Source organism: Phoenix dactylifera, unplaced genomic scaffold, assembly GCF_009389715.1.
Source record: "Phoenix dactylifera cultivar Barhee BC4 unplaced genomic scaffold, palm_55x_up_171113_PBpolish2nd_filt_p 001312F, whole genome shotgun sequence".
Lineage (NCBI taxonomy): Eukaryota > Viridiplantae > Streptophyta > Magnoliopsida > Arecales > Arecaceae > Phoenix > Phoenix dactylifera.
Window position 1 is genome coordinate 1 of NW_024068643.1, and position 114640 is coordinate 114640.

The window sequence follows — 114640 nt, forward strand, 5'->3', positions numbered from 1 at the left end:
AGATATGCTCAGGATACTTAGGGACTGTTACCTATTGCTAGCAGAAATTTGATTTCTGTATTTTATTTAGCACAGAAAGATTTTTATTTATTTGAAAATTAAATTGATTCAAAATGGTATTATGATTGACAGTCTCTATCACATACATATGGATGTATCTATGAATATATCTGAGCAAACAGTGAATACCATAGGATCTAATAGATCCAAAAATGAGATAAATCTAAAGTATTTATGGCACCTCAGGCTTGGCCATATAGGAGAAGACAAAATAAACAAATTGGAGAAACATGAGCTTTTGGGTTCATTGACTTTCGAGTCATATTTGATTTGTGAATTCTGCCTTCAAGGAAAGATGGCCAAATTATCCTTTGTAGGACACAGGGAGGTCCACTGAAATACTTATCCTAGTACACACTGATGTGTGTGGCCCATTCGATATGCAGGCTAGGAGTTGTAATTTTTTACTTCATTTTACCGATGATTACTCACAGTATGGATATGTATATGAGACACAAATATGAAACTTTTGAAAGGTTCAAAAAGCTTAGATATGAAGTAGAAAAATAAGCACAAAAACTCATTAAGGTTCTTCGATCAGATCGAGGAAGTGAATACCTTAATGGAGAGTTCCGTGATTATCTCAAGCAGAATGGTATAGTTTCATAATGGACTCCTCCTGGTACACCTCAGCTCAATGGAGTGTCAGAGAGGAGGAATCGGACTCTATTGATATGGTCTAGTTCATGATGAGCTTCACTGATTTACCTTTGTTTCTTTAGATAGATGCCCTATTTTCAGCTATTTACTTGTTGAATAGAGTTCCCTCTAAATCCGTTCCTACCACACCGTATGAGATATAGCATGGTAAGAAACCAAGTCTTGGTCATCTCAAGATTTGGAGATGTCCGGCCCACGTCAAGAGACTACAGGTGGACAAACTAGAGGCTAGGACCATAAGTGCTCGTTTTATAGGATATCCTAAAGAGTCATTAGGATACAATTTTTACGTCTCAGAGGATCACAATGTGTTTGTGAGCCGTCACGCCATCTTCTTGGAAAAACCAGTTTATCCTTAATAGAGGCAGCGGGAGTAAAATTGAACTTGAAGAGAAAGTCTCTGAAAAGCAACAAGTCATGGATCCTATCGAACCCATTCATACAGAGCCAGTACACGATGTCCCTCAACCACCTCACAGATCTAGTAGGGTCTTCCATCCTCCCGATAGATACTTAGGTATACTAGAAGAGGATACCGAGAAAATGTTCCTAGTGGGAGATAGGGATCACACGCAGGATCCCAAAACCTACGACGAGGCGATATCTGATATCGATTCTGAGAAATGGTTGGAAGCTATGAAGTCAGAGTTAGACTCCATGCATTCCAACCAAGTCTGGACCTTAGTAGATCCACCAGAAGGTATTGTACCTATTGGATGCAAATTGATCTACAAAAGGAAGATAGGTTCGGATGGAGAGGTAGAGACCTATAAGGCAAGGCTTGTGGCGAAAGGGTATAGTCAGCGCGAGGGCATTAACTATCAGGAGACCTTTTCATCTGTAGCCATGCTGAAATCCATCCGAACAATGCTTGCCATTACAGCATTTCATGATTATGAAATCTGGCAGATGGATGTGAAAACTGCTTTTCTAAATGGATATCTTAAAGAAGATATCTATATGGAACAGCCTTTGGGTTTCACTTCCAGTGATAGAGATCACAAGGTCTGCAAGCTGCAAAGGTCCATTTATGGACTAAAGCAAGCATCTCGGAGTTCGAATACTCGTTTCGATGACGCAATCAAAACGTTTGATTTCATCAAAAACGAGGAGGAACCATGTGTTTACAAAAGGGTTAGTGGGAGTGCTGTCGTATTTCTCGTACGGTACGTGGACGACATCCTCCTGATAGGGAATGATATTCCTATGCTAACATCGGTCAAGGTCTGGTTGTCAAAAGAGTTCTCCATGAAAGACCTTAGGAAAGCATCCTATATTTTGGGAATAAAAGTCTATAGAGATAGATCTAAAAGGATACTTGGCCTATCACAGAAAATGTATATAGAGGAAGTGCTGAAAAGGTTCAGCATGGAAAACTCTAAAAGAGGTCTCTTATCCCTAAGGCATGGAATTAATCTCTACAAGAAGATGTGCCCCAACACATCTGAAGAGATTCAACGCATGAGCAAGATCCCCCATGCATCAGCAATAGGGAGCCTCATGTATGCGATGCTATGTACATGACTTGATATAGTACTTGCTGTGAATGTCACGAGTATATGTCAATCAGATCCAGGCAAAAAGCACTGGATAGCTGTGAAGAACAGTCTTAAGTACTTGAGAAGAACTAAGGACATGTTCTTGGTCTTTGGGAGAAGATCAGAGTTGAATGTAGAAGGATGCACACATATTGATGATAGAAAGTCTACATCAGAATATGTGCAGTGGTGGTTCAATAAATTGGAAGAGTTCCAAACAACCGATCATTATAGATTCTACCTTAGAAGCTGAATGTTAAGCCGTATCTAAGGGTCAGTGAAAACCTTCTTGTTAAAAGTTCATTGCAGAGTTAGGTGTAATGTCATTAGATGCCATAACACTTTACTGCGATAACATTGGCACTATAGCACTAGCTATGGAGCCAAGGTCTCATCAGAAGTCCAAGCACATAGAGAGGCGCTTCCACCTCATACGTGACTATGTTGAGAAGAAATATGTAGAGGAGCAGAGAGTAGTCTCCGCGGATAACGTGGCAGACCCGTTCACTAAGCAGCTAAGTCAGCAAAAGACTGAAGCCCACCTTGAGAAGATGGGGCTTAGATATATGACTGATTGGCTTTAGTGCAAGTGGGAGATTGTTAGATGTATGCCCTAGAAGCCAATCTGGCTGACACATTGTTAATTCTAGGGACATAATTTTGTACTTGACTATTTATTATTGAATAAATAAAAGGCATCTTTTCATTCATATTATTTATGTGTCTATGAATCGTCCAAAAAATTAATAAGATGATGATGCATATTCTCAAGAGTTGAGAATTTGAACCATGTATCATTGGTGATTAATCTCTAAATGCTCCTGATTAATGGATCATCACGAGGACAGTGATCGATCCGATCAGTGCATAGATCACTTTCCTTCTGGATGGACGAGACTTGAGTCCACAATGTAGGGACACTGAAGTGATAGTGCAGGTGCTTGTTAGAGAACAAGGGTACTGAGCGTGACCAAGACAAGAAGTCACTTGGATGTCTATCCACTCGTCAGTGACTTCCTTGATGTTGCAGTAGTATGACTGGTCCTTTGACCTGCGGTGCTTCGGCTACTCATAGTGAGGTTATTGTAGTTTGACTACACGTATACATAGTCTCTAGTCATATGGGTCCTTGTAGTGTAGATTGGCTGCAGTAAGTTCACTGTAGGAGTAGGATATGCACTTACATGGAATCTATCGACCTTGATAGAAGAGGAGTGATCCTATGTGATTTGTTAAACTGAGTTCTAAGACCTTGGCCAGGGCAGTAATATAAAGTGGAGAAAGAGTTTTCCACTATCGAACTCGAGTCGAATAAATCTTGACATATGACAGACGAAGAGGTTTGACGAGTTATCCATGACCTCCGTCCTGTAGGGATCCACGATAGTGTATCACACGATAACTGCACCTAGAGGTTCATCATTCTATTCTACTGGGTAGCCACTACATGCTGCTAGGTGTCACTGGTGGATGATGGGACTCACAGGGATTATCTCGATGATCGATAAACCCTAATGAGTAGAGTTGGAATCGTTTCAATCCATTGAAAGGAGTTTTCAATGATATTATGATAGAGATCATAATATATCTCACTACCAGTCAGAATAGAACCTATGGGGTCACACATACTAGAAGTATTGACCGATCCGATGGTTGAATCGTGATTAGGAATCACTAGTAATCAATTCGATTGATATTCAGTTGAAGAAGGAACAAAGGGAATTAATTAATTGGACTTAAACACAAATCCTACTTCGAGTAGGATTCCTAGAGTCCTAATTGGATTAGGACTGGGAATCCTAGTTGGAGTAGGACTAGAATTCCTACTTGGAATAGGATTCCTATAGTCCTAATTAGATTAGGAGTTTTGAATTAAGTTTGGATTCCTACTTGGAGTAGGAATCCTAGAGTCCTAATCGGATTAGGACTCCGAATTCAAATTAGAGTCCTAATTGGATTAGGACTAGAATTAAACAAATCCTAATTGGATTAGGATTCCTCAAGTTCTAATTAATTATTAATCTAATGAATCAACATGACTCCTAATTGGGTTAGGATTGAAGAGTTCAATTGAGTCATGGTTCATTCAAGTTCTAATTAGAGTAGGACTACCACAGATTGAACCCGATTGATTCATGATTTGGTTAATCCTAATTAGATTAGGACTAAACCATGAGAGGGGCACCTAATCCTCTTTTGAAGAGGATTAGGTTAACCAAGTAAGAGGGGCATCAGCCCCTCTCCACTTGGTTAGGGCGACATGAAGAGAGGGGGCCGGCGCCCCCTCTTGGAAATAACTCAAGGGCTCCTAATTGTTAGGAGCCCTTCATACTTATTAAAAGGGAGCTAGGGCCGGCGCCCTAGAAAGAGCTTTTCCTCTTCCCTTGGAGCCGTGGCCACCCTCTCCCTCCCTTGGTTCAGTTGCCAGCAAGAAGAAGAAATGAAGAAGCCATGGCGTCCTCCTCTTCCTCCTTTCCTCCTTCCAACACCGGGAAAAGAAAGTAGGCTGCAGGGGCTTTGCTTCTTCCTCTTCTTCATCCTTCTTCTTCCCCCCTCTCAAACACAATCAAGGGTTGATTGAAAGAGAGGAAATCAGCCATCCAAAGTTGTCTCTGCAAGGGAGCTAGCACCCCGGGGAGACAAGAAAGCTTTGATCGATTTCTGCTTCGTGTGGATACCTGTAGAGGCCGGGCACTTGAACGGCTTCAAGCGAACCTTCATCCTAAACCACGAACTTCAGTTTGCGGTAATCATCTACCCGCACAAGGTGAAGATCTGATCTTCTAATGTTTCTAAAAGTTTTTAATTCTTATCTATCTACGAACAGTTTTTGAACAACGTTCATGCGATGAACGGTTGATCCCACGCATGCCTCTTCCGCTATATCTGAATTTTTTAAAATTTCAGCGGCATGATCGGGGTTTTCTAACATCAAATTCATTCCATACAGCACTAGTCCTCTTACGAGAAGAGGTTTGATCTTCACTCGGTTCACTAGTTCTAGAGGAACTAGGAACATGGGGTTGGGGATTAGTTTCTTCTCCCTCAAAAACAGGAGGAATGCCAAAATGACTTTCCTCAAAAGATGACATATCTAAATTGATGAATTCAAAAAATAAAAACTAACCACAAGGAGGAATTGAGTAGAGGGTCGGAGGGCAGAGGCAGAGCCGAGATTCTGAGCTTCCTCTAGTGCTCTCAACAGGAGTGACCTTCTCTTCTCAACATGAACCTCCTCTTGTGTAGCACTTGAACACTTGCTAAATGCAAACTAAAAATTAAATTGCTAGAAGAGCACTTTAGAAGAGAGAAATAATAGTAGTAGAGAAGGAGAGAATAGTTGGTTTGGTGTGGTGAGAATGAGGGAGGAAAGGGGTATTTATAGAAGCCCAAAAAAAAAATTTCCCAAAATACCCCTCAATTTAGCCGTTTTTGGACTGTTGGGAGGGGCATTTTTGGAAAAATTCCAAAATAGCCGTTGGAAACGGCTATTTTTCCCGTGTGCGCCCGAGACGGGCCGTGCCAGGCACGGCCCGCCAATAGACGGGCCTGGGGCCGGGTCGGGCTTTGGTTCTCTGCTGAGCGGGCTGGGCCAGGCACGGCCCGTTTAGACCTCTGGCCCGGTGGGCCTAGGCCGGGCCGGCCCGGCACGGCCCGATGCCCAAGTCTAACTGGTGATTGAAAGTGTGAGCCGGTTTTTGCATGCATGTAATTTTTTTAAAAAAAAATTGCAGCGAAAAGATAGAATTAAACTATTTAATTGTAAGCATGCAAAAGATCATATCTCGAAATAAACAACTTCAAGAACTTTAAACAACATTATGTAAAACAACTTGTGCATGATTAACTACATGATCTGAAAATTCTGCCCTAGTCAAGTTCTAAACCTAACTAAGAATGAAGAAGAGATCGGATCTCTTACCTTTCAAATGTGAAGACTCTATGGATCTGTGTCTCGCAGTCGCACATGTGTCCGGCCTCTATGGATCGTCCACACGAAGCTCCGGGTTGATCTGATTCTGCGGAAGTGTTAGCTTGTGCAGAACCCTACTGTGGTTGAAATTTTTCTTTCTTTCTTGGATTGATCAACCTTTGAGCGGACCAAGACAAGAGGTGAATGGAGGATGAAGAGGAGGAGAAGAGCTTTCAGATTTTTCACAAAAAATCTCAGATCTATTTGGACGCCCTAAAGGAATAACTATTAAACCCTAGGCATGAGAATAAAAAGGAATGAAGAGAGGCGTGTGGGCTGATTTCAATCTAATTGAAATCTCATCAAGATGCCCCTATTAATTCACGCCATATTCTGATTTCCTTTTATGCTTGGGCGTATGAGAGGATGAAGCAAAATGATGAGATCAAATCCCAAAAGATTGATCATATCCTTTGATCAAATCTCAATCTACCAAATTTTCTTCATACCACCTCATTTGGTTAGTTCACAATTTAGTAAATTTTGCTCACAATAACTTTTGAATAATTCCTTCATATGGCGCCCCATCTCTGATGCTTGCCATATGTCACCATGTGCCATCAGCATTTGAATTTTAAATCCTAACTAAATTAGGATCAAATCAATCCATGGCGCCATGCAAGGAGAAAATGACATGTGTTATCCAATCCTTGATTCAAAGGATCCACTCTAATCTGATTAGAGACCTTCTTATGGCGCATGAAAGGATGCATCACATGCTTTCTTTTTCTCCTAATCACATCAGAAAACTTCCCAATTAATTTCGAATTAATTAGGGATTAATTTTGATCAAATTAGAATTAGTTATGGCGCCAAGACAAAGTGGTGACATGTGGTCTTTGTGATTCACATTATGTGATCACAACTTAAAGGAATATTCTCTAAGTTATTTCCTTGATCTAATCAGGGTATAAACCAATCATAAGCCCAAATAAACTTAGGTTGAACCTAATCTAATTAGGTCAAACCATGATTGAAGCCTAAATTGATTTAGGTTGAGCCTAATCCAATTAGGTCAAACCCTAATGAAATCCAAATTGAATCTCATTCAATTTGGCTCATTACAAGCTCAATCACTCAATCATATTAAGTCAATTAGCAATCTAATTGTCAATTAATCCTCCAATAATTCTTTAATTATTTTTCAGCAACCTTTATTTATGATAATTTGTCAATCACATTGACCAAATTATCCCTGGATGATTCTTAATCGTTCATCAACCTTTATGATCAACCTAGAAAACTTCAATACATGTGACCCCATAGATTCGAACCTAAGCCGGTAGTACGGGAATGACTTCCTGCACTAATCGATGTGACCATCTAGCAATGGTACCCGATGTCCGGATAGGCCGAATATATGCAAAGAAAATATTCTGAAATTCTGGATCATGATTACTGTATAATTCATCCCTTTGGCTCCTAATGCTAGGATGACCTCAGAGTTTTGTCAACTCTCTAATCAGTATATCCACTATGTGATCAACTTTAGAAATCCTGTGACTCATCACAAGGATTATCCTGGCCAAAATTTTGCTAAATTGAACACAAAGCATTATCTCCTGTTTTTAGGAGGGGTCAATTCCATCTTGACTCACGCACCGATTTTGCAAGTACTTGACTGCACCCAGTAACCTTCCATCCCAGAATTAAAAATTCTGCTAGTCCAGTACCAAAGTACAGTGAGTTGCTTGCTAATCTATGTGAGCGTGGACTGGGCGATGGACCGGGTCAAGCCGGTGACAAGTGTGAGACCACATATACAATAAGCCTTGGTGGTATGGGCCCGAGCCCGAGGAAGAGGTCTAGAAGCCCGTGGAGGGTGACTTGCTCAAGGGCCCAGACCAAGAAGGGAACGACTCTGCTTGCCGGAGGGTTCCAGCCTCAGCAAACGGTGAAGGGGCGGCCGAAGGCAGGCGCCCATTAAAGAAGCAAGAGCTCCCCTCCCCCTCTCACGGCGGCATGCAGTCGTCCTCCTCGGGCGGAGCGGGAGACACGGGGTGGTGGCACCGTCACACGACGTGGGGCAGAGGTACCCGTAGGGAGGAAGCTGGTTAGAACCATCTCGGCGGCAGCAAGACTCAGATTTGGGAGGGGTGGCTCCAGTCAGATTGCCCGGCATGGTAGGGAGGCTGGATTGGCTCGACGAGCCTGGGGTGGAGCCGTTCGATACCAGTAGTGAGCAAGTGGTTCTGCCCGGCACGCTAAAGACATAGTCACAGGTACTACCGTGCCATATGGCATGGGTGAATAGTGCTTCTTCCCTTATTGCTGAGCCGGATCCAAGGAAGCTTGCAGATGGGGAGTCATGCAACATTGTAAGAGCTGGTGGTTTAAAGCCGAATAGTGGGCAGATGGGGGGATCCTATGGCAGTAGTGGCTTCTGCGTGCCACTTGGCACAGTCTGACTGTGGGGGGGATCATCATCGCATCCTAGTCCAAATGATGGCAGCAGCAAAGTGGGGTGAGTCAAGCAGCTTTGGTGAGTGGAGGAGCCTTGGATGAGGCGGTGTTTCATGATTGCAACCCAGGGCTAGTGGGTTGTGATGCCTCTATGGTTGATCAATGAAGATCCATTTATGGAATTGCCGAGGCGCAGGGAAGCCTTCCTTTGCACTGGCTTTCCGAAGGATTGTGCAACAATATAATCCTGACATTTGTGTATTGTTTGAGACCTGACTATCAGAGAGGAGCCTATAGAAGGCTAGGAGAGTGGTACCTAGGTCGTGGGGATTCTATGCAATGGAGTTTCAAGGGCTTTCAGGAGAAATTATTGTGACTTGGGTGCAGAGGTTATGTAGAATGGACATCTTCCATGTGTGTAATCAAGAGGTGATCATGGTGATCTCGGAGGGCAGTAGAGATCCTTGGGTCCTTGCTGCAGTGTATACTAGTACTGACTTCAGAGAAAGACGGATATTGTGGGAGGAAGCATCTCAGTTGATTAGTCGGGGCTACCCTATGATGTTGGCTGGTGATTTTAATTTTATTGTTGGCCCTCAAAAAAAGATGGAGGGGAAGCCCTTTTCTTATGAGAGGAAGATTAAGGAGTTCCAGAATTTTTTGACATCGAATGGACTGATAGATCTGGGTTTCTTGGGCCCTAGGTTCACATGGTGCAATAATCAGCAGGGTCGGGCTAGAGTTTGGGAGAGACTTGACAGAGTTTGTGCGACAGCAGAGTGGGTCCATTGCTTTCCAGATCATCATGTGAGACACCTGCCCAGGATAGCGTCCGACCACTATCCTTTATTAGTGAGTACAGATGCATATCTCCCAGTTCGTTCTCCCTTTAGATTTGAGAAGCTATGGCTTTGTTATCCACGTTCATGGGAGGTGGTGAGGGAGGCATGGAGTGCGTCAGTCAGGAGTGATGCTATGTACTGGGTGTCTCGCAGATTGGAGTTGATGAGAAAGCGGCTGAGAAGGTGGAACCGTGAGGAGATGGAAAATATTTTCAGGAGGATTGAGGAGTTAGAGGAGGCCATTGCCAGGTTACAGGCTCAGGAGGCTCAGAAGGGGGGGGTCTTTCATATCTGGAGGTGGGGGAGCTCAGATCACTACTGGTATTGCATGATGCACTCCTTAGACAGCAAGAGATATTCTGAAGACAAAAATCGGGGGTGCAGTGGATAGTGGAGGGGGAAAGAAATACTAGATTTTTTCACCAGGCGACAGTGATCAGAGGCACCAGAACAGGATCAGAGTTATCAGGGGAGAGGATGGGCAGTTGTTGGAGGATCCGGCTATGATCTAGAGGATTATGGCGGGCTTCTTCAGGGCTAGGTGGACAGAGCAGACTACAGGTGGCAGTTCGGCGGATACACCATCGCCGTTGGTAGGGGTGGCCGAGGAGGAGACTGCAAAATTGATTAGGGCGGTCTCGGAGAGGGAGATCAGGGAGGCGGTGTGGTCCCTTGAGGGGGACAAGGCCCCGGGGTCGGATGGCTTTCCACCTTTATTCTTTTAGAGATATTGGATGATTGTTAGGCGAGACATGACGGCAGCCATACAGTAGTTCTTCAGTATGGCAGTGATGGTGGCAGATTGGCAGAAGACTTTCATCACCTTGATACCGAAGTGGCAGGACGCTACGGAGCCGAATCATTTTCGCCCGATCAGCCTTTGTACGACTCTATACAAGGCTACGACGAAGATCCTTACCATCAGGTTGAGGGTGTTATCCTTAGACTTATTAGTCCAGAGCAGGAGGCTTTTTTGGAGGGGCAGAGTATATCTGATAATGTACTTATTGCCCAGGAGTTTATGTTTGATCTCGGTAGGGCTCCGATGAGGAGGAGTCTGATGGAGATCAAGCTTGACATAGAGAGGGCCTACGACAGGATGAGATGGAACTTTTTGCAGGAGTCTATACGGGGGTTTGGTTTTCATGAGACATGGATCAGATGGGTTATGGGCTGCATCCGTGCTCCTTCCTTTGTTATTTTGGTGAATGGCACACCATCCCAATTCTTTGTGTCGTCAGGAGGGCTGCGCCAGGGATGCCCCCTCTCTCCGTTACTGTTCATTATCTGTGCGGACGCATTGTCTACATCCTTGAGGCAAGCAGTGGCCGCTCAGGAGTTGGAGGCCTACAGACCGGTGGCGGAGGCCCCCCCGATTTCTCACTTATTTTTTGCTGATGATTGTTTGCTTCTAGCCAGGTTGCCTCGGCAGGCGGCCCGGGTTATAGGTCAGATTCTTCGGGATTATTGTGCATTGTCGGGACAACAGGTCAATCTGATCAAGTCAGCTATTAGCTTCAGCCCGAGGACCAGTTTGGCGGTGAGGCACTCTATACTGGAGATTCTGGGGGTGGGAGAGCAGGAGGGCACTATGACATACTTAGGGATCCCTATCTCCGGCCGGCAGCTTCGGAGTAGGGACTGTATTGCTCTTGAGCTTAACATCAGACGTAGATTAGAGGGGTGGCAGGTGCATACACTTTCTATGATGGATCACTCTTGTTCGATCAGTTCTTACTTCGGTTCCTATCTACCTACTCTCTAATGCCATCATTCCAGTGACGGTCTTGAGGTTCCTTGAGTAGCTTTTCAAGAATTTCATATGGGGAAGGAGCAGTGGTAGAGGTGGCATCCATCTGGTGGCTTGGAAGGTTGTGTGTCAGCTGATCGGATCTGGAGGGCTGGGGGTGCAGTCCCTAATGGTGAGATGGGAGGCCCTAGTAGCCAGACATGCAGTTAGATTTGTGTTATAGCGGGAGAGTATGTGGTCCTCACTGATAAGGGCCAAGTATGGAGCCTTGGTACCTGGTGTGCGAGCTGGGCGTCACCACTCTCTGTGCGCCAGAGCTGCGGTGGTGCTTCCGGAGATCAGATGGGCCATTGGTGACGGCCGATCTATCGATGTGCTGGGAGACAGTTGGATGACCGAGTAGCCAATGTGCCATATGCCGACTATGGTGGATTCGGCAAGATTAGCAGGCTGCAGAGTGAGCGATTTACTAGACTCAGAGAGGGGTGGTTAGAGGGAGGAGCTGATTCGGAAGACTTTTGGGAAGCAGTTGGCAGAGTTGGTTTTGACTTTGCCGATACCTACCGGGGGGGAGTCTGACAAGCTAGTATGGATACCGACGGGATGGTCACGGGTGCGAGCGAGAGATCTTCATGCCTTGTTCAGTATAGAGCCAGTTCAGCAGATTGAGGGTGGTTAGATATAGAGGTTGCGGATTGATCCCCATGTGGCGCTCTTCATCTGGAAGGTAGCTTGGGGCTGTCTTCCAACTAGGAGTTTGTTAGTTCGGCGTGGCATCCGGATCTCTCAGTGTTGTGAGGCTTGTGCAGATGTTGAGGAGACCATCGAGCATCTTCTTTTGTAGTGCCCTAAAGCCCGAGAGATATGGAGGAGGTCACCAGTTCCACTACCCGACATGGTGGTTTCGGTGCATGACTTGACTCGCATGCTGAGAGATTCCATGCAGAGCCCTTGGTCTGCAGAGGCAGGAATTCTGATGGCATACTTGTTCTACTACATTTGGTTGGACAGGAATGCCGGTCTGTTTGAGGGGAGGAGGATGTTTTTGAGGATGGTGGTGGATAGAGCGGTGATACATGCAAGGGAGATTTTGGTGGCTGCCGATGTGTTTCCTTCTAGGATGGCTAGGGATACCTGGGATACTCTTCACGCTGTTTTAGCGCCCCGGTTTGCCCTTGTTTCTTAGGTACCCCCATCCCTTAGCTATCTCAAAGTAAACTTCGACGACAGTAGGTCAGTAGATGGTGTGACTGGAGGGGTTGGTTTTATGATCAGGGACCATCTTGGTAGGATGATAGCAGCAGGAGGACGGCGCACGCCAGGGCTTACAGTAGTCGGAGCTGAGCTACAGGCAGCCTGGGAGGGTATATCTTATGCGAGGTTGGTACTTGGTGCCGAGCGGGTATACCTCGAGGGAGACTCCTCCATGGTGATCGATTGGATCGTGGGGCAGATAGGTTTGGTGATGGTCATCCCCTTATCCGGGAGACTTGTAGGATGGCTCAGATATTGGGCGGCTTTCAGGCAGTACACGTGTTTAGGGAAGCGAACAGGGCAGCAGACTGGGTTGCCTCCTATGTCGCCCGGCACTCCGTAGATTTTCTTTGAACGTCTGCTTCAGATGTTCCCTTTTCTTTGTATTTCTTACTTTTCCGTGATTTGGCAGGATGTACTCACATTAGAGTTATATGATATGAGTAGCCGCTTTTACCAAAAAAAAAAGAGAAAAGAACTCTCCCTCCTTGACCTCTCCATTGATCATGGTCAACAAATAGTTTTAAAATATGCAAACATGATATGGTCCCATATTTGAATATCAAATAAAGTTTGTCTACAACTCCCTAGAGTATGTCATTTGCATTAACAAGCTTAACCAGCAACTCAATAAGAACATTAGAATAAAGTTAGTTAACCACCAAAAAAAAAAAAGAACATTAGAATAAAGTTAGTTAATTTTCATGGGTGATATGGAATGCTAAGAAATTGTTGCCATTTTCATGATGTTTTTTGTTAAGTCTAATATAGATTGTTAATTCCTTCATATTAATTTAAGCTTTTAGGATCTAAAAGTTCGTTATCATGATATCAGAATTTCAAGTTTGCTGGAGGTTATGAGATCGAGTTCTTCAAGAACAGCCTTCCCAAAATTTGAACCCAGAAGCTCATCCTAATAGATGAGGGTTGGGACCACTGGCAAATTGACTATCACCAAATAGTAAAGTGCAAGTTTTCTTGTAGATGGATATCACTTATGTGAATTCAAGGACATGAATTATAGTGTTACAAGGCTGCTATTATTTTTGTAAGAAGTTATACAACCTCTTCCATATTTTTTAGAACTTCTAGCAATTTTTATTTGATTTATTTCTTTCTATTTGATGTGCCACAATTATGTAGATTTTGAAATAAAAGTTTTGAATGCTGCAATCTCCCCACCAAATCCTAAATAATATCCCATCTCCCTCTATTTCCCACTTAGGTTTTCCTTCTACCCATGCCCCTAATCCTAATATTATCAGTATCTTCTTGTCCTCCTACTCTTTCTTTCCATGCTAGATTATATCATCAAAATGTTCCTCACACTTCTTGTTAAAAATAATGAGAAAAGGTCATGGGCATATGCAACTCAATTAGACAAGAAGATCAGAAATTATCCATGTTTGGGAAGCCTACATAGAAAACAAGCCAATTAATTTGATCTCAACAGAGTGCTATAGAGACCTGGAACGCCATGAAACTTCATAACATTTTAACATTCACTAGGAAGTTGTTGCGTAGAAGGAAAAAAGCTTCACCATACTACTCAATAACTGCTCTAATTCTTGCATTGATCTAAGAAGATTACCAAACTCGTTATGAAACACTCAGACTACTACGAGGAGAATTGGATAGAGTTCAGAAGTGAGATATATCATATTGAAAAGCTAAATAACATGTTAAAATTTTGAAGGATGTAATTTGCTTTTATGGCATTCAAAAGAAGTACCCTTTCTTTTTGAAATTAGGTATTTTTCTTGGAGCTCTACCTATAGTGCCACTGCATTAAAATGTGATGCACAGAGCAAGCAGATTCTATTATTTGAGCTTTAAAATAGACTCGTTAAAGCAAATACTTTCTTCTCAGGAAAAAAATTTGATTAGGCATATCTTTGGGTCCAAAAAAAAAAAAGTCAAAATTAATATAAAAATCAAGATTCACCTTCTATAGAATTTTAATTTTTTTACAATTATCTTTTTACTAGTCAAGAACTAATCGTATTTTCCAATAACTATTTTATTTTATGGCAACTCCATGTAAGACGAAACGTCCATCCTGTACGTTAAAAGGCGATCCGGCGAAGAGCTACATGTGACGTGTCTTCACGCCATGTGTCCCACTTCTTCGAGTCCCCATGTGCAGTGCCCCCTATTTTGTGGCCATTTGGTCGGATGCATCTGAGGGTGCCTCGGAGAGTAAAAAAAATATCAGTGTCCCAAAAAGAGGAGGTCCCTAAAATCAGAATGTACCTGAATTTGAGCGACATGATCAAGAAAGAATCGTTATTTGATTCTTTCAGACTGGCCACAGGAAGCTCGTAGAAAGGAGAAAAAAAAATTGCTGTACTCGAAGAATGGGAGGAGATAGGCAGAGCATGCATTCCTCTACCTGCAATCTACTCGTATCATTTATGGATATGTGGAATTTTTCATTTCGACGACAGGGACAGATGGGTTCGATCCTCTTCGGTAGGTCCCTACCCTCTTTCATATCCAATCTTAATCCCTAGATGTTCAGAAGAGATATAGAAGTCAAAACCAAGGCGCTAGGTCACTTTGCTGCATAATTCAAATTGGAGGGGAATGATGTTTTCTTTTTTTTTTTTTTTTGAAAGTTGGACAATCATGCCTCTTTTCTATAGGGAAGCAAAGGCCTTGGTTAGGAAGAGTCTACTTTGAAAAAAAATGCCGTTTTTACAGATCTGCTGGGATATTCAAAAGGGAAAAAAATTAAGAATTTTTTTCTCCCAAGATCTGTTAGCAGATTTTTTTTAAAAAAATGGTGAAAAAAGTGGATCCGGCTGTGGATCTAGCCAAGAGAGGAACATGCTCACCTTGGAGACGAAGTGAAGACCCCGATCAATCCAATCTAGCTGGGCATGGAGCTGCGCCAACTAGCTCGGGATCTCACCTTCTCTACGACTGCACCTTGCTTGCAAAATATTTTTCCCACTTCTTTTGGTAGCATTATTAGGGGAGTTGCTACCGGTTGTGGCAGCCTTACATATCCTGGCAGGCGGAAGAAAAAAAGAAGAGAGAAGTGGGAGAATATATATAGATTTTTTTATCAAAAAAAGTATACATATATTTTCTTGTTGTTTTTGCTAGAAAATATTATTAATATTTAGATTTTTTTAATTTCTTTTTTACCTAGTCTAATTTTATACGTAGTAATAGGCATCGAGTCAGTACAGAATAGTTTGTGTCCATAATCTTCTCTTTTTTTTTCCTTACAATTGCCTGCATTTATTCTTTTATATGCCGAACTTTAAAGCTAAAGTTCTTCATAAAATAAAAACATCCTTCTCCATTGCCATGACACCTTACTAATTTTCTTTTATAATTTCTTTCCCTTCTACGTTCCCTCTTTCCCGTTATTAATGTTTCTTCATCCCAAAAAAAATGAAAGCCGAATAAAAAAGGTGTTTATTTGCCTTTGCATTTTCCCTATTTTTTCAGGATACTTTGCTACAAGACCTCCACCACTTTGTAGTGTGGCTACAGAAAAAAAAAAAAAAAAGAAAAGATGGTCTCTTCTTTTAAATTAATTACTTTTTATTTGTTTTAGTTATATATATCTTAGCCTATTTAAAGAGTCCTTGGGGCCTTTTGTGAGGCATCCTTTAGTCATGAATTATTATTGAGTTATTGAATTGTTCTCTTTGTGAGAGTCGGCCGCAAGGCTTGAGAGGCATTGTACCTATTTTCAGTTCAGAAATTGAGCCTTAGACTTGAGCTATAAATCAATCTCTCAATCAATTTATTTTTTTGCATTGTATTTTTTTTTTGTTTGAGTGGAATTGAAGTCTTTAGTATGCTTCCTATTGTTCATCTTTGAACTCTTGATTCATCTAGATTAGGCGGGTGAATGAAGTTCCACCCCCAAGTCTAGGATTGCACAGCTGAAGGCATCAAATCCTTGAGGCATTACCTACAAATCAGTCCACACATCCAAGGGTGCGTGCCATAGAGCGCAAGAAAGGGCTTGGGACCGTGAGACCCCTAATACTATGGTTGGTGGTATAAAGCTTATTATACCTACAAAGCTGATATAAAAGTTTATGGCAATAATTTCTGATATGATCAATATAGAAAAAACGATCGCTCCTGTACCATGGTAACGACATGTTTGCCCTATCTTTTCCTTTATTTTTTTTAAAAAAAATACATTTATAATCCACCATTAGAATAATATTTTTCTACTAACCTGCATATAAGTACAAGTTGAACCCAGTTGTTGAGAATAAAACTGGTATTATGAATTTTGCAATATTTGGCAAATTGGCTTAACAATTGATTAATATACCAGCAGTTAATTTTGCTATCGACAGAGCATCCGATAGATTCACTTTTTCTACTGTCATTAAAAGGATGGTTAACCGAGTCAACCTCGGTTATATATTCTATATTACATTTAGATTGCAAATCCCTGATACCATATTTAGCTTTAAAATGACAAATTTTTCAGGAAGAGGAATTACAAATACCTAATTAGCACCTAACATCCAGCGCCGCCGGAGCTTCTACCTCTTAGGTTATCAAGGAAGCTATTGTTTCAACTCCAAAAAAAATTATATTCGTACCGAACTCTTCCACAAAATTTTTCAGAACCACATATGGACATATCTTATTAGCATGCCTTCCCCTCAATTTCTGAACACTTCTTTGGTTTTTCTTTGTAGGCCAGCAAGAAGTGATGAATAACCATCACAAAATGTACAATGCTTATATATCCCTTGAGATCGAGCTGGAGAAACCAAAGTAGCATCATGAACCACCGTATTAAGCCCTATCTTCTAACAGTACGGTTTTGCGCATATGTATGTATTCCTTATATATTCTCTCTATTCTTGTTAAGATGTATTAAAAAACCGGAGCATAACGCGGATTTGTTGCCGGTCATTCTTCATCATAGAAACAAGCTCCTCCCGTAGAGGAGCCCGTAAATTCAATGCCATTGCAATTTTATAATTAGGCAGCTCCAATGCCTCCTCATAAGATTTGAACCCCTCAGCTTCTCCAGAAACCAGTATCTACCAACTATGGAATACCGACATCAACATCCATAGGAATATATTTATCAGGTAACACCTCAAATTATCCAATAAAATGTAACCTTAAATTTGCTTGAGTGCTCCAAAAACCACCCAACATCGTGGAACAGTTTCTGCTTAAAATCTCAACTATTTCAGATAAGTAATCACAAGAAATATTATACAAGCAATTAATACTCGCCAAAAGCAACTATACAAACATCCCATGTCTCAACCTATCAAAATATGGAAAAGGATGCTCAGGCAGGAAAGACATTTAAAACTGGCTACTAAATATTGACAAAAAAAAAGAGGAGAATTTTATTTTCTATGATGAAATAAAAAAGCTCAGAAAATATTAAAACAAGATAATAAAAGGCTAATCCGAGGCGGGCAACTTTTCTCCAACAAGAGGTGATGTCTGAGAGAAGATAAGAGGGTAAGAACATTTTGTGCAGCTGCTCAGTCTAACCAAATGCAAGAATATTTGTATTTTTCTCTTCTGTTTGACTAATTTACTTTTTTCTTCATTTTTTATGAAATTCAACAGAGGCTGCACGATCCTCCACTGCTAGGTTGTCTGCCAAAACCCTAGAGCCGTAATCCTAAATTTTCAGGGAAAACAATAATCCAGTGCTCAACCAAGTTGATGGGTTGATCCACCCCACCCATTTGCCCACCAAGTACTACGGCCGCCTTTACATTCAAACCCAAATGCTGTAAAACTATACAAACCACTGAGTGAGCCGAAATAAGAACCATGCAGATTGGTGAATCAATTGACCTGTGTCATTTTAATCATTGACATTTACAATAAAAATGAACATAAAATGTAAATTCTAAAGGCCTGTATGGCATTGCTTTTGTTCTCTTGTTTTCGTTTTCAAAAAATCAAAGAACATGAACAGACCAACATGTATGACAAAACATTTTGAGTTTCATTTTTACATTGTTTGTAGAATCTTTAGAGCCTTTGGTTGCAGAGATTTGTTGCTTTCAAAAACGAGGGGAACTAATTGTGCAAATTATATCTTCCACTTCAAACTCCATATGGTATTTCACCAATTTGCAAAGAAACAACAATACAAAAATAAATGATACAAAACCAGCCCTAAGAAACTAAAGCTGCTAAAGGCTAAAACCTGATGACATCCCAGACATAAGAGTGCAAGTCCACCATCACTCCACCAGCTCATCCCTTGGTGCAGAAGCTGAACGATCATCATCAGCTCAAGAAGATACAAGTCATCATAAAGACCTCAACTATGGCAGCAGAGACAACAGGGACACCATCAACCGACCTAGTGGTCCTCCTCTGGGACCAAGGAAGCAGGGTGTTCAAAGGTTTCAAGGGAGGGGAATATATCAAGAGGATTCTAGATTCAACCAGGGACATCATATAAACCCAAAACTTGCTTCTCTTCTATTCAAGAGAAACTACCAATAAGCAATTTAACGTGGATGGCGGGCAGGTTTGCACATCCAAGCATGCTTTTCAATCTCTCAACCTCTCAATGCTATATATTTTTTTCAGATATGACGAATCTCTTGCAAGCATCAAGCAAAAATCTGAAAGTAATCCAAGCAGTTTCAAAACTTCAATATATATTTTTTCTCTCACAATATTATACCAATGCTTTACATGCTGATGCAGATAGCATTAACCATTTTCTTCCCTTTAAAACATGAATCCAACACATGCATACATACAAGTATAAACAGAGATAGCCTAGTTTGAACTTTGAATACCTCATCAAACTACATTCAGCATCCTTCTTCCACGTTAGTTGCTTCCACAATCATTCATCACCAATAATCATTCATTTATACCACTTTCTAACTCAAAAGTTCAGTTGCATTCACAGTGACATTCTTGTCAATCATGACTTCACAGCCTTAAATGAATGCAAGAACTGATAAACTTATCTTCTACTTTGTGAAATGTACTCGTTATTCCTTTTCTTCCTTAAGCACCATCTTATAAGAGACAGCAACACCGGATAGCAACTGATAAAAAAGTGACAATGGGAGTCAATCTATAAACCCTCTTCAAAATAACATAGTAGAAAGATTCATCATATCGAAAGAAAGATTCATCATATTGCTTTTAATATTAACCATTCATACACTAAGATCAAAGCATTACATGCAAGTCCACATGCCCGATGCTGGTTCTGATACTGAAGGCCACTTTTAATATTAACACAAATTGAAGCTTTTGTAGTGCTTTTTCATGAGAACAATCGAGATTCTGAAAAGCATGGGCAATATCCCTAATTATATCTAGCTATCAACATATTAAAAGTGCCGTGCTTGCAAGAGTCTCCACACATATTCACCATGCATAATTGTACCATTAAAATGGGCCTTTCCTAGCAGCATCCAAAATCATTCCAACTCCTAAGCTTTCTCCAATAGATGCATTCTTAATCCTATAGTTATTTTTTCAAATTCAATTCAGCACCTCTATCTCAACTATACTAATGCCCATATTTTTTTTTCATAAAGCACTACCTATTTTTTCTCTGGGTCTCTATTGAGCAGACAGTAAGAAAAGCCCTTAGGACACTCCACTTCAACCCTACTCTTATTGTACAGTACGTGCCTTTTTTCAAACCCCATCTCCCTCAGAATTTTTTTGTATAAAGATTAAAGACAACAATGATCAGACTAGGAAAGTTTCCAGCTGAGAACAGCAAATAGAATCCTACTAAAAGACCTCATTTTGAACATGAATGGTGCTCTAATTGTAGGTTTGTGCCATTTAACGAACAATTATTCTCAGCCCGAGCCCTTTTTCGATATTTAATTAGGCATACCACAGCTCAAAAAAACAAAGAACAAAAGAGAGTTCAGAAATTGAAATCAATTGCATACACACTGAAATTTAACAATGAATATGCATGATATCAATAAAGTAATAACTATCAGTTCTATGTACAGGGAAAGGAATTTAACAAGAACATCCAGAAATATAAGCTATTAATAGGTGACACCGTAACACATCCAAAGGAGAAACATCAATTCAAACCAAGGCACCAACTAGCAAGTAAACATCCATTATGTAGAAATCTCTTTACCTTAAATCCATAACCATAACCATCAACCCTTGTCATTGTCAACACAACATAAGCCTTATTCATAAAAGAACATCCTCAAATATTCACCACATAAGCATATTATAAAATAGGCCTTCCACAGCCTCATCATATATTATTTACAATTCTTAGATTTCCTGCATTAGATTTGTTAGAAACCCTTCCTCCAAAATTCAATAGGTCATATCTGGTGCCCTTTTACTTTGATTCATAACATATCATCTCCCTTATTGTGCTGCTATTGGTCTTCTAAGTCTCTAATGTCTGTAGCTATCACACTGCACCTTAGAAGCACCCTCCATCCACCCTGCAATAATTCTACCCACCCACCCACACAAATACATCTACCTCAAAATTTAAGCCAAAATGATTGAACTGGAACATTTCTTAGTTGCGCGCAATCAAAATAATGAAGTGCTGATATATTTCAGGTTTACTTTGTGCACAAATATTATTCGCGACTTTATAGCCATATTATGAGTTTCTATTGGTAATCAAGATTCACAATTCTAACACAAACATCACTTGACAAAAAGGAACAATAACCCTGGTTCTTAAGCATTCTCCTCATGTTCAAGTTCATAGATATCATAGCTCAAAACATCAAAGACCACAAAGTTTAAACATCAAAATGATTTGCATGTAAAACAAAGATTGACAATGAATATACATGAAAGAAAAATCTAACTACTACTAACCCAATGGATGTCAAGTACACATTGACCATCCAATTTCCAAAAATTGAGCAACAAGACATATTCCAAGGTTCAACATACCCATGGGTTCTGCCTCGTACCAGGTATATCGTTCCATACTTGCACCGAAACAAGACTCAAAACAGGAAATGTATCGACTCTCAACACACCAAACTGACCCCATACTAGGCGTACTGACATTGTACCATAATGGTAGCAATCCTTGATGTATTTAGCTTTCCATAAAGGGAAGTAAACATTTTAGGATTGTAAGCACTTATTTCATGTGCATCATACTAAGTATGCATATAATTAAAAGGAATGGAACACCCAATGCAGAGTAGGTTGATGCCTTTGCTATTGCCACAAATAATGGATAGTCATGATGATATACGAACACTATTAAATGCATTTATGCCATAAAGAAGATGAAGAGACATTCTCTAGCATACAAAATAGAAAATGAGTAGACAGATAAATAATATATACTCATACAATAGCATGAAGAATTAGACCCATCTGATGATTCTTTGCATAAATAGAAGCCCCAACTATAGATGATTTGGAGGCTAATGAAAGAAATAAAGAATAGCAGCGATGACCCTACAACAATATAATCCAATACTGCCAAACCAAATAAGCGGCACCATTTTAGGTGAAGACTACTGCATCAGTTAAAAAACATAACAAAGATTTGCCAACATGTTTTATAGAAAATTTACACAGAAAAGAACTGAATTAAAGATTATTTAAGAACCCACCATGGATTATTGATCATTCTCGTCCAGAGCACTACAAACTTAACTAAAACATAAAATGCTTGCAGATAGAAATCTCAATATTCCACTTGATAAACGTAAAACGATCTCTTCAGATGTATCAACTCAAACACATTCCAGCATCGAAAATCTAAATGATGACAGCTCTTACGAATAAAATGAAAATTTCTCCATCTTAAAATTGAAAGGAAAGAAGTAGCCAAAGCTCTCTAATCGAATAAGCTGAATCCCATGTCGTCATCACTCTCCTCCTTCGGCTCCTCCTGCATCAAGAACAGGAGCCGATAAAAATTAACATCCTCGGTAACCTCAAAATCACACTATTCATCCCATCATGCATAATAACGACAAATTTAAATTTGGAAAAGAAATCCACCTTCTTCTCCTCAGCTTCCGGCGCGGCAGCAGGCGCAGCTGCACCACCAGCCGGCGCTGAGACCGCAACAGGAGAACCGCCTCCCCCTACATTAAACGACCCAATAAGCATCATTTAAACCACCCAATAAGCATAAAAAGATTGCGCGGAGAAGGGAAGCAACGGGGTTCGAACCGGAACCAACGCTCAAGATGAGGTCGTCCACGCTCCTCTTCTCGAGCAGCTTGGCGAAGAGCGGAGCCCAGTAGGAGTCTATCTTCAGATTGGCGGCCTTCACCAAGGTGGAAATCTTCTCCGCCTGTCATCAACCAAATCAAAAACCCTAGCTTTAGATTACATGCAGCATCAAAACACTAGAAAAGAAGGAAGAAGAAGGAGAAGAGAAGGAGAAGAAGAGGAGAACCGTGATGGCGATCCCATCATCGTGGAGGATGAGGGCGGCGTAGGAGCAGGCGAGCTCTCCGGTGGACATCGCGAGATCAATCGAGCGAGCTGCTAAGATCCGAAGAACAAAGAAGACGTGAGAAATTTGGAGGAAATTCGTTTCGGAAAAATTGGGGCGAGGAAGAGCAGGTGGGATCTTACCCGAGAGGAGATCTGGATAGAGAGGCGAGGACGGGATGCCTCCTTGTTCTGCCTTGTGCGATCCTTCTAGGGTTTCGGTGGCGATGGTACGAAGGCCTTTTATATGAGACGGGCCGTGCCGTTAGGGTTTTGGGATCCCAGAACTTGAAGTGCGGAGGCACGGCGTCCGGGCTGGGTTGTTGTTTTTGGGCTCGGCATTGCCAGAAGATTGTTATGTCTCCGGCCCATCTTAAGTTTTTTTTTTCAGAAACCGATTTTATGTTCTGCTAAGATATATTATATTTCAAAACAATAAAAATTCTATTCCGAAAGTGGAGTTGAGAGCGGCGTGGGCTAGCCTGAGATATGCACGGTGTGTGCTGCAGGCCAGAGTAGTTCCGCTGGCGGGCAACTCGGTTACAGTGATTGGCTGGATCCAGAGGGAATCGGGTGGTGCGGATAGGTGTCACCCACTACTCCGGAACATTTGGATCATGGTGAGAGATGATGTTGAGTTCAAAGCTAGGCATATTTATGGAGAGGCTAACGGGGCTGCGGACTGGGTAACCTCGTATGTGGCTGATCATTTTGGAGGTATTCTATGAGTCAGAGAAAAAGAATTGCCTAGTGCACTCCGTGATGTGTTATCTTTAGACTTTTTTTGGATGTATTCATATTAGAGGCGTATGAGCCAACACTGTAGCAAAAAATAAAAAAATAAGAAAATCAATTATAGCTATAATATATTGGGGAAGGGACTCCCATTGGAATTCCATTCAAAGGAGTTTAAGATTGAGATGGTCAGCATCTAGGGAATTTAAAATCATCCCTCTTTTAGCAGGGCATCTGCTGATCTGTTTTGAAAGAAAAGGAGATATAGGTAAGGGCCAACGGATCATGAGTTGGGGCTGGTCGGGTCTTAGCTTTAGAGCATTAGCACTCAACTATGGTGCTGGTGAGAACTCCATCCGCTCTGCTACTTCGTGGGTTAGATTTTCTTGACCTTCCAGTGGAGCTTTAAGAGTGGAACATGCTTCTTCAGGTAGCGGCAGCAGCCGGAGTACCCAAGTTCATTGATAATTGTACCAAAGAGATGATCAAAGGGGGCTATGCAAAAGTCTATGATTCGGGCCATGGTTTATGATGGATGGGTGATTCAGGCAAGGCAAATATTCAGAAAAACGAATGGGGCTGCAGATTGGGTAGCTTCTTTTGTTGCTAACCACTCAGGGGACCACCTATGGGTAGGCGAGGCAAAGTTGCCTAATGCTCTTCATGATGTATTACTTTTTGACTTTCTTGATTATATCCGTACACGTATGTATGATACTTTCGTTTTAGCACCCAAAAAAAAAAAAGTAATGAAGTTGTCAAAGCAATAGATAAATTAAGGACATGAGATAACCCCTAACCACTTTGCCTCTTTGTCCTAATGAATGCCTTCTCTTGGAATTGTAGAATAGCGGCGTAGCCGTCGTTCCTAAATTATCTTAAGCATCTGATCAGAAAGTATGAGATTGATATTTTCAGGTGAATCACTTGAATAAGTAAAGAAAATATCAGGAATCAATAGAACATATTTGCTATGGTTGTGAAGGGGCTCTCAAGTTAAATTTTTGTGGCATGGAAGAAAAACTTACAATCTGTTGAAATTTGCAGCACTAACAAACAAGCTATTTTTGATTAGTCATAATTAAAGATCATCAGCCGCGCACATGTGGAAAATAATGCAGAATAATTCGGGATATGGTGCAAAATAGGGTTTTACCAGGTCATCTGGTTATGATCATTGGAGATTCAATGTAATCAGTTCAAACCGGAAGAGAAAGGAGGGCGGAAATTTAAAGAAAATGGAGATAACAGGGAGCTCAAAAATTTCATCAGGGAGAATAGATTGATGGATTTGATATATAGTGGCTGCCAACATACTTGTTGGGAAAGATCAGATAGAGAAATGGCTATGGATAGTTGGATTGACATGTTCCCATAATCTAAACTCTTTCATCTTCCAAGAATCGGCTCGGATCATTGTCTAATTCTATTAAAATTGAGGCTACAAGAAACAAAAGACCTACACCATTCAGATTTGAGAATTTTTGGCTATGTTGTGATGGAGTTCAAGAGATCGTCAGGAGGGCATAGCATTTCAATGGCAATGTATCAAAAGGAGTTAAGGTTACCAAGACGCTCACAAATACTAAGAAGGCTTTATTAAAGTGGAAGAAGGAATATATTGGTAATTTATTTCAGAAAACATTAAGGTTGGGAGCACAAATGTTACAAGAGAAGCATATTGAATGTGGTGGGCTAAATTCTCGAATACAAACTACACTACCCATGAGAATGACAAGGTGTTGAAGCTCCAAGAAATTTTATGGCGTCAAAAGTCTAGAGTTAAATAGCTCAAAGAGGAAGATGCAAACAAATCATTTTTCCACAAAGCAACTATGCTTAGAAGAAGAAAGAGTAAAATTAATTACGAGGATGGTTCAACACTGCAGATGAAATCAAATCCACTATTCAAAGTTACTTCAAAAAGCAATTGAATTTGCTGGTTGTCAAGGCTCACATTCAGCTTCCTCCAACACATAGCAAGGTAATGAGGCAGCAAAAACTATATCTTATCCAAGATGTAACAGAGATGGAAATACAAGAAGCTATATTTCAATTATCATCTGACAAAGTCCCAAATCTTGATAGTTTCCAACCGCTATTCTTCAAAGCCTTCTGGTCGATTATCGAAGGAGACATGGTAGCTATAATAAAGAAATCCTTTGTATCCTTCCAGAAGCTAGGGGTTTGGAAAGCAACATATATCACACTTATCCCAAAAGAGGATTACCCTATGGAGGTTAAAGATTATAGAGTAATCAGTTTATGCAATACTTTACATAAAATTATTACCAAAATATTAGTCAACCGAATGGAGGTGTTTAAGCGTACTCTAATTTCAGTTGAGCAAGGAGTCTTTATTTCAAATAGAAGTAGTACAGATAATATTATAGTAGCTCAATAAATTTTTCATTCTATGAAAAAGGCATTGATGGAAGAAATATTAGGCACCTCGACTTTGGACCAGACCGACCTCCTTGACCTTGGTATAAACCAACGTAAACAACTTCAGCTCTGGCCAAAGAGCCAATCAGCCGAGGAGCCACCAACCGAGGAGCCAATTAGCATGTGCCGACAAGGACTGACAGTTCTGGCCACCTGCAGTTGTGGAACTCTACATTCGGCGCACGGTCAGTGCCGTATGCCGCCCACGCAGAACGATGCCTACGTCATAGTCGTACTACTATCCATTACCTGTCCATTGATGCATGTCACATCAGATCAAGTAACGACAAAACAGGCTGCCCTATTGCCCTATATAAAAGGGCAGCCCGAAAGACCTCAAGTATGAGATAAAAAAAGCATTATTTATAGAAAACTCAACTCTACTGAAATCCCTTTGTTTCATATTGTTGCCTCTCTATCCTAACTTAGCCATCAGAGGGTCCGCCGCCGGAAACTCTCTGGCAAGTATACTTTTTGTAGGCCGTTTCTAGAGGAGACCAATTATCCCCACCTAGGCCAGCCGGTTCAGCTCAGTTCTTGCCGACCTCAGAGTCATCCGAGCTGCGCTCCGATCTTAGTTCGGATTCAGCAGCAATATGCATCAAAAAGAAAATCTCTAATGGTGATCAAGGCTGATATAGAGAAGGCATATAATAGGATGTCTTGGAATTATCTTTATGAAGTTCTCAAGCACTTTGAGTTCCATTAGAAATTCATTAGATGGACTATGAGCCGTGTACAAAATCCCACATTCTCGGTATTAATCAACGGCAACCCAACTCCATGGTTTTCTTTTTGAATGGGCTTAAAGCAAGGTCATCCTCTCTCCTTATTCCTCTTTATATTACTTGATATGTTATCTAGGTCTTTTTTTTTTTTTATTTTTTTGGTACAACGGCGGCTCACACCCTACGGGTGTGGATACGGCCAGCAAAATCTGAAAATAACAAAGCAGAAAGAGACTCCGGTATTGTGTCGTGCTCCCTCCAAACAAAGCCTCCAGAATGGTGAGCCGCATAGGAAGCGACCCAATTAGCTGTACAATTCGCTTTTCTGTAGATGTGTGTAGCCTGATGGATGTCACACGCCTGCAAGAGTCAGCGAATGTCCAGAAGCAGCGGCCTACCCTCACCTGCACGACCCCGACCCCTGATCCAGTCAATCACAGTGGCCGAGTCGCCCTCAAGAATAATCTGGTCTGCACCAAGTGTCCGTCTCGCATAAGATATGCCCTCCCAGGCAGCTCGGAGCTCAATACTCACCACCGATGAATCGAAAATCCGCTATCCCCGCGACGCCACTAGCCTGGAATCATGATCTCGAATGACAAAGCCTACAACACCTCCGCCTCTCCCATCAGCGGCCATACTACCATCGAAATTTACCTTCAGGAAGCCAGGAGGTGGGGGTACCCAGGATACGAAAATATATCTGGGCACTACAAGAGCAAAAGGGGTACCCCAGATGTCCCTGGCCAACCCGATAGGTGAACTCACAGCAGTGCTAAGAAACTCCTCTGCATGCAAAAATGCCCTAGCCACCACCGCCCGCGGGGGCGAGCTGCGACCCTCAAAGACTCATGCATGCCTATCCAACCAGGAATGGTAAGCCAGATAGGCAACACGAGTCCCTCTCTCCTCCACCCCAAGCCCTGACCCCGAGGCCTCCAGGAAGCGTAGGAACTCAACAATGAACGGCCACCTCTGCCCCGGGTCATAGGAGAGCCCTGCACACCTCCAGATCTGACTGGCCCGCGGGCACTCGACTAGCATATGATAGATAGACTCCTCCACCTCCGGACATACTCCACAGTCTGCAGCTATCCGTACTCCCCGCCGCATCAGAACACTCCTAGTGGGTAGACAACCCCATGCTACCTTCCATAGGAATAGTGCGACGCATGGATGAACACGTAGTCTCTAGATCCAGGTATCATCAAACTGTCGAGCCACCGCTCCTCCTCTCCACCGCGCTATGTTATCTAGGTCTTTGCAGGCAGCAGTTGATAGCTGCGCTTTGACAATATATAAACCAAAATCACAAGGACCTAGCCAGTATATCACACTTAAATGTTTGCCGATGATTCTCTTGGCAGCAAAAAACACGAACAAGAAGAATGCAATAAGCTTGAGGAAGATTCCAACTGAATACTGCAACCAATCAGGCCAAAAAATCAATATCCATAAATCCCAAGTTCAGTTTATAAGCCAGCATACTACGACACCCAACAAGCAACATGTCTTTTAAGTATAATTAGCATCCCAGTTAAAACTGGCAAGTGGACGCACCTTGGAGTTCCTCTAACTGGTGGAAAGCTCATTTAACGTGACTTCTGCCCGCTCTTTGAAAGGATCAATAGCAAGCTAGGGGGATGGAAATGGAAGCACTTATCCTCAGCAGGAAGAGTTAATCTACTTCAGTCCATTCTAGCATCCAGTTACATTTACGTTATGGCCAATATTGCTGTTTTACGGATGGTCATAGATGAATTGGAGAAGATTTTTAAGGCTTTCTTATGGGGCCATGATAAAGACTCAAGGAAACTTCATTCTTTTATCATGGGAGAAAGTATATATGACAAGAAGCCAAGGAAGTCTTAGACTTCAACAGATTAAGATCAGAAGAGATGCATTCATGGCAAAGGCGCAGCTGGAAGTTTGTAACTAAACAGAGAAGAATGGTGTCAGCCAAATATAATTTCACAAGTTGGGACACTTAGCAATATGGAAAAGGGTCTTCACCAAGTTGGAGAGCTATATGTTCGGCATCAAAGCGGGCAAAACAAACCTTCTATTGGCAGGTTGGAGACGGCAAAAATTAATTTAGTACGTTTCAAGACCCTTGGATTAGTAATATTCCTATCAATCGAAGCCCCATCCCTTAGACTGCTGGAAAGTTTCAGATCCGATTAGCACAGATGGGGCATGGAATCATCAGCTTTTAACGCAAGTATTCACGTTGGAGACAGTTGAACAAGTGATGTCCATTCTAATCCCCAAGCAACAATTATGAAGATAGATTGATTTGGACGGATTCCGGCTCTACTAATCTAAAAGTTGGAGAAGTATATAGAATGATCAAGGAGGATTCTGCAGCACCTTTTGATCAAGCTAATGATTTCAAATGGGTTTGGAAAATAGAAGCAGCTCCATGAGTGAAGCTTTATTGGTGGAAAGTAACTTGGGGCCGATTGCCATGCAAAGATCTTTTAGAAGCATGGGGACGACTCCATAACCAAAGCAATGATTATGATCTATGCCAAGGTATAAAGGAGGATATTCATCATTGTATAATTACCTGCTCAATTGCTGAAGAAGTCTGGAATGATATTGGAAGGGACAACCCAACAGTGGCAGCCTTCAACTCCATGCAAAACCAAATGACTTTTGGATAAGAGAGTGCCAGATACATTTCTTATGTCTTATGTCGGATGGATGCTTAGGATTGCAGGAAATGAGCATCTCTTTCAGGGGAAACAGTCCAAACCAAGACATATTTCTCATCATCATGCCCAACGTCTTGCAAAAGAATATCATGAAGCTACATCGAATACAACCAGGTTTCACATGCCATGGTTCTGGGGTACCGGCAGCACATTCAGTGACCTCAATCCGACAATTATCTAAACTGGTTACATGGTGTGTGAACCGGCCTAGACTGGGCCGTATTGGACTAAAGTCGATATGCCCAACCGACTTCAACCTACAATTCAAAACAATAGGGGATTGAAATAGAGGATGCAATCACGATCCTCTGCTTCTTCTCCCCCTTTTTTGTTGACCAAATATGTTATAGTAATTATGGTTGTTGTGGACTCTGCAGGGCCGTTCGAACGGCCGCCGGCTAATGGGTCGCACTCAACTACCGCTAGGGTCGCGGCCGGGTGCAACGACATTGACCCCTACCTCTTGTCTCATCTTCCCTCTCTTCCTTCTCGTTTCTTCTTCTTTTTATTTCTTATTTCCTTCCTATTTTAGTTTCGTTTATTTATTTACTAATTTCTTTATATACATATATATTCTATTCTTCTTTTCTAGTTGTTAATTTCTCTTTTCTACCTCATGGACTTGATGCTGAGATGATTTTTGTCATAGACAACTAAATCCAAACCTTTGATTGAACTTGAACTGAGACTCTCTCTTCTTCATCTTTCTTTCCCTAAGCCAAGCCCAGGGATCCTGGTATAAGATACTGTCTTCCTTTGCTCAGATCCAAGTTGATCCTCAAAGTGGACACCCAGCACCGCCTCGATATCTAGGCAACTTACCAAACCAATACTCCCTGTCTTATTAGGTGACTCTAGAATTTGGTTACCCTTGACCTTTATTGAAACACTTAAACCATAGCTCATCTTTATCAGTTAAGTTTACCTTATTCGGACCAACTCGGGCAGTTGGGCACTGCCACTGGACCAATCTGATTTGGAGACATGAGGTTGTATTCCTAATATTATTTTAATTTTTGACTTTGCTTGACTTTAGAAATAATAATACAATAAATAGTATTTTAAAAATATTAAAATAGATGAACCTGATCCGCCTATCTGAAATAGAATTTTGAAGCGAGAAGAGGTAAGTAACATAATGCTTTAGAGTGTGTTTTTCGAATTTTGATAAAATGATAATTAGTTTATTAAATATGACTGTGAAATCTGTTTTATATTTGGTCAAATGGGTCGAGCATATTATCGTCACAATAGTAAATCTTTTTAAATATGTTATATATTATATTATAAAATTTAAAAAATATGACCAAATAAATTATGAAATTTGTTTCATATGTACGTATTCTCAACATGGCTATAATCTGGCCCAGTCAATAAAAATTATTTTTTGGCCCTATCGACTTATAACTTGAAAAACTAGTTTTGACACCAAGCTACCGGTGATTAGAATAGTGGTATCTGGTACTTTGTGCATTCTATAGCTGACCCATGCCACTGAGTTATGTGACCATAACCTAATATTAGGTCACTAGTATTAGTTTATAAAAATAATAATAAATTTCAAAAGAGATATATGTATTATTTAAAAATTAATTTATTCCCAATCAATAACATTCTCTTTAATTAATTATTATTTAGCATGCTTAGACCCCACTTTGTGGTATTATATTATTTGCTGGGCTAGTGTAGCTCATTATTCTTCTTTCTCTATTTTTCAAATCCTAAATTATGATTGCTCGAGACTTGGGGAAGTATGCTGGATCTTCCGTAGATATTCACAATTATTGGAGTTCTAGTGCTGACTAGTTTAGTTAGAATATTTTATTTGATTTGAATTAGTTAGCATGTTTTGATTTATATCACTTTAGAATAATTGATTTTGAGAATGTTTTGTTTTAGATCATGATTAAATAAATTTTCAAGAATCAAATAATTATTATTGCTTTGAGATTATGATATGCTTTGTAGCCTTTACATGCTTGTATGGTTCTCTATACAGGTATGCGGCATCTGTTATGTTCTAAGTTTGGAGCATGACGGATTTAGTAGTATCAGAGCCTAAGTTTTAAGATCCTTAGGATTCATTGAAAAGGTTGATAGTTGGGTAGGAACTAGACAATGGGACAATATTATTTGCTTCTTGTTAATAACCTTGTGCTATTTTGCTTGGATGCTATTTGTGATGTTTGTTTTAGTTTTACTAAATCAGAATGTTGCCCATACTAACAAAGCGGCCGAGAAATCTTGGAGTCCGAGGCACTAGAATGCGGCTTTTGGAATTCACCAAGAAGATGGGGCTGGTCAATCAATACTGAGTCAGCCAATTATAAGTCATCTAATGTGATACAAGGGGATGTAGTTGGAAACCAAACTCAGATGCTTGAACTAATTGAGGAAGTTGTTGGATTAGTACGTCAACAGAAGCGGCAACCTCAGCACTCAGTCCAGCATGATGTTGGTCCAACTGAGCAAAAAAGGGGTATAGCTGAATTTAGAAAGATAGCTCCCTCCGGCTTTTAAAGGTACTACTAATCCTCATGAGGCCGAGGCTTGGATTGATGAGATAGAGAAAGCTTTTAGGACAATGGAGTGCACTGTGAAAAAAAAGTCAGATTTGCCACCTATATGCTTCAGGACAAAGCTCATCATTGGTGGAAGTCTGTGGAGTGCACATTAGCTCACGATCATGAGCTAGTTACCTAGAAAAGATATTGTACTATCTTATATTCTAAGTATTTTCCTTCTAGTCGATTAAGAGAGTTAAAGAGCGAATTCCTTAATTTGTTTTAAAGAGCTATGATTGTGGATGCGTATGAGATCGAGTTTGACAGACTGTCCCAATTTGCTCCTACCCTCGTCAAGGATGTTGAGTCCAAGATAAGGAGGTTTGAAAAAGAGTTGAAGCCACACTTACATCGGGGTTTGGTCGCAATGCACTCAGCAAACAATGATGATTTGGTAGATAAGGGCCAATAATGTGGTGATTATTTGGAAAGAAACTCAAGATACTAAAGGTGTGAAGCAAAAGAAGAGGAGTAGAGATTTTGATACTTACAGTGGATAGAACACTGACAGGTTTGCGAAATCTTGTGACAAGTCTTGGCATTCAGGGAGGCAAGAATATTATGGAAAGTCTACTAAATGTGAAGCATGTGGTGGTGTCCATATAACCGAGGATTGTAAACTGTTATTCGAGCTTGTTTCAAATGTGGCCAGTAAGGCTATATAATAGTAAAGTGCCTTCAGAATCTTCAAGAGTCTCAATCAATTCAGAATCCCCAAGCTACTAGGGCCTAGCAAGTGCAAGCTTCTTTTGCTCTGGCTAAGTCAGTTTAGTCATCTTCTCCCAAGGATCAAAAGGGGGAGACCGTGCACTCAGGGCTGTGTTTATGCACTGATTCAATAAGATACTCATACATCCAACACCGTGGTATTAGGTATATTATCGATTTCATTTGTTTATACCCGTGTGCTATTTGATCATGGTGTTACACATTCTTTTGATCATTTATATTTATACAAAAATATAAGTTTTCCTATGTGTCATTAGAGTTTGATCTGTATATTAGCACCTCTGCCGACGGTGGTGTGATCGCTAATCAAATCTGCAAGTCTTGTTCAATTCAGATAGTAGATAGAGAACTGAATGCTGATTTGATAGTTCTAGAAATTCTTGATTTTGACATAATTTTGGGTATGGACTGGTTAGCAACACATTTTGCTACTATTAATTGCTATGAGAAATAGGTTAATTTCTAGATTCTTGGGGATACTACATTTAGTTTTATGGGTAGTGGTGATTATACTTCCCTCGAGTTGTTTTGGCTGTGCAAATTAAGCGGTTACTCAAAAAAGGGTGTATGATATATAGAGCCACAGTAGTTGATATCAGACAAGCAAACCAGAAACTACAAGATATTCTAATGGCAAATGAATATCCTGATGTCTTTTCAGAAGATTTCTCTGGTTTGCCGCCAGATAGAAAAGATGAATTTGCAATCGATTTGATTTCTAGTATGGCACCAATCTAAAAACTTCTTATAGAATGGCTCCAATTGAAATGAAGGAACTAAAGGAGCAGTTGCAAGATCTTCTTGATATAGGCTTCATCAGACCTAGTGTTATCCCTTAGGGAGCTTCAGTATTGTTTGTAAAGAAGAAGGATGATAGTATGAGGCTATGTATTGATTATCAGGAGTTAAATAAAGTGACAGTAGAGAACAAGTAACCTCTACCAAGGATTGATGACATGTTTGATTAGTCAAGGGGTACCAAATTATTCTCGAAGATTGATCTCCGTTCTAGGTACCATCAATTGAAGATAAGGGTGGAAGATGTGCCAAAGACTGCCTTTTGTATGCCGTACAAACACGATGGATTTTTGATCACGCCCTTTGCATTGACAAATGCTCCAACAGCTTTTATGGACCTAATGAATAGGTTATTTAAACCCCTTTTAGACAAATTTATAGTTGTCTTTATTGATGATATTCTAATTTACTCTGGAAGCTAGGTCGAGCATGAGCAGCATTTGATGATTGTTCTAGAAACTCTGAGATAGAAACAGTTGTATGGTAAAATGAAAAAAAAGTAAATTCTAGTCGAGCAGTATGATGTTCCTAGGGCATGTGATATCTAAAAAGGAGATTTATTTAGATCCAAGGAAGGTAGAAGCAATGGTTAACTAGAACAAGCCGAATAGTGTTTCTGAGATTCATAGTTTTTTGGACGCAGCTAGATATTATAGACAATTTGTTGAGGGTTTCTCTTACATTGTCACACCTTTGACTCGACTAACTCATAAAGGAGTTAAGTTTGAGTGGTCAGATAAGTGTGAACAGACCTTTCAGGAGCTTAAACAATATTTGGTATCGACTCCTATCCTTACCCTTCCTTATAATGGTGGAGGTTTAATCATTTATAGTGATGCTTCAAAAAAAAGATTGTGTTGTGTGTTGATACAAAATGACAAGGTAATTGCTTATGCCTCTCGACAGCTAAAGCCTTATGAGGAAAATTACCCCACACATGATCTTGAGCTTGCAACTATTGTATTTTGTTGCCCAAGGTGACAACCCAAGAGGGGGGGTGAATTGGGTTTTCTAAAAATTATGTTCCCTAATTTTTACTTTGAATAGACTGCAGCAGAATAATAGGATGTCATTTACTTAAGCTCTAGGCAATTACAAGTAAAGCAGTGGAAGATTAAGCTAGAGCAATTATACTATGGCTTTAGGGTGCAATTGATCTAAAATTACCTTATAGTTGTATGATCAATCTTAATCTATGTGTATGGTAAGAATGGAGTGGAAGCTAAGCAAATCACTTATAACTCTATAGAAAACAAAGCTAGAGATATTACACAATCAAGCATGAATGGAAGGCATGAAATACAAGAGATAAGGCATCACAAACACAAAGATGTATAGTGATTCGGTGCACCCCAGCACCTACATCCACTCCCCAAGACCTCTTGGGAAATTTCACTATAATCCTACCGATTACAGCCGGTTGTTTTACAAGCTCACAACCCAACTTGTTGTTTTACGAGCGCACAACGAACTCGGTCGGTTTTTTCCAGGCTCACCAACTAGAACCACTCCGATTGTTTTCCCGGGCTCACAATCAAACCCTTCTCGTTGGTTTTACCCTCGGCTCACCAACAAACCTAACACAGTTGGTTTTCCCTTTGGCTCACCAACAATCCTTACACAGTTGGTTTTCCCTTTGGCTCACCAACAAACCTTACACAGTTGGTTTTCCCTTTGGCTCACCAACAAACCTTAACCCCTTGATTCAATTCCCTTGATTGAATCAAGTTACAAGATATTAAAACAAAGTATAAAACAAAACAAAGCTTCTTAAACAAGCAAATATGACAATATAAACAAATAGAGTAAAGAGAAGCCCTCAAACGAGTTTTGAAGATGAAGGAGCTCGGCTTCTTCTTTACTTGACCCTCTTCTGATTTGGCACGAAGTAGAGGATCACCGAGGCAGCACACGGATGGAGAGGAAGCTTTGGGATTCACTTGGATGCTCTTCTTCTCTCTATTTTACTTTGAATGGCCCTTTTGTGCTTATGGGAGATTTCCGTTGTAATCTCTTTGGAATCTCTTTCCTAAATGATCTCTCCCACTTCCATGACTTCTCCCCTAGCTCTCTTCTTGTTTTTATAGCTTTAGATGGCGTGGAAACAAGAATATAGCCGTTAGAGACAAGAAAAAGAGCCGTTGGACACAGTCTGCATTTCCTGACAATGTTACCGTTGGGATCGGAGTCGACTCGCGCGATCAGGAGTCGGCTCGCCTGTTGCAAGAGTCAGCTCGTGTTTTACCGGAGACGACTCGGCCACTGTTCCAAATTTGAATTAATGTGCTTGCCTCGACTGGGAGTCGACTCGTCTTAACCTGGAGTCGACTCGCCAACTTCTGGAGCTGACTTGGCAATTTCGGAGTCGGCTCATCCACTGAAGTCCGTGGATCCAATTTTGAATTTTGTCCTCTCGAGTCGACTCGACTGTCCTGGGAGTCGACTCGAATCTCAGAGCCCGAACTCCCGATCCTCTGTCTTTTGGCTCGTCCAGTCTTAGAGTCGACTCGAACTTCCTTGGAGTCGACTCGGCTCTCAGTTTGCGAAACTTGGTCTTCTGCCTTTTTGATGTGAAGCTGTCTTGGAGTCGACTCGAGCTGTCTGGGAGTCGACTCGAATCTCAGAGGCAGTAACTTGGTTTTCTGTCTGTTGATGGTCGCGGAGTCTCGGAGTCGACTCGTGCAATGCGGGAGTCGACTCGAATCTCAGAGTCCCAAAAACGCTCTCTGACTTTTTCCTTGTGTTCCGCTGAGAGTCGACTCTTGCTTTCTTTGGAGTCGACCTACCAACCATTGGAGTCGACTCGCGTTCCACTGGAGTCGACTCGAATCTCAGACCCGAAAACTGCTCTCTGACTTTTCTGCCTGTGACTCCTAGGAGTCGACTCGAAATCCTCAGGAGTCGACTCGAAGACTATTCTTTTGAATTTTTCCTTTGATTTTACTCTTCCAAATTGAATCCTTTGAACTTTAAGCTTGGGCCAATAAATTGTAGCTTTCTTCCAACTTGAGAGCTTTGGAGGCCATCTTGTGTTCTTCCAACTTGCTATGTTCCTTGCAAAATAAATATCTTTCTCCTTGCAACATAAACATTAGTATCTATACTTCAAGATTTTGTGATCATCAAAATCAATCTATGAATCAATCTTTGGGTCATCAATCTCCCCCTTTTTGATGATGACAAAACTTGGAGTATATGCAATATAAAAGATATTGATTTCTAGAAGTAATACATAGCTAAGTTGCATGAAGTAGAAAACATATATATTTAAAAAAAAACATACTTCATGATAATGCTTTAGATTTAATCAGCTTAACACAATCAACATATTTCAATTTAAGCTGATTTGTATTCAATTCAAAGCATAAAGGCATTATGAGCATATACTTAGATATTTCTCCCCCTTTTTGACAACATCAAAAAGATAGTGAAACATTAAGCACAAAGATCAGAATGCTCATATATTTCTTTTCCTTATTGTACTCTGATTTGCAAGTCAAATTATTGCAAGGATATGAATCATATAACTCAAGGCAATAATATTAGAATCAGATTAATGAGCATAGATCAGAGCCAATTAAGATAATTTCAGAGCAGAACACATCGAATGTGATACCACAGATAGTTTTCTAAGCAAGTGTAGGTGAAATCTTTCTTAAGTTAATTCAAGAAGTACCACACGAATGGAAATCTAACCTCTCTTCAATAATAAGTATGAAAGCTTGTTCATTTAGGACCTTTTGCCCAATCTATTAAGTATTTTATCAACCATGAGAGCAAATTAATTAATTCTCTTAATGACTTCAAAGTTCTTTTATGATAATAGGAGCATTGGGGCACAAATATCAAAATATACATTCATGCAATTTTTGATACATCTTAGAGCTCTTTTAAAGACTTTCTTTTATTTCTTTAGAAAATAAGCACAATTTGATACATAAAATAATGAATTTGCACAAAATTGAAGTTCCAAAAAGCAAGCCAATTAGAGCTCATTAGTGAAGTTTAAAACAAAATTTTCTAAGAGATACTCAAGAAAATTTAACACATTATTCTCCTCCTTTTTCATTAAATTAGAGGCTCTTAAGATTTGCAATTTGGTTCAAGAGTGATGCATGAGATATACTAACCAAATAACACGCCTCAAGGTGTATCATAAAGATTTTCAGATTTAAATTTCAGATGATACATATTGGAGAGTATTAGAATCACTTTTCATTTAGTATTCTTTCTCTCTCCTTTAGTTATAGATTTATGCGATTAAGTTCCATAAGACCTCTCCTTCTGAAATTTTCTTTCTCCCCCTCAATTGATCATTCCATTTAAGAGTTTAGAATCCTAAGATAATGTTCAATAAAATTGTCAATCTCAAAAATATGTTTTCTATAAGTTTCAGCTTATTTTCATAAGACTCAAGGTTTGAGATAGGACAACCTTTATAGAACTCATCTTAAGGTATAAACTTATAATTAAAGCATGTATTGCAATATAAGGATGTTCATCAAAATCAATCCATAAAAATCAAGGTATGCATCAAATTAAAGTAACTTTAGGATAAGATATCTAAAGCTCCCCCTCAAAAGATGCATTCCTCTTCAATCATTCTTTTCTTTTGTTGAATTTCAGATTTTAATGACAAGCGTGAATAAAACTGAAATTCTATGATATCGAGAATGTAGAGTGATCAAGAATTATTCAAAATTTATAGCAATCACCCTTTTTAATCTTTTAAGCACAAGTTATGCTTTCTCCTAATCTTAGAGAAAATGTATAGAAATATTAATCAGAAAATGATTCATTTGTAGCTCAGTTTCTTCCAAAAACATTTACATTTTCTTTCTTTTAAGAATCATTTGAGTGAGCTGAAATATTTCTAGCTTTAAGATCATTCACTCTATATATATATTCTAATGGAAGTCTTTAAGAATGTAGGAGAGAAAAACATATAGATGATCATTGAGGTATATATATTTATAGAACTCAATTTCTTAATCATAGTTTTTCACCAATGTATATATGAAACACAATAAATCTTTTTAATATCAAGATAAGATCATATATTTAGAAATTTTTGTTTGCAATCAAAATCATCGAAAGACACATCATTTGGACCAATATTAGTACACTTTAAAGATAAGAAATGATATATTTCGGATGCGTATCGGAGCAATCAACCAAGGCATCAAAATTTTAATTCTATTTTTCTTATATTAAGATTTTATTTAGAAATCATATTGAGTTTAAACTTGTATACAAAATCAGATTCTGAATTACATAGGATTTTCAATTGAGGCTTTCAAAATCATAATTTGAGATATGTATCTTCCACATTATAGCTCATCTTAAATCATTACGATTGAAAATACATATTTCAAACATATAAGAGCATATTCAGAATCTTTATATTAAATGTTGAGTTTTGGTACGAATTTGAACATTATATACCAAATTTAGGCAAGTTGAAGGATAGAACAGAATCAATTTATTTTTCCTAAATAGAGATATCCTTCTCTTCTCCTTTATTCAACTTTCAGGTTTTAATGATGATTGTTAACAACCAATCTGAAAATTTCTTTTCAATAATACCAAACAAAAATTTTATGTAATATTCCAAACATTCAATCAAGTTGTCCAAGCATGGAGCATTACAAAATATTGAGAACCCATAAATCAAGACATCATACCATATGCAAAATATATCATGTGTTGAGTCATGCATTAAAATACTAAGAACAAGCATGTCAAGAATCAAAATCTATTCCTTTTCAAATAAACTCCCCCTATTTATATATAATCTTGCACTGATTTCATCCTTAAAGTATGTTTTCAAGTGTTTATAAAATTGACTTGATTCTTCTTATATACTTTTATTAACTTTGTCTTTCATTTTTACTTTCTTATGCTCTATACTCTATTTGCTCCCTATCCGGTGGAGTTGGAAAGGGGCACGAGGTACTACCACTAGCCTCCCTCTTGTGCCGTCCCTAATATGCCCTACACCGAATAGTTGGGTCAAATAGTGCCGGGTACTACCACTAGCCTCCCCATTGGCACCATCCCTATGATGAGCAATATAGAAAGGTTAAAATGTTCACTCCAAACTCTCCCTGTTTGAGTGTAATTAATTATAGATTTTATCCCTTCCAAATGTGCCGAATATATTATGCTTGTTTTGCTTTTCCTTAAGATTGAAGTACTTGCCTTTGCTCAGATTTTTCATCTCTTGAACAATGTCCATTTTCTTTTCTTTATCTCTCTCTCTTTTTGTCATTCTCAAGTAATTTACATGAAAGAGTAGAATAAAGAGATAATCTTATGTATCATATAGATGTATATTATGCAAACAACATTTTCATTGTGCTCAAGGATTCATAACTTCTCACAAGTTATTTTACATCAAAATTTTAAGCATATACTTGTGTATTTCATGGTTATGACATAGGCAAAGATATATTTTAGTTTGGGCAAACCATGAAATAATTTCTAAAAGTATAAGTCAGTCAATACACATATAGACATGATATCAAAAATTAATAATTAAAGAATTTAATCATGCCATAATAAGGTTTAAGTTACTGACTTTGCTCAACTAATTTGTGAGAAAGGTATCTAAATTACCTATTCATTATATGTTCTTCAAGCCAAACTAGATTTCTTATGTGTGAACTTTTGGCTGAAGAAGATCCTTTCTTTTGTTTGCATGTGAATCTTTAGTGTATCTTACATGAAGATATCCTTCAAGTTGAAATTTCTCATTTTTCTTTCTTGAAGGAAGATCATTAGTTTCTTTAAGATACAAAGCATTCATCCAACATATATATTTTTAACTAGATGACTCAATATAAGATATGACAATAGTTGCATGTTGAGTCACTTTACTCAAGAGATTGCCTAAATATAAGCAAGCACATATCACTTGAACTAAAGAGATAGATTCATTAACCAAGATAGTTCAAGGACAAGCATGTGAGGCAATAGACAGATTTATCAAGGTCAACTCAATTTAGTTTAGATTCTATTTGCTTAAGATAATTATCAATAAGATGTGTTAACCAAGTTTTAATCAACTTATCTTAAACGTTTGTTTCTATCAAAATTCAGATTATGACGTATTTGTTATCAATAAAATATGATTAATTAAAGTTAGATTGAAGTCTTGCACAAGGTCACATAATGAGCATACAATCTGGTCTACTAGCTGTATGATAAAATAATTATTCTATCATGCTTTAATACACCTTTAAACAATAGATCTACTTTGCTCATCCTTTACAATTTCTACAAGATGGGGTCATAGATATACCTTCTTCACGCCAATCTTCCATAAGAGTTTTCTTGTGGACTAACGTTGGTCAATGAAGATCCCCTTTTCTGTTTGTCTTAATTTGGAGTTTGAGAGAAGATGTTAATTCATTCATCATATTTCAAACTCACCTTGCAATATAACTATTCATATAAATTTTTATTGGTAGAACAAAAATGATGCCATCAATGTGTGCTATGAGCAAGCAAGATATCATAGATTCTTCTTTTTGATGCATAGATTTATCACTATTACTTTCTATCAACAAGGTTACCTAAGCTTTTATATATCAAGCTTTTGATGCTTGTTTTAAATCACATATTGCTTTATCATATATGTAATGTGTAATTTTTAAATATGGTGGTTATTTGACATAGATCTACTTTTTAATGAAATAACCACATAGGAGTGAATTCTACACATTCATTTGACAGAATATAAAGCTCATGAGTCAAGCAAATGATAGTGGTGATCTTTACTTTTAATCATGCAAGAATCAAGATCTATTTCATCTTTTCTTGATTCAGTCTTTTAGTAGTTATCAATTTTTCTTCATTAAGTGCATTTCTGAAAAAACTCAATTTTGTTATAATTATTAACAAGTTTTCATATTGTTATATGTAAAAGATTAACCATATACATATATAATTTGATCTTAGTATCTTGATAATAAATCATTAGTCTCATAAAGAATAAAATGACTTGATATTTCTGCAACTAAAATCTTTTCATTGAATATTCTATATGCATTGCTTGATGAATGATATCCAAGAATAGACATATCTCTATCAGATTTGGCATTATTTTCATAATAACATGTACGACTGAAAAATATGAAAGATATGCAATGGTTCATTTTTCATTTTTCAGAAGATCAAAATTTTCATCAAAAATAGAAATCATATGTATGACAAGCAGTGATGATAGTCTTTTAAAAATTATTTAAGTAGATGACTATCATACATAATTGTCTTTTTCATTTTTTCAAGAATTCTATTAATCCTATTTTGCTTATGGTGTCCTTGGTGCTGAAATCATTGGATTTAATATTATTTTCTGTATAACCTTTATCAGGATTTTGGTTTTCAACACTGTGCCATGATACTCTTTATCTTCACAGTTTGAAAATCTTTATCATTTGAACCACTTTTACAAGATTTAGTAAATACAGAAAAATACTTCAGTTTTATTTTTCAAGAATAAATCCAATGTAAGCTTTTGAAAAACTTGGAGATGGAAACAACATCTTTAGATTTAGAAATGACTTTTGTTTGTTTCCTTAGTTAGCATGCATAGCAAAACTTTGACCTTTAAGTAGATAATCTAAGTAAGCCTATGGCAAGGTCTTTTGAGATTAAGTACATACTGGCATGAGTTGATTTTATATGCCAAAGATGGTTTCTTTAATCTTGGTATTCATAGTGCATATATTCCAAAGCATACCAAGTACACATTATCATATTTATGATTAATAAACAATAATGCCATGGATACAAATTCTTAATCAAGCATATAGAGAATTCATAGAGTTATTCTTAATAAATTAATTAATCATTTAGCAACTTATCCAATAGTGAGTGGAGCATACTATAAAAATGAAGTGATTTGAATATATTTTCTTTTCATACCAAAAAAAATCACTTATATCACAAAAATGATTAATACTTTCAAGTTATGTTTTAATCAACTAATAAAGTAATTTCAATACGAGAAGATGTAAGAATTACTTATTTCATTCTTTCTTTCATTTAAATCATTCTTTTAAATTACATTTTAAATTCAATTCTTTAACACATGTCTAGAGCACCCATTGTTTAGATAACATCTTTCATTAGAACCTTGGATAGCTAGACATGCATGCTGAAAGAATAATCATATTTTCAATTTAGGAACCCAAGCTCTTTTGGGTCCTTGTAGGTTAGCTATAATTATTCCTTTTGAAACCCATATTCTCTTAATAGCTATTTTGTCCATGAATTTACAGATTTTAGGATTACAAGGGATGTATTTCTGTATCCTCTTGTTGAATTTAACAAACTTAGATCGAACATGAGTAGTAGGAAAACTTTTAATTTTCTGTTTCTCCCTTTTTGGTTCATCAAATTTATAATGTATAGATTTAGGAACAACAGAAGAGATTTTACTTAGCTTTTGTTTATAAGAATCTGTTTTAGAGTAATTAAAAACTGTTTTAACAAACATATTCTTAAAAGGTTTTTGGGTGTACCAAGGTTGATATCCTAATGTAACTTTATCAAATTCAGCTCTTTGATTATTTATCATTAGGTTCAATTTTTCAGAGCTGAGGGTAAATCTTTCAACAACAGGTTTTAATCTGTCAACTTCTTTAGTTAATCTTCTGTTATCTTCTGAAAGTAACTCATTGTTTTTCTTAAGTTTATCATGACTTTCAGTGAGAAGTTGATCTCTTTGATTTAGTTCTTGATTTTTTTTAATTAAGATTTCAGTTTTACTGGTTAGTTTCAGTTTTTCATCTATTAGAATTTGATTTTCAATCTTCAAGTTTTTGTTCTTACAAATAAGTTTCTTATATTCTAAATACAAATCAGAAAAGGCATCATGGAGTTCATCAAATGTAAAATTGCTTTCAGTTTCAGCATGTACCTCTTGTGCCACCAAGCATGGATTTTTAATGTGATACTGCTCTCCTTCTACACATGATGTTTCAGATTTGTTAGTGCATTCATATTTGTCTTCAAGCATATTCCATATTTCTTTAGCAGTCATGCAAGAAGATATGCAATTAAACTCATTCCTATCTAGTGCACAATATAGTAGGTTCATGCCTTTTGAATTTTGTTGTGCCATTTTCTCATTATGACTAGTGTTTGTGTGTGTTCCATTGACTTTAATGCTCCATAAATTATAATCAACTGATTGTATAAAAATGCGCATGCGTATTTTCCAATGTGTATAGTTTATGCCATTAAATAGTGGAGGTGTATCAATTGATTGTCCTTCTCCTAGAAAACTATCTATTTGAGTTGTCATGATCTTTGGCTCTAGTCGGTTAAGACTACAAATAATATTTGAGCACCTGCTCTGATACCACTTGTTGCCCAAGGTGACAACCCAAGAGGGGGGGTGAATTGGGTTTTCTAAAAATTATGTTCCCTAATTTTTACTTTGAATAGACTACAGCAGAATAATAGGATGTCATTTACTTAAGCTCTAGGCAATTACAAGTAAACAGTGGAAGATTAAGCTAGAGCAATTATACTATGGCTTTAGGGTGCAATTGATCTAAAATTACCTTATAGTTGTATGATCAATCTTAATCTATGTGTATGGTAAGAATGGAGTGGAAGCTAAGCAAATCACTTATAACTCTATAGAAAACAAAGCTAGAGATATTACACAATCAAGCATGAATGGAAGGCATGAAATACAAGAGATAAGGCATCACAAACACAAAGATGTATAGTGGTTCGGTGCACCCCAGCACCTACATCCACTCCCCAAGACCTCTTGGGAATTTCACTATAATCCTACCGATTACAGCCGGTTGTTTTACAAGCTCACAACCCAACTTGTTGTTTTACGAGCGCACAACGAATTCGGTCGGTTTTTCCCAGGCTCACTGACTAGAACCACTCCGATTGTTTTTCCCGGGCTCACAATCAAACCCTTCTCGTTGGTTTTACCCTCGGCTCACCAACAAACCTAACACAGTTGGTTTTCCCTTTGGCTCACCAACAAACCTTACACAGTTGGTTTTCCCTTTGGCTCACCAACAAACCTTACACAGTTGGTTTTCCCTTTGGCTCACCAACAAACCTTAACCCCTTGATTCAATCCCTTGATTGAATCAAGTTACAAGATATTAAAACAAAGTATAAAACAAAACAAAGCTTCTTAAACAAGCAAATATGACAATATAAACAAATAGAGTAAAGAGAAGCCCTCAAACGAGTTTTGAAGATGAAGGAGCTCGGCTTCTTCTTTACTTGACCCTCTTCTGATTTGGCACGAAGTAGAGGATCACCGAGGCAGCACACGGATGGAGAGGAAGCTTTGGGATTCACTTGGATGCTCTTCTTCTCTCTATTTTACTTTGAATGGCCCTTTTGTGCTTATGGAAGATTTCCCTTGTAATCTCTTTGGAATCTCTTTCCTAAATGATCTCTCCCACTTCCATGACTTCTCCCCTAGCTCTCTTCTTGTTTTTATAGCTTTAGATGGCGTGGAAACAAGAATATAGCCGTTAGAGACAAGAAAAAGAGCCGTTGGACACAGTCTGTATTTTCCTGACAATGTTACCGTTGGGATCGGAGTCGACTCGCGCGATCAGGAGTCGGCTCGCCTGTTGCAGGAGTCGGTTCGTGTTTTACCGGAGACGACTCGGCCACTGTTCCAAATTTGAATTAATGTGCTTGCCTCGACTGGGAGTCGACTCGTCTTAACCTGGAGTCGACTCGCCAACTTCTGGAGCTGACTTGGCAATTTCGGAGTCGGCTCATCCACTGAAGTCCGTGGATCCAATTTTGAATTTTGTCCTCTCGAGTCGACTCGACTGTCCTGGGAGTCGACTCGAATCTCAGAGCCCGAACTCCCGATCCTCTGTCTTTTGGCTCGTCCAGTCTTGGAGTCGACTCGAACTTCCTTGGAGTCGACTCGGCTCTCAGTTTGCGAAACTTGGTCTTCTGCCTTTTTGATGTGAAGCTGTCTTGGAGTCGACTCGAGCTGTCTGGGAGTCGACTCGAATCTCAGAGGCAGTAACTTGGTTTTCTGTCTGTTGATGGTCGCGGAGTCTCGGAGTCGACTCGTGCAATGCGGGAGTCGACTCGAATCTCAGAGTCCCAAAAACGCTCTCTGACTTTTTCCTTGTGTTCCGCTGAGAGTCGACTCTTGCTTTCTTTGGAGTCGACCTACCAACCATTGGAGTCGACTCGCGTTCCACTGGAGTCGACTCGAATCTCAGACCCGAAAACTGCTCTCTGACTTTTCTGCCTGTGACTCCTAGGAGTCGACTCGAAATCCTCAGGAGTCGACTCGAAGACTATTCTTTTGAATTTTTCCTTTGATTTTACTCTTCCAAATTGAATCCTTTGAACTTTAAGCTTGGGCCAATAAATTGTAGCTTTCTTCCAACTTGAGAGCTTTGGAGGCCTTCTTGTGTTCTTCCAACTTGCTATGTTCCTTGCAAAATAAATATCTTTCTCCTTGCAACATAAACATTAGTATCTATACTTCAAGGTTTTGTGATCATCAAAATCAATCTATGAATCAATCTTTGGGTCATCATATTTGTTTTTAAAATTTAGAGGCATTATTTGTATGGTAGGTCATGTAAGGTGTACACTGATCATAAAAGTTTAAAATACCTCTTTACATAGAAGGAACTCAATATGTGATAGAAAAGATGGTTAGAATTGCTTAAGGATTATAATTTGTCTATACATTACTATCTAAAAAAAGCTAACGTGGTGGCTGATGTATTGAGTAGAAAATCTTCAGGTAGTATAGTTGTTTTACTCACCTCTTAAAAGGGCATATTGAAAGATTGGAGAAGAGTAGAAATCAAGATATGTTTGCATGACCCTAATATATATTGGGCTGACTTGTATGTCCAATCTACGTTAGTAGAAAGAATCAAGATTGCACAAGTAGATGACCCTCAGTTACAAAAGTGATTTTGAGTCAGGTTCTTAGTCAGAGTTTAGAAAGCATGAGGATGGATCATTGAAATTCAATAACAAAAAATTTATATTTCAAATGATTCTAAGTTCAAAAGAGAAATTCTGGAGGAAGCTCATAATTTCAGGTACATAGTGCATCCTGAGAGTACTAAGATGTACAAGGATTTGAAGAGTATTCTGAATGAATAACATAAAGAGAGAGAGAGATTGAACAGTTCGTAGCACAATGTTTGACTTGTTAGCAAGTTAAAGTAAAACATCAGAGACTGGCAGGATTGTTGCATCCTCTTTTAATTTCTGAATAGAAGTGGGAACACATCACAATGGACTTTGTCTCTAGGTTGCCTCGTACTCCTAAAAGTTATGATGTCATATGGGTAATTATAGATAGATTGACAAAATCAGTTTACTTTTTGGCATTTAAAATGGAAATGACATTGAAAAAGTTTATAGAGCTTTTTTGTTGAGCAGATAGTAGGTTGCATGGAGTTCCTATAACCATTGGATCCGATAAGGACTCCTTGTTTGTGGCTTATTGTTGGGGTAGTTTACATAAAGCTTTGGGGACTACTCTTAGTTTTAGCACAACTTTTTATCCACAAACCGATGGCTAGTCAGAAAAGACCATTCAAATTTTGAAAGATATGTTGAGAGCTTGTGCGATTGATATGAGAGATTTTTGTTTTGGAACTGTCGTCCTTGGTTGAGTTTGCATATAATAATAGTTACTAGGTAAGTATTAAAATGGCTCCTTATGAGGCTCTTTATGGAAGAAAGTACTTATCTTTTATCTGTTGGAATGATGTAGGTGAAAGAAAATTTATGGATCCGAGATTGTTCTGCAAATAATAGAAAAACTTCAATTAATCAGAGAATGTTTGCAAATAGCTTATAGTAGACAAAAAAGTTATGCTGACAATAAAAGGCGAGAGTTAGAATTTCAGACTAGAGATCATATAGTTTTAAAAATATCTCCTACTAAAAGGATAATGTCATTTGGAATTCGTGGAAAACTCAGTCCGTGTTATGTTGGACCTTTTGAAATTTTGGAAAGAGTTGAAGCTATAGCATATAGATTGGCACTTCCACCTTCACTATTTGAAGTTCATGATGTATTTCATGTTTCCATGTTACAGAAGTATGTTACAGATGCAGACCATGTGGTTTGCAACTTAGAGAAGACTTGTCATATAATGAGCAGTTGGTATGTGTTGTTGATAGAAAGGAATAAGAATTAAGAAGGCGCATGATTCCCTATGTCAAAATTCAGTGGAGTAATCACATTGAACGTGAGGCTACTTAGGAATTGGAGGATGAGATGAAAGAGAAATATTTGAACCTTTTTGAAAGCTTGAAGTATGTTTATCTTTTCTAGCCCATGGACCTAATGCAGAAATGATTTTTGCCATAGACAACCGAACCTAGCCCTTTGATTGAACTTGAACTAAGACTCTCTCTCTTCTTCCCCTTTCTCTCTCTAAGCTAGGCCTGGGGATCATGGTATAAGATCCTATCTTTCTTTACTCAGATCCAAGTTGACCCCTGGGTGGACGCCTTACACCGCCTCGATACCCTGCAGCTTATGGACCAGTACCCCCAATCTTTTTAAGTACCTCTAAAATTTGGTTACCTTTGACGTGCCACTTAAACCATAGCTTATCTTGATCAGTTAAGTTTACCTTGCCCGAACCGACTTGGGCAGTCGGGCACTACTACCTGATCGATCTAATTTGGGGGCATGAGGCCATATTCCTAATATTCTTTTAACTTTTGACTTTGCTTGGCTTTTAAAATAATAATAAAATTAATGGTTTTTAATGGTATTAAAATATGTAAACCTGATCCATCTACCTAAAGTAGGATTTTGAAGCAAGAAGAAGTACATAACTTAATGCTTCAAAGTGTATTTTCCTACTTTTGGTAAAATAATAATTAGTTTATTAAATATGATTGTGATATTTGTTTTATACTTAGTCAAATGGGTCGGGCATGTTATTGTCACAATAGTAAATCTTTTTAAGTATGTTATGCTATGCTATGAATTTGAAAAATATGATTAGATAAATTATGAAATTTATTTCATATGTATGCATTCTCAACACGGTTATTATCTCATTATTCATTGGCCCTGTCGACTTGTAATCTGAGAATCTGGTTTCGACACCCAGCCACCGGTGATTAGAATAGTGGTGCATTCTGTATCTAACCCATGTCACTAGGTTATGTGGCCATAGCCTGATGCTGGATTTCTAGTATCAGTTTATAAAAATAATAATAAATTTTAAAAGAGATATATGTATTATTCAAAAATTAATTTATTTCTAGTCAGTATCATACTCTTTAATTAATTATTGATTTAGCATGTTTAGACCCCACTTTGTGGTATTATATTGCTTACTAGCTTAGTATAGCTCATTATTCTTATTTCTCTATTTTTCAAATTCTGAATTATAATTGCTCGAGACTTGAGGGAATGCGCTGGATCTTCCATAATATCCACAATTATTAGAGTTCTAGTTTTGACTAATTTAATTAGAATATTTTATTTGATTTGAATTAGTTAACATATTTTGATTTATGTTACTTTGAAATAATTGGTTATGCGAATGATTTATTTTATGATATGGCCTGTAGTTTTACATGTTTATATGATCCGTTATATTTATATCTGTTACCATCTGGGTCGAGAGCATGACACATGGGGTACTTCTTTTTTGTGGAGCCTGTGAAGGTGAATTTCAACACTTCATGAAAGAATGGAGAAGCCGGGTTAGGATCTGTTATTCGAGATCATAACGACCCCAATATTTATTAGAGAAAGAACATTTAAAGCTCTTTCGGTACCAAAAGCTGGACTTAAATTAAGAAGAATCTGGATGGAAGGCGATTCAAGTACCATAATCAATTGGACAAGGGAGTCCTTTGCTATCACATCTTTGAATATATGTTTTTTTTTTTCCCGATATCTCTGTTCTGTTTTGTTTCCAATCTATTTTTTCCGTCTCTGTAATATATTTCTATTATGACGGAGACTTCCCCCTTACGTACAGTACCCTAAAAAGAAAAACTTGATCTTACATTCATTGCCCATATTATATCTAAATATTTGACTTAAATAAAGATAATTCAGATGACCTAGAATGAGTGCAAAATTGAAAACAAGACCGTCTTGGAATCACCCATTACTGTCATGGAATCTAGCACTGATTCAGCCACAAAAGTCAGATCTGAACTCAAGGGTCAGTTCTTTTTCATATAAAGCGATATATATGTGTTTTTGTTTTTTTTCATATAAAGCGATATTTAAGTCTGGAAAGAAACTAAGTTAGAAAGGAACAGGACAATCTCAGGACGCAAGCAAGGAAGCAGCCGCTCCTCCCCGCTTCCGCCACCATGCGGCAGTATCACGTGGGGGTGGGGCGTGTCAAATGTTTGCCGTTGAGTTTAGCGCAAAAGCGAAAAAAGTTTATACGTACCCTCCCATTCCTGTCCTCGTCCACTAGCGACTGACACCACCAGACCATCAGATTCCTCCTGTCTCTCTCCCTCACCGCCCGGTCACCAGAACCCGAGATCCCCATCTCCTCCTCTACCGGCCTCAGACAAAAATCCAACTATGAATCTCCCCTCTCCACCACCTCACTCTTTTCACACTCACGCTTTTTTGGTAGACAATGTCGGTGCATTCCCTGCTAGTTTTGCTCCTCCTGGGATTTCTCCGGCGGGCGCCGCCGTGCTCGGCCACCTCCGTGTCTCTCGTGGGCATCAACTACGGCCGGGTGGGTAACAACTTACCCTCGCCGGAGACGGTGCCCCGCCTCGTCTCTACCATCGGCGTCGGCCGCGTCCGCCTCTACGACGCCGACCCCGCCGCCATCCGCGCCTTCGCCAACACCGGCATCGAGCTCGTCGTCGGCCTCCCCGACCGCTGCCTCCCCAAACTAGCCGGCGACGCTGGCCAGGCCCTCGCCTGGGTGCGGTCCAATGTCCAGGCCTACCTCCCGGCGGCGAAGATCGCCTTCCTTACCGTCGGCAACGAGGTGCTCACCAGCAACAACACCGCCCTCCCCCGCTTCCTCCTCCCGGCCATGGAAAACCTCCACTCCGCCCTCACCTCCCTCGGCCTCGACCGCCAGATCGCCGTCACCACCGCCCACTCCCTCGCCGTCCTCGGCGACTCCTACCCGCCCTCCACCGCCACCTTCCGCCGCGACCTCCTCCCCCTCGTCTGTCCCCTCCTCGATTTCCACGCCCGCACCGGTTCCCCCTTCTTCATCAACGCCTACCCCTACTTCGCCTACGAGAAGGACCCCTCCGGCGTCGCCCTCGACTACGCCCTCCTCCAGCCCGGCGCCGCCCCCGTCGTCGACCCGCGCTCCGGCCTCAAGTACGGCAGCCTCCTCCACGCCCAGATCGACGCCGTCTACCACGCGATCGCCGCCGCCGGGGCGACCAAGGGGGTCGAAGTCAGGGTCTCGGAGACCGGGTGGCCGTCGGCCGGCGACGCCGACGAGGCGGGGGCGACGGCGGAGAACGCGGCCACCTACAACCGGAATTTGATGAAGCTGGTGGCGGAGGGGAAGGGTACGCCGCTGGTGCCCAAGGTGCCGCTGCGGGTCTACATGTTTGCGCTCTTCAACGAGAACTTAAAGCCCGGCCCTACGTCGGAGAGGAACTACGGGCTCTTCAAGGCCGACGGGACGCCGGCGTACCAGCTTGGCTTCACGCTCGACAACTCCACCGCCACCGGCGCAGGAGCTGGTGGTGCTACGGGCTGGAGCGGGGATTCCTCCGGCCAGTCCTCCTCCGGTTATTACAGCATTTCGGCGGCGGCCGCCACGGTAAGGTTTTCCAGCCAGAACATTTTGACGACCTGTTTTTCTTTTTAAAAAATAATTTTTATTTACTAATTTATTGAAATAATGTATATTTTTTCAGGAGGAGTGGGTGCGGCAGCGAAGAGTGGTGAATGCGGCCGCCGGCATGGTATTTTTTTGTTTTGTTATTTGTGGCAATTTAATGGTGGGTCAGTGGGTGGGGATTTCCAAGTGAAATTCTGCTGTAAGTGGAGGGTTTGCAGGGGACCATCGTGGGAACTCAAATTTTTAGTTTCTTTAGTTGCATTTCGTTTAATTTTATCTCTTTGGAAACCGTACCCATGGTCGGAAGTTTTGAATTTTTTTTTAAAAAAAAATTATGTTTATTACACTTATATTTATTAATTTATAAAATCTATACTTATATTTAGTTAAATTAACGATATTACTGAATCTATTTTTTTCTATAAAAAATCAAAATTATTTTAAGGGGCAAGGTTTATTTTTATGCAATACTTTAATTTATAACTTAATAAAATATTAGTCAAATCATTAATTTTAATAAGTTTTAAATGTCAAATTAGAAAAAATTTTAAAAAATGATTAAGTAATATAACATCCATATAAGAAAGAGAACAATTGTAAGGTGCCGTGGATCATAGCTTAATCTTAATGAATTATCAGAAAAGCCTAATTAGGAAGGGCGAATGCCGGTTGCGAAGGATGTTTATCGTCGGATGTCAGTTGGGAAGAAAGCTTGTTGTTGATCGCTCGTCGGGAAGGGACGTTCGTGGTAGGATGGCAAAGTAAAAAAAGAACTCTTAGCTATTAATCTCCAAATGAAAAAAACTTTTGAAGACGTAATACTTTGAAGAGTTTTGAAGGTCAAAAAAGTAAAATAGGTGCTTTATTTTTTTTATAGAGATAATTTAGCTTCTTATAGTAGATAAATAGTTTTACTAATGCTGTCAATTTAAATAGGTGCAAGTGTAGGTTTTTATAAAATATTGGGTATAAGTGTAATAAGTATAAATCTCAAAAAGATATTTTAAGATTATTTTGATTTTTTTTTACGTGGCATTAGAATATTATTAAAAGTTAACGGTTTTACTAATGTTTTATTAAGTTATAGGTTGAAGTATTAGATAAAAATAAACTTCAGTGGGGCAAGCATAGGTTTTTTAGTGTTATTTATTTCTAATTTTAAGAAAATTTTTGTAATTTACTCAAAAGGCAAAAGTTATATAAAATAATTATTAATTGTGGGATATGGAATAGTGATATTCTTAATTTAGATTGTTTTTAATGCTGGATGGCTGGTGTGGTGCCCATAGTGTAAAATATAATTTTTTATTGAAATGCGGCAGACAGGATGTTGTGTTTTCTTATTTAAAAAATAAATTCTTGAGCTCAAGGTTTGGCTTTGATTTAGACCATATTCTCGGTTTATATCGTCATGGAGAACTGCTAGATAATATATATATATATATATATATATATATATATATATATATATATATATATATATATATATATATATATATATACATAATTAAAAATATAGTGATCAATAATTATTTTAAAATTTTTAAAAATTTAGCTAATAAATTTGGAGATTAATATTTAAAAATAAGATTTATTTTAGCTTTATATCGGTTGGGATTTTGAAAAACTTCAATTTCTTTTTTATTTTTTTGACTTATTGGCATAAATCTAAAATTGAGTCATCCAGACTTAATTACCAACTCACCAAGATAACTAAATATCGAGGTTTCCAAGTGAAATTCCAAGTGAAACTAATATATTTGTGGCAATTTAATGGTGGGTCAGTGGGTGGGGATTTCCAAGTGAAATTCTGCTGTAATTGGAGGGTTTGCAGGGGACCATCGTGGGAACTCAAATTTTTAGTTTCTTTAGTTGCATTTCGTTTAATTTTATCTCTTTGGAAACCGTACCCATGGTCGGAAGTTTTGAATTTTTTTAAAAAAAAATTATGTTTATTACACTTATATTTATTAATTTATAAAATCTATACTTATATTTAGTTAAATTAACGATATTACTGAATCTATTTTTTTATATAAAAAATCAAAATTATTTTAAGGGACAAGGTTTATTTTTATGCAATAGTTTAATTTATAACTTAATAAAATATTAGTCAAATCATTAATTTTAATAAGTCTTAAATGTCAAATTAGAAAAAAATTTTAAAAATAATTAAGTAATATAACATCCATATAAGAAAGAGATGTAAGGTGCCGTGGGTCAGAGCTTAATCTTAATGAATTATCAGAAAAGTCTGATTAGGAAGGGCGAATGCCGGTTGCGAATGATTTATCGTCGGATGTTGGTTGGGAAGAAAGCTTATTGTTGATCGCTCGTCGGGAAGGGACGTTCGTGGTAGGGTGGCAAAGTAAAAAAGAACTCTAATGCGGCAGACAGGATTTTGTGTTTTCTTATTTAAAAAATAAATAAGCTCAAGGTTTGGCTTTGATTTAGACCATATTCTCGGTTTATATCGTCATGGAGAACTGTTAGATAATATATATATATATACATAATTAAAAATATAGTGATCAATAATTATTTTAAAAATTTTAAAAATTTAGCTGATAAATTTGGAGATTAATATTTAAAAATAAGATTTATTTTAGCTTTATATCGGTTGGGATTTTGAAAAACTTCAATTTCTTTTTTATTTTTTTGACTTATTGGCATAAATCTAAAATTGAGTCATCCAGACTTAATTACCAACTCACCAAGATAACTAAATATCGAGGTTTAAAATCCGTTGTAAAGCTGAGGCTATCTAAGGTATCTCTGCCTTTTATTCAACATGCATGCATGTGCTCACAGGCTTTTTGTTATTAAAATACTTGTAGATGGCATCGATAATATCAAGGAGCAGTCGATGATTTATGATGGATTGCTTGGACAGTCTACTCAATTATAAAATGTTAGAGCGTCTCTAAATTTCATGGATTAAACTTTTTAACTCTAAACCTTGGTCTGGGTAAGGAAAGATTTGAACTTTATAAATTCGTATGCAACAACTAAACTCCTTCATATTTAAATTTTGCAGCGTAAATAGATGAAAATACTGTTTTTGGATTGTTTTTTTTCCAAAGTGTCAATACATATTCTACTATTTTTAGGCTACGATTTTTAATCCATGCATCAAATAGTTCAAAAATTATACAATTTAAATAGTATAAAATAATGCATATTTTTCGACAAGTTTTCCAACCACATTATTTTTGGTATAGAAGAGTTTAAAGATAATCTACCATATTCAATGACTTGAAATATCCATGCAGGACTCCACTATTCAGTTAAAAATAAGAAGGAAGGGTTAAACCAGGCATAACTTATGCTTGCCTGCGTGCATGCAAAATTTCACATCAGCTCAAGATTTTCCATTGCATTTGCTCAGAAGAGCAAAATTAATGTACCAGCAAGAAGATACAAAATGGCCAACTCAGGGGATGAGAAGTCTAAATAAAAGATGAACGTGTAGAACTATATGCTGAGCTGGTAGTGACAGAAGAATCACCCTCAGACCAAATGGACGTAGCCTATTGGTTGTACATAGCAAGAAGATACAAAATGACCAGCTCAGGGGAATAAGAAGGCCAAATAGACGATGAACGAGTAGAATCATATGCTGAGCTGGTAGTGATAGAAGAATCACCCTCAGACCAAATGGACGTAGCCTATAGGTTGTACATAGCATTATCACAAGCCATCATAAGCCCTCCCGAGCTCCTCCTAACTCCACCGAGGCGGTACCGAATGCACTTGCGTGGGGAATAATGGGACCTAGATCAAGGAAAGCCCCCAGATAAGGGTCTCCGAGCCATTATTACGCTACATAATTCATCAAGCCATGTAATAGGTATCTGATATGCAAGCAGGGAGCCTCTGCTGTGCAGTATTGAATGATTGTCATCAAAAGATATATGATATGTACCTTGTTTGATGGTCGTCCATCTTTTGATAGTGGCCATCCAGCACTGCACGGCACTCTATGGTGTACATAGCACACTGTAAAAAAACCCTAAGCACCTTGGGCATGAAGCATATATACAACCAAACCTCGTGCACTTGAATGACTTCTAGTAGGAAGCTCGCTACAAGCTAGTCTCCATTAGAAAAGATGATGTCGAGGGTGAATGACCCTCTTACCTTCCAAATCCAAGCAAGTTGACCCTCATTAGTTATTAATGAAGCCGAAGATCACCTGATACATTTCACAAGCATTTAATCTTGGCCTTATACCTCGCGTCTCAACATAAGCTATTTGGATAGGTGGCTATCAAGCATGCACAGGGTCTCAACTCTTCTTCTATTTTTTTCATTTTCCATCATTTTTTTTTTTTTGAGTTTAGACTGAAAAAAAAATCGTCTTCAATATCTCCATAACTTTCGAAACTCTCTAGCTTGATCGGAAAAAAAAAGTGCATAATTATTTTGTTTAAATCTCAAGCAGTGATGGTTTTAATTGATGATAGTTCAACGTACAGTCCCTTAGGGATTGAGGACTGCAGACCTTATGGACTGGTACTCTTTTTTTTAAGTGCAACTTCTCTTCTTCTTCTTCTAGAATATATCAAGGATAGTTTGGTGTCATGTGGTCCATGATCTTAGATTTTTATAGAATATTAAACAAATTATTCATAAATATTTAGAAATCTTTAATCACTAATACATAGTATATAAAAAATGGTGATCTAAGATCATCGAGAATCAAATTATCTTGGAATAAAGAACACCAATAATCTAATATTATCTTAATGATCCTGTTTGGGTCACCAAATGCTACTTTAGGGATTGAGGATTTATCGTCGACCTCGTGTTCTGGCACTCATTTTTGTAGGTGCAACTTTTTTTTATTATTCTTTTCCCCGTAATTGGAATTCCCGCGGTTGGAGTTTAAAAAAAGGTGCGATGTGGGTCACATGATCTCTGAGTTCGTATTGCTAAGACCCTGGGCAGCCACTTCTCGATGTGTCACATATTCTTTTTATTTACTTGTCCGAAAAATTGGTGGAGATGAAGTAATTTAAAATTTTCTCAGGCTTTTAGCATTTAAAAATGTGTATGATCTCAGGCTTCTCTTGTTAAATACTCAGCACTAATAGCAGTAGAGATGGGCACTGGGCCGGGCCGCCCACGGCCGGCACGGCACGGCACGAAGCGGGCCGTGCCTGGCACGGCCCGCCAGCTAAGGCGGGCCGTGCCGCCCTGAGGCCGGCTAGAGGTTCCTGGCCAACGGGCCGTGCCAGGCACGGCCCGCTTCGGGCCTGGGCCGGCACGGCCCGGTCTAGGCCCGCGGGCCAAGCACGGCACGGCCCGCGGGCCAGCACGGCACGGCCCATAAGGGCCTGGGCCAGGGCTGGCACGCGAGCCTGGCACGGTCCGGGCCTGGGCCCGGCTCGGCCCGATAAATTTTTTTTAATAAATTAATAAATATTGAACACTAAGAAATCTTGATTTATGAATATAAAGCCACCTTAATGGTGGGGGGTTTGGCATAGACCCCTACCAGTTTATTAATTTAAATCAAAATGGTACATGAAGGGAGGTTTGGACCTTGGTCTGACCTCTAGATTCTAGAATACAATAAGAAACTAAGAAAGGGCCGAGGTTTGGACCTTGGTCTGACCTCCAGAATACAATAAAAATGTACAATTATAAAAAATTAAGAAATCTTACTAATCATCAGTGATTCAGTGAATCAGTATTCAGTCTTCAGTCTTCAGTCTTCAGTCTTCAGTCTTCAGTCTTCAGTAGTGTTTGTATCATCATCATCAGAGGATGTTGTATTATGTCCACCTTTATCTTGAAGTCTTGCCTCAGCATCCAGCCAATCCTTGAAGCAGAGAAGCATCTCCACCGTTTTGCCCGTCATCCTACTTCTCTTTTCGTCAAGAACACGCCGACCTGCACTAAAAGCAGATTCCGATGCTACCGTGGACATCGGCACAGCTAAAATATCGCGTGCAATTGCAGACATAACAGGATATTGATTTCTAACACTCTTCCACCAAGATAATACATCTAGATTCTCTATTTGATTTTCATCATATGCAGACTGAAGATCATTTCGTAAATAAAATTCTAGTTCACTACTTAAAGATGAAGAAGATGAAGAGGAACTTGAAGCATGTGTGTGTCTTCTCTGTGCAATGAATGAAAAAATAGATGACGAACGAGAACTACTAGAAGGAGGAATAGAGGTTTGTATTTGTGTTCTAGATCCACGAATTTTTTCATCATATATAGCATAAATATCATAAAGAAGTTGTCTTAGCTCATCTTTAGTAGATTCAGCATCTTGATTCATATTTTCAGCGTATGCATCAAGTAAAATTAGCACGCCATTTAATTTAACTCTAGGATCAAATACAGCAGCTAAGTTATGCATAGGACATATCCTGTCCCAATACTCATTCCATTTAGATTCCATTAGGTGAATAATAGGCATTAAAACATCATCATATCTATGTTCTGCAAATTTTTGACTAATTATATATGCTTGTTGTAAAAATGAACATGAAGTAGGGTAATAAATACCAGAAAGAACATTGGTAGCATTATAAAAACTAAGCAAAAAATCTTCCAAAATTTTTCCTTTATTCCAATCAGTTTCAGTCAATGTAAATCCTAATCCACGATCATTAATATATGCACTTAATAAATTTTTATATGGGTATGCATCATGTATCATGCTATATGTGGAGTTCCAACGAGTAATTACAACAAGTTTAAATTTTTTAAAACGTTTACCATGATTTATGCATAATTCCTTAAATTCTTGAAGTCTTGATCTAGAAGCATGAATAAAAGAAACTGCATTTCTAATTTTTGAAATCACATCTTGAATCATGCCCATGCCAGCTTGAACAGAAAGATTTAAGATATGACATGCACATCTAATATGCAGTAAATTTCCATCTAATATGGGATGCAATGAGTCTTTTAATAATACAACAGCAGAATTATTATTAGATGCATTATCAAAAGTAATAGACATAATTTTATCATTAATATTATATGAACATACAGTTTGATAAATTATATTTGAAATTTGTTGCCCAGAATGTGGAAAATCAAAAGCACGAAAAGCAAGAATACGTTTATTTAATTGCCAATCATTATTAATATAATGAGCAGTAATGGCAATAAAACAATTACTACCTACAGATGCTGACCAAATATCAGAAGTTAATGAAATTTTTACATTTAAAGTAGAAAGTGTTTCAATTAAATTTTGTTTCATTGCTAAAAAATTGGTCATAGCTACTCTTCTAAATGTACGCCTACTAGTTCTTTTATAAGCAGGTTGTAGGTTTAATTGAACATATTCTTCAAAATTAAAAGATTCACATAAACTAAAAGGTAATTCATCCTTAACTATCCATTTTACAAGTGCTTTTCTTTGATTTTCATGATTATATGCAAAATTACCTACAAGTAATCCCCCTTGTATATTAAGGCTACTTTGAGTTTGAGCATGAGAATCATGCATCCTATGACTCTCTTGATGTCTTTTTAAATGCCCTGTTCCCCCACTACTACTACAACTATAAAGTTTGGCACATTTTTTACATTTAGCTTTCCAGACTCCCTCAACCATAACTCTATCAAATTCATTCCATACAGTACTAGTCCTCTTACGAGAAGAGGTTTGACCTTCACTCGGTTCACCAGTTCTAGAGGAACTAGGAACAGGGGGTTGGGGATTAGTTTCTTCTCCCTCAGAAACAGGAATGCCAAACTGACTTTCCTCAAAAGATGACATATCTATGATTAATTCAAAAAATAAAAACTAACCGCAAGGAGGAATTGAGTAGAGGGTCGGAGGGCAGAGGCAGAGCCGAGATTCCGAGCTTCCTCTTGTGCTCTCAACAGAAGCGACCTTCTCTTCTCAACAGGAACCTCCTCTTGTGTAGCACTTGAACAAACTAAAAATTAAATTGCTAGAAGAGCACTTTAGAGGAGAGAAATAATAGCAGTAGAGAAGGAGAGAATGAGAGGTTTGGTGTGGTGAGAATGAGGGAGGAATGGGCTATTTATAGAAGCCCAAATTTTTTTTTCCCAAAATACCCCTCCATTCAGCCGTTATTGGACTGTTGGGAGGGGTAAAATCGACTTTTTCCCGAAAATAGCCGCTGGAAACGGCTATTTTCCCTCCCCCTCTCCAGACGGGCCGTGCCAGGCACGGCCCGTCTGGAGCCGTTACGGGCCGTGCCAGGCACGGCCCGTTTAGAGACGTTGCGGGCCGTGCCTGGCACGGCCCGTTTGCGCCCGTTACGGGCCGTGCCTGGCACGGCCCGTGCCGTGCCGTGCCCGGCCCGGCCCACCAATAGAGGGGCCGGGGGCCGGGCCGGGCTGGCCTTCCGTGCCTCACGGGCCGTGCCAGGCACGGCCCGCTTAGAATTTGGGCCCGGGGGGCCTGGGCCGGGCCGGCCCGGCACGGCCCGTTGCCCAACTCTAGATAGCAGGTGCATGCATGACCGAGGCAGTATCCAATAGCAGTACGTGACTTACGGAGAATATTAGAAGACACCCAGGAAGCATTTTTTTAAGCTGAATATTTCCCCTGCTATTCAGTCATTCAGTGTTAATATCTTTGATTTAAGTAACTAAATATGTCATTTTTGATAGCATATGATATCACTTCGAGTTTTTGGTTTCCAATTTTTAATATTTAAAAACAATAATTTTTTTTTAGATAGCATATGGAATTTTGCTCCAGCTTCATGTTCCTTAAATTGTCATAATTAAAAATGACGTTGGGAGATTATTTATGTGGTTACGTGACCATAAGTAGATCTCTTTCCACCTTGTTTTTCCATATACCATGCTTGCAAATGGTAAATTGGTAATTATGAAGTTATTAGTTATAAAATCTAATTCTGAATATTTTACATAAGAAAATACATGTTTGTAGAAAACTAAGTTGGCCTTTAATTAAATTTCGACATATTATTTCAAATAATTAGGATATTGCTTTTAATGTTTTCGTTAAAGGGATCCTATGGTTTATGATGAAATTTCCTGCTCGTTTGCTTGATTGTAAAAAGTTTTTTTTTCTTTCTTTTTTTTTGGTAAATGAAAACTAGCGTCATCTTTAAATTTCATTGATTAAATTTGCACTACTAATTTTGGCTCAAGGAGGTAAAGGTTTAAACTTAGCTTTATATGATATTCCTCAACAAAATAGAAAGATGAACATTAAATAAAATAGAAAGATTGAAGCTAAAGATCCTGGCATATCTAAATTTTTGTGTCACAGAACAGGTTTTTTCTTTTTCCCCGTGGTGGATGAGGGATGGGGGAAGGGGAGGAGGGTGTGTATGAGTGTTTTCTTTTTTTTTTTTTTTTTTGTGTATCATATTTAGGATTGATGCAAAGCAAATGCAAAGTTTTCATCAAGAGCCCCCTTGAAAAGCATGGCATACATTGAGATTTTTATGGCACTCTTTGGTAACTTCTTAATGCATCGAGTATAGGATGGTCTTAGTAAAAACATAAAGATTTTTTTTTTTTCTTCACAACAGACCAAAATTACATGCTTTATATAATTAAATTTTAGAGTTGGCTATCTAGCTTCCCCCTTTAATCATTGTGATTTTAAGAACTGTTAATATATAAATGTTGTTCACTCATTTAAATATGTTGACAGCTATGAGTTTTCAATTGTACCCTCAAAAACATTTTTCTAGGGTCATATCCCAAATCAAGGGCATAACAAACGCCATATACCTGCAAGGTGAGCTATGCAAGCATGCAAGGTGATTAAATCATAATAATTTTAGAGCAATAATAAAATTTCTTCAATTCTTAAAAATTAATTTAATAAAGAACAAATCAAAATATTCACAAGTATCACAAATCTGACTAGAAACACTATGTTCAACCTGTGGTCAACTTCACTAGGCCTGTGCTGCAGTATCCCCCAAGGGCCCCAATTATATAGGCCATAGGCTGAGTCTGCTCTAAGATTATTTGTAACAATACAGGATCTCACCTAAAATGGCTAGCTAGAAAATATTATTTAAGTTTCTTGGCCCTATATAAGTACCTAAAATCTATTTAGCGTATAGCCGATGTAGGATGAAATACATACTCCTACAAATTCTCGCATACTTCTCCCATTTAAACTCTAGCATCATCGCCAAGCTAAGGGTCCAAATCCATATAAATTTATATATAAGTACTATAAATCCAATCACAAACAACACGATCGGCTCGTGATCAGCCCCATTGGGCTCGTTTGCAGCGTCCTCTAGTCCACATGGGCCATGGACTAGGTCTGCTTTGAGATAATATATAACAACTCACAATGTCAACCAAAAAGACTAGTCAAAAATTATTTTTTGGGTTCCAAGATCTATCAAGTATATAACCGACGTGGAGCTAAATATGTGCCCGTATAGATCCTTACATCCAGTATTGCTTCTTTTACCAGTAGAAATAAGCATAAATCTAGGAGCTGCACCATAACAACCAAGGAGCTGTATTTGATTGGATTTAAATTCTTATTATCTCCCTTTCTCTCTCTCCCCTTTTTGATCTATCTTCTCCTTTTCCCCTTTCTCCTTAACTTTTCCTTTTTCAAATCATAATATGAGTAAAATGCATTATGTTGCTTTGAAATTTTTACAACAATATCATATATACTCAAGAATCACCCACAAGCTAAATTTATATGGTCCTAACCTTCTTAGGATTTTTTTTTTTTCTCCCAAAAAAACCCCGTCTAGTCACCGGTGAGGAGCCAATTTTGTAGCAGTATAATGCAGGTAAGGGGAACGGTCCCTTATCCCATGCGCCCTGAGAGCGGCACAAGGAACATTTTCGCAAATAAAGTGGAAGTATCTTTAAATAAAGAATGCAAAACAACTAATCAAAATGACAAATTTTTAGAATTCTAAAATAAATTAGGGAAAAGTGAAGACTTCACATCTCCCTTCCTTTTGAACCTTTGACTTGTACCTTCAATTTTCATAAGGTCTAGGTCCAAATTTCTCAATGTTGCACTAGGCTCCTCCTTTCAACTCCGCAAGATTCATCATGGTTTCTAACATAAATAAGAAGAATTTTAGCAAATGTTATTGTTTGTTGCGTAAAACTAAGTACAACATGTCCGATTTATAGGTTCCTAGGCTCCACAAAATCAGCAGGAATTGTTCATGGGGCACTAAAAATTTGAGTAGAAATAGGAATTAAAACAAAAGGAAAGCCTAAGCGGAAACACATTCACAGAATTTAGTGCAGTTGGATTTCGGTTTCTTTGTTACCAGAAGTCTGCTACTCTTCTTGTTAAGGCTCCTCTATTCATCCAAGCCCCCCAATAAGAGCCCCAGGATGCCATGGTGGAAAGAGCTCTTCACAACCTCTTTCAGTTACAGCGTGATGCATGCCAATACATACCAATATTGACTAATACATACACTGTAATATAGGCGAGTACACGACGATATATACTGGTAACAAGAAGGGTATAAATGTCTGGTAATATAGAATTCTAAACTCACGTTGTTATAGTCTTGCATTGCCAAAGGTAAATCTCTTGTCACTAGAATGATTTGCATGGCTAGGGGCTAATTGTCGTTTGACTTCATCAATAACTAGGATCGTTGTTGAAGTTGGGTAGCATCAGAACCCAAGCAATAATGACTTGTTTGGTTTACGGAAAGAATTTTTTCTTACTGGAATGTTTTTTCTTGAAAGCTGATGCTCGTATATATTGTGCTTGAGAAAATGGTTTTTGTATGTTTGATTGACCATGAAAAAGTGATACATTCGAAAGTAGCTTAAGTTTGGTTAAGAATCCACTTTCTTGGAAAAGTTGCATAAAATACATGTTATATCCTCAATAAAAGGAAAGATCTTACCCATTCTATCTAAAAGCTTAAGGGTACTTTTAGTATAAAAAAAAATCCTAATTCTAGCCAATAGGAATAAGACTTTTTCATGCCCTATATAGTTTTTTTTTTCATGAAATATGGGAATGTTATTCCCATAGAAAAACTACTTTTCTGTTTTTCTCTTTTGCAAATTCCATCCAAACATGAGGCATTTTTCTATTTTTCCATTGACCACACTTCTCCCCTGTTCCCATAAATCAAACGAATCCTAAGATTCATGCCATTAGAAGGTTTAGATGATAAAGGTGTAGTAGTCAATCTCTTTACCTCTGATTTTAAAATTGGACGTTGATGCATACTGATGTTGCACTAAAGTCTGGCTTCTAGAGTGGTTTTTGGCACCATAAGAATGTTTGGAAAGCTGAAATTTGTTGTAAAATTTTCTTTTAATTTTTTGGGCCTTAAACTCTATAAGAACTCCTTTGTCTTGTAAAGATTTAATTTTGATGAACATTTGGCTTAGTACTTCTTGTAGAGATCTGTGTTAAGCTACTCAAATTTTCAATTACTTCACTACCCTTAATATTCCTATCTTGGCTGTGGTTTGTGAGAGATTCTAGGTGCAAACCTTTCAGGTCAAATGAGAACTAGCACTTTGTCTCCTTGCATTGCATGTCTTTGTGACTCTTATTAACTTTAATATTGGAATTATCCTGTTCGTTTTAGAATCCTCTTCTTCTTCATAGATGCCCTCAATATATCTAGTGAAGTTTCAGAATCCTTGATACGGCATGAACTGGGACTTGTAGCAAGTCAATATATAGATGTGGCAAAATCTGTGTTGATTTCAAAAGAACAAGCACTTCTGTGATTAAGACTACTAAATGAACAGTATCCCAAGACTAATAAATGGCCAATAAATTGATACCTTAGCGAATTTTCCATACTTTTACCAATATTTTCAGTTTATCCATCAACGTAAGGATGAAAACACGTCATAATTGTAGCTTGGTTCACATTTTGATCATAAAGTCTTCAAGACAATAGTCTTGGATAATCTATAAAGCCTGAGAACTTCATTGGAAAACTACTCGGCGATGTATGAAATATCAGATGTCCTTGGTAAAGAAAAAAATGAATCATCTTCAAAATATCTATTTACCGTGAAAACAAAGTCAAGTACTTGTCAATCCTCAGAAGCCCAACTATGAAATACGAGGCTTCTCAAATAGCAGAAAGTGCCATGTTTTTTCTTTTGTCCTTTGGTATTTGGCACTCTATATGTTGTGCCAGACTTGTTAACATTTTTTTTCCATTTTTTTGTATGGTTTGCTGGTAGAATGTTTTCTCAAGAATTAATAAATTTTATCCCTACAGTGCAGCCTTCTGGCATATAGTTCGTAGATGAGAATTCTTTTAAAAGTGCACACTCGGTTTCTGTAGAAGTGATAATCACCTTCAAGTATAAATCTGAATTTATTTTTCACTTTTCATGTTAAGGAACCTTGTAAATGCTGTCAGAGTATATCTTCTTTCATATTATCTTTGTTTTTTTTTCCAAAATTGATGATTTTAGTAGACAGTGATTTAAAAAGATTATCAGATTCGATGTAGACTACTTTAGCCACTACGGATAGCACTGGAAAGGGTGTAGAAGCGAAATTCGCCGCATTAAGAACCTAAGTTGAGAGTCAAATTTTTAGAGGCCATAACTTAATTATGTGATACCCAATTGAGATGTTTTTTTAATATAAAAAATAAATAATTTTTTGAGAATATGGCACCTTCTTTAAAGTGTGCAGTGCATCTAGCGATCAAACCCAAATTTTATTGTTTGAATTTCCGGTCAAATCGAAAGTCAAAAAAGATTTTGATCGAAAGTATCTTCCAATCCGAGAAGAATCAAACAAAGCGACAGAAAACAAAGTTGATGTAAAAATCAAATCTACCTTTTGTAGAATTTTAGTTTTTTCGAGTTTATTTTTGCTAATCATGTCAATTTTAGAAAAGTGAGTCTTATTAGAACTAGAAGAGGAATTCGATCTCAATTGTATAAGGATGGACCTCACCATTATACATAGAGGTCATATACCTTAGTTTTATCATCATCAATGAAAGAAAAGGAGACATAAACCCTACTTTCATAATTTTTTATATTTTTAAATTTTTTTTTTGGAGAGATTTAAGTTGAGCGAAATGCGAAAATTCTTTTTTCTTCTTGATCGGATCAGTAAAATTCATCAGCAAATATAATCTGTTTAGAGTGTCAACTGCTCTATTCCCAAGTTTTGGCTTGTGTTTCAAATGATTTTTAGAACTCACAAATACTTTCTTTTGATGTGTCTCGAACAGAGTTTTTCTTGACAGATGTCAAGAAGTATAGTCAAAACAAACTCTAGATAGATGAAAAAATTAATGGTGCTAGTTGCCTGTACTTTAAAGCCTACATGACTACATCCGAGGAAATCTTCTATAATTTTGGTGAGCTCCTTGACTTAGCACTTATATATAGTTTAACATAAAATGCATCATGGGCAACCTCAAAGATTTTTCTGTTTTCTGGTGAACAAAGGATGGATGCTTTGATCATTTTTTTTTTCTTTATAAGCTCAAAAGCATTTTCTACTCCATCATGAAAAAAGGTCCTTGCTTACACCATAATTGGCGTCATGGTTGTGCTGAAGCCTCCAATAAATCATGGGTACAAGGTAACAAGTTCATTAAAACTACAGATTTCATGTCTATTTATTGTCTATAATCTGTCTTGAGCTTCTTAAGGTCAGCCTTTACTTCAGTTGATAAAACCACAAACTCTTTACAAATGTGAAAGATGCATCACCAGCATTAAATGTGAAAGATGCTATCTGTTTAGACTTGATATGAGAAGATGACATAGAAATAGAGATTTTCCAATGGATTTCAGAGCCTAGTCCATGCCTCTCATAAGAAAGTCCAGCAATGCAATCCTTCATATTGTATGAAAGAAACCATCCATTCATCTCTTGAGTGCTTAATAGATGATAACTATTTCCCACATCATTTTTTTAAGAAAAAAAAGAAATGTTGATGCGTAGAACTTATAAAGCAATATCTCTTGGAATGGCAAATACATGTCGACAATTTATTTTGTTTATCACTTTGCTATCAACATAAACTCTTCATGACAAAAAAAGTTCCCCCAATGACCCTTTCTTTAGCTTACTCCACCTGCAAGAGCCACTGAGAATCTCATAACAGGTTAGCTAGAGGGCAGACAAGAAGACAGATCTAAACTCATCCACAAGCTTTTTTCTCTTACTTTTCTGACACAGAGCTACAGGCTTTTTATACAAATCAAACAGGTTGTCACAAAGTATTCACGCATAAGAAGCTCAAACTTGCATTTCAAGCGACTTTTTCTTTTTTTAACTTTCTTTCTTTTTGGATAAAAATGATCCTTTTGTCACAGAATGTGCAATATTGCAGAACCCAATGTTGTAACCATTGCAGCAACAAAATGGCAAGACAATGACCCTACCATGCGCCCAATCTGTCCAAATGATGATCATCCAACTATCTAATCCACCTATTCAATATATTTTGTATGACATTTTATCTTAGATTGTAGCAGGTTAGAGCATTGCAATAGTTCATTTTAGTAATGCCTCATTATATATGATTTTAGATTCTTCCAAACAAACAATCCAAATCAAATTTCCAACATCCAAACAGAAGGGTAAATTTATCACTTCATAGATAAACTAAAAGTTCTTTCATTTTTAAACCAGACTTAAGGGAAACCAACCAAAATGCAGAAATTCCAGATAGAATAAAATCAGATGGACAGACAGAACCATAATAAACACCAAGTACAACAATTCCACCTGAAACAACTCTCATTATTCCAAGTTTGGCTTCCAGTTTTACCTATGCCACAAACAAATGTAGCCCAAGGGAATGTGAAGTTGCCTGCATAGAAAAAACTAACTGCAGGTTACAAGCAAAAGTCTAGATAACCCTAGGTACCCTGCCCATGGGTAAAAGTGCTTACAGAAAGAAGTATAAAATTTGATATAGATCAAGAACACAAATAACTCAATTTCACCACTAAATGGGAAGAGAGAGAAAAATGGAACCTTATATAATGAGTTTTTTGGTAACATAACCTTATATAATGATTAATACTCAAGAATATAAAAAAGATCAAACCCAAAATTTCTAACACAGGAATGAGCCGCCTGATCAGCTGTACTAACTAGAATTTGGACACCACTTCCGGCCTGTCAACATGTATAGAGCAACAGATATTCGACAGCCAGTTGACAAGCCGAAACTCCTGCTTATCACCCCACAACCAGGGCCGTCACAAACACCATAGCAGCAGAGTCAGCTACTTCAAGCAACTTGGTCATCATTTCTAGCAGTATCAGAACAACTGAATCATGGCTTTAAAAGTGAAGCCCATGCTACTCCATACTCAGCAACTTGTTGAATTAGTGGAGGATGATGTTTCCTCCACACTCATCTTGGAATCATCTTTAACTCGCCGATAGAACAGCACATAAGCTGCTGATGTCTTGATTTCATCCTCATTCACAGGGGAAACATGACTGTCAGCAAAATGATACCAGCTGTCCTCTTCTATTAACTGAAACATCAAAAAAAAAAAAAATCAAATATATGTACATATGCTCTTGCTCAATTATGTGCAATGAATCAAGTATAAATATCGCCAAATACAATCATCATCATATTCTATAGCTTATCAAGGACAATATGAAGCTCCAGTAAAAGAAAAGAAAACATAAAGCATATCATAACAATGGTAAATACCGTTGCATATGCAGAGTAGTGACCGCCACCTAAGCCACCATAATGGTTGCTGATAGCATAGAGTTCGTATACATAAGAATGGGGACCAACAGCCCTGTGTTTCACGTACTTGCTTAAATCAAGATTGTGAACAGGGAAGTTCACAAAGGTGTCAAGTTTGTTCTTCAAGAATCGACTGTAAGAGAATCGTTTCAAGTGAACTACTAAGATTTTGGGCAGCCTCCATAGGTCCAGCTTCTTTGTTGCTTGCCTGTGTTCCTTGCAGCTAGGACAATACCTACAACAAAGAAAAGGAATCATAACTATTGAAAATATTAAAAACCTAGCTTCTCAGATTGTCGTGCACATTAAAAGGCAAAGAGACCAACCACATGTCATCAGGGCCTAGAGGTTCCTCCTTTAAGAATGTTTCCAAGCATGAAAACAAAGTGACTGCCTCCTGCCGTGTTTTCTTCAACATAAATCCAGACTTGAAAACTTCAGGTAGATCCTCAAGGAAGCTGAAATCATATAGTTCATGTTCTCTGTCTGACCAGTCCATCAATACCCTTATGCAAGATACAGGAAAAACACTACAATCAGTGTCAATGAAGGTTCTGCTGACACCCTTCTCATCAGTTAAAGCAAGCTGTAAGGATGGAAGCCCATTAGCTCTCTCTTCCAATTCCATATTGGATGTGGATATGTCCTTGTCACTTGAACAAGTACCATCATCTGTCAGAACAATAGAATCCAAACTTGGCCCACCACCATTTTCCTTGCTAAATTTGACCTGATTCATGGGAGGAAATGCTTTTGCTCGCAGCAATGGTGCAAGCACAGCACTCACTGCAGCATGGATGTTTGCCCCAGTTACAGAGTCCTTGGATATATAGGTAACCAAGGGAGTTCCAATAAGCTTCCTGAGAACATTAAACTGAGGCTCGGATAAAAATCTGGATAATAAAGAGTTAGATGAGTATCACAGTGAGTTCATAAGTATACATTTGACCACAAAATTGTCGTTTTAAAATAAAAGCATTGATACTACCCAGCAAAACCAATAAAAAGTACAACAAAAGAAAGCACACAAAAATCCAAAACTTGATGGGTTAAGCTATCAAAATCCCAAAAGAAAACATCAACAGATCCACTAAACCAATACTGAATTCAAAAAAGAAATCCCAAAGAAATTGATAATAAACATAAATAATTTATTAAGTAGAAGAGTGGAAACGGAGATCTCTTTACATACCGTGCCACAATGCCATGCTGATCAATGAGTTTGCAAACAGAAGCATGGAATGTCCCCAAAGCTCTAAAGATAATTGAAAAAATAGGAAATTTATTTAACCAAAACAGAGTTGATGTTTGTAGATCTTGAAGAGTGAAGCAGATGAAAGACCATCGTGAACAACATGAAACATGTTCTGACTACTACAAAAATAAATACCAAGCACTGAATGCCAAAAATGAAGTAGATATACCCTCAATTGGTGGTGACAAACTACTGTTGTGCATGCAGAAAATCATATACGGATCAAACCTGTACTATAATAATGTCAATGCCAGGTTATGATCTCCACCTGGCATCTCCACCAGTGGGTGACGCCACAATCTTCCACTCTGCAGAAATCTGACCATTGAACACATGTCCAAGGGCCCCCTTACCATGTGTGTGCAGGTGCTTTCTACATTACTACAGAACAAGTTGTCAAGTCTATATTTCTACCCCCGTTATGACCCTATGTTGTGTCTTCAACTCTTCCTAAAATCTTGGAATATTGGTTGCATTTCCATCCAGTGGTTAATGTATCTACTGTATATAATGTCAAGAGTTCTGGTTACTTTTCCACTCAATCACCTCAACTGAAGAGAAAGGACTATAAGATGGATGGTGATGAACCCATCCTTCTGAAGTGCGGTTATGCTTGCAACCAATGACCCATGCAATGATGACCTCACAATTCAAGACTCAGTCCTCCGAAGGATCCTCGATTACAAGTCTCATGAAAGTGTACAAGGATAATAAGTTAACTGCATTCTCGCACAAAGTTCACCCACATGCACCCATGCATGTGCACAGGTATGCAGACAGAAATACAGCACCAGATTCATTTTAGAAAAAATGGAAAAGACACAAATAGTTAAAAAAAAAAGGTACAACCTATGAATGAAACAATTGCATGCAGTTAACATTAAGAACATGAAGGAAAACCATCCTTTGTCTAAGACATCATAACATAGTAAAAGACATCATAAACAAAAGACAACAGTAAGTGTTGCTTTGGACAGCATTCATGCATGTTCAAGTAAACCAAGTGAGCATTCCATAGTTAGCAAACTACAAATTTTTCAAAAAAAAAAAAAATCATGGTTAGTAATAACCTTATGAATACGTGTAAATATTAAATATGAAGCATCTCTTAAACAGAGGCAGTATGGACAATCATTGAATGTGATCCAGAAGAACTTACTTGTTTGTTCTCCTATGCATTATCTCTAATCTCAGTAATTTATCATGAGTTATTGGAACTCTGTAGGCTACAATATGCTCCTCATCTTTTATACTAGAGAGTGACTCAAAGGGATTCTCCAAGTAGCGATAGATACGGTGGTCATAAACCTGAAAATCAGAAAGTAGATGCTGCAATTTTGTAGTACTACAATTAAAAAAAATATATAGATAATAAGCAGTCACAAAATTTTACCTCTGCAAGCAATAATGCTTCAGAACTCTTTAAGCAACAAGATGTACTCAAGGCTCGAATTAGATCTTTACAACAACCATTTTTTGGTAAAGTTACAGTGAAAGGCATGGGGAGAGAACTCCCATCACCACTGAATATGGTAACAGTCATCATCCGCGTAACTGTTGAAGGTAGCGGCAATGACAAGTACATGAAGGGATCAAATGTTACAGAGACTTTGCTGCAAACTGGGCATACCAATGTTGACTTGTATTGACCCTGGAGATGTCCATCATTTTCACTGTCAAAAATCTTGAAAAAAATCTTCTAACCCTAAACCAAATCAGAACATTGTATTATGCCATTGAAACTATTTATCTTCGTGTCCATCTAAGGAATAAGAAAGAGATCCGAATGAAGACCCTTATCTTATTTTATTTCTAAGAAGTTGTAGGCTATCATCAACAAATAGTATATTTATATCAGATTATTTGTCATCAATTTGCAATAATAGGATAGGGGGTTCCAAACCATAGGACCATCTCTCTGTGTCTCTATGTATGTATGTGTGTATGCGTGTGGATCTGGCAATTAACTACTTAAATTGCCATCAACGTTTCAGAAAAAATCACTTGCATAAAAATATTTTAATAGCACATTAGTGAAAATATGAGAAAAATTATGTCCAGTTGCATAACTATGTCTCGCATGCTTATCCTTAACTGATCTTAGTATATTGTAATATTGATTACAATGAAGTGTCTCTTATTCTTTGTTTGTCTTTGCTAACAATGGGCGACACTATTTCTGATAATTTGAAAATATATGCAGTTATTAAAAGTTGCACATATGCAGCACCTTTCTTCAAGGAAAACATTCCTCAAAAATTAATTGCGGCAAAAGGGTTCAGCTTAAGCAGCTTTAGGGCATGTTTGGTTTTGCTTGAAGTCATTTTGCAGCTTTTAAAGTAAAAAAAAAAGTACTTTAAAATGCTCGGTAACATCATCGGAGATGCACTAATACAAGAAGCAGAAAACAAAAAAGCACTTTTAAGAGAAGCTAGAAAAACCAGATTCTAGCTTCTTTCATGAAATTGCTCCATACATCTCAAATATAGTAAGCTCATCCATAAAAATTCGGTTGTATAACATGTGATTACCAAACATCAAAAGTACCATACAGTTCTATTTAAGAACCTTAAGAACTGATTTTTGAGAACAACTTTTGATAAAAGCAGAAGCAACACCAAACACACCCTTACCTCTGAATATGACAAAGGACAGATAAAATCCACCCTCAAGAATTAGTGACCAAAAGTATGTCTAACTATATAAGGACAACATCCCATCTTTCATTTATTAAAAAGGAACAAATGCATAGGTAACTTAGAAGAACATACGAGAACTAAAAGCACATAACACCTGAAAAAAATCTTCAATCTAGAAGCCAAGAAACATTAATCCTAATGTTGGGAGGAGAGAAAAAGAAGAGCAAGTGTAGCAAGTACTTACCTGGCAAACATCCACAATTACAGAATCATTCCGAGCCTTATGGTTTTTCCAACATTCATCAGCAAATTCCTGATCTGGACAACCATCTGCATCTCTTGCTTCAATGTAGGGTTTTTTTCTTACACGATTTAAATCTTCATGCAGCCCATCCAATAGAAATGCAAGAAGCTCCTGACAAAAGAAATGACAATTGTAAATGTCGAAATTATTTTTGAATGACATGGGAAACAATGTCTTCCTTGTCAGACAATGGCAGTTGTAAAACTTGATAAGTAAAATGGACCAAGATGGACATATCTAGGCTTACCACAAAAGTAACTGACTAATGTAAATGTTCACACAGTCATGAAATGGACTGAATATCTACTGAGTAATGTAAGTGTCTGAGACCATGCTATATACGATAGGTATTCATGGAAGCACGATAAAAAAATTACACCGCAGAAACAAAGCACGATTGATATCTTTTAAGATGCAGAGCCACATTGAACAGGCAAAAACAAAATTAAAAAATTGGAGTCAAGATCTGAACAATGACTACAGAAGATTTTTCAGAATCAAACCATCCCTTTCCTCATATTTTAGATTTTTACCTTCTCCATGCCTCGTTGCCGCCATATGTTCAATGTCAACAAACATAAGCAACTAATTCAAATGGGAAAATTTTATAAAGACTTGTAGATGGCTTTCTAATCATGTTGCTACTCAGCAAGTGCACAACATAAAAGTGAAAGAAAGTAAGAAAATTTTCTCAAAATGTAGGAATGCTAATTTCATATGGTTAAGTCTGTTGCAGTTAAAACTTGAACATACAATATGCTTTAAACAGATAATGCTGCACATAAAATAGCATCAAGCATACAATTCCTTTCTTTTACATGAAACCCAAGGCTGCAACAAATTCCCTATTCTTACTTAAACAATTGTAATCCACCATAGATTAGTAATTGCAATATGTCTCTTGAAAAGGGAGCAGACACAGAGGCCGACCGGATGCATGAGTACAAAGCAGTATTGCCGCAAAAAGAAAGGGGAGCAGAGCAGAAAGCAAAAGTTGTCTTGCCACATAAGCAACATCAAGCTTTCCTACACCTAAATTCCTAGGCTAATCATCTCACGCTTAAATAATTTTAGGTCCCAAAAGAAATAAATGTGAGGAAGCACAAAGCTTCAAGGCCGTGTTACTTGTAAGCTCTCTACCACCAGGGAGCACTTGCACCCTAATGCAAGAATCCATCAAATTAGACTTCCAAGGAAACAGAGCTTCGTTCTTGATTTACAAACTGATTTTACATCAGTTGTTTCTAATGCAAGGTGCTCATCCTCAAGATTACCTGGGACTCATGAAAGAACCATCTGAATCATCCAATGTTGTGATTGTAAGGGATAACTAAAATAAAACCTTGGTTTATTCATCTTGAAAATGTTCCTCTTGACAATCATGACACTTCAAAAAGTTCACAATTATGTTCTCTGAAAGATTTGGAGAAAGGTTTAGCAAGTATCAATTTCTTATAGGGATCATGGACAGAACTGACTTCCACGAATAATGACACATGCTCAAGCAGCACAGATGCACAAATATCTACAAGATCCATCAAGATGCTAGAAGTCCACACCCAGGTGATGCCTCCAAAGGAGGTGGGTAAGACACTTTAAAGTGGCTAAAAAGTGGAGAAGCCACCTCGATTCTGTATTTTAGAGATTATACAAATCACTATATTAGTTAGATTTAGCTAATCTCCAAAAGAATAAGGATTCAACAATCGATGGACTCCCCTGACCCTCCAATATATGTCTGTTTCCTCGAGACTAGGACAATCTTGAGCGCCTTCTTCTCCTACAGGTTTACATGCATATGCACATGTATACATTTACAAGGGAAGGAAGATGATGTATTTACCTTATCGCTATCTGTAAAAACATCATGACATAGGAAAAGAGTTTCAGTGAAGTGGAACTCAATCAGCCTCATTTAAGGGAGTAAAGGTGGCGATGAGATGGATGAATTCATAGGCAAAGAATGACTCTCCGCAGATTATATACAGTCTCATGAGCTAGAAAGTAGATTGCCAAGCCTCATGGTTTTTCATTATTTATAGAGATCATCAAGCTTTCAATCTCCCTTACAACATTTTTTTTTCTAAACTTGCTAAACATTATTTCGTTAGATTTCAACTACTACGATGGGCATGTATACCATATATATGAAGGAATCTTCAACTCTAATGCCAAACTGATGTAACCCTTACAAAATAGAGCTGTAATGTGATGGGCTTAAAAGTGTACAATGAAATGCTGGAGGAAGAAAAGGAGGAAAAAAGAATCCCCTAGAAGGGGGGTTGGGGAGGAGCAAAACAACTAATAATTATTTTTATTCAGCTCTCCACCGTGAAGATAAGCTGTTCACCACATATCCATCAAGTTACTCAAACCCTAAGAAAAATCATTATAGAATCCTTCATCAAATACCATATCTAGGTTTTTTAATCACATGACCATCATAACAGATCACACTGGCGAAAGAAAGCCTCACTTTAAGTGACTACTTATGATGCATGGTGCTCATGCACCCCTATCTGGTTGACGAAAGCCAGATCAAGAAGCCTGTTATGTACAAGCACAGCCTCCATCTTTAAAGAAAAAGAAAAAGAGGGGTCTCAGCAGAGAGAAATGGAGTGGCACGGGTATTAAAAGATAGTGTAAGTGTTTGATGCAAAGGATGAAGAGAACTCAAAACAGAATTTAGTTAGCAAAATTTAAGACTTCATAAAACATAGGAAAAAATATCATGTTCACTTAAAAAGCATTAGTTTTAAAGAGTATGAGAAAAGAATGATTAAATCGATAGCTAAATTTGAATATGAAGAAGAAACTCTGAAATTCAAATTCTCTGTTTACAAATTCAAATTTGAATACCCCATGTTTACAAGCTCATGTATTAGAGATCATCATTAAATAAGTATAACTCAAAAATTGGACCCCCAAAATCCCTTCAATTTCGTGGTTACGAAAGAATAGCTAAGCTCTTGTGTACAATGAGGAAGCAAACATAAAAAAGATTTATTTTAAGAAAGATAAAAGTTTATAAAATTAAATCATGTCCCTCCTTTCTCCAGTTCCTAGTTAGGGCAACTCATGTTGTGTACTTCTGAGACCTTTCTGGCTACTCGAGATAAACAAAAAATATGTCTCACGAGTTCCCTGCACATGGGTGACTTGGAATGTGAAGAACACAATGGTTGGTGGAAAATCATAAGGGTATTTTAAGGATATATCTATTCTTGGTCTTTGTAAGGGATATTGTAAGAAAAGAATTATTGGACTGAAGGTGTAAAAGTTTGGGAAATATTCTGGCATTTATATAATTTTATGATTTTAATGAATTCAGTTTATAGTACATTTATCAATAGATTCAGAAAATAACGAACAAGATGAATTGAACCAATATTGTTCATGTTTTCGTAGCCTTCTTCGATACTTGGTAAGTACGTTTTTAAATGACAAACATATGAACAAGAGTGACATTGTAGAGTGCATTCCACATCCCACATATAATTTCTGCAACAATGATATGAACCAGTATCATTGAATCTCTTCACACAACTGTGTTTCACCAAGCACTCAGCATATGCAATATTGTAATTGAACCCATGACTAGTCCCATATCCTTGCATACAGAATTGTGAACATTTCATAAATATAATCTGCATGTAACTTCCAAGCCTATATTTCAATTACTCCACTAACTTCAAGTTTAGTGTAATCATAAGGAAACGTATTCATGACCATCAAGACACAAGAAAAAGTCATATAATCTGCAAAAATGAAGGGGAAATCAAGTTCTATTGAAAATAAAGCATGCAATAGTGATGGCCATACTAACTTGAGAATCATGTTGATTATATCCACTAAACTGGGGAGCAAACCGAGCTAGTTTTGCTTTAAATGCACGTGGTGCAATTGATGTCCATCCTGATGACCATAATTTCCTTAATAACTCCCCAAATGCAATTGCAAGCTCACCCTGCACAATCATCACAGAAATTCGTAGCTTTGTAATGGAGGTTTCCTATACAAAATCTGCTAATAGAATTTTGCATAGCTTCCTGATGGACTGAATATGAAAACAAGTAAATAACTAAGTTAAAGAACGAGAAAAGGATCTTACTTGCATTCCCAAAGGATTCTCCTCATTTATCTCATCACTATAATCTTTCAAAAAGTACTCAACCACAGGGGGTGTGTGAACTAAACATTGAATGGCACTGTTCATGAAACAAGTGTTGCCCAGATTATGCAATCCTGTCAGTCCGCGACCATCTACTTTTGACCCATTGTTTAAAATGCCATCACCATCTGCATCCCTTAGTGGTAAGCTAAAACTATTCCCCTGTAGCAAATGGGTGCCAAATCCAGTTGAATTATTATTAGATAAAGTGGGGCCTCCAGCAATTGTAATAGATGACCTTGAAGGTTCCAATGGGACCAAAGCATATTCATTTCCTGTTGGATTTGTGTTAAAATTAGAAGGCCAAATCCCATCACGTTGCACCTCCAAAAGAATCTGCACAAGTAAATAATGCCTTTGCAGATTAACAAATGAACTTCCAAACTCTAATTCAGACATAACTTGCTAAGTCCAAACATTTAAAAAGACTAAGACTAAACAATGACAAGCCAAACCATATTTTTAGAAAACAGTACAAGAAATCTTTATCAAATACACTCTGTATTTCAAAACATATTAAAAGAAGAAAAGAAAGAACCAGTAATTATGTTGGGAGGATAGAATTATCATAAGAATAGACATGGAGAAAACCTCCAAATGGTGATGTTTAAGGAGAGAGCAAAGTACTTTCAGCAACTCCAAAGGAGATGTTATTTGGAGTTTGGACTCGAATAGATATTACATTCAAGTGCTATAGAATAGTCCAGGGCTATTCTCGTTCACAAATAAATCTGGAGAATATAGAAAGAGCTGTGATAAAGCTCAGCAGTGATCCATTATCTGAAAAAAGTCAGTCGCAATCTTTATTATAGTCTATATGTTCATTCCATAGAATACTGGTAACTTCTACAATGAGTTGATGACCCAAATAAGTCCCAAAACATGCCATGACATAGAATAATATGTACTGATGCCCTTACCTCCTGGTCCACCTGCAACTGAGGGTCCTCTAAGGTTTGATCAAAGTTGGTCAAAATATAATTTTTACTCTTTTCATAATAGTCCCAAATACGGGCCTGCAAATCAAATATAAAACAGTGTTTAACTGATATAAAATGTATGTAGAGTGAACCCAAAGCTTAACAATGGGAAGACATGCCTTCGACTGTTCCAGCTCAAGGAGTGCACAAACAATTTTGTAAAGCTCACCTACTGAAGCCTGAAATGAACAAATCATAAGTCAGTATCTTTAAGATTTCGTTTGTGAATTCTACAAACTGGATCAGAGTTAAGAAAATTGGTTCTATACTACCTGTTGGATCATCCACTATATACTCAAAAATTCATAAATGCATGTTATGTGTTCACATGAGGGCACATGCATGTCTCATAACATGCATGTAACTACCATAATGTTATGTGTTCATCTACCACCATAATGTTATTAGATGGTAATTAAATGCATGTTATGTGTGTGCATTTGCACATGAGGGCACATGCATGTCTGAGTGTTTGTCTGGATATATGAGTTACTGCAGTACATAAAGTCAAAGAACAAACTTCTTTTCACTTTTCAGTGATTCCAGAAAATCACAAAATCAAAATGGTACCAATATATATTGCAGAGAAAATCATAACATGCTGAAGAATTCATGAGTTTTCAACTGGACCTGAGAATTTAATAGATGAAAGAATGTGCATATGTCCAATGCCTCATCATTGCTTACTCAAGCTATTAATATCACATGCAGATGGCACAAATATTTTTATACATGCACTATAACAACCAAGCGAGCACTCATAGATTCTGTTTAATTCTATATTGACTGAGATTCATAACCTAAAAGTATTCTCATCAACCACTGAGCCATTAGCCCTCTTATCAAATAGCTAGAAGCAACTTCATGGATCCAAATGCAAATGGCATGCATGCAAGGTTTCGGGAGGATTCAGCTAGAAAATCTGAACCAGAGAGAGTGATCCCAGAAGTGTCCCTTGAATTGGCCCTTTAATCCATGCATTAAATGGGAGTCCTATCATTAATCATAAATAATTAAGTATTTGATTAATTTTTTTCAGTTTCTTGTGAAAAAGTTTAGTATTATGTGTTGTCTTTGAGCATTTCATAGCAAGGTCCGCCGTACCGGTACCGGTCGGCGTACCGGTGGCCGGCCGGACCGGTACGGTACCGGTCCGGTTCGGTACGTACCGGTTGGTACCGGTCCCGTACCGGCCGGTACGCGGTGGTTTCAAAAACCACAGCGCGCGGCGCTGTGGTTCTAAAAAAAAAAAAAAAATCGTACCGGTGCGAACCGGCCGGTTCGCACCGGTACGAGGCCGGAACCGGCCGGTACGGGCTCCGAACCGGCCGGTTCGGATAAAAAACCGGGAAATACCGGTTTTTTATCCGTTCCGGTACCGGTCCACGGCCGGACCGGTACGTACCGGCCCGTACCGGCCGGTACGGCATTCCATGTTTCATAGTGTCTTCTCATATTTTGTATTCATCCATTCTAGTGAAGGTTGAATTCTCTTATTTATTCCAAAGAGATGGGGAGATGTTCCATGCCTATGCAATATATAGGGGTAGTTTGTAGGAAGAACAAGTTATTTGAAATTAAAATTATCTTCTTTTAGTAGAGAAGTGTGATCTTCTGAAGTTATCTTGCTCTTATCCCCTTGGAGCTCGTGTGTGCAAGCCTACTTTGTGATTGCTCTTGTACTCCCTTCTCCACTTCTCCATTGCTTGGAGTCAGAAAGGATAAAGAGAATAAAAAGGAGTAAGGGCAGTCAGCAACTCCAGTTAGAATGAAAAAAGAAAAGCTTAGATGGGAGAAAAGAACAAAGAAAGAATGAGAAAGAAGACATTCCGTTATATCAGACAATTTATAGCAGCCATCCTGATTATTCCTGCAAAACAAATAAATTGCATCCCTAATTGATAAATTAATTTAAAGGCTTCTAGTGGCCATGACAGTAATCACATATATAAAGACTAGTAAGATATGATAGTTTGGTTCCTCAATCATAAAGCCAGCACCAAAATAGTTAAGACAAGGATTGGTCATTACAGATGACATGGATAGTCACATTGATTGAATAGGTACATGCTAGTGATATTTGAGAGCAGTACGGAAACAGCTGAATTAACAAAGCTTAGATACACTGGCATAATAAAATAGTTGAAGATATCAAAAGAGAGGTAATTTTTAAGATGTGCCACTCTTAAGACAGTGAATTCGGAGCAGGTTATCAAAAATGAAATAAGAATTTGACCAATGAGACATGAAATAGCAAAGTGGATTAGAGTTAATATACACATGTAAATGGTTAATAAATTATCTTCATAGGAAAGCCAAAGGTTTATAGAAAATTATCACAATGAGTGACCAACTAACAAGAACCACTTTAGACAAGGATGTTTAAGGTCCCCAAAAGCATAAACATAGACACCTCCTATGCATGCAAGTCATACTGCACGAGTTGAAAGTCAACTTAACTCAACTAAGCCTTAATCCCAAACTACTTAGGGCTGGCTGCATGAATCCTTTTCCTCCATTCCACTCTGTTGAGAGCCACACTTTTTGAAATATGTAGCAACATTAAGCCCTCCTTTCTACTTCATTCTATGTGATTTTCAGTCTACATCTACCCCCGTTTAATTCTACATGTATCAAATACTCTTTCATACTGGTGTATCCCTCAACCTATGTTGTACATGTCAAAACCATCTAAGTCATCCTTCTCTAATTTGTCCTTATTTGGAACTACCTCCACCTTTTTACGAATGACTTCATTTCTCATTCTAAGTTTTATTGTATTACCACATAGCTATTTCAACATTCTCATGTCAGCCATACTCATTTTGTATACATGCTGTTTTCTAACTACCCAACATTAGGTATCATAAAGCATAGCTGGTCATATAGCTTTTCTATAAATTTTTTTCTTCAACTTGACAAATATCTTATCACATAACATCCCAGTCGTACTTCTTCCTTTTATCTATCCTACTTTTATCCTATAGATAGCATCCTCTTCAATATCTCCTTATGAATAATCAATACTGCATACCGAAATGATCACTCTTAGAAACTTCGGGATTCTTAATTTTCACTCCACCTTTATCTCTATTTCTAATTTTACTAAAACTATATTCTATACTCCATCCTCATCCTCGTTAACTTGAAACTCATTCTAATACACTTACAATTAACTCCAACCAAGGTACGTGGAACCGACCGAACTGACATACCGGTGAAGACCGGTACCGAACCGAACCGATTCTGCTTAAAAAAAACGCGCGGATGCGTTCGGCCACCCGCGTGGGCTTGCTGCCCTGCGCGAAGAGCCCGCACGGGGAATCGCACGCGTGCGATTCCCTACGCGTGGAACACGCGCAGGCGCGAGTCGAGGACGCATTTCCCCACTCGCGCCCATGCCCCTGCGCGCGGGCCTCTCCTTTTTTTTTCCCTTCTCCTATTCTTCTTCCTGACCCTTCTCCTCTCCTTTCCGAACTGTCTCCTCTCCTTTCTTCCCCTCTCTCCTCTTCTCTTCTCCTCTCTTCCCCCCTTCTCCCGCGAGCAAAGAAGGGGCCGAAACCGCACCGGAGAACGGATGATCCTCGTCAGCCCGAGGGAGGAGGTAGGCTTCTTCTTCCTCTTCTTCCTCTTCTTCCTCTTCTTTCTTCATCTTTCCTTTTCTTCCTCTTCTCCTTCCCCGGTGCCGGTACCGGGTCCGGTTCGCACCGGTACCAGGCTTGAACTGGTACGAACCACACCGGTGCGGTTCGCACCAGTACTAGCAAGGAACCGTTCTGTGGCTGTAACGTACAAGTGCTGGCCGGCACCAGTACGGTACAGGCTGAACCGGTTGGTTCCGACCAGTTCAGCAAACCATGACTCCAACCTTAGTTTCATCCACTAAGACATTCAACTGCAAATAGCATGCATTGAGGAATATCATTTTGAATATGCCTAATAAGCTCATCCATACTAGAATAAAAAGGTAAGGGCTTAAAGCAGATACTTGGTGTAAACCAATTGTCATTGAAAACTTATAAGTATTACCACCAGTAGTCCTCGTTCTAGTAACTACTCCGTTATACATATATTTAACCATACTAATATAACTAACAGAAACTCCTTCCTTTTCTAACACCTACCATAAGACTTCTCTAGAGATTCTAGCATATACTTTCTCTAAATGCATAAAAAACTATACAAAACCCTTATCTCTTTTCTCTATATTTTTCCATTACCCTCCGATGGAGAAGAGTGTCTTCCACAGTCAACCTTCCTAGTATAAAAACAAGTTGATTCTTTGATATTCTTGCATCATACTTTAATCCATTCTCAATCACTCTCCCCCAAAGTTTCATAGTATAGCTCATATGCTTAATACCACGATAGTTGGAACAATTTTGAATATCAACTTTATTCTTATAAATTGGTACTATAATGTGCTTCCACTATTCATGAGGCATCTTTTTGATCTTTAAAATCTTATTAAATAAATTAGTCAACCAAGTAACTCTCGTGTCACCTAAACACTTCCAAATCTTAATAGGAATTCTATCAGGTCCGACCACTTTTCTTATTTTCATCTTTTTCATAGCTTTTTTTCACAGATAGGCTAATTCTTCGTGTGTATTTAACATCCTATCCTCAATGCACTAATATGGCATTTTAAAGTGTCTGCATAACTTTCTTTGAATAGGTTATCAAAATAACTACTCCATCTTTCTTTGAGTTCATCCTCCTTAACCAAAACATTTTAATTTTCACCTTGGATGCATTTAACCTAAGTTAAGTTTCTAGTTTTCCTTTCTCTTGCTTTTGTAATCTTATACATTTCTCATCATCCTTAATTTCTAATTTGCAGTATAACTGTTCATACACTTTGAACTAGCCTCCAATACGACCTTTTTAACTTTCTTCTTAGACATTTTATAGCTTCCACAGTCCACACACTTCTCTATTCCTATTTTTATATAGTCTTCTATAGCACTCGCTTTTAGCCTAAACCTTCAACTGAACTTTCTCATTCCACCACCAAGTTTTTTTACCAGATTGCCCCTTTTCTTTTGATTCTCCTCGTATCTCTGTAACTCCTTTCTCAATATTGTTAGCCATCTCTTCCACATGAGTTGAAACATTTTAGAAATATATATGTATCTAAAAAGTATTAGCTATCTAAACAAGTATTAGCTATCTAAAAATGCACCTCACTAAAAAAATATTAGCTATCTAAAGACATTAGTACTAGCTACCTAAAAAAGTAGCTTCTTCAACCACACCACATTAAATGACTAGAAATATATAGGTTGCATGTATCATGCTGAAAGGTAAAAAACAGGAAGTACCTTTCTGCTAATCCTAATTGTTCTTTGGGAGTCGTCTCTTGCATCAATTATTTTAAGGCACAGGGGGTAAACTTCTACTCTGAGCTCCTTAACAATAACACCCTCAGAAATAACTTTCCTTGGTAGTTCTGGTCCACCCTTATACCTGCCAAACAACCCAGAAAGATAAAAGTGAATAAGCATTTGGAGAGAAAAAAATGGAAATATGATAACACAGATTATAGGAAAAAAAACTAGTAAATAATTGACTGTATAATATGAAGCTTAAAGTAACCACTCATATATATGAAGGTTGGTGCAAAATCAACATGCAACTTAGAGAAAGTCTCTTAACATCCTGACTACTAATCACGTTATTTACAACAAACATAACTTACCGTAAAGATTAGCAATTTGCAAATTTAAAACGAACAGGTAGAGTTCCAATGGTTAACACCCCACACCCACCCCCCCCCCCCCAAAAAAAAAAAAAAAAAAAAAAAGGAAAGTCTTTTTTTTTTAAAATTCTGAAAGCCACTTGATACCATGAACCCTGATAATTTTCAAAAAATCTCATGAACTACAGAGAACTTTTCAAGATATTTTACTGTTAAATCCAAGAATTTTTTTTTCTTGTACTTGTTTACATCGTCTTCAAGATTTTATTTCTTAAAGTGTCTTTCATGATTTCTGAAACTTTTAAAGATTTTTAACAATTTTGAGATTTCTAAACTTTCTTTTCAGAGTGACAGTTGTTCTTTTGTAAATCACCTTTTATGGATCGGTGGCAAGCTGTGTGGAATAACACTACAACATCACTGGATTGAAGATTGAGATGTTAAAGAATATAAGAGAGAAAGATCAAAAATTCCAAACTCTTTTTGCAACATTATTAAGCAAGGTTCACCATACTAGGGTGCATCACCTCTTACTGGGTGTACCGTATCATAACGATATCGATCAAGACTTGATACAGGCTCATACCAAGTCTCCGTACGCCGAACTAACACCAAGCATGTTGACAATGTATCATACCACGTTATTGATATGAGGTCCGTCCAATACCAAGATTGCAAACTTTGGTATTAAAATTTCAAGTCAATGAAACATTGCATAAGATGTCAAAATTTGATGTCAAAATTTCATATGATCGTTTAATAACAAAAAGAACATTTCTTTAAAAAGTTACAATATGAAATACCATTCAAGGAGCTTCTTCCAAACTTCATGGGGAACCAAAGTATAATCTTCTCCTTCTTGCAGATGCCTCTGAAGATCAAGTTCATTACCTTCTGTGTCTGTTCTATTCAATACAAGCTTAGAATTATCTATTCTTCCAGGTCTCGATAGGATGCTTAGATGGCCCTTGCTAGAATGTTCCCTGAACCTGTCGAACCCCACATATTCTTGCCAGTCCCTCCACCATCTGCATAAGCAATAGACACATATTGCATCGGAATCATGCAACTAAAATTTATGAGCAAGCTTGCTCAGTTGCTTTAACAAAAAAAAAAAAAAAAGATAGTCGACTAAGAGAGTTATATAACTTGTAAAGCCTAAAACGAACTGCAATGTACTCTCAAACTAAAAGGAAATAGAACTTTCTCCATACCAAATTGTTTGACAACATGGTTAAGAAAAAGAAAAGATACATCTTACATGTAGATATGTGATGAGTGAGAAGCATAAAAAGGCTTCTTGCAGTTAAATGATCTACAACTCCATCACTAGAGAATGGGCAACCCTTGTTACCAAGTCAAATACAGGCATAAAGCTGACATTTATATCTATATCCAGGCGCTGAGGAAACCTGACTACCACAAAAACATAGAAAATTCATCATCGTATGTACCGATCGAGTCCTATCATACAACCAGACACTAAATGAAACTTTATATTATAGGCTTTAAGGCATCATGCAGCAGACCTGATTTGGAAACCAAAATAAGCACTGCTTGAATCTGAAGCAACAAAACCCTAACATGGAAGACTCAAGCTTGAAAATGAATTTCAGATCAGCGAAGTTTCCTGCAGTAGAATAACTTCCACAACCATCCAGGGACGATTCAACCCAAACTTGAAGAAAACTTGAGACAAGTGAGAACTATTAAATGTTCTTTTGAAATTATATGTCTTCTAGAAAACCTAAAAGTTGAGGAAGAGCTTTAAACTTGCTTACCAATAAAAAAAAGCTTTAAACCCTAAATTTCCCATTTTGAGTCCCTAAACCACTTCCTTTTGAGGAAGAAAGTAGAATATTGCATGCAATATGGTGTCATGATCCAAAGAAAATAAAGTAGGAAGCAGAGGTTGAGGCCAAGCAGAGCACCTCCATACTTAAGCTAAAGCCCACTATAGATATGCTACCTCCTCTCTCGCACAATCCCCATGATTTCCTCTCAAGTAAGATGGCCCTACCAATTAAAATGACAACCTAGAAGAGGTTATCTCAAGATCTTTCATACTTTGCACAAGCTTGATGAAGACAAGATTCATTGAACTTCTATGTTTAGCGAACAATATTCAATATCACCAATAAAATTGCAGCCTTATCTCCTTATCCCCATCAGATTATTAAAAAAATGTCCTTTATCGACATCCCTTAAATAACTTACCCCTCCATGCTCTCCTCTTTTTTTTCCATCATCACCCATGACTACTATACAATATCTGAGGTAAGTCTTATACAGATTGAAAGTTATAGAACTTCTGGCCTTCTTTCTTTTCTTCTCGATGTCTAATTTGTTGTCCAATAGATTGTTTCCTGTGCATGAGGTTCAAGCTGGAAACTGATGGCATCTAATGGTGCACCATGGGTATAATCTCGCCTATACAAAGTCTCCACAATTTCCACTGTGCTATACTCTATTTTCTCCAAAACCTAGAGCCTAAAAATAGTTACAACATGAAGTATTTAAAATTTAACTGGGCAAAAGATTCACTTCTAAGCTCCTTTAGCAAACCTTTTCTAATTTATCAAATGTGTTAAAAAGGAATAGGCTACTTAGAGATTTAGTTAAACCCATAATAATCTATTCCATAATTTTTTTAGACTGCTTTTCCTTCCATTCTTTCTTTCTACTTCTCCTAAAGACTGAGATCCCTAGCAACATCGAATAAATGTAGGGCTGACACAGCAGTTGAACAGCACCTCTTCCTTTAGTTCTCATTTTGCTAAAAAGAAATTGCTGATATGTTTATTTTTTAACCTTCTTTATGCATGGTGAACTCCATAACCTCTTTAAAATGGGGATTCGATCAAGCATCACCCCTCTTTTGTTCTGCATTGAAATTTATTTCCTGTATCAGATTTTCAACTTGTGGATCTAGTCACTGCATTAGATCCATGTCATTTAGTCTTGTAAGGAGATCAATCCCTAAACTAGCTGCAATTTCTTATAATCTCATCCATCACATATTAAGGCACCATCATCTTGGAAAATTCTTGGTATTTCAAGCCACCTGGGTGTCCCCTTCATCAAGTTAACAACATTCAGATAAAAGCTTTCATGATAATCCAGAGGAAACTTTACTTTTGACAAAAATTTCTTATCCCCTGATGACACACTGCCTATTCTTTGCAAATTTATTTTCTTTTTCATGTAACTTCACATCTGTACACAACATCGTGGTCTCTAACTTTAGAGAAATAAATTGCACTTTCTCTCCTTTTGGCAAGTGAAACCGCAAAGAAACTATCCATGCTAGAGGACCAATCCAACAAAACCTAGGGGCAGTTGTCCTAATATAACTCAAGAACCTCTCTATTCAATCAAGGGATCAAAAGCATATTACAACCCATGTGATGAGGTATGATTATTGTCTATATTTTTCAAATATTGAGTTTGTTATCCTCAAGTTTCAAAGTTAATAGTTCACTCTTCAGAAATATCAAAGCCAACTTTTTGTTAAGATCATCTATTGGATTGAAAGTGTAATAGCAGACTGTGTGCCAGTGGTGGGCTGAAAAGATCACTCAACCTTCTTTCCTCCAGCTTAAGTTTCTCACTGTAATATGCATTTGTCACCATGTTGAAGAAAATGCAGAGTGAAAGCTCATGCTGATGTGTCTTGTTGACTCATTCATCACCAATGGGGAATCACAGCCATCAATAATATTTCTCGCATGCATCCCACATGTCGGACTCCAGATCTTGAATAATTTGATGACTGTCCATGTACATTGCACATGTAGCAGCTAGTCTACTCTAAAAAGCAAAAAAAAAAAAATGTTCACTAGTGTTTTTCCTTACCTTCCTTTGGTCATACACAATATAGATTATCAAGTTAGCATATAATTTTATATCATAAAAGTCTTTTAAACACGTACATACACGATGTCACCTACCACCCTCTCTCTCAAAATCGTTTCTCATCCCTCATTAAGTCCTTCTTTTATTAATAAAACTTAAAGAAAACTCATAACAAACATAACTAATCACTTTAATGTGGGACATGAAGCACGGATCTAACAGGATTTAATAGGGGTGGATTGGTCAGAAAGAGTAGAAGCATGGGTGCATCTCTCTCTCTCTCTCTCCCTAAACCTTGTCTCACACATTCTCTCTCTCCAAAGGTGTCACTTCTAATGTTAGATTTCACTCCTTTCATTCTCTATAAAGAATGGATGTATTTGCACAACATCTTCCAATCCCATCTGATGCACATCCGCCCCAAGTGCATATGCCACCCTTCTCCTGACACTTTATTCCACATGAATTGATGGATTTTCATAACTTGATCAAATTCCATCCAATGAGCATTTGACTACTCTCGAATATTGTCTCCCTGTTTCTAATGACTTATTTGAGCTGCCTTCACAGCCTTTCTTATCTTATTTAGGCATGTCACTACCAGGCAAAGGAAAGTCATCTAAAGAGCTGACCTTCAACAATTGCGAAGATATTGAAAAATTAAAGACTGTTTTTAAGAATTGTCATGGCATGGGTACACCTACTGTAGCGCAGTTAATTTGCACCGAAAAGCAACCAGCTTTATCACATATTTTTTTCATCGCAAGAATACATATTTACCAAATTTCGAGCATATGCATTGCGTTGCTCAGAAGAAACTAAAATCCCAAATTTTCAACTACATTAACATAGTCATATAAAGATACAAAATTTTGGCAAAAATCATATAAAGAATAAAACAACAGCTATATGGATTTCAAACATTACCAAAGACAATAAAGAAAAGAATCACCTTTGGGAGACAACGTAGTACAGATCCCCCTCCTTCTGATTAGCCTCCGCGGCTCTGGTCAATTCTAATACGATTTCTTTCTCTTCCTCGGGAGTGCACGGAACAGAGCTTCCTCCCGAGAGGAAGTTCTCCGAATTGGGAATCGTCATCCTAAGCACCCACAACTAGAACAAGCATCCACTTACAGAAGACCCCTGGCTCTCGAATTCCAGCCAGAAGCACTCCGCGCTCCGTTGTGGCGATCGGAGAAGACGGTTCCGAAATCGAAAAGGTATCAGAGGAGAGTGAAACCGGGAGAAGTCGATCGAAGAAGTGAGGAAAGGATCGCGAGAAAGAGAGAGAGAGAGAGATTCGAAACCCTAGATCGAAGCCAATAAAAAAGGGAGGGAAGAGAGGATCTTGGACCAGATATATAGAGATAGAGGGAAGGAGCAGGGGTTAGTAGCCGACGCGAAATTCGGAGAGCGGAAGCCGCTTTATAACAACGAAAGATCTCTCTGGATGATCCCGTTAAAGGAAGGACGCAGAAAATTAGAAAAAGAGAACTTGGAAATATACAACAAGGGCTCTGGGTTATATCTTTCGCGTGAAAGAAGGATTCACCTTCCTTTTCGCGAATCACCGTTCGATAGCACAGTAGTCGCCTCGAGATCTGTGCATAAGATGCGTGAGGGCGGCTTGCTTTGAGATGTGCGTTGAGTAAGATCAAATGGTCATCAATCATTCTTTCGCGCCAAAAAATGCAAGCCGAAGTCACGATGAGGTCATCCAGGAAGAGGAGACGGTGGAGAAAGTTTGCATGCCGGCCAAAACTTAGGTTTTTTTTTGTCTCTTTTTTAAATTTAGTACGCGCGGAAGGACACGGTTCATAATGTCCGAATACCAGTCAATATGACCCAAATGACAAGGCTATAGTGGTCAACTAGACTTTGGGTTTCTTTGGCCCCAAGGATAAGCAGGCAACCCACTCAAGGAACTTCAGCTTCAAGACAAGTAAACCTCAAACCATGTAACTAAAAGCCACATAAAACACAATTTGGATTAGATTAGATTATGTTGGGTTGACTTGGCTATTGATTGTAGGGTATGCACAATGTACATGCTAGAATGTATAGATGGTTTCAATCATCTATAATTTATATAATTCAATAGATGCATCATTATTTTCGACAACATATTTCTTTTATTTCTAAGACATTAACTAACTAACTAGGGTGTATATGAATGATTGTGTAAAGTAAAGAAAGCATAGCACATGGAGATGATATTTCCGAAAAGAAACGATTGCATAAGACTTGATATGGTTTACATAGAGGGAGTCCAGTAAGTGGAGGCATCAAAGGGAGTCTAGGATTCGAGTTTTGTATATACGAACTTAGCATATGACAAAATACTATTACACCAACAAGAGATCACATTAACGAAAATTATGTTTTTATCTAGGCTGGAGAAGGAATAATAACTTTCAATTAATATGTGGATTAACGAGAAAGGCCAACTCTCCTTTCGTGTTTAATTGAACCAACTACACTCATTAAGGTTGAATAAGACTAACCTAATTTTTTTTTAGCTAGAAATATCAAGTGATAGCTATAAAAAAATAAATATTTGTTAAGATGGTGATGGTGATGGTGATGGTGATGCCACATACAACCAAAAAAATAAACTTAAATTGTAGTCAATTAGTGTCAATGTGCCACTCTAAAGCATCCTGATCATCTCCTTGTAGTCTTCTTGATTTGAGAAATACATACAAAAATAGGTGATTTATAGGTGATAAGGTGAGTACCTAATCTAATAATCTCTTTACAATGGTCTTCTAAACCATCCTAACAAGTCATGTTGGGGAATTAAAATTTAAACTAATTAGACCAATAATTAAAATCAATTACATACATTGACATCATATTCAACAATCATATCATATGGGTACATACCGCAGTACCATCCATGTGCAATTGTAAATATATGCCATGCAATAACAAGCATATATAGCTCATTTTTTATGTCAAATCGATGAATCCAAGATATTATCAAAAGAAAAAAATAATCCAAATATGATCAGTAGCTCTCACTAAATAAAATGATATTCTATTATGATTATTTCAGGATAAGTCTCACCAATCCAGTGAAAAACCTATTCCCGTGATGCGATCATAAAAGTATCGTACTTGCACCATCCTATGATATAAGTGAAACTATAGAGTCTATTAACTATTTTAGCATATACTTGAATTGAAAATAAATTCCAATGCTTAAATTCAAATATAAAATAATTAAATACTGATGGAAATAAGTGATAATGCTCATCAATTTTTCAGTAAAGTGAAGATGCATTGTAACTACTCTAGATCAATTCTTAATTTCAATCCAAATAATTATCCAATCCAAAATACAATAAGGAAAATTGTTTAGATTAATTTTTTCAGTCCAAAACTAATCCAACCAATAACCGAGATTTTGAAATAGCCAATATCATCATCTCTAATTTGGTGATAGATTTCAAGGTAAACTAGTCATCATAGACCTAACCGGGTTGTATCGGATAATTTATTTGTAATGAATTACATGCAACAAATTAAACATGAAAAATCTAGTGTAAACAATCATGGGACCTTATTGTAATCGGTGATTTAGAGGTCCTGATAACAATCATAAAATATAAATTTAGCCTAACAAAAAATCAGATTATAGTATAATGAACATACTACTCACTCAACAGTTATACTATGTATAATGGGTCAATCTTTATCAAATCATATCTCATCATTTTTAGATTCAAATCTAACTTGATCTTAGTCAAGGTCAGAGATTAATAAAATCAGAAAAAATTTCAGATCTTGAGAAAAATCATGCAGCTAAAAATATTGTTACAAAAACTGATATTTACTAAGCCAAAAATTAGGGCTGCATTAATGCCACTAAGTTGGCTATACCATGTGCACATCTATTATTTCTGCACTTTTATCTCTCATCTACATGATTTTTTTTCTAAATATCCAAAATAATTAGACTCTATTGTAAAATGAAAACCTCTAAATATGTTGTTTACACATCGCCAATCTATGCATTTTATCTCTTTAATCCCCTAATATCTTGAGCTCATTGTTTATTACTTTATATTTTTTAACATGCATTAGATGTGCGACTGCTAGTATATATAGATTGCCATATACTATAATATGCCCATCTCGTCTACACATGGTCATCAATAAGAAGTTACAAAGTTCAAGTGTTACTTTAAAATGTTTAACACAACTCTAGAACTTCACCTAAGAATGGTATAGATTGGAAGTGATTTCTCATCTTATTATCTATTATGAAATGGGTGAGTTTATCCCCTCCAACATCTATACCCTCTTTCAAGACTGCATCAATCATGCTATTGGTTTTGAAGATATTCACATTATAAAGGACTCGTTTCGTTCACGAGAAAATTTTTTCGTCATTGGAATATTTTTTTATGCCCAGATATAATACTTCGAAAATAGTTTTTGCATATTTGGTTGACTATGGAAAAGTGACATCGAAAAAATACTTTTCAAATACACATAGAAAAAAAACTTTTGGTTGAGCATCTACTTTCCTCAAAAATTATGTAAAATACATGCTATATCCTTAATAAAATTGTGTAAAATACCAATAAAACATCATATGCATAATTTTTAATAGCTACTTTTAAATATTTTTAAAACTAAAAATATTTAAAATATTTATTGGGTTGAGTTTTTAAAGTTCTAACCATTTTAATAGTTAGACAACTTCTTGAGGATGTCGTAATTTTTAATAGTATGTATTTAATAGTCTAAGACTAACTAATAAAAATAATTATTAAAATAATCATGATGACTTAAGAATATTTTTGCTAAAAAAAATTACCACAATTTCTAAGCCGTGGAAAAGTGGCTTTCCTACATACTATCTGATTTTTTTTTTTATAAAATATAGAAAACTTATTCCATAAGAAAGATACTTTTCCATCTTTCTTTTTTGAAACCTTTAACCAAAATATAATATTTTTTATTTTCACGTTGACCACAATTTTCCCATTCCGTGAACTAAACGGGCCCTAAGGTGAGGCTGGCCTTATCATGCTCATTGGCTAGAGTAAACTATTTTGTAGCTGATGCAATACTGGCAAAGAGCCATTGTTTATGGATATAAGTTGTGGGCGTTCCCAATTCTTGAAATAGAAAGAATAAGATCATGAAAAAGAACAGTACATGATTCATTTCTGACTATCGACATAAACAAAGATTGCTGCTATTATTGAGAAAAGTAACCTTGTGAGCTTATATTTTGTTCACCACCATGCTACGACAGCAGAAAACAACTAGCTTTTAGACAGATTTTACATGAACTAATGCTACACTCGCAGACTTCTTTGCTGTGTCCCTAGACCACGATACAACATAATGTCCAGAAATTTGAGCATACCCTCCCCCATCAAAGTGCATGTGCTGATAAAAATATATTTCTCAGACCTGTGGTGTTTGCATCTCTCACACAGATTCTGGGCAAATTTGTGAGTGGACCGTGCAATGGGTCTGCAAACCGAAAGAAACATCACAGTTTGATGGGTCAAACGAGCAGCCATGTTCTCAGATGATGTGCTTCCAAAAACCATCATCACCATTGCATCACTCCGCATCATCAGAGCTAGAACTAGAGAGCTCAGCTTCAACAGCATGTGACCCGGTAGACTGACTTTCATCCTCGCTGACAAGGTCTTCGTGGCCCTCATTGCTAGAATGGGAGAAGGTAGCAGGATCATCGTCCGAAGCAGCACCTTGACTACGTCTCTCCCGGGCTTCCTTCACACCCCTGCCCTGTAGTTCAAGCCGTCTTCGCTTTCGAGCCTTTCACTTGCCCTTTGGGAAATCTTCATGATGCAACTCCGTGTTCTTATCTTCTACCTCCCCAGATGCCTTGTTCTTGGCCTTTTCATTTTCTGATTTTGTGGTTGGCATGTCAGAATCAAGCTTTCGCCTCTTCTCGCTGGAATTGGTCTGCAAAGGTTTTATTCTATTCAAGTTTTGATGCAGCCAAATGCAGAAAAATTCAAACAAGTGATCCACAACTGGCTTTGATAATACAGAGCTGACCCTGGAAAAATGTAAATGCAATGACAATATCCATGTATAGCAGCAGAAGACCATGTCTCAGTAACCAGTAGCAGCTGACCGATCATCTAAGATGGACAGCAAACCAATTGTTACCAAAAAAGTAACACTAACCTCTTGTCTGTAGGACTTTATGGTGTGTTGTGGGCTAACTTTCCAGACTATTTAATTACAAGATTTCCAAGTAATTGCTTGGTGTATCATATTCCAGTCAAGGGTCATCCATAAACTGGACAGTCAATAAAAAATGCCGAGCTAGTTCTGTCTTGGTAATACAAATACAAATAATTTAGTTCTACATAATGGCCTGTCTGGACAGCCAATTCACTTGTATGGTAACCTCTATGACTTCGAGGACGCAACGTACTATCCTACGATCTTCAAAATAGCAGAAATCACCTTGTTCGATGAATTCCAGCATCCTGAAAAAATTCAGGGCTAAGGAAAACAGCTTATGCTGAATCCTCCTATTTGTACATTCACTCTCTTTCTCTACACAGCAGCCCCACCTGCAAGGAAGAACCCATGGATAGTGTACTTGGGCATACAAACAGGCCTTTAATATATATTTATTTACACAAGCATTCACTGCTATTTGTAATACCTTTCAAGGTCCAGCAATGAGGAACAAATGTCCTTACATCAACCTCCCAACTTCCTATCTAATCCGGCTTGAAAGGGCAGTCATGGAAGGAGGAATCCACAGCAATACACTGGCAAAGCAATACAAAAATTTCCATAATTACCTGGCATATAGGTACCCCTTATCCTGCATTAATTGAAACAGAACCACAGTATGATAGTGACTTCATCTAATGGTGAGTCATCAAAATTATAGGTTAATGTATCAGAAAGGCATGGTTGCCTAGCATAAAGATATTGCAAAGAAAATAAGGAAGAACGCAAAAGTATAAAACAATAGAAGACAAATTACATGCATAGACAGATGACACTGTTGTTCGATGCATACCTTTGGGGGATGAGCCCATTCAGTCCTGTTTCTCAGGCAATCATGAACAGCATATAAATGACTAGGATAAGCATAGCGTACCCCATTTGGCTTTCTCAGATCATTCCAGTACTGCAACATAGTAACACAGGAAACAACATACAAGATCAGAACTAAAGTAAACACACTCATAAGATTAGCATCTGATAGAATGAAGTCATACAGGGAGAACAGCATCACATAGCTCCTCATATGTGATTTGCCTGTTTTTTACTCATAAGCTCGTCACTTAACCCTGCAACAAATCACGTATAGGAAATATTGGTGACAGAACCAATGACTTGATCTCTTTCACTTGAAACAAAACAGGAAGATACCTGGCAAAGTGCATGGAGCAAGAGTACCATCGTCACCTGGAACATCCTTAGGTAAGTCACCTATTGATGATGAAGTTGATCCAATGCCCTCAAAAGAGGAAGGAGGACCGCTGTTTGTAGCTACAGTGGAGCCAAGAGGAATATTTTTCTTCACCGATGTCACCGTATCAGAAGCTCTATTCTGTGTATCATTCTTGGCAGAACCATTGGGCATGAAGGAAGATTCTTGATGTTTCCTGTCAGGTGAAAACTGCATCCTGCCCATACTTCTGGTTTCATCATTTATCCCATGAGAACTGTGCGATCTCTCTCTGGATGCATCCTCTTTATTCTTCCTCTTAAAAACCTACAAAATGCGCTAAAGCTTAAATCAAGTAACCCTGTACTCAGCATAAATATAATAAAACGATCATCTCAATTAATCTACCATAGCACAGAAGAAAAAAAAAGAAATCAGTGTTACTGTGAGCTATACTTCTAGAGAGACGATAAATGGGAAACTAGTCTTACCGAAACCTGATCCTTTCTGGGAAGACCATTTTGAAAGCACACTTCTAGTTGGAGCCAATTGCATGCCTGCTGCTTGCCGCACACGTGGTACCCTAGGAACCCTATGAGAACTGTTTAGCTCTTGATGTAGAAGTAGTGCAAGCTGTCAAACAGAGGAAGAGAATCTGAGAAACCTCACAATTCATTTTTTTCTTTATCAAATAAATTTCACAGCTAATGAAGATTTCAGTCTCACCTTTCCATCGCTTAATGTTGTGGTAGCATTAGCAGATGATGGCGGATGCATAGGCATCGAACTACTGAACACCTTTGATGCGGGTTGGGGATTTGGTTGTTGGGTCTTTTCATTTTTCTGGCTTAAGTTTGAAGACATCTTAATTTGAACCAAGGCAGTTTGACTCTGTGATGATTCATTCGTTTCACCAGAGCCTAACACAGTTGTTGTCTCTTCTGCTTTTGATGATGGACAGTGTAGTTGGTCTTTTGAATCTAACGAAGTAGGCTCAGAGGAAGAAACATAAGTTCTGCTTGTTTGAGATGATTAGATCCAGAAGATATCAAACCTTTTGGACAGCCTTTTGCTGGTTGTCTTGAAACCTCTTGCTTGCTTTCTTCGGAAGATACAGTGGTTGTTGCACTGCCTTTCTTGCCAACATTACATATATTCACCTTTACTCGATGTTCAATTAGATGAATAGCCTTTGGTCAAAATAAATTGTTAATAACTAGTGTGCAACTCAATATTTCAACGTTTAGTCAAAATAATTCAATCAATGAATATTACAAATAATTATATAGTCTTTAAGCAATCAAAAAAACTAGAAGAGGGTGCACATCTCAGACTAATTTTTATTGGGGTCCAACACACAACAAAAAGCATTTGCTGAACTTTATGCTTTAAGTGACCTTTGGTGAATTAAGTTATGCCGTACCAGCCCGAACCAAGCGGTACGGGGCATATCGTACCATACTAGTTTGGTACTAATACTCGGTAGGATGGCGTATCGACACTCGGTATGCCAAAAAAAAAATCATATCGTACTGTACCGACACTGTACTAGTATGGCACCAGTACGGGGTTCAGTACTGAGACGGCAAACCTTGGGTGAAAGCATGTTGATTGAGAACAACTACATCTCTCCATTAGTGGTTTGCATACTTGTCATTGCTTTCAAACTAATGGTCAATATGTCACCCAAACTGCCTAACTCATAACCACCAACTCTTTTGGTACTATCACTAACCTTTTCTCAAATCAGATTAAAATGTTTCAATCAATTACTAGTCAAGTAATTGCCTCATTACTTGATCCTTCTATCATGAAGCCAAAGTACTTTGAAATACCATTGTTACTTTTACCAAACAATATTCTATCATGCTCAAAATAGCTTCACAGCATAACCTATAATTTCGATTTCCTGGTATTCTGCCCACTTTTGCATCACTTATTCTTATTATATCTTAGCATTTAGGAGACAGTTTATATGTTTGTTTGCTTTATTGTTATTTACATATAAATGCATATGTGTAGATATATGTATTATATATGAATCTGAATTGATATGCCTTCTAGCATGTCTTTCCATCATTGCTAAATCCATCACAATTTTTTGTTAGTCTAACTTATACAATTGCCACAAATTTGCAACTCAAACATATAGATTTCCACCTAACTAGGTATTCACTTTCAGAAATAAGCTCTCCATCTTACCATATTGTCTTTTACAAGGTTTTCTGCAAGATCAATATACATGCATCTCATCAAATCGTATTCCTATTTTTATATGTGCAATATGAGTATTCTGTTCCTCTTTTAAGGTTGTTAAATAAATCAAATTGCACATTTTCTCTATTACTTTCCTAATCCTTTTGTTCGGTGCAAAAGAGAAAGAAAAGAATGTGACAATTTTTTATCATCAGATTGAGTTCACGGATCTACAAATAAGCTTCTACATTCTGTTTTTATTTCTTCCCAAGAACCTTTGTGGGATCCATCACCTTTAAAGATTATTTGACAGATGCACAGGTAGCCTTTAGAATTCATCTTATGTAAGGTTTGTGCAATGAATAGTTTCCAAACAAACAATAATTTCTCGAAGCAGATGAATACAGTAAAAACAATCAAGTTAAAGCATACCTCTTCCTTCACGGATTCCTTAGGCAGAGAACTTCCTTCCCCATCAGATGCAGCATCAGTTTTTCCAGGAACTTCCATCCTCACAGGATCCGGCCAATCAACTTTCTCAACCTTCACGAATATTTCCATCGAACCCTTTTGTTTCAGCCCCTGTTCAGACAATGCTCCCACAGAAGTCTTAACATCTACTAGGTGTTTGTGCTCATCACAATTACCTGTACCTTCTGGGAGATCAGTAGAAGTCGGCTTCACCGGCATCTCCTCCTTCCTATCTCTGCCCTTCCCATCTGGAACATCAGACTCTGCAACTTGGAAAACCCCTTCATCAATGATAGGAACGGAACCTGTTACAATAAACCCCGAAAGACAAGAAAACCAAATTCTTGAAGAATCAATAAACAAATAAATTTAAATTATTCAAGAACAATTTATGCGGTACTGACCTCTCTTCTTACTATCAGCCAGAGCTTTATCAACATCAGTGCTGGCTTTCTTCTTTGCGCTTCGGTCCTTCTCTTCCCCTGACTCTTCTTTCCTCTTCTTACCCGAAGAAGCCCCGAAGGTCGGGAGCTTGTTCCTCTCCTTCTTCGAAGCACTCGTTGAGTGGCCGCAGCTGCCACCACCATTGCTGGAAACTTTCTCTACCTCTAGCTTCTTGACCCCATCCGGAGACACTTTCCTCTCGAAACTCCTCATGGGCACATAAGGGAGAATCTCCTTCGACAACGAGAACAGAACGTCAGCCCCCGTGTTGGCCAGGTTCTCTCCCTCCTCCTCATCCCAGCGAGGGAATTCTCTGTACTGAAAACTGAACTTCTTGGGCACGTACCCGGTGCAACGCCACAGATCGGAGGTGAAGACCGAGAAGAGGCCCTGGAAAAGATCCGGGTCACCGCCCGGGACTCCCAGGACATGGACCCGGTCCTCGATGGGGACGTCGGTCCAAAGGCGGAAGGGGGGCCGGTTGGGGCCGGGGGCGGTCTTGGTGGGGAGCTCGATGAGGAACTGGGCGACCTCGGTTTCCTCGGCCTCATCGAGGGGCGGAGGGCCGGGGCGCTTAGCGGAGCCGGCCTTTTTGCAGTTGTGGCAGAAGAAGGCGGCCTCGCCCTTGGTGAAGCGGGAGCAGCGGGTGTGGACCCAGACGCCGCACTCGTCGCAGCTGACCATCTCCTCCCCGTCGTCGAACGTCACGCCGCAGGAGCAGTCCACCGTCCAGGAACTGTTGCCCCAGTCATCCGGCGGATCCGACGGCCGCAGCCGGCGCGAGCGCCCCTTCATGCCGGTGCTTTTTCTTTTCCGGCTCGCTCTCTGTCTCTCTTTTTTTTTCCCGCGTTCGCTCTTTCTTTTCCCTCAACCGTCCGGAAGCAGGGGAAGCCGAGCGGCGCTGCCGGTTCCATGTGGATCCACGCGTAAAGGCTCCTTAACTCCGAGGGACACTGGGTTCCGGTTTAACGATGTGGTTTGCGTCCGAGATGGTGGCCGCCCTGGCGTCCCGCGTAAACTTGTTCAACGGGCAGGCCGGGCTGGGTTCCGCTCAGGCTCAGCGCAAAGAATCAGTTAATGAAGCCAGGTCCGGGCTGGGTCCAGTCGGACCTTTGGATCTTCTTCCCAAGTCTGAGCTTGTTATTTGTTGGGCTTCAAGCTTTCAAATCTGGCCTCAAGCGTCTACCGCTTGGGCTTCGCCTGCGCTTCTACCTGCAAGGGGTCTCTTATTCTTCTCAAGGATATTGGCAACCTTAGCGAGGTTGAGGTGGTCGACAGCATAGGACACAAGATCGCGAAGCTTGCAAGAGACATGGAGGACTGGAGTAGGTCAACAGTGGCATGGCAGCAAGGGTCAGCGATCTCCTGGTGGGCATGGCAGAAGGAGGATTGGAGGGCGGCAATGCCAAGCAGATGACGGCGAGGGGGGACTCGGCGTTAGAGACAAGGGAGCAGAGTTGGAAATGGGCCAGGCAAGCCGGGGTACCTCTACACAAGCTTGGCTCGAAATTTTTTCGGGCTTCGGGCTAGGCCTAGGCTCAAATTTTTTTCAAAAACTCTAGTCCGAGCCCAATTGGGCCAGCTTGAAAGACTCAGTATCATCCAAGCCCGAGCGTTGCCCCGAGACCTGGCCTAATTAGAAAAAAACAAACTTTTCTTGCAACCCGACTCCTGCCACCAGGAATAGTACTGGTGGACTTCCCTCCCATGCAGGGAAGGGAAACTTAACGATGTCTGTATTTTCTTGCTCATCTACATCTATTACTTCTGAAAGCACTTTAATGCATCATATCTTCAAAACTCGGCACATTTTTATTGAGAGGTGGACTACCTCAATCCCAACGGATCTTGTGGCTTCAGCCATATGGTCAATTACCAGAACAAAAAAAAGTAAAATTAATGTCTTTAAGAGGCTGAACATCAAAATCATGCAGAAATTAGAAAATATCAACTACAACTATGGTGACTCATACCTTTCTCTGGAAGTTGTGAACTACTTTGCATTCCAAATATAACAATAATTATAAGAAGGCATCTCAAAATCAAGGCACTTCTAGTTAAATCTTTGATGACAACTAATGATTTTCTGGTCATTTATGTGCATCAAGTACATGCCTACAAAATCTCTTAGATTTGTGCATGGAGAAAAGTAGCAATAGAAATAGCCATAACCAACAAAACTTATGTATATTAGGCTATCAATTCAAGGTCTTTTCAGGGTTGGCAACGGGCGAAAACAGAACAAGGCCTGTCAGGCTGCACTTTGGACTGAGATTTGGCAATTTCTTGTTTGTGGCTAATGGCACATGGAGTTTCGAATGTTAGCACCAGTTTCCTTCATCTACTCGAGGAGATCAAACCATTGTTCCCTCCTTCAAGCAAACAACCTCCAACCAACACCAATCTAACCACCATCATTGGGTAATGACAATGCCCACAAAGTTTGCCTCACTGCATGAAACCCCCCTATCCCCATCATCTCCAGCTTACTCTCCCCAGACACCAACACTATCTTGCCGTGTGAAAACCCCATCCTCCCCATCACCATCAATTCAGCGACATTCCATTCTTTTGTTGCAAATTGCAACATAATCAAGCTAGTTTGAGTCCTAGTCAGGCTCAACCTAGGATTTGGGGCTCTGGGCTAGGCTCAGGCCTGGCTTTGTAGAAGTTCTTCATTTAGGCCCAATTTGAAGACTAGCAGTAGTTTGGGCCTTGGTCATTGAAGGAAAAGCCAACCCAAGCCCAACCCACCTTCAGTCCTAGTATTGTCTACTAAGCTTAGAAAACATTATGAAGCCAACTCTCAATCATGCTAAAGACCTATAAACTAGTACCCAAATTCGTAGCCACAGCAACTTTGCATGTAAGAGAGGCTTATCAAGCATAAATAGCCAATAGGTCGTTAGGTAGTTCTAACTTATCAGCACTCAATTCAGCTCATCCTTCGAATCTACATGAAGAGAAAGCACATCATATGTTAAATAGTCCAGTTGAAAAGCACTGTCAATATCCATCTTGAATAATCAAATACACCAAAAGGCAGGAGCGGCAGCCTAGCAACCATGGTATATCATACCGGTCTGAACTGGACGATACAGAGCGTACCGTACCATACCGGTTTGGTACTGATATCCAATACGGGTGGCGTACCGATACTCGATATGCCAAAAAAATCTCATTCTATCATACCGATACTGTGCTAGTGTGGCACCGGTACAGGATCTAGTACCGAGATGGCGAACATTGCTAGCAACAAAAAGCTCAATCACCCGAGTGGTAAATTAGACACTAGTGTGTAAGACAGCTCAATATTACAACAGAATTAGCAATGCAGCACCTTCTATCCAAAGCATATAATCAACACAATAAGACAATAAACTCACTTTCTGTCAAGATTGAAAAGCTGAAGCCTGCTAAGAATTATCTCATTGTATACATGAAACCATACCTCAGCTAAAATTGAATTGTTGTTCTTCAAGTTTTCCTTAACAACAAATGTGTTTCTGAAGCAACTACCTCGCAATTCCTTTCGGTTTAAATTATTACTGCATAATACTTTTTCTTTCAGCAATTATATGTCCTCTGATTAATTTAAAAATTGCTTTTACTACATTAGTTCCTATATTTCTTTAATATATGCAATTTAAAATTGTAAGTATTCATTATTTTGATTCTCCAACATGAATCCAACATGTATTCAAATGCAACTATTTACCAAGATCACACAAAAAACAATATAAGACGACTCTAACTTGCAAGTATTCATTATTTTCTTGACATGTTGAACATTGTGCTCAGTGAGGCATTAGAGAACTATCATCAGCATGCAATAAATCCAACCTGATTCTGTTGCTCAACATATAGAGCACATAGCTTGCACATATTACAAATAAAGTAGAATAAGTAATACCTTCCATAAAAAGGAAATCTAGCTTTAGTTGCATTTTGCTTTAATTGATCAAAAGCACCAGCTCTGAATGTATCTGCACAAACCAGTGCAGGTTTCCATCCCTTAAAGACATACCTTTCCCTGGAAGTTGTGAACTACTATATCTGAATGTATCTGCACAAGAGGAAGAATAACTGTATCTGCAGCTACTCTCCAGCTATAGCCATATACAACAAAATTAACACAAAGAATAACCACCATAACTACAAAAGTTATATTTACTATTTAAAAATGCACATACATCTTAACAAACATGACATTAAAGAAGGAAATCACCAATCATGATCACGACAACTATATGAAAGTAAATCCTAGGTTCTTCGGTGTTTAGCATGCTGAATTTTTTTTTTTTTTTGAAAACCATGGCTGAACCTGATCGGGTTGCCTACGTACCCCTTCATAAGGGGGATCAAGCCATACGTAGTTCTTTTTAAGTTTTTAAAACGCAGCGGAAAAACCGAATCAAACAATTTAATTCATGCATGCTTACAAGATCAAATCTAGAAATCAGCACCTTAAGAACATATAGGATTATGCCGGAATCGTTTAAACAATTATGCTAAAACTTTTATGCATGATTAACTATCAGATCTGAAACTTAAGAACTCTATTCCAATTAATCTCCGAATATCCATCGAATGGATTTTGGAGATATCTCCGTGATGAGCCCCAAAAGAGGGTAAAACCTCGGAGAATTGGACCTAGACCTTGACACCATAATAAATGATTAATGCTTGATTAATACCTTTTATGATGGATGAAAGTTGTGAATCTGATTCTTGACTTCGCAGCCACGCACACGAATGGCCTCTACGAGAAGTACACGCGAAGTCCTGAAGGATCTTCTTCCGCAACAGTGCTAGCAGCTGCAGAACACTTGAAAGCTGAAATCTGCCCGCCGGGATTCAATCAACTCTTGATCAATCGTCTTGAAGCAGATAGAGATGAGGTTTGTAAGGAAAGTAGAGGACTCAGATCTGATCTTGAATCTTCTAGATATTCACCCTGAAAATCCTATCTAAAATGGAGAAGAAGAGGAGGAGGAGGCGGGTGAGGAAGAAGGCTGCAATGGATGTGTTTTTGGTGCCCATGTTTGACCCCTTTTAATGGCCTCCGAATTTTCATTCAAAATTCGAAATTTATTTTCAGAAAACCTCTTTTAGTTGGCACATGCAAAGGAATAGGAACAACCCAAATCAGATCTCAACCAAATCTGATTTAAATTCAAATTTTAAACACATGTGCAAGAGGGAAGGAATTTGAAATCCATGCGGCAAGGTAAAACACTTCATAATTTCGAAATCACCTCTTGAAATTTGAATTTAATCCATTCAAAAACTCAGACGCCACCTTGGCTGATGGTTTGAGTGATTAAAATCATTTAACACATTGCTTAATGTTTGAATTTAAATTCAAATAACAAACAATGTCGCCATGTGTCAAGCAATGGGTCCATGTGCCATGCAATAATTTTGGTTTATTTAAAATTCATGAAATCCAATTCCATGTCACCAATAATTGCCACATCATCTGAGCCTAATCCCCTTGGGTTGCACCTAATCAAATTTGGTCAAACCCGAATTAAAACAAAGCAATTTGGTTGAACCCAATCTAATCAGGTCAGACCCTGATTGAGCTCAAATTGAATCCAATTCAATTTTGGCCCATGCAAACTCAATCAAATTGAATTATTACTTTGTGTTGGACCTAATTCAATTAGGTCAATCCCCAATTAAGAACAAATTAATTTAAAATTAATTTGATCAGCTTAAGTCCTTTTTGGTTCTGACCTAATCCAATCAGGTCAAAACTCTGATTGAGCCCAAACTTGAATCCGATTCAATTTGGCTCATCCTTAGCACAATTACTCAATCAAATTGAGTTTATTAGTAATTTAATTACTAATTAATCCTTCAATAATTACTTTAATTATTTTATAAGATAATTTGCCAATCAAATTGACCAAATTACCCCTGAATGATTCTTAATCATTCATCAGCTTTCTTGATCAATCAGGAATCTTCTATGCGTGTGACCTCATAGGTTCGAACCTAAGCCGGTAGTATAGGAACAATTTTCTACACTAATCGATGTGACCATCTAGCAATGGTACCCGACGTCCGGATAGGTCGAATATATGCGAAGCAAATATTCTGGAACCCTGAACTATGGTTACTGTATAATTCAATCCCTTTGACTCCTAATGCCAGGATGACTTAGAGCTCACTGTCAACCCTATAATTAGTACATCCATTATGTGATTAACTTTAGATATCCCGTGACTCCTCACTGGGATTACCCTGGCCAAGGTTTTGCTAAATTAATCACAAGACATTATCTCCTGTTTTCAGGAGGGGTCAATTCCATCTTGACTCACAACTGACTACGCAAGTACTTGACTGCACCTAGTGACCTTCCGTCACTGAATTAGAAATTCAGGTAGTCCGGTACCAAAGTATAGTGAGTTGCTTGCTAGTCACAGGTTGCGGTCTCAGGTCAGAGGGCCAAACTTATACCCATATCCACTCGGAACATCTCTCGACAGTAGAACGTTCCGGAATTGGTCACGTTTAGTGAAATGTACTTCTACACTTCACTTGTGTGGCATACCAGTGTCTCCACACTCCTTGGTTAAGAGGACAACCAATGTATATGTCACACAACGACCTAATCTCGATAATGTTGTCGTCCTAGTAACAACATATCATTTCGTCGCAAACAAGTTTAAGGACTCAAAGATAAATCCTCCTTTATCATAACATAAGTCCTAAGGACTTCATCATATAAGAGTTCATTTGAAGATGAAATGATGAATAATGCCAAATAACACTTTATTAATTTGTCAATTCATTTACAAAATTCAATCATCAATATGCTGACGATTGACATTTAGGATACAAATTCCAACAACTCCCACTTAGCCTAATGCCAATCGGCACAGTATCTAATACCCATCTTCGACTTGTGTTCGTCGAACTCTTTGATGCCGAGGACTTTGGTAAATGGGTCAGCCAGATTTTCTTTTGTGTCAATCTTCTGAAGATCAATATCACCTCGATCGATGATCTCTCGAACCAGGTGGTAGCGACGTAGAATATGCTTGGTCCGCTGATGTGCTTTGGGTTCTCTTGCTTGAGCTATGGCCCCAGTATTGTCACAAAATACAGGCACTGGACCATCAATGGAGGGTGTCACTCCAAGCTCGGTGATGAACTTCCGCAACCATACAGCTTCCTTGGCGGCATCAGATGCTGCGATATATTCTGCTTCACATGTAGAATCTGCCACTGTATGCTGCTTGGAACTCTTCCAGCAGATGGCCCCACCCTTAAGAGTGAAGATATATCCTGACACGCTCTTGCTATCATCTTGATCTGACTGAAAACTTGAATCAGTATATCCCTCAAGTTTTAAGTCAGAATCACCATAGACAAGCCACTGATCTTTAGTATTTCTCAAATACTTAAGGATGGTTTTTACAACCTTCCAGTGGTTGCTACCTGGATCAGACTGGTATCTGCTCACTACTCCTAGTGAGTATGCCACGTCTGGTCTAGTACATGTCATAGCATACATTATAGATCCCACTGCCGAAGCATATGGAATTCTATCCATACTCTCTCTTTCTTGAGGGGTTGTCGGACAATCCCTTTTAGAGAGGTTAATTCCATGGCCCATCGGAAGATAGCCTTTCTTGGAATTAATCATACTGAACCTCTTCAGTATAGTATCAATGTATGTGGATTGGGATAATCCAAGCAATTTTCTAGATCTATCTCTATAGATCTTCATCCCTAGGATGTAAGATGCTTCTCCCAAATCCTTCATGGCAAATTGAGATGATAGCCAAACCTTTATTCCTTGTAATGCAGGAATGTCATTCCCGATTAAAAGAATGTCATCCACATACAAAATAAGGAATATAATAACTGAACCATTTGCCCATTTATAAATGCAAGGTTCCTCTTCATTCTTAATGAAGCCATATGTTTTGATTACCTTATCAAAACGTATATTCCAACTCCATGAAGCTTGCTTTAATCCATAAATGGATTTTTGAAGCTTGCACACTTTAGACTCATCTGCAGATGTAAAACCTTCAGGTTGTATCATATACACTTCCTCTTCTAAATCTCCATTTAGAAATGCGGTCTTTACATCCATTTGCCAGATTTCATAGTCTAAATGTGCTGCTATCGCAAGCACAATCCGAATGGACTTGAGCATTGCCACAGGAGAAAACGTCTCGTCATAGTCAATACCATAACGTTGACGATAACCCTTGGCAACCAAACGGGCTTTATAGGTCTCTACCTTTCCGTCTGCGCCCCGTTTTCTTTTGAATATCCAGTTACACCCTATGGATTTAATTCCTTCGGGTGGGTCAACTAATGTCCAAACATCATTGACCTTCATGGATTCCATTTCGGATTGCATGGCTCCAAACCATTTATCAGAGTCATACCTCTGCATTGCATCCATATATGTGATCGGATCCTCATCATTTTCATCAAGTTCGATAGGATCCCCATCCCGGACCAAGAAACCGTAGTATCTGTCCGGCTGACGTGGTACTCTACCCGATCGCCTTAATGGTGCATCTAATATGGGTTCTGGATCTGATCTAATCAAATCCGACTCAACTGGTTCAGTAGATGGTGTCGGATCTTCTACATGTTGAACTTCTCTAAGCTCAATATTAGAGCTATTTGTTCCTTCACCAAGGAATTCCTTTTCTAAGAAAATTGCTCTATTGCTTACGAACAACTTTTGTTCTTCAGCAAAGTAGAAGTAATATCCTTTAGTTTCTTTAGGGTAACCAACAAAGAAACATTTGTCAGACTTGGGTTCAAGTTTGTCTGTCTTCAAACGTTTGACGTACGCCGGACACCCCCAAATCCTAAGGTGAGAGAGCATCGGCTTACGTCCAGTCCACATCTCATGTGGTGTTTTATTTACAGACTTACTTGGAACCTTATTTAGAATATAGCAGGCTGACTCAAGAGCATATCCCCAAAAGGATATGGGCAGATTAGCAAACCCCATCATGGATCGAACCATGTCTAACAGAGTTCGATTTCTCCTTTCTGACACACCATTATATTGTGGTGTACCAGGAGGAGTCCATTGGGAGAGAATCCCATTTTCTTCTAGATATGTCAAAAATTCACTGGAGAGGTATTCACCTCCTCGATCTGATCGAAGAGTTTTAATACTCTTTCCAGTTTGTTTTTCTACTTCATTACGATATAATTTGAACATTTCAAATGATTCAGATTTATGTCTCATTAAATAGACATAACCATACCTAGAAAGGTCGTCTGTAAACGTAATGAAATATGAATACCCACCTCTAGCATCTGTGCTCATTGGCCCACATACATCAGAATGTACAAGGGTCAATAAATCACTGGCTCGTTCACCTTTTCCGATAAAAGGTGATTTGGTCATTTTACCAAGAAGACATGATTCACAGGTTGTCAATGATTCACAATCATTAACATCAAGGATTCCCTCTTTACTTAACCTGTTCATCCTATTCTTGTTAATATGACCTAGCCTATGATGCCAAAGGTAGACATCCGTGACATTATCTATTCTAGGGCGCTTATTGGATTTATACATTACATGAACAGGCTGTGACAAAATGTAAATGCCATTACTCAGAATTCCATTCATTACAACAACACCATTCCAAATGACATTGCAATAATCCTTTTTTATTGATATTTCATAACCATTTTTGGCCAAAAGGCCTACAGAAATGATATTCAATAGAAAACTTGGACAATAGTGACAATCACTAAGGACATTTACATGAGAGCTGAATTCAAGTTTAAGAATTCCTAAAGCTAGAACTGGAACTGGTCTTCCATCTCCAACATTCAGGAACCTTTCTCCTTCTTCAAACCTCTTACTGACTTGTAGCCCCTGCAACGAATTGCAAATATTAAAAGGACTACCGGTATCCAATACCCAGGTCGAATTATCACAAATAGAAAAATTGCAAGGTGTTATCATATAAGTACCTTGATTGGCAACTGATTGCCCACTTTTCTTAGGCCGGTTCGGATCGAGGGATGCAATGTAAAGAGGACAGTTCCTCTTCCAATGTCCTTGCTTCTTGCAGAAGAAGCACTCCGCCTTGCTCTGATCAGCCTTTTTATTCTTTTTCTAACTAGGCTGAGCATGGTGCACCTGTTTTTTTTGGATTTGATTTTTCTTTTTCCCTTTCTTAAAGGAGCGACCCTTGGATGAACCTCCCACTAAATTCACCGTCTTCTTAAGAAGTTGGTGATCATTCTCAAACGTCTGTAGTAACCCCAACAATTGGTGATAATTCACTACAGGTTTCGTCATACGAAAATGAGTGAGAAAAGGACGGTATGATCCAGGCAATGAGTTTAGTATGGCATCCTTCCCCAATTGATCATGAAGGGGAAAGCCAAGAGAGCTTAGACGCTCGATCAACTCAATCATGTACAGTACATGATCAGTTACCGAGGTCCCATCTTTCATTCGGGTGCTGAAGATGGCACAACTAGTTTTGTGCCTCTCAACGTCGTCAGGAACGCCGAATGATTCATTCAACACTTGAATGATATCTTCCGGCTGCGTATTCTCAAAACGCCTACTAAACTCATCACTCATTGCTGCCAACATGATGCATCGAACAGTGATCCGGTCACTAAGCCACTTCTGATAAGTGTCTTTGGCCGATCTTGATGCATTAGCAGCGGGCTGCTCAGGTGCTTGATCCGTTATCACATAAAGGATCCTCTCATGCTCTAGCACTATTTTCAGTTTCCTATGCCAATTATTGAAATTTGGACCAGTCAACTTGTCATTGTCCAACAATGAGCGAAGTGATAAATTAGTGGCCATTTCTGCATAAAAAGAAAATTTGGCTATTAGTATATGAATTGACTAAACAAAGTAGACTTGGACTTTAGTCTAAAGATATTTCTACTATTTTATACAAATTGGTAGCCTCTACCTCTAATTCGAAAAATTACTCCTAATTCTTTAGTGGGCACTAGAACCCAATAGATTCCATATAGGCCCGAGTGTGGCTCGGCCAACCCATATGCACCTATTGGTAGGTTCTTAACCAATTGCTTCACCAAGCAACTTCTAGTGATAATTTTGCCCTAGGTTTTCCGGCAGGCGTGTGGCGCCTCCACCGAATACCCTAGTCAGATCCAACCATTAAATGATAGGGTTAAGTCTAATCAACTAATAGACGACCAAGCCCGAGTGTAGCTCGGCTCACCTGACCGCCTATTGAAGGTACACTTAACTCATTATATATTGAATGACAATTCTAATGCTTGATAAGTACCAGGCGTGTGGCGCCTCCAATAATTATCAAAACATTGGACCCATTATCACCCAACTTAATGGGAGGCTATGACCTAGTTATCTCCATAACCATTTCATTTTAAGGACCTAATAATTTTAGAGAATTTCATAATTAGGATAGATGAGAAGATCCGGTTAGTCTAATTTCTCCCACTGACTTCACCAAATCAGATTAGACTCAAACCGGTTAAGGAGACACCTAAATCAGTCATACTGATTTTCCTTAAGGCATGGGCTAACTCGAATCATTAAGTGATCCAATCAAAATGTGATTGACCATGTCGGCCAGGTAAGTGAGATCGGTGGAAGGGATATGCCATTAACTCGACAAAGACGAATCAGTGCGAGTAGCTCCCAATTAAAAACCACCGATCAAAACTGCCAAACTTACCTTAGACACCGACTGGTTAATCAATTTCGATTTGATTACTCAAATGACTCGGACTACACCTCTGAGCCTAAATCAAGTTCCATCTTGGTCTAATCAAAGACATGGAATTGATCAATCTACAACTATTGTATTTAACCTAGAGTTTCCTTGACCTAATCTAGTTACTACTTAATTAGATTTGATCAATTAACTCTAATTAGACCATGTTTGATTCTAACCTTAGGTCTAACCCAATCCTAAGAACTTGATTCAAGCTAACCCATATGCCCAAAGAATTATGCAATGTCAATTAATTGAGTTACAATTCTATTTCATAACACTTAATTCTCAATTAAGTTTAGACTTATGAAAGTTTTGATCATTGCATATTTCTTTTTAATTACATATTAATTACAATCTTTCAGTTCTTAAAACACATTTTCAGATCTGAGTTTTTGTAATTAATCACATGTAATCAGATTTAATTCATGTTTAAGTCATTATATTTTATGTTCATGCATCACATATACATAACAACATGAATTAATACAAACAACATACATCTTATGTATTTGTTTTTTCACTTTTATTTTAAGATCTGATTTGTTCATTAAAATCAGAGATCATATGAATCATAAACTTTATTTAGATCTAATCTAAACAATATTATAATTTCAGATTTATTCATGTTACTAATCCTAACACAAACATGCATCATATGCATCCAAAATTTCAGATCTACTTAATCATGCATAATCAGCAATTAAATCAATCATAAAAAGCACTTTAGATCTAATCTAAACATGTTAATGATTTCAGATTTAATTGCAAGAATTAAAACATAAAAGTTTAAACATAAACCTGGCTCTGATACCACTGAAAGTAAATCCTAGGTTCTTCGATGTTTAGCATGCTGAATTTTTTTTTTTTTTTGAAAACCATGGCTGAACCTGATCGGGTTGCCTACGTACCCCTTCATAAGGGGGATCAAGCCATACGTAGTTCTTTTTAAGTTTTAAAACGCAGCGAAAAAACCGAATCAAAACAATTTAATTCATGCATGCTTATAAGATCAAATCTAGAAATCAGCACCTTAAGAACATATAGGATTATGCCGGAATCGTTTAAACAATTATGCTAAAACTTTTATGCATGATTAACTATCAGATCTGAAACTTAAGAACTCTATTCCAATTAATCTCCGAATATCCATTGAATGGATTCTGGAGATATCTCCGTGAGGAGCCCCAAAAGAGGGTAAAACCTCGGGGAATTGGACCTAGACCTTGACACCATAATAAATGATTAATGCTTGATTAATACCTTTTATGATGGATGAAAGTTGTGAATCTGATTCTTGACTTCGCAGCCACGCACACGAATGGCCTCTACGAGAAGTACACGCGAAGTCCTGAAGGATCTTCTTCCGCAACAGTGCTAGCAGCTGCAGAACACTTGAAAACTGAAATCTGCCCGCCGGGATTCAATCAACTCTTGATCAATCGTCTTGAAGCAGATAGAGATGAGGTTTGTAAGGGAAGTAGAGGACTCAGATCTGATCTTGAATCTTCTAGATATTCACCCTGAAAACCCTATCTAAAATGGAGAAGAAGAGGAGGAGGAGGCGGGTGAGGAAGAAGGCTGCAATGGATGTGTTTTTGGTGCCCATGTTTGACCCCTTTTAATGGCCTCCGAATTTTCATTCAAAATTCGAAATTTATTTTCAGAAAACCTCTTTTAGTTGGCACATGCAAAGGAATAGGAACAACCCAAATCAGATCTCAACCAAATCTGATTTAAATTCAAATTTTAAACACATGTGCAAGAGGGAAGGAATTTGAAATCCATGCGGCAAGGTAAAACACTTCATAATTTCGAAATCACCTCTTGAAATTCGAATTTAATCCATTCAAAAACTCAGACGCCACCTTGGCTGATGGTTTGAGTGATTAAAATCATTTAACACATTGCTTAATGTTTGAATTTAAATTCAAATAACAAACAATGTCGCCATGTGTCAAGCAATGGGTCCATGTGCCATGCAATAATTTTGGTTTATTTAAAATTCATGAAATCCAATTCCATGTCACCAATAATTGCCACATCATCTGAGGCCTAATCCCCTTGGGTTGCACCTAATCAAATTTGGGTCAAACCCGAATTAAAACTAAGCAATTTGGTTGAACCCAATTCGGATCGATCACCGTCCTCGTGATGATCCATTGATCAGGAGCATTTAGAAATTAATTACCAATGATACATGGCTCAAATTCTCAACTCTTGAGAATATGTATCATCATCTTATTAATTTCTTGGACGATTCATAGACACATAAACAATATGAATGAAAAGATGCCTTTTATTTATTCAATAATAAATAGTCAAGTACAAAATTATGTCCCTAGAATCAACAATGTGTCAGCCAAATTGGCTTCTAGGGCATACATCTAACAATCTCCCACTTGCACTAAAGCCAATTGGTCATATATCTTAGGCCCATCTTCTCAAGGTGGGCTTCAGTCTTTTGCTGACTCAGCTGCTTAGTGAACGGGTCTGCCACGTTATCCGCGGAGTCTACTCTCTGCACCTCTACATATTTCTTCTCCATATAGTCGCGTATGAGGTGAAAGCGCCGCTCTATATGCTTAGACTTCTGATGAGACCTTGGCTCCTTAGCAAGGGCTATGGCGCCATTATTATCGCAGTAGAGTGTTATGGCATCTGATGTCATCACATCCAACTCTGCAATGAATTTCTTGAACCAGAAGCCTTCCTTAGCAGCTTCAGAGGCGGCGATGTATTCAGCTTCCATAGTAGAATCAGCAATGATCGGTTGTTTAGAACTCTTCCAATTCACCGCACCACCATTGCACAAGAACACGTATCCAGATGTTGACTTTCTGTCATCGACATCAGTCATGAAGTCTGAATCTGTGTACCCTTCTACCTTTAACTCTGATGATCCTCCAAAAACCAAGAATAAATCTTTAGTTCTTCTCAAGTACTTAAGGAATATTCTTCACAGCTGTCCAGTGTTCTTCACCTGGATTCGACTGATATCTGCTTGTGACACTCACAGCAAGAGCTATATCAGGTCGTGTACATAGCATGGCATACATGAGGCTTCCTATTGCCGATGCATAAGGAATCTTGCTCATGCGTTGAATCTCTTCAGATGTGTTGGGGCACATCTTCTTGGAGAGATGAATTTCATGCCTTAGGGGTAAGAGACCCCTCTTGGAGTTTTCCATGCTGAACCTCTTCAGCACCTCCTCTATGTACATTTTCTGTGACAGGCCAAGTATCCTTTTAGATCTATCTCTATAGACCTTTATTCCCAAAATATAGGATGCTTCCCCAAGGTCTTTCATGGAGAATTCTTTTGACAACCAGACCTTGACCGAGGTTAGCATGGGAATATCATTCCCAATCAGGAGAATGTCATCTACGTACAGTACGAGAAAAACGACAGCACTCCCACTAACCTTTTTGTAAACACACGGTTCCTCTTCGTTTTTGATGAAATCAAACGTTTTGATTGCATCATCGAAACGAGTGTTCCAACTCCGAGATGCTTGCTTTAGTCCATAGATGGACCTTTGCAGCTTGCAGACCTTGTGATCTCCATCACTGGAAGTGAAACCCAAAGGCTGTTCCATATAGATATCTTCATCAAGATATCCATTCAGGAAAGCAGTTTTCACATCCATCTGCCAAATTTCATAATCATGAAATGCTGCAATGGCAAGCAATGTTCGGATGGATTTTAGCATGGCTACAGGTGAAAAGGTCTCCTGATAGTCAATGCCTTCGCGTTGACTATACCCTTTCGCCATAAGCCTTGCCTTATAGGTCTCTACCTCTCCATCCGAACCTATCTTCCTTTTGTAGATCCATTTGCATCCAATAGGTACAATACCTTCTGGTGGATCTACTAAGGTCCAGACTTGGTTGGAACGCATGGAGTCTGACTCTGACTTCATAGCTTCCAGCCATTTCTCGGAATCGACATCAGATATCGCCTTGTTGTAGGTTTTGGGGATCCTGTATGTGATCCCTATCTCCCACCAGGAACATTTCCTCGGTATCCTCTTCTAGTATACCTAAGTATCTATTGGGAGGATGGGAGACCCTACTAGATCTATGAGGTGGTCGAGGGACATCGTGTACTGGCTCTGTATGAATGGGTTCAATAGGATCCATGACTCGTTGCTTTTCAGAGACTTTCTCTTCAAGCTCAATTTTCCTCCCACTGGCCTCTATCAAGGATAAACTGATTTTCCAAGAAGATGGCATGACGGCTCACAAACACATTGTGATCCTCTGAGACGTAAAAATTGTATCCTAATGACTCTTTAGGATATCCTATAAAACGAGCACTTATGGTCCTAGCCTCTAACTTGTCCGCCTGTAGTCTCTTGACATGGGCCGAACATCCCCAAATCTTGGATGATCCAGACTTGGTTTCTTACCATGCCATATCTCATACGGTGTTGTGGTAGGAACGGATTTAGAGGGAACTTATTCAATAAATAAATCGCTGTGAGTAAGGCATCTCCCCAAAGGAACATAGGTAAATTAGTGAAAGCTCATCATGGACCTGACCATGTCCAACAGGGTCCGATTTCCTCCTCTCTGACACCCCGTTGAGTTGAGGTGTACCCGGAGGTGTCCATTGTGAGACTATGCCGTTTTCTTTGAGATAGTCCCGGAATTCCCCACTAAGGTATTTCTCCTCCTCGATCTGATCGAAGAGGCCTTAAGAGGTTTTCCAGTTTGTTTTTCTACTTCATTCTTGAACTCTTTGAACTTTTCAAAAGATTCAGACTTGTGTCTCATAAGATACACATACCCATACCGTGAATAATCATCGGTAAAGGTAATGAAGTAAGAATAACATCCCCTGGCAAGCACATCGAATGGGCCACATACATCTGTATGTACTAGGGTAAGTATTTCAGTGGTCCTCTCCCATGTCCTACAAAGGGCAGTCTAGCCATTTTTCCTTGAAGGCAGGACTCGCAAACTGGATATGACTCGGAAGTCAATGAGCCTAAAAGCCCATCTTTATCCATTTTGTTCATTCTGTTCCTCTCCAATATGGCCAAGCCTGAGGTGCCACAAATATCTTTGGTTTATCTCATCTCTGGATCTTTTGGATCCTTTGGCACTCATATCTTGCTCGTAAACATTCACAGATACATCCATATGTAAAATGATAGAGACTGTCGATCATGAAACCACGTGCGACTATTTTAATTTCTTAAAATAAATAGAACAGCAGTCTTTGTCAAAATGTAAAAACATGACCTTCCTGTGCTAGACATGAAACAGAAATCAAATTTCTGCTAGCAACAGGTACATAATAGCAGTCTCTAAGTATTAA

General features: G+C 38.4%; 3 protein-coding genes and 1 pseudogene across 5 annotated transcripts; 1 reads left to right on the top strand and 3 right to left on the bottom strand.

Annotated features, from left to right (window-relative positions):
* Nucleotides 1–22038: 22038 nt before the first annotated feature.
* Nucleotides 22039–23210, bottom strand: LOC103714960 (60S acidic ribosomal protein P1-like). 2 transcript variants are annotated; one of them, XM_008802450.4, is made up of 5 exons: nucleotides 23050–23210; nucleotides 22868–22956; nucleotides 22639–22762; nucleotides 22465–22550; nucleotides 22039–22351 (listed from the first exon to the last, which is right to left on the bottom strand). In XM_008802450.4, the coding sequence occupies exons 2-5, from the start codon at nucleotides 22934–22936 to the stop codon at nucleotides 22298–22300; spliced, it is 333 nt and encodes a 110-aa protein (XP_008800672.1). In that variant the 5' UTR covers nucleotides 22937–22956; nucleotides 23050–23210; the 3' UTR covers nucleotides 22039–22297. The 2 variants fall into 2 exon arrangements, with proteins under 2 accessions (XP_008800672.1, XP_008800673.1); XM_008802451.4 differs by having other exon boundaries at nucleotides 22868–22959; nucleotides 23050–23196.
* A 26978-nt stretch (nucleotides 23211–50188) lies between these two features.
* On the top strand, nucleotides 50189–51734 carry LOC120108394 (glucan endo-1,3-beta-glucosidase 11-like). Its single transcript, XM_039121995.1, has 2 exons — nucleotides 50189–51425; nucleotides 51523–51734. The coding sequence occupies exons 1-2, from the start codon at nucleotides 50259–50261 to the stop codon at nucleotides 51634–51636; spliced, it is 1281 nt and encodes a 426-aa protein (XP_038977923.1). The 5' UTR covers nucleotides 50189–50258; the 3' UTR covers nucleotides 51637–51734.
* Nucleotides 51735–67129: 15395 nt separating this feature from the next.
* LOC103714957 (ubiquitin carboxyl-terminal hydrolase 9-like) lies at nucleotides 67130–88501 on the bottom strand. Of its 2 annotated transcripts, none has more exons than XM_039121994.1 (13): nucleotides 87992–88501; nucleotides 83988–84212; nucleotides 82808–82952; nucleotides 77603–77662; nucleotides 77424–77519; nucleotides 76444–76839; nucleotides 76159–76299; nucleotides 72273–72443; nucleotides 70783–71040; nucleotides 70549–70697; nucleotides 68461–68994; nucleotides 68093–68369; nucleotides 67130–67907 (listed from the first exon to the last, which is right to left on the bottom strand). In XM_039121994.1, the coding sequence occupies exons 1-13, from the start codon at nucleotides 88138–88140 to the stop codon at nucleotides 67737–67739; spliced, it is 2772 nt and encodes a 923-aa protein (XP_038977922.1). In that variant the 5' UTR covers nucleotides 88141–88501; the 3' UTR covers nucleotides 67130–67736. The 2 variants fall into 2 exon arrangements, with proteins under 2 accessions (XP_038977922.1, XP_008800670.3); XM_008802448.4 differs by having other exon boundaries at nucleotides 68461–69027; nucleotides 87992–88500.
* Nucleotides 88502–92224: 3723 nt separating this feature from the next.
* LOC113463243 lies at nucleotides 92225–98365 on the bottom strand (annotated as a pseudogene).
* Nucleotides 98366–114640: the final 16275 nt, after the last annotated feature.

Coding starts and splice junctions, on each gene's coding strand:
- LOC103714960 (XM_008802450.4), bottom strand. CDS start 22,936: ATGTCCACCGGAGAGCTCGCCTGCTCCTACGCCGCCCTCATCCTCCAC. Junction 22,763..22,867: donor ATGATGGGATCGCCATCACG/GTTCTCCTCTTC, acceptor GGTTGATGACAG/GCGGAGAAGATTTCCACCTT. Junction 22,551..22,638: donor CATCTTGAGCGTTGGTTCCG/GTTCGAACCCCG, acceptor CGTTTAATGTAG/GGGGAGGCGGTTCTCCTGTT.
- LOC120108394 (XM_039121995.1), top strand. CDS start 50,259: ATGTCGGTGCATTCCCTGCTAGTTTTGCTCCTCCTGGGATTTCTCCGG. Junction 51,426..51,522: donor TTTCGGCGGCGGCCGCCACG/GTAAGGTTTTCC, acceptor ATATTTTTTCAG/GAGGAGTGGGTGCGGCAGCG.
- LOC103714957 (XM_008802448.4), bottom strand. CDS start 88,140: ATGACGATTCCCAATTCGGAGAACTTCCTCTCGGGAGGAAGCTCTGTT. Junction 82,953..83,987: donor TGGAAGAAGCTCCTTGAATG/GTATTTCATATT, acceptor GTTGTTTGGCAG/GTATAAGGGTGGACCAGAAC. Junction 77,663..82,807: donor CAATTAGGATTAGCAGAAAG/GTACTTCCTGTT, acceptor TGTTCATTTCAG/GCTTCAGTAGGTGAGCTTTA.